The following is a 127,459-nucleotide window of genomic DNA, read 5'->3' as shown; positions in this document are numbered from 1 at the left end:
CACTTGCTTTCAATAGCAACCATGACTAATATGGCTCATAAGACTCCTCCTCTTTTGTATGTTTTTAATTTGGTGATACATTTAATTTTTTTTCCCTACTTTTATGTCCCTTGAAGTTGCCTTTAGGAGTTAAGAATTAACACTCCCTTAAGACGTATGCAGTGTTTCATACCTCTTAGTGCTATTGTTTCAAGAGGTCTTTAAACTCACCAGAAGTTTTTTGCACTGTCCAGCTCATATTTTCAAAGTTGTTAGCAGAACTATGAAGACTATGAATAAAGGGTTGGGTGTTTTTTTAAGGAAAACCAGATTTTTGGAGTAAGGCTTTTCTAACTACCATGATAAATTCAGTGCACACCAGTACACAAGAAGCACAGTAAATCAGATAACAGCACAGAACAACGTTTTTCTGTGTAAGGAGAAACCAATATTTCAAATGGGATTACACAGGTTATGAGTTTAGTTACTGCTTGAAGACACCCAGCAGGATCTGTTCCCTGCTTTAAAACATTTATAATCACATTGACAAAATTACGTATCTCCAGCTATGTGTAAATAAAAGTGAGCCCAGGTACATAACCGTAAATGGTAAAAGGTGATCTACTCAATTCAAGGAAAGCCCCTCTTAACTATTACCAGTGTGTTGGAAAATCAGAAGTGAACGCTGTTTTTCCTTTCAGTGTGGAAAGAGAGTTGTGCCCCTCAATGGATCAGTCCTTGCATTGTCAGTGGGATGTTTTACACAACTTGGAAGCACATTCTTATAGTGCTTTAGGTTAGTTTAGAGTTGAATTTAGCAATGAGAGGGGAGCTGTACTATTGTCTGGAAAATAAACCGCCTCTGCTTTCCTTTTGAAGACTGAAGGTTATGTCTCAGGGTACTTAAGGAAAAGTATTTGACATTTTGGCCTTCAAAATCTTCACGGCTGCAGCTTCAGTCTTTCTGCAAAGAGCATCATAGGACACCCTGCTGTGATCTCCGGAGCACTGTTCTGAAATCAGGACAGCAAGGCTGATGAAATAGTCCATGTATCTGCTTCATACGTCCACCCCCTCACCTAATCTGTAAAAGTGTTTAGGCTACTACCAGGTTTGTGAAATGCCTCCCTTTCCTGAAAGGAAAACAATAAGATGCGGGATTTTTTTTTTTTCCCTCGATGATGTTTTACATAAGGCTACAGAGTAATTTTCTTAAAAGTGTTAAAACACTCATGGGGGGATAGACTGGCTATAAGTATCCTCCGTTAATTGGTGCAGGTTAGTCCTTAAGGACTTGGCATCAATGATAGAATCTATTCATGTGTACTGGGGTTCTTGATCATTAATAAGATCTGCTTTTGATTACATCTAGTTTTTAACAGCTGGACAGGGGTAAATTCATTGCTTGATTTAAATGCTCTCTCACTGTCCAAAAGTAAGACTCTTCACTAGAAACTGTGAAATCAATGGCTTACCTTATTTACCAGGTTAGATGAGAAGAAATAAGTAAGAGCATAATGTAGCATAATACAGTCCTTTTTTGTGTCTGAAAAATCTATTTCACATGTGTTTCCTGTCTTTCGATTGAGAAGAGTCCTTACTGCAAAAGGTCTGTGTTTCTGATACTACCAAGTGGGTCTTGATGCAGATTAGTTTGCATTATCTCTATCACTGCTGTGTATTTTGTAGGAATATGAGGACAGGCTCATGGTATTAGCATTCATAATCACTGTGCTTTCAATGGGTACGGTGTTAAAGTGTTACTGAAATTGTTTTGTAACGCAGTTGTGAAAACTTGAAGATAGTACACTGGCAGAACTTGAAGTGTAAGAGGCCTGTACTAACTTGCATTTAGTGTCACACCAATTAACAAGTTTTTAATAAGATGTCATTATTCAGTGCAGAAAAGTCTAGCACTAGGGTGGAAGAGAATTTTGAGGCTTCTGGTTAGGTATCAAACATTTATCATCTTGGGAAGGATTTCTTTTTTCTGGCTGTTAAATTACTCCAGCCAGAAATCATTTTTATCCCTGAGACTCCCTGAAGTATTAAAAAAAAAAAAAAGCTTTCTTTGAAAAGTACTGACCTTGTTTTCTCAAAACCTCCCTAAGAACCCAAGTCTTTATCTTTCCCATCATCTGTCAAAAGTTCTTTGAGACACACCTTATTTATGATGAAACACTCAGCCTTTGATTGCCAAACTCTGGGAATTTTAGAAAACAAAAATGCATTTCTGATGAAGTCCATTTAATTCACATTTATTTTACCTAGTCAGTGCCATTCCTGCTCCCTCCATGACAGTAAAATACACATTTAAATAAGAAGATAAATACCTAACAACTAAACCCTTGTTCCCTTACAGCAAGTAGAGAATACTCTGGAGAAATGATCTGTTACAGACTAAGAGAGAGACAATCCCTATGCTTCTGATTACATATTGACAAGTACCAATCAATAAGGAAGTCAGCTTACATGTCTAAGAGATGCCCTTGAGGAAAATGAACATCACGTTCCTTCCTCTTTGTCAATATAACATGACTTGGGGGGCAAGTGATAGCATTGCTGTTACTGACTTAAAATAAATAGAAAATTAATAAGAGGATAGTAGCAGTTTCTCTTTGCTTGTTTAATAAGGTTGAAATGTAGGTTAAGCACCTTATGAAAGAAATCCCTGCTTCTTGTCATCTTCAAAGAATCTGGCTGCTTTGCTGACAAATATATGTTGGGAATTTTCACAGAGGTTTAGCAAGAAAGAGCAATGGATGTAATCTGGATGACACAGTGGATTTCAAAATCCCTTTCCAATATTCTAGCTCTGCAAAAAATCAAGTCATCCGCAAACCTAGAATCACCACCCAATATCCAAGTTCCTGTTTGTGTTCATCACTCATCATGTGGGACAATTTTGCACTGTAGATATTTACCAAAAAACATAAAATGTGTAGTAGGAATTTAATAAGAGTCCTAAGAAAGAAGGATGTTAAAAATAAAGACTTTTTCTGTGCTATTTCTTGAGACAGTCTGGAACCCAAATGACAATGAAATAGCTTTCTTGGCATCATTCCCTTCAGAGATACCATTTTACTTCTGAGTTTTACCACACTCTGTAGGTCATTCCTGGTTCTCAGGGAAAATTTGCTTTCAAGGTGGCAACCTGAACCACCTGCTGGCACCTAAACAGCTCTCCTCCCACGGCACAGCCTTTAACACCGATGGTTCTCCCCATAGTTGCAGTAAGGAGGACAGAAGCCTTACTAACAGAGGTGACTCAGTTTCTTGGCAGTTTTGAAAGGAGGCTTTTGAGATATGCTGGAAATATGAACTCATAATGACCTAGGAAGGAGCTCTCAACAGATAAATTTGTTTTCTCCTGACAGAGATACCAGAAAAGGAAACGTTGGGGTTTTTTTTAATAAGTTTTTCACCAGTCTTTTTTTTTTTTTTTTTTAATGTTTTAGGAGGTGAAATTTCTGGAGGGGAAATAGATTTCTTGAAATGAGAACAAGGCCAGAATGTCACATTGATTACAAAATTCTGAAGAGGGGAAGTAATGTTTAGAACTGAAGAGAAGGACAAACAACATGATGATGTCCTACCCTGAAAGACAGTCTTTGTGGTGGGTTACAACCCCGCTGAGGTGGTAGAGGAGGAACAAAAATGGTGTCTGAAATAGAAGATTTCAGGGTAAAAAGGATATCACATTATAAATGGTCAAAGAGTGCATATACATGCATTTCATGGCACAGCCATGTTAACACCGTTGTTACTTCAGAACCCTAACTAATAAAAGAGCATAAACAATTACAAGATTAAGAGTGGATCAAGTGCCTAGACTCCACCTGTAAAAAATGATACCGTATCTTTACCTGTGGGTATGCCTGAATTTACATAGTACAAAGTCCACTGAATAAAAGACAATACCCATTCATATGCTCCATGACACACCAGATACTGAGTTAGAGCCCTCAACAAAGAGCTTTGGCTAATACATTCCAGTGCACTTACATAGCCACCCTACCTGCATGGTTTAGCTTTTCATGAAGCTTGATTCTGGCCGAATGTTTTGGAATAATGAGTAGTTTTTCATGAAAAGGAGAAATTGTTCCAGAGAAGACTAGGAAGAAAGGATGAGGTGGTGATAAATGTATCCAAGTAGATTTGCATTGACTGATTTAACCACAGCATATAGTATGTACTTAAGTATTGCTGCCGGGAGTATAAAGGCTTTACAATAACACAACATCCATCACTGAAAGATAAAATGGGGGGATTTTTATTTTATTTTTCTCAGGAGGAAATTGATGCCTTAGAAAATCCACAAGATTTGAGTCATCAAGTCATCACTGTCAGCGGGCATGGCTTTCAGACACCTTGTCTAATCTCACTGTGAATCAGTCACCAGTGAAAGATGCATACCACAGCAGAAAATTGCACCCTTCCTTGTCTGATAGACATGGTTTAAAAAATTACAGGTCCTGAAGCAACTACCAGATTAGAAGGAGGGCCTCCCTCTGAGAAGTCTGTTTCATATCACATCAGTGACAGTGAGGTGAGGATGTCTGGGAGCTATGGGTTTCAAAGCTCTGGGAAGGTGGTTACTTAGCTATTTGGCAAAATGGCTTAGCCCATGTCTCTGGTAGTGCAGGAGAGCCTGAAGTTATTGAGGCTACCTTCTGACAGGTCTGCTTTTGAAGAAAGATAGCTTTTCTGGTGAAATGGTGTCAGAATTCCCATGAGAAGTCCCCTTTTCCTGAGACTTTTGAGGAAAGATGTGTTCCCTGCCATTTTCAACCAGCATCGGAAATTTTCCTTCCACTTAGTGGGAGCTCAAAGGCATAACTAAATCCTGGGTGTTAGATAATTTCAATATGTATTTTAAACCAGCCAGCCTCAGGCAAGAAATTAGAGTCCAGGAACTTGTGATTTTCTTTTGGTATCCTCGAGTCGTGCTGGAAATGTAAGCAAGCTGTGTTTCAAGCTAGGTGGCCTATCTGATTTCATATGCAACCACGTCATAGAAAGTGTGTGATGAGATGACGCAAACATTCTCTGCCAAATTTGACAGTCATCTACAATTTTGTACAGAACCGTTACTATAATGTCACAGTTGTCGTTTAGCTATGTCTTTTGTACTCAGAGCTGGTCTATGGAGAGTGAGATTTTGACTGATTATGATGGAGTATAAACAGTCTCCCTTCTCCCACCAGGGTAAATACTTCCAATTTAGGTATCTGTCCTCTCTTCAACTCCCGTCCTTCTATGAGGCCATTGAATAAGAGCATTTTGGGTCAGGGCTTTGAAGTCTTGAGGCTTGAGGTTGCCTTGGTATATATTGAATTACCAGACTGTCAGGCCTCCATGGCAACTCCATCGCTTTCATCATAACTGGCTTCTGTATTGCCTCACATGAGAGCAGGCTTTATGGGTGGTTTTGTGCATTTCTAAGTTTTCCTGTGAGGCAACTGAAAATATTTCCTTATGATGTCACCTGGTATGTGCTGATGACACAATGAAGTGTTGAGTTTTATTAGCTACTCAACTCATACAAAGGCAACCAAGACAGTGAAAACTGAAAATGTGCAAAAGTCTGTTTAAGCTCATCTTGGGTAAACCTTACTGTTCTAGTTTCTAGAAAAACAGTCACATAACTGATAGATGTTGCTATGGTCATCTCATCAAACAAATTACTTCTGCTTGCATTTAAGAATGAAATGTTATCCAGGCTGAAACAATCAGAAGTTGGGTCAGTCATAATGTGGCCAGAAGCCCTCCCATCCTGTCCAATCTTTTACAACAAGTTGTTACTGAAATTTGTTAGAATTGAGTCAGTAGCCCAAATGAGTTGTTCAGTGATTACAAAGAGGCTGTGAGGCTATGCAGGACAGAAATCAGGAGGTCCAAAGCCCGGCTGGAAATTAATCTGGCTTCAGCAATCAAAGATAACAAGAAATGTTTCTATAAGTATGTCAATAGCAAAAGAAAGACCAGGGAGAGTCTCCATCCCCTGCTAGATACTGAAGGAAACTTGGTAACAAGTGATGAGGGGAAGGCTGAGGTACCTAATGCCTTCTTTGCCTCAGTCTTTAATAACAAGACTAGTTGTATTGAGGGAATCCAGCCCCCTCAGCCAGATGATAGAGACTGGGAGAACGATCCCCCCGCAATCCAGGAGACAGTCAGTGACCTGCTACATCACATAGACGCACACAAGTCTATGGGACCGGATGGGATACACCCAAGAGTGCTGAAGGAGCTGGCTGGGGTGCTCGCCAAGCCGCTTTCCATCATTTACCAGCAGTCCTGGCTGACTGGGGAAGTCCCGACAGATTGGAAACTGGCCAATGTGACGCCCATCTATAAGAAGGGTCGGAAGGATGATCCAGGAAATTACAGGCCTGTCAGCTTGACTTCGGTACCCGGGAAGCTGATGGAGCAGCTCATCCAGAGTACCATCATACAACACGTGTGGGACAACCAGATGATCAGGCCCAGTCAGCATGGGTTTATGAAAGGCAGGTCCTGCTTGACAAACCTGATCTCCTTCTACGACAGAGTGACCTGCTTATTGGATGAGGGAAAGGCTGTGGATGTAGTTTACCTTGACTTTAGCAAGGCCTTTGACACTGTTTCCCACAGCATTCTCCTGGCGAAACTGGCTGCTCGAGGCTTAGATGATCGCACGCTTTGCTGGGTAAAAAACTGACTGGATGGCCGGGCCCAGAGAGTGGTGGTGAACGGAGTTAAATCCGGTTGGAGGCCAGTCACGAGTGGTGTCCCCCAGGGCTCGGTTTTGGGGCCACTCTTGTTTAACATCTTTATTGATGATCTAGACGAGGGGATTGAATGCACCCTCAGTAAGTTTGCAGATGACACCAAGTTGGGTGGGAGTGTTGATCTGCTCGAGGGTAGGGAGGCTCTGCAGAGAGATCTGGACAGGCTGGAGCGATGGGCTAAGGCCAACTGTATGAAGTTCAATAAGGCCAAATGCTGGGTGCTGCACTTGGGTCACAACAACCCCCAGCAGCGCTACAGGCTTGGGGAGGAGTGGCTGGAGAGCTGCCAGTCAGAGAGGGACCTGGGGGTGTTGATTGACAGCCGGCTGAACATGAGCCAGCAGTGTGCCCAGGTGGCCAAGAAGGCCAATGGCATCCTGGCCTGTATCAGCAATAGCGTGGCCAGCAGGGACAGGGGAGTGATCTTACCCCTGTACTCAGCACTGCTGAGGCCGCACCTCGATTACTGTGTTCAGTTTTGGGCCCCTCACTACAAAAAGGACATTGAATTACTCGAGCGTGTCCAGAAAAGGGCAACGAAGCTGGTGAAGGGTCTGGAGCACATGTCGTACGAGGAGCGGCTGAGGGAACTGGGGTTGTTTAGTCTGGAGAAGAGGAGGCTGAGGGGAGACCTCATCGCCCTCTACAACTACCCGCAAGGAGGTTGCAGAAAGCTGGGGATGAGTCTCTTTAACCAAGTAACAAGCGATAGGACAAGAGGGAATGGCCTCAAGTTGTGCCAGGGAAGGTTTAGACTAGATGTCAGGAAGTATTTCTTTACAGAACGGGTTATTAGGCAGTGGAATGGATTGCTCAGGGAGGTGGTGGAGTCCCCATCCCTGGAGGTGTTTAAGAGTAGGGTCGACATAGCACTGAGGGATATGGTGTAGCTGGGAACTGTTAATGTTGCATTGATGGTTGGACTGGATGATCTTCAAGGTCCTTTCCAACCTAGTTGATTCTGTGATTCTGTGAAACCTCTATACAGTTCACCCTCTAAGAGACAAACTTAAGATTTAAAACCTCATTTCACTTTTCAATAAAGGGCAAAAATTGTGAAGAAATATCATGTGTGATGTCATTGGAATACACCAGCTTTCCCAAATGCATGACAGTTTTTAAGGAAGAGCCTAATTCTCAGATTTAAAATGTTACTTAATAAAAATGTAATGATGCAGTTCCTTGCTTTGCTGTCCATCAAAGCTATCCAGATCAAGCCTCCTAAGATTTGCTGAAGATTACATACCATACTTGGAAACTCAGCTTAGAATGAGAAAATTGCCTAAAGAGTGATCTTTTTGGCTTAGCCATCCCTAAGACTGAACATTCAATATTTTAACTTGGTTAAAAGTTTTGTTACTGATGCATAAGCCAAAATTCAGCTCACCTGTTTCTGTCACAATGGTATTGTCTCTGAATAGCTAGCAAGAGCAAAATGCAATGACTTCTTTTGTGTGTTTGATAAGAGTGAAACTGAATTTACCTGGGGACTAGTTTCTGGATAAGAAAGCACAGTTTTTACTAAGCTACTTTGAAAAGCTGAATTTTTACTCTTATAATAATGAAGTGATATGAAATTCTTTCTCTTTCACTGTTTGTGTGAGAGAATGTTCATCAGTGAAAGCAAAACACATTTAAATCTTCAGGGTTGAATGCTCCCAAGAGCATGGTAAAAATTGGTGGAGATACTTTCAGAGCCATTCATACTCATTCTGAACAAATATTGGTGCACAGGGGAAATTTCAGATGACTGGTAAAAAGTGAATGTGGCATACTGTAAAAAATAAATGTGATGGGTTCAGATGATTACAAGCATTACATAGACTCTGGGCAAAATACTAATAAAGACAAGTATGAAAGACAAATAGAAATTAATTCATAAGTAGTAGCCTATGTAATGTTAATCAATATATTTTTAATGGAAAATAGGGGCATTCAAGCAATAAGACAAGATTAAAATGCAGTTGCTTAAGGTAGATGTATTGTCTTAATGCACATGGATTACTTTAAATCATTTGATGTAGACCTGCATGACAACCTGCTAAAAAACCGCAGTATTATACAAAATCAATTTACCTGTATCAAATGCTCTGCAAACCAATTAGCAGCTACATCAGCATGTTTCTACTCTCTTCTAATGGGTTACTTAACAGCTTCAAAGGATCCAACGCAGTTCAATGTCTTTATCGGTGATCTGGAAGAAAACATAAACTCTTTGCTGATAGCTTTGCAAATGACACCAAAATTACTGGAAAGGAAAGAACAAAGAGAACAAAATGACATAAGGGTATTTAACGTGGTGCTTCAGATCTTAAGCCTTAAGCTAGTATTTAAAAATAGGATGAGTTTCAATGTGGAAGAGATGCTATCCCCTATCTGTTTATGGTGGGAGTCTCTGAAGCTTCTGGTGCTGGCCCCGAGAGGGAGGGGGGTGAATGAATAGAAACTACTCTCTGATCCACTATACATTCCCATTTTCCTCATTTCTATTATTTGCCTTACTCGGGGAAGGAAAAAAATGCAAGGAATGCCCAGGCACAGGAAAAAATCACATTCCAGGTTTGCAGTGGCTGGCTCTGGTTTTCTATTAAATTGCTATTAATTTCTTAAATTATTTTTTTCTCATACTAGGGACAAAGGAGGAGACAAAACACCTGCCTCATTTAAAGGTGAAAGGAGGGGAAGCTTTCTGGCCTGGTTGTCTGCTAGCCAGCAGGAAGAGAGGGGCAAGAGCAATGTGGATTAGGAGAGAGGGAGGGGAAAAAAAAAATCCAAACAGCAAAATAGGTTTGTCTGTAACAGGTATGTAGGCATAGGACCAAAGTTGCAGGTGAGTGGATGCACTCTCCTAACCTTCCCTGTTAATGCTTGGTATTGGGGGAGGAGAATGGTAAATATTCACCGTTGTAGGTGGAGAGCCGTGCACGGGATTGCAGTGTCCATAGTGTAGGTGGGACCTGCTGAAGGGCAGAAGGGACTAGGTTGCCCACAAGGAAGGGGAGCATCCGGGAACTGCGCACAGCATGATAGATTACTGGCTGATGGGCGCACATGGGTTGGGAGTGGAAAGGTCCCGCATGGGGTAATCCAGGTCAGAGCATCTTTGGTACATGGGGCTTTCTGCAGGCCTTTTTACCCCTTGCAACTTCAAAAATGCTGTCAGGTATTCTAGCTTTCCCTTTGCAAAGTGTTCATACCTGTTTTAAGGTGACCCAGAACAAAGTCTGAAAGACACATCCCTGTTTTTGCGCAGTGTATCAATTGCATATTGCTATCTAACAGATCCCCATGGGTATCATTTGTACAATTAAGCTATAAATAATTCAGTATTTGGCAGTCAAAGATTCCATCAATAATATTATGCAGACTTTTTTCTTTTTTTCTTCCCCAAATGCAAAGTAAATAAATATTTCATAAATGATCTCTCAGGTAGAGTGTTCAAGATTGTGTGCAGACACAGGACACGCCTGCAACAAACAACCCAGAGTGGGGAGATGATTCTAGAAACCTTGTGTCTCTGCTCCTAGAGATAATGAATTAATCAAAAGCAAAGATCTTTCATGTGTGTATTGGCCCCATATTAGTAACCTTAGCTTCCTGCATCTGTTAGAGGAGCGTTTTGAGCACTTGCCTGTTTCCTGCCACAAGGCAAGGGTAACAGAGAAAGAATTTCCAGGAGATACACACAACCCACAAAAGCAGTGTCTGCAGATCCCCACAGGATCTATGATTTTGCAAATCTGCAAACTCTTAACTTTATACATATTAGTATTCCTCTGGATTGCATAAACGTGCAATTGCAGAGTTAATTGGCATAAGTGCTTGTGATTTAATTGATCATTCAGAGTGGAGGAAAATCTTTATGTTATTTGATAACAGATTACAGAGGAATGGATATGTCCTCATCAGTCAATTGAATGCACCAGTCAATTGAATCCACTGACATTTTGAATTTCTCCATGTGTCCCCTTCTTTTGCTCTGCCCATTTTCAGGCTCTCCGCTAATTTGATCTTTCAGCAGAGACAAACATTTCATTCTCACGTTCATGATACCTAGTTATTTTTAAAGTATTTTTAACATAGTTTTTGCTGTCTCTTTCTGTCTGGCCCTGCTTAATTGATGCAAAAAATAGCTATCTAAAATGTTCTTCCTTGAGAAAAGTTGCTAATTTTTCCCCAGAGATCTTCTCCTTGTGTCTGTCTTCAGTCAGTTCTACTCAAATTTGTAAGAAAAATCTAGCACTGCTTCAGCAGTGTGTGTTTATTTTCTCTTGTAACCATTGCAAACTAATGTACCCTGGGAAAAGGAGTTGGATTCTTCTCATTTGCAAATACCATTAACAGAATTGTGGACCAAATTCCATACGCAGCTCCAAATTACACACTCAATTAGGGCCTGATCCAATGCTTATTAAAGTCACTGGAAAAATTCCCCCTGATTTTAATGGACTGTAACTCAGACCTTGGGGAATGGACATTTCCACTGTGGATGATCAATTTAATCTTTGAGCATGCTGGAATTTACACAGTGATAGACTCATAGGGTTGGAAGGGACTTCAGAGGTCACATCTCAAGGCAGAATCAACTAAATTTATCTCCCAACAGATGTCTAACCTGTTCTTAAAGGTTAGTGACTGGGACTCCATAGATTGCATTTCCAGGCAAACTTTTTCGTTAATTATCCTTACTCTTAGAAAGTTGTTCATATCTGCTCTAGATCAGTTCTTGCTCCAATCTACACCCATTACTTCCTGTCCTATTCAGAGTAAATGAGAGCAGACTATTTTCTTTCTCTTTGCAATAGCTTTTAATGTATTTGAAGACTATTACTGAACATGTGAGTCAATCATGGCTTCCTTAGGCTAAACAATCTCGGTATTTCGATCTGTTCTCATGTTTCAACCTGTTTTCTGGATCTTAGTCATTACAGGTCCTCTCTTCTGGAATCCCTTCAGTTATCCCACATTCTTCCTGAAGGATAGTGCCCAAAACTGGACACAGCACTTCAGTGCAGGTCTTCGCATTGCTTAGTAGAAGGAAAGCACTTTGCGTGTCATGCACAGTCTCAGGAAAATGCTTGTCTTTCACACATTGATATAACATTATTTGTTCCTATTTATCTTGTGAATGATTAGAACTGAACCTAGGCATAATTTTAAAATATAATTTGAGGGCTTCCTGGGACTGCTCGGGAGATGCTGAGAGCAGAAGTAGCACTGCAGAGCTGCTATGTGTGTTAACAGAGCAAATGAAAGGGAAAATTTGAATCCCAGTTGACAGGTGAGTTCTCCAAACCAAGGCTGAGAAAGACCATGATGTTGATTGCAAGAATATCAGATTGGAAAAGAGATGCAATGATCACAGGGCTCCATCATGCTGTCTCCACAGAATTACTTCTCAGGTTATGACTGTTATTTAAGACAGTTTTTCTCTTCTGGAGGTGACTTTCAACTACGTACTTATGTTTGTATATTTACCTATGCATATTTGACTTTTGGCTACTTTTTAGCAAAGTATTTGTGCATTTTTAGAAATGCAACACCAGCAAACAACAACCAACATACACACATATTCCATATTTTTTATATTGAATTGTCTCATTACATCCCTCATGAATGCATATGAACTGTAAGAACCAATTCTTGAAAACAGTATTCAAAAATCCACTTCCTTAATAACTTTGTCCTTTATCAAAGGACTAATGGCTTTTAGCACATTTGAAATTGACTCAGGAATCATTCAGTTCTTTAAATGCTACTTTAAACCACAAAGACAAGATACCATTTTTGTCTTGTTCCTAAGTTAAAGGTCTAGGGCATTTTTGTGTTCAGCAGAACAGAATCAGGTCCAAAATATGAGAAGTACATCAAATTTTATGCTATAGCTATTTATAAGTATGCCATTATGTATTATTAGCTTCTCTCTACTTGAACATTCAGCATGCATTCTGTTTTTATAATAATGTCACTAGGGAAAGAAATACACTGTAGTTGAACAAAGTTGAAGATACTCAACTAAGATCTACTTTTCCAATCTGAGGCCACATTTGAATAATGCCATAAATCTTCAATAATAGCACGGACTGCAATTTTACCTTTGCTTTACAATTTAACAAGTGGGCCTAAAATTATATATGGAACTCGTTAGTTAGTTACTCGTTAGTAAATGATGACTAGAGCCTGCTGTATGAATACAGTTTTGTATTTCAGAAGATAAACAGCAGCACCAAAAGGCCAGGTATTCCCTTAAAGAGAAATTAAAAAATACTCTTACCTTTGTACCTTTGCATTTTGCAATATTCACTGACTTAGCAGTGCAGGATGCATGAGAGACTTCACTGAGTGAGATCTGGAATTTTCCCATTAACACGACAAGTAATGCGGCACTTGGTTGCTTTTTCTGACAGTCTTAATAACTCCAAGAAATCGCAAAGAAAGTTGTGATATTGTTTTACTGCAAGACATTTTCAAGTTCAGAATTGGTGGGACTGAATAAACTAACTGCATAATAAACAGTGGAAAACGCTATTACGAAACTGAATCTAGTCTGCTACTTGTCAGGTATAGAGAGAGCTTATTTAATATTTAACGGCAAACAGTTTTGAAAAATGTCAAACCATCTCCAAACTCAGATATTATAACAACAATACTGAATTCACAGTGTGAAAAACATGAAGATCTACAAAACACACAGGACAAATGTTGACCTCAGATTAAGCAAATGTTATCCTTTTGCAAGCAGTGATGAATACATTAAAGTCACTTCTGGAACAACATCATGATCTCACCGAAATCAGTGAGAGGAGTTCTATTGACTGCAATAGATCCAAGATTTCGTTCCTGAACTGTGCTATGAGATGTTAAAACGAAATGAATCAGATGTTGAAGAAGGTTGCCAGATATTGCTGATCAACAGCACAGGTGGTGTTTAATATAAAAAAATGACATCAGTCTGGATGAAATAAAAGCATTAGATCAGAAATGACACTAAATGCAACAAAACAGATTAATGCATTATTAAGGTTCTCAATGTGTTCAAATTACAAAGACTACGTTAAAAAAAATATGTTCATACATAATTACCATTAAGCCACCCACTCAGTGTTTATGTACTAACTTTGCCATTACTGTAACACAAAACAAGCAGATTGAAGCTGGACAGGCAAGCACTGAGCCGGGCTGACCAGGGAGACTGTGAAATCTCTGTTCTTGGAGGTTTTAATGACCCCACAGGACAAAGCCCTGATTGACCTGGCCTGAATTCGGCTTTGACCCTGCTTTGAGTTGGAATTGAACTACGGCCCCCCCTGGGGTCCCCTCCAGCCTCAGTGATGCTCTGATGCTCCCTCTGTGAGCCACAGCTTGAGGCTCTGCCCTGTTGTTCCTTCACTGCCTCTCCATATGCTGGTGATAAGGATTAACTCAGTCCTCCCCCAACCCATGCACATCCCCTGATGTCAGTTATATCTATCGTGCAACCACACCTAACAAGGTGTTTGCACCGAAAAACACACATGGGAAAACCTGTAAGACCTGTTGGCATATTAAGGAGAGATCTTAACTTCTTGTTCTCCTCAGATTTTCTTATACAAGAGATGTATAAAAGAATTGTAAAACAGAGGTATTTCTGTCTTCCAAATCCTCATAGAGGAAGCTTCTTTTGAATTTGTACTCGTTACTGTTATTTTTTAACCCCATTAAAAAGAGAAAAGACAGAACCTTTTGTGCCATTTAGTATTTTGCAGCAGTTCCCTATGTCTTGATTCTTTGCAAGCTGAGACAAAGTTCTTCTGGCAGATAATCACCAGGTAATTCTGGAGCTGAATTACGGTTTCTGAGAGGTGTACACCATGGCTTAATCTTTGATGGATTCATGAACAGAGTGGAGGTAATGGAGTAAGTGTCCATGTTAACAGAAGAAGGAAAAAATATACTAGGACAGAAAAAACCCCTCTATCTTCCAGTTTATCTTCCAGATCCGAAGAGTAAGAATGCATAGAGTGGAACATTGGTTTTGCTAACGAAGTCCAGCAGACCACCAGACAGTAACTTTAAATATTGCACTGTAAATAAAGGATGTAATTTAAGATGCTGTTTTATGTGCATCATAAAATAAGTCTGTAGCAGGAAAACTGCAGCCAGAGTAGTTGCAGACCTCTAGCGACATTTTCACATATATGCTATGTAACTCCACCTATTGAAGCCAGTTCCAATCAGGTAAGACTGCTCTGAAGTACTTTTCTAGAGCACTTCTCTCTTATTTCTTCTTCAGCCAGTGATGGTATTAAAAGTCAGATGGATATTTGCTGTTGGCAAGAGAGGCATGGGGAAAAGTGCTGAAGTAGGCAGGCATGATGGTGGCAGGCCTGGAGGAGAGGCAAGCAGCTGAAATGGAGGGTGGAGGCTCTGCTGGAGCCAAGGCAGAGCCTGAACCTAAATTACTCAGAGGTCTCCCCTGCCAAATGGCTTCAAAACGCTTCCTTCATGGTTGGGGCTGAGGTAGAGGTATTCACCAAAGAAATGATGTGATCCACAAGTCTTACTATGGTAAGTTGATTTTGAAGGTAAACCATTTAAGTAATTTCAATGTATTATTAGGACGTATTTTTCAAATGGGTTATGTCCCTATACGTGTTCTTAGCATACCTACACCTGATTGCAAGAGAGGAAAAATAAATGTGTTAATCCGACTTCATTTCCATCACCTGTACTCCAGCCTCACATGAACATAAGACTTGCACATCTTACAGTAGATTCTTCAGAAGTAGATTTAGAACATAGGAATCATCAGGGTTCGGATGGATTTGGCAGTCTGTTTTTTCTTGTTTGTTTGTTACCGGTGTATTCAAATATCCCAAGATGCACCATCTGCTTGAAAGTATGGTATTAATGAAAAGGCCTACTCTGAAAACACTGTGTCTGACAAAAAGTCCAAGTGAGAGGATGGCAAATACCCCGTGTTCCTGCCTACTAATAAATAATGGCTCATTTCTCATTCAGGTTTTACAAGAGCCCAATCTCTCTCAGCATTAACTCCCTGTTAATACTCTTAACATATACTCCCTGTTAATATCTAACAACAATTTTTGTACTTGAGTTTTTGGCAGTTTTCCAGTCCTGTTTGAGATCCAGGCCCATCCACCTTGAAGCCCGTGTGCTGCCTGGCAGGGTGGTAGAGCTGCCTTTAGGCTGGGCCGCAGCCAAACCGTCACGGGTACCTGACAGCAGCGGGGAGCTGGCTCCAACACTTCAAGCCTCATCCATGAGCAGCCCAGACCCGAGCCAGAGCTGCCAACGGCCACGGGGCGTTTGAGACCGTTTGCCCAACTTGCCTCCCTCCCTTTCCCCACTGCCCCTCAGGGACCCACGCTCGCCCTCCCTCCTCCAGCTTCGAGGGATGGGCCGACCAAACCACTCCTGGGCCGCGAGGGCCGCGCTTCGCCGCAGCCCCTCGAGGCCCGAGATTGAGGGGAGCGCGCCGAGACTCCCCGCCTCCGCGTCCCTCAAAGACTACAGCTCCCGGCACGCCCCGCGCCCGCCCGCCCGCCAGCCGCGGGGCACGCCGGGAGCGGTAGTTCCGCCCGCCGCCCTGCAGCCGCCCCAGCCCCGAGCCGGCGGCGCCTTTCCTCTTCCGGCGCCTCGCGGCGCACGCGTGCTGCTCCCACCGCCTCTGCCCCAGCCGCGGGGGGCATTCGGGAGGGGTCGGGGTGCCGCTTCTCCCCGCTCCGCTCCTGCGGCTCCAGCGGGTGCGGTGGCTGCGAGGGCCGGGCCGGGGGGTCTCGCTCTAACCGCCGGCGCGGGAGAAGGAGGAGGGGAGCGAGGGGAGCCGCCCGGCGCGAGCTGCGGGCGGGCGCATGCGCGCAGGGGGCCCCCGCCGCCTCCGCCGCCCTCGTGCCCGCGGAGGGGTGGCGTTGCCGGCCGGCCGCTGAGCCCGTCGCGCGGGGAAGGGCGGCGAGCGCGGCTCGGGGCGGCAGCGCGCGCAGCGGCAGGCGGCAGCGCCCGCCCTCGGCCCGCGCTCTGCCGGCAGCGCGCGGAGCCACTGCCCGCCCCACAGCGAGGGAGCGGCGCCGCCGCCCGGCCTCCCCCTCCCGCCCCTCCTCCTCCTCCTCCTCCCTCCCCCCACTCCTCCTCCCGCCGGAGCGAGCGAGCGAGATGGCGGCCGCCGGGGCTCTGGCAAAGCACGAGCAGATCCTGGTGCTCGATCCGCCCACCGACCTCAAATTCAAAGGTGAGGGGGAGCCCGGCGCGGGGGAGGGGGGCGGCGGGACGGCCCAGCCCGGCGGGGTGTCTACCGTTTCGCCTCGGTGTTCGGGCCGCCTCCAGGCGCCTGGTTCCCCCCCTTCCCCTCCCCCGGGCCGCGGTGCCGGGCCCTGCCCGCCCGGGTCCGTCGAGGGGTGGGGGGGGCGCCGCCGAGCCGGTGAACGGGCTCGGCCGCCGCCATCTTGGGATCCCGTGGGGACTCGAGAGCGTGTCCGCGGCCCCAGCGGGTGCCGGGCGCGGCGCTCGGGGGCCGCCTGCCCCCCTCCGGCCCCCGCCGGTGCGCCAGACCGTCCCCTGCCCCCGGCGTGTTCCCCCCGCATGCCGGCGCGGCCGTTGCCGTGTCACCGCTCCGCTCGGGAGGGCCGGCCCCTGGAGGAGCGGGGCCCGGGGAGGGGGAGCTACTTTGCTGTCATTTCTGCGGCCGCAGGGGTCTGCGTGCCCGCCGGTCCCTCTCGGTGAGGTCTGCCTCTGGCTGTAGCGGGTCGGAGAGGCCCCGAAGCTTCGATCAAGCCTCGCCGCCGTGCTACGGAGCGGCGGGGGAAAACTCACTTCACGAGGCTCCTCGCCTCACGTCTGGCCTTCTCCCCCTCCTGCGCCCCGGCGGGCCGGCTGCGGGCGCTTGTCGGAGCCCAGCCCCGGCCCCCGCCGGTATCGCCGCGGGGAATGGCGCGGTTTTGCGCCATCACTCCAGGAGTGTGCGAGTAGGCGATGTGCGGGCACTCACTCGCACCCTCTACCCCATGCAGCCTGGCCCGCTGGCCTGGCAAATGACACCCCCCCCCCCCCAGCCCGTTCCCCCAAGTTGTCGCGTTGCAGGCAGGTTCTCGGTACGTAAACAGGCAGCTCACTCCTTTCCCGGGAATGAGGGAAAGGAATGTGTGTGTTTCGGAAGTTTCTGTGTAGTGGGTATTGCGGGCCGGCCGCATGACTGTGACCGGCATGACATACTTCTGTCAAAATAGGTCCCAGTTAGTGCTGTTACCATGTGGGGGTTTTTCTTTGCTAATAAGTTAGATAGTTGTGAAAAGGAAGGCTCTTCGAAGGATGAGTGATCCTTGAAAGGTAAGGGCATAAAGAAAAGCCGGATAGAGTAAGTAGTTTTCAGTAGTATCCTGCAATTATATTTTATGCCTGTAAGGAGCATGGGGAAAAATCTCAGAAGGTTTCAGGTTTAGAATCAGCAATATTAGATTTTTTTTAAAGCTGTGAATGTTATCTGAACTTACACTCTAAATTTTGTGACTAGTATCAGCACATGTACTTGGCTAATCCTATAAATATTTTATTTTCCATTTTTAGTAAACTCATTTTTCATTATTTTAGAGGGACAGAGTGGAATTTATGATGTTGTAAAAATCTTTAAATGGACAGCTAGAACAAATTAATGTTTATGTTAGAGAAGAACACTGTATTCCCCCAAAATACCTTTGCCTGGTCTGCCTTTTAGAAATAAAGCTTAAGTCTGGTTAAGAGATTTTTAACAAACTATACTTGTTTTATTGATCCATCAGACAGATTTTGGTTTTCAATTGATTTGATCACAGATACAGTATTTTCTTGATAGCTTCAATTTTGAAATTCTTAAATTGTACATTCATAGAGTGAAAACCGTAGCGGGAGCTTATCTTTTTCTGTTTTGTGTTGTTAAAACGCTGCCAGGTCTTGCCGCACTCAGATTTCAATACGCTGTATTCTTATTGCAAGAACAGGCTGGAGGAAAATGCATGTGGGTTTTTTGGGGTTTTTTTTTTTTTTTTTGTTTTTTTAAATTAAAAAGCTACTGTGTCTAATTCAAAGCTTTCAAATGTTGAGCTGTCTTCAAGCTGGAAGTAATCCTTATTTATGTGATATGAAACGAAATGTTGATACAGGGAATATAGAATAAATACTAGATTAGAAATTCTGTCTGTATGAAGCCATTGTCAGTCAGTGATCTTTACTGTGCTGTGTGTTTATGTACTTAGAGCATGAAATTTGTATTCTTTAGGCATAAACTTTGGTTTCAGGCTAATGCATATATTAAGAAAATTTCTCTAGAGCAGACTAAGCAAAAACAAAATCTGAAGCATAATGAGACTGCAGTCTTAATACTCCATGGAAAGCATTCTCTGTTACTATATTATTACAGTAATATACTTTAGAAAGAGTTATCTGTTGAGAGAGCATTGAGTGCACTCTCAATATTTTCTAATTGCGTATTATTCTGAGGTGTTTAAAAAGGTTTGTGGGCCACAATCTCAGTTCTAAAGCACTGCGTTGAAGAATACAGTATTGGCAGAAGGGAATTCTGAGTGTTATCTTTTAAAAAGTAGTTGGTTAGTAAGAGGATGTGTGACTCAGAATAAGTGTAACTTAGTGTAGGAAAAATCATACAACTTAAAGTGTATATTTTTTTCAGCATAGCTGGTTATTTAAAGGTATTTTATTGGGGCAATTATCTATTCTTATTATTGACTTAAAACTGTTGATGTGTATATAACAGAGACCCAGTTTAAGTCTAAACATCTGAACTGGACAAATAGTTTTGTTGGTTTTCTTGCCTCAGGAACTTATAATGAATTTGCTAACCTTTAGGGTAACAATGAAATGTGTTAGTATGCCCTTATGCAAACAGTGATTTAAATTAAAAAGTACATGGGACTTATCTTAAGGAGTTGTTGACAAGGCTTTAAATTCATCATTATCTAATGAAACTGTCTTTCTTTTTTTAATCTACTTTACTCAATCAGCAAGAATAAGGCCTATAATACATGTATCCTGAATTTTATTACACACAATTCAGAGGGAGGTCTAAAGAACATGTTCCATGGTGGCTAACACATTACATATTTCCTTTGGTGACCAAAAGATTAGAATACTGTGTTTATAGTACTTAGCATTCCTAGAAATTTCAGTCATTAACAGCGTTTTGTGTCATGGTTGATTCCCTCTGCTTCTATGATAGCTAGGTTTCTTTGGGTTCTGGAACAGTCAGGAATACCTGAGGAAAGCCACAAAACAAATAAGTACTTTTCAGAGTGTTGCGCAAGTGTAACAAGGGGGAAAATTGTACTTAAAAGTGATGAAACTGAGAGGCAGTTGATACACTAGGTAATACCACTGTCAGAGACTCAGTATGGAACAATGAGAATTTGCCTTGTGGTTCTGGTATCCAGGTCTTCAGCCATATTACTCCTGTAGGTTAGCTTTCTTCTGTATTTTAGTCTAATGTATTTTGTTTAGCTTCTCAGATCTGAAGTTGTTTGGGTTTGTTTAGGACTGGATAGGAAGAATTGAAACATGAGACACTTAAAAGCAACTAATTGAAAGGTGGAACATATGCTGCTTCTTACGGGGGTCTTTCATGTGACACGCATATAATTGTCTGTAGCTCAAGTTTAGTGAAAGTTATGGTAATCTGGAATTGGTTCCTTGTGAGTAAATAAATTTAAATAATTTTTTTAAACAGTTGTGTAGTTAAATGGCAGCACTTGGTTTTCAGTTCAAAGATTTCTAGCATTTTTATGGAAACCTGGTCTTCCTTAAGTCAAAGAAGCCAGTTTTGCAGTTGTAAGTAAGTTGTACTTAAGCTGGTCTTGGATGATGGTCCTTTTTTAAAAAACCTTTGCTAAATCTTTACATCAGTCATAAGACGTGCTTCTGCAACACCTAATTGAAAATCAGCTCTAGTTGATTTGATGAGCCTTGCAGGATTAGTAGACAGTGTTCAGAATTTGAATTTAATGTGATTCAGAGGTCTCTGACTAGCAATAGTCAGACAATATAAAAGTATCTCAATATTCTAAATTGATATCCTTTATTGAAGTTCTTGCTTACAGGTGTGTGAAATCCAGTTATGTTACCTTTGTAAATGTCTCAAAATAATGAGGCACCCTTTTCCTTTTTTTTGTTTTGTTATTACCTTGAGGCCAGAAATAAGTCAGCAAATAAGTAGACTAAAATCAACTTTTGAGCATGTCTGTATGTAGCAAATTTTCCCTTTGATGGTTTGAGTTACTGGGAGAGATCGGTATAACAGATGATGTTTAATTTCTGATTATTCTGTTTCATAATCTGGGATTGTTAGCCACAATATGGCTCATTCTGAAATGGAGATTTCAACAACCTTTTAAATAATATTGCTGTAGCTTATTTTGTAATCATTGCACTGCCATTGGTAACATTGAAAGCCACAGGCTATGTGTTGCTGCAAATCGAGAAGGTGGAATTTGAAGGTAAAAATAGCTCAACGTTAAATGCATCCCCTGCCCTCAAGGTCTGTTGCCAGAATTGGCCCAGGATATCTTTTAGTGTAGGCAGGGTTTGAAGTCCTCAGATGGGATCTTACTGCCTTATTTGTGTGTGTCTTGATTATGTCAAATTTTACTCCTGTTTTCACTATTCAGAGTACCAGCAAGTTTGTGATGTCCCAGCTTTCTAAGATAGGTTAGAAAAAGGCGATTGGGATGTCAATTTTCTGGTATCTTCATTCAAGAACGTTTTTGAAACTAAACAGTAGGAGTGCAGAGGAGAAAACCTGGTTGTGATTACTTAGCACAGTTTTGGCTTTTTGGTACTTTGAAATGATTCCATTTAAGTTGATGTTTTTGCTGTCTGAGTATTGTGTAATGACAACGATTGAACATCCCATAGAATGACTCAGTATTCAACAAGTAGTCTTTGACTTTCTTTTTTAAAAAAATCCAAGAAGGATTCCTGGAATTGTTTACTCTTCCTATATATGTGTACTTCTATCCATTGTGTCCTGGCTTAAATATGATATTTGTTGGTATTTAAAACTTGTTTTTTTCATGATAGGTATTAATGAAAATTGAGACACAAAATGATTGGTGGGAGTGTGTTGAGGAAGAGAAGGAAAGATAACTTTTTTACTAGGTGTTGCTTACAAGGTGATATTATGTTAATACATACGTCTATCACAATGTTACAGTACATTTAAAACTGACTAATAAAAAGGGAGTTGTATTGATCTGTGAAGTCAGGCATATTGTAGGTGTTAGATGATATTTTGGCACCCATAATTTGTCATTTGTTTTAAGATTCAATAATGGAGAATTTTCCTGTGATGACAGAGGTATACAGCAGGAAAGATTTTGAAGTTTTGTCTGTTATCTGCAATTTGTAGAACTCTGTTTTACTTAACATCGCATTTTCACTAAACAGAGAAACACTGTCCAAACCTCACTGTCTTGTATGTCTAGTGTAGTCACTGGTATAAAAGCTTCACCTTTACATTGTAATTAGTATAAAGTGCCTACTCGTTCTGCTTGTTGATAGCCTGAGCAAGTGTTCTAGATCACCGTGATACATCATTATTAATATTGTAAAAAATACTGCATTATACAGGAACACTGTACCATTGTTCAAGGCCAAGTTGAAAAGTAGAAACTTACCATGAACAAAAGGAGCTATTTTATGCATCAGTTAATAGGCCTGAATATTTAGTGCACTGACTGTCCATTGTGGTATTATAAATTGTTCCTGTTTTGGCTTGGCTGTGGTTTGTGAATATGTTTTACTTTCTAACCAACTTTGTCTTTGGGAGGTGTTTGTTAACCAGATTTTTGTGACCATCAGTCATTAAAGGGTTATTACATGCTCAGTTTACAAGCCATAAATTCAAGTTGGAAAAGGCTGCTGGAGAGAACTTGCTGTGTGTAAAGTGGAAAAAAAAAATCACTGACTAATTAGAGAAGTATTAAATTTTCCAGTGTCAAAGTTGTCAAATTACAAGGCTTTTATTGTCAGATGAGCCAGATAAGTGTGTATAAGCTAATTTCTTTAAAAAAAAAAAAAAAGATTGGCAAAATGACTCCACTCAGATAATTTCTGATGTGGTATTGTTAAAAATGCAGAAACACAAGTTAGAATGTTAGTAATTTTGTTTTCCTTAAGACTTTAAGTCTTACTACCTTGCATAGCAATCTTGGCCTCTTTAGCTTCTCTTGCCTCTTAGTGTTGTTGGTTTTATATCCTATGCAGTTATTTCATTGCATTGTAAACTATTTGGCAATGTAGATGTCATATTTCATTTTATGGTTTGAAAGTGTTTAGAAATACATGGTTATGTAAATTAAATATTTTCAATTTATTTCTTTATGAACAAGATCTTGAGAGTTAAGATAGTTTGGTAAATATTATCCTGGTGTAGGACTTCAGGTGTTTGGTTTTTAATAACATGAGTAAGGAAGAAAAGAAAAAGAAAAATAGTTATTTGTCTGAATTTTAAAAAGATAGTCACATCAGAATTTTTCCCTCCTGTGTTTCTCAAAATGTGGTCTCACTTGGAGTAATTATTAATTTGACACTTCAATGCTTGAATAGGTCTGACCTCGATAGTGTGCAAAGCCTTAGAGGAAAGAATAATTAAAGATGTGAAGGAAAATGGAACATGGAATAAAATGCAGCATGAGAGTCCTGGGTAGAATGTGCCAGTCTGATCTGAGACCTCCTCTTCTCTCTTTCTCTGTCTCATTTTTCATCTCTTCTATGTGTATCCCCTAAACAAAGTCTGATCTTACCACTGGATTTACTGCATGTCATTACATCATTTCATGGACTCATAGAGTGGTTTGGGTTGAAAGTGACCTCTAAAGATCACCTAGTCCAATTCCCCTTCAATGGGCAGGGGCATCTTTTACTAGATCAGGTTGCTCAAAGCCCCGTCCAACCTGGCCTTGAACACTTCCAGGGATGCTTTTCTGGGCATCCTGTTCCAGTGTCTCACCAGCCTCATCATAAAAAATTTCATCATAATGTCCAATCTAAGCCTACCCTCTTTCAGTTTAACTCTGTTGCCCCTTGTCCTGTCACTACAGGCCCTGTAAGGAGTCTTTCTCCATCTTTCTTATAAGCCCCCTTTATATATTGAAAGGCCACAATAAGGTCTCCCTGGAGCCTTCTCTTCTTTGACCTGAACAACCGCAACTGCCTTAGCCTTTCTTCACAGGAGAGGTGTTCTAGCCCTGTGACCATTTTTGTGGCCCTCTTCTGGATGCCACTCTAACAGTTTCACATCTGTCTTGTACTGGGAGCCCTAGAGCTGGACACAGCACTCCAGGTGGGATCTCATGAGAGTGCAGTAGAGGGGAACAATCACCTCCTTGACCTGCTGGCCCATCTTCTATTTATGCAGCCCAGGATATGATTGGCTTTCTGGGCTGTGAGCACACAATGCTGGCTCATACTCAATTTTTCATCCACCAGTATCCCCAAGTTCTCCTCAGGGCTGCTCTCAACGCCTTTGTCTCCCAGCCCGTACTGATACTGGGGATTGCCTTGACCCACGTGCAGGGCCTTGCACTTGGCCTTGTTGAACTTCATGAGGTTTGCATATGCCCACCTCTCAAGCCTGTCAAGGTCCCTCTGGATGCCATCCCTTTCCTCACGCCGATCAACATCACCACTCAGCTTGGTGTCATCTGCAGACTTGCTGAGGGTGCACTCAATCCCACTATGTCATTGATGAAGACATTGAATAGTCTTCGTTGGTCTCAGTATGGATCCTTGAGGGATATGACTTGTTACTGGTTCCCACTTGGACATTGAGGCATTGACTGTAGCTCTTTGGATGTGACCACCCAGCCAATTCCTCATCCATCTAATAGTCCATCCATCAAACTCGTATCTCTTCAATTCAGAGGTAAGAATGTTGTGGAGGACTGTATCAAAGGCCTTACAGAAGTCCAGGTGGATGACATCCATAGCTCTCCCCTTGTCCACTGATGCAGTCATTCCATCATAGAAGGCCACTAGGTTAGTCAGGCATGATTTGCCCATGTTGAAGCCATGTTGGCTGTCTCTAACTCCCTGTCTTCCATATGTTTTGAAATCTCTTCCAGGAGGGTCTGTTCCATGATCTGAATATTGATTATTTGATACAGAGGCATTTGCAAAACTAATAATAAAGTTCCAGGTAAGAGCTTACTGGAGAAACCTAAGGTGGAGAAGGGATAAGCTGTAAAATAAATTGCAGCACAGCTGTTGGGCTATTGGAGGCTTAATAAGGACATTTCTAAAGGATGGACCAGTGTCGTGTTTGAACTTGGTTTAGAATCTTCGTTAATGACCTTGGTGTGGGTGGGACTGTGCTGGTAGAGCTCATTGGTAATGCAAAGTTAGGAGATGTGGTGAACGTGAAAAAAAAAATTGTGTGTTTGATGCATGCTTATAATAGAACTGCTGTTCTCTCATTTTAGTTGGAAGTGATAAAGAAGTAAAACTAGTGACTGGTACTTAATCACAGGTTTATTGTGAGTGTGAAATAGGGCAAATATGAGATTAGTTTTATAGTGAGGGAAGTATTAATGCCAAGGTTTATGGCATTGATGAAGCTTTATCTGAATGCATCCCTGGCAACACCTAGTCAGAGAAAATGAACCCAAATGGAAATGGTGCAAAAAAAAATAGTTATTAACATAAGTGAAGTAGAATAGCTTGGCTTGTTTATCTTGGCAAAATGAAGACTGAAAGGGGATCTGATTGCTATCTATAAATATATCAGAAGAGGTAAGCACTGGGGAAAAGAAAAGCTGTGTAGGCTAAAGGGTAGGGATTGGAACAAAAATGAATTAGCATCAAGTGGCTATGAATGTATTCAGATCATTAGAAACCAGTTGAATTTCAGATCTGAATTATGTCAGTTTGAACCAACCTTCTAAAAATTATGTGGGAAAAAATAGTTTTACGTTCATCAGATACCATCTTACAAAATGGCTTGTTTCATATGGACTTTACAAGGCTTCTCCTAGGTCACGAGGTTACAATGTTAACAAGGTTACAGGCTGGAGCGATGGGCTAAGGCCAACTGTATGAGGTTCAATAAGACCAAATGCTGGGTACTGCACTTGGGTCACAACAACCCCCAGCAGCGCTACAGGCTTGGGGAGGAGTGGCTGGAGAGCTGCCAGTCAGAGAGGGACCTGGGGGTGTTGATTGACAGCCGGCTGAACATGAGCCAGCAGTGTGCCCAGGTGGCCAAGAAGGCCAATGGCATCCTGGCCTGTATCAGCAATAGCATGGCCAGCAGGGACAGGGAAGTGATCTTACCCCTGTACTTGGCACTGGTGAGGCCGCACCTCGATTACTGTGTTCAGTTTTGGGCCCCTCACTACAAAAAGGACATTGAATTACTCGAGCGTGTCCAGAGAAGGGCAACGAAGCTGGTGAAGGGTCTGGAGCACATGTCGTACGAGGAGCGGCTGAGGGAACTGGGGTTGTTTAGTCTGGAGAAGAGGAGGCTGAGGGGAGACCTCATCGCCCTCTACAACTACCCGCAAGGAGGTTGCAGAAAGCTGGGGATGAGTCTCTTTAACCAAGTAACAAGCGATAGGACAAGAGGGAATGGCCTCAAGTTGCGCCAGGGAAGGTTTAGACTAGATGTCAGGAAGTATTTCTTTACAGAACGGGTTATTAGGCAGTGGAATGGATTGCCCAAGGAGGTGGTGGAGTCCCCATCCCTGGAGGTGTTTCAGAGTAGGGTCGACATAGCGCTGAGAGATATGGTGTAGATGGGAACTGTCAGTGTTAGGTTAATGGTTGGACTAGATGATCTTCAAGGTCCTTTCCAACCTAATTGATTCTGTGATTCTGTGAATGTTCTTGAAAGTTTGGTAGGACAATGGTGATACCTAATTATGTACTTAAGATAGAAGCTGGTATGTCATGTTGCATTCCAAGACATTAGAATAGCTTGACTGAGATGCGTTAAATGTTTTTTTCTTTGTAAGAAGGGATGCTCATAAATTTAAAAATCATACACATAGGAGTAACTGCTCCATAGGTGAACTTAGTAGACATAATTCATAGGAGTATGATGTTGATTCAACATGTTTAACATGTTAACAGTATGATGTTAATATGGCCGCTAAATCTAGTAGACCCAATGAAAGTAGAAGCCATTTGGTTTTTAATTTGGGTATCTACTAGACATGTTCCATGTTGCAGCTCAAGTTAGAACTCTAGCCGCTTCTACAGCGGTGAGCTGAGTGGTCCCGGGGAGCGTGGCTGCATTAGCTCGGCTCAGTACCATGTTGTAGTGAGGGAATGGAGTTTGTGATCCTGTCTGAGTGACAAGACTGTGATGGAATGCAGCTTTTATTTAAAGCAGGTGTTTGTTTTCCTGAGTGACTGTAGGATATGCTGTACTTGGCTTTCGGAGATTTGGTAGATGGAGACCTGTAGTCTGTGCTTCTGAGAATGAAAGGTCACCCTGAAACTGAAGCGAGCTGTTTGTGTCTTTGGGAGATATTCCAGTATTAGCTAGACCTGTCTATAGGAAATTTTCATGTCTGATATATAAGCCTATTTAGACCGGGCTCTGTGTTATGTGCTGAGGTTGGACACTGTCTAACAGCCAAAAGCCTGAAACTGGTTTTTTTGGAAAGAACTTTCTGGGCTTTTGTCCACACTTGGAGAAGTGTGAAGTTGATGTACTTTTAAAGTTACTTTGTTAACACTGGTGGGATACTACTTGCAAGGAAACTGGTGAAAATCACAAAAGCTCTGGTGTTCTGTTTAATGTTTGAGTCTGGCCTCTGATACCTGGTTCTTGGAGCACACTGGGAAAAGTGCTAAGTAACAGCTTTTGCTCAGGTCTTCTGTGGAAAGACTGATTTTCTGTGCCACTACAGCTGTCATCTGAGATGATTACAAATATTCTCATTACTGCTATAGAGTTTGAAGATTATCTTATGTTGCAATTCAGATCAGAAAGGTGTATCCAGTTGGAAATTTTGTACTTGAGGATGCATACATATTTTAAGCTGCTGAATATTTGAATATTTTAAACAGCAGACCTGGGCTTTTCAGCATCACTGAAGCCTTTTGTAAGCTATAGCAGGTTAAAATACAAAGCAAGTTTAAAGGGAAAAAGAAAGGGAAAAGTTACTTGTTTATTTAGTTTTGTTGTTCAAATCTGCTAGTAGTCTTTGAAATCTAAGAGCCTTTGTAATTATCAAATTGATTAGGTATCCTACCTTATTCAAGTAAAGAGAATAGTTGCTCCAGCAGGAAGGGTTTATAACACAGCCCTTACTGAACTAAATTGTTAATACTGCATGTTACTGAACGATTGCTTTTACATATTACTTAGTTGTTTTAGGACTTTGGGGATAATTTCCTGTTTCAAATGTTCATGTTTAGCAGTAGTAAAATGTTTCTAGTGCTTTTGTTATTTCTGTGGTGAGAGTGCTTTGGGATGAATAATACTTTATCATTAGACTGTTAAGACTATCCTGGTAGAATTATGAGCCACCAAATTTAGTATGCTCTTGATGTGTATTTGGCTAGAATAACAGTGTATCCCAATAAAGCTAGATTGCAAGTAAGGAATTCATAATAATGTGGAGGTTAAGGTGAGTTACAAAGATGCCTTTGAGGTTAGTAACATGACAGTTCTTCAGTAATGGCACTCTTTTGATAGGAAAAATATCCAGAGTAGACATATGACTGAGCTGGACACCGACTGCTATGTTTTAAAGCTTAAACTAAATACAAGCATTAATATATTTGGACAACTTATTCCATGTTATACCATCTTATTAGTAGTGGTTTTTGTTGTTGTTGAGGCTAAACAAACCATTGTCATATTTAACAGTAAATACAGGACAATCTCCTTTTAGCCGGTATTTTATCTAATATATAAAGTAGATAAAGTTATCTTTACCAGAATTCATGGTAATCATCTGTGGCTGTACTTTACCATTGAGATAGATGCTTATTGCATTTTTACTGTTTTTTGGCGACTAGCAACATGTCAGTAACAAGCTGGAGTGAATACGAAATTTTGATCCAGAAACAAAATGTAAGAAAACAAATTGTTTGTTTTGTCTGTTTGAAGTGCCACTCCATTGTATTCCTGTGTTTTGTCCATCAGACTGGCAAGCAAAAGGTTTCAATTCCTGTTTCACATAAAAAGGAAGCCTAAAGAGGGTAGGAGCAAGGACAGATAGCCTGGGAGGGGTACAGGGGAATTCTCCGAGCAGCCGGGGATCAGGTTAGGAAAGCTAAAGCCCTACTAGATAGAATTAAATCTGGCCAGGGACATCAAGGGCAACAAGAAAAGCTTCTGTAGGTGCATTGGTGGTAAAAGCAAGACCAGAGACAATGTGGGCCCTCTCCGGAAGGAAATAAGAAAGCTGGTTACGTGGAATATGGAGAAGGCTGAGGTGCTCAGTGACCTTTTTGACTCAGTCTTCATGGACAAGTGCTCCAACCACACTGCCCAAGTTGCGGAAAGCAAAGGTGGGGACTGGGTGAATGAAGAACCACCCACTGTAGGAGAAGATCAGGTTCAGGACCATCTAAGCAACCTGAAGGTGCACAAGTCCATGGGACCTGATGAGATGCACCTGTGGTTCCTGAGGGAACTGGCGGATGAAGTAACTAAGCCCCTACCCATCATATTTGAGAAGTTGTGGCAGTTGGGTGAAGTTCCCACTGACTGGAAAAGGGGAAACATAACCCCCATTTTTAAAAAGGGAAAACCAGAAGACCTAGGGAACTACAGGCCAGTCAGTCTCACCTCTGTGCCTGGCGAGATCACGGAGTGGATCCTCCTGGAAACTGTGCTAGGACACGTGGAAGATAAGGATTTTGGTGATTGGTGACAGCCAACGTGGCTTCACTAAGGCTAAATCGTGCCTGACAAATTTTGTGCCCTTCTATGGTGGGGTTACAGCGTTGGTGGAGAAGGAAAGAGCAACTGATGTCATCTACCTGGAGTTGTGCAAAGCTTTTGACACTGTCCTGCATGACATCCTTGCCTCTGAATTGGAGAGACATGGATTGAGGGATGGACCATTTGGTGGATAAGGAATTGGCTGAATGGTCGCACTCAGAGAGCTGTGGTTAATGACTCGATGTCCAAGTGGAGAGCAGTGATGAGTGACGTTCCTCAGGGGTCAATGTTGGGATCGGGTGGTGTTTAACATCTTTGTTGGTGACATGGACAGCGGGATTGAGTGCACCCTCATCAAGTTTGCTGACAACACCAAGCTGTGTGGTGCGATTGCCACACTGGAGGGAAGGGATGGCATCCAGAGGGACCTTGACAGGCTTGAGAGGTGGGCATATGCAAACCTCATGGAGTTCAACAAGGCCAAGTGCAAGGTCCTGCATGTGGGTCGAGGCAGATCCATGCACAAATACAGGCTGGGTGGTAAGTGGATTGAGGGCAGGCCTGTGGAGAAGGACTTGTGTATTGGTGGATGAAAAACTGAATCTGACCCAGCCGTGTGCGCTTGCAGGCCAGAAGGCCAATCGTATCTTGGTCTGCATCAAGAGAAGTGTGACCAGCAGGCTGAGCTCTTGTGAGACCCCACCTGGAGTGCTGTGTCCAGCTCTGAGGTCCCCAGCATAAGAAGGACATGGACCTGCTTGAGCGGGTCCAGAAGAGGCCATGAAGATGATCTGGGGGCTGGAGCACCTCCCTTATGGGGACAGGCTGAGAGAGTTGGGGTTGTTCAGCCTGGAGAAGAGAAGGCTCAGGAGAGACCTTGTAACAGCCTTCCAGTACTTAAAGGGGGCCGACAGGAAAGATGGGGAGGGAGTCTTTATCAGGGAGTGTAGGGATAGGATGAGGGGTAATGGCTTTAAGCTGCAAGAGGTTTGATTTAGATTAGAGATAAGGAAGAAATTCTTTCCTGTGAGGGTGGTGAGACACTGGAACAGGTTGCCCAGAGAAGCTGTGGATGCCCCCTCCCTGGCAGTGTTCAAGGGCAGGTTGGTCGGGTCTTTGAGCAGCCTGGTCTAGTGGAAGGTGTCCCTGCCCATGACAGGGGGGTTGGAACTAGGTGGTCTTTATGGTCCCTTCCAACTGAAACCATTCTATGATTCTTATACCACCCCCGGTAAAGCATTCATGCCAGCATCTACACAGTCACCTCTGTTGAGATGTGTAGCCATATATAGGCTCTGCTTGGCCTTTTGACAGGGGAAGATGAACTATTAGGATTAAAAAATGGGCATTGTTTCAGCATTTTTTGGAAGAGAAGGAAAAATCTTTGACAGGTACACCATCAGCATGGATGCAGACAGCATGTCATTGTGGGGAACTCAGATAAAATTTGATGTTACCCTTGGTAAACATTGCTAGCCTAGAATCAGCCTTCAGGAGCTGTGGACATTGAGGTGCGTCAGCTGTCTTATAAAGCCTTTTTTGCATTCTGACATTTACGTGCAGGTTGATGATAAAACTAATAACTGTTTCTCAAGGGTAGAATAAGAAGTGAAAGATTCTGTATTATTGCTCTAATATATGGATATCTACCTGAGGGCATGGTTATTTGTAGGTATTATTAATTTTGTACCTTTATCCACTGATTTACTTTAGAAAGTATTTCTTTACAGAACGGGTTGTTAGGCGTTGGAATGGGCTGCCCAGGGAGGTGGTGGATTCCCCATCCCGGGAGGTGTTTAAGAGTAGGGTCGACATAGCGCTGAGGGATATGGTGTAGTTGGGAACTGTCAATGTTAGGTTAATGGTTGGACTGGATGATCTTCAAGGTCTTTTCCAACCTTGATGATTCTGTGATTATCCCTGATTATTGAGACCTATAACGTTGAAGTATTAATCCTTGAAACTGAAGCTGTTATGCTTCATAGACTGAATAATTTTAACACAGGTGATTTGTTAAGAGTTGGAATTTTTCTTCCAGTTGAAGAAGGTATTTGAATGATCATGGTTTTGATACTTTGAGAGGAAGGAATTATGTTCATTGGCTATGCATGTTATGGATTCTCTTCAGATTGTTTTCACAGACGTCTGAATATTAATTTCTTAAAACTAATTTATGGAAATAAACAGCATTCCTCTCACTGTCTTTTGTGTCAGCTGTGTCACCTATGTTTTTTTCAGAAAACACTGTAAAATTCCTTTTGGAGCAATTAAGTGCTTTGTGTATATTTTAAGATTAGTTTTCTTACCTGACAGTCAAGGTAGTTTTGACTTGCTGCAGAACACTGGTCTTTCATTTTTAGACATCTTTCCTTCAGTGGTGGAAGATGATCAGGTCAGGGAATACTTAAGTAAACTGGATATACCGAAGTCCACGGGCCCTAATGGAATGTACTCATGAGTGCTGAGGTTGCTGGCAGATGGAGAAACAGGCTGACAGGAACCTTGTGAGGTTCAACAAGTGTGAAGTCCTGCAGCTGGGGAGCAGCAACCCCTCCAGGCACCAGTACAGGCTGGGCTCTTGACTAGCTGGAGAGCAGCTTTGCAGAAAAGGCCCTGGGGGTCCTGGTGGGCACCAGGTTGACTGTGAACCAGCAATGTGCACTTGCTGCAATGGCCAGTGGTATCCAGGGCTGCATTAGGAGTGTTGCCAGCTGGTCAAGGGACGTGATCCTTCCCCTCTGCTCAGCACTGGTGAAGCCACAACTGGAGTGCTGCGTCCAGTTTTGGGCTCCCCAGTACAAGAGAGACAGGGACATACTGGAGAGAGTCCAGTGAAGGGCCACCAAGTTGATGAAGGAGCTGGAGCACTTCTCCTATGAGGAGAGGCTGAGAGAGCTGGGACTGTTCAGCCTGGAGAAGAGAAGGCTCAGGGGGATCTCATCATCACACGTACTTGAAGGGAGGGTGCAAAGAGGACAGAGCCAGGGTCTTTACAGTGGTGCCCAGTCACAGGACCAGAGACAATGAGCACAACCTGAAACACAGGAGGTCCTCTCTGAACTTCAGGAAACACTTTTTTTTTTTACTGTAAGGATGACTGAGTGCTGGCAGAGGTTGCCCAGGGAAGCTGTGGAGTCTCCATCCTTGGAGATATTCAAAAGTTGTCTAGACATGGTCCTGGGCAACTGACTCTGGGTGTTTCTGCTTGAGCAGGGGGTTTGGCCCAGATGACCTCCGGAGGTCCCTTCCAACCTCAACCATTCTGTGATTGCTATGTCAAATGATGGGAAAGAAAAACAATTACATTTTGGCCTAATTAAAAATTCTTTATTACATTGTATGAATGGCGATTACATGGGGCTATGTTAATTTGCCTTTATTCCATTGTTACTTCTAATTCTAGCAGAATGAGTTGATGGAGATCTTACTCTGTTCCTGTCAGGTCTATTGTAAAAGTCAGTTACTTCTCAAAATTTGTCTTGCTGGCTTTATATTATTACCGCTAGTTTTTATCCTGCTGACTTTTAACTCCTTCATCTTTCATTAGGGCTCAAATTGGCAAATGCAGTAAATGATCTTTCTTTGTCTGCCCAGCCTGACTTGAATATGCACTGAAAGAAAACTACCCTGCCTGAGTTTGTTTCAGTAAAGATGCCTTGAAGTGCTCTGTATGTTTCAAGTGTTCTTGGAATTTCAGAGGTGATGAAGCAGTTGTGAAAAAGCATCCCACTTAAAGCATATAATCCCAATAGTTTTTGAAGTTAGCACTGTAACTTACACGTCTTAAGGAGTTTGGATTCCTTTTGCCAGTCTGTGTACTTTTTAAATGTGTACTTACATTGTTTTTAGATGTGGTTGAATATCTCACTTTACTGTGCCAGTTTACAGCTTAAATAAACTTTAGTTCCATGCATGAAATAGAGTGCTTTCTGGCAGAGTCGGCTTAGGTATTAGCTTTTATAACAGCTACAATTCAGTGTCTTAAATCAAAGGGGACAATATACTTAACACTTAAGCGTTTCATCTAAAATGTTGTTGAATTTGTTTAATAATGCATGCTCATTTTTGTACAACTCTACAAGTTATCTGCCTGCTAATTATCAAAGATTTTATGTAATTTAATGAAATGATAATTTCTTATCCAATTTTAGGTAGAGGTGATATTCTGTGACAGGCTCTGTGTGTACATTATGGCAGCCTTAGTAATTTTGAATGGAGCTTCTTGATAACCAAACCTGTCCACTTCTCAGAAGTTCTTTGTTTGTTCCATACTACCAACAGCTAGAGATACTAACAGTGATCTCAACTTTCCTAGGGATACCACAGGCTGAGGTTTGTCTAAGCTCTTCCTTCCCGCTCTAGAAAGACATATTCAAGTTGTAATTTTTTCCCTTATGTTTGACCATCCCAGGTGGTAGGAAGTTGACTTTTGGAGCCAAGGAACTGAAGGAGACCTGAATTTGAAGAGAAGATTACACTGTTGATCAAAAAGATCTCTGTACAGGTCCTACCTATTCAGTAATACATAGCATTTTGTTTTTACTGCAGTGTAACTGGCAAGCCTGTGGCAAGCCAGGAAACTTGGCACTGTGTTTCAGCAGTGGAAGCTGTCTGTGCAGAATCTGCCCACTAGTTGCTGTAGTCCGAGATGCATAGTTGCCAGAGGCAACCCTGACATTAGTGTTACAGTGGCTGCACTGTAAGATTGCCGAAATAGAAATTCAGTACATAATGGTTTTGGAGATCTCTAGTATCTCTGAGTGTGGTTAGGCAGGTGTTTGTCATTCCTTTCTAAGGCCTTCATAAGTCAAAAACCCAGGAAAGATCTCTGCATCGATTGTCACTGCTCCATTCAAAACAGTTGGAATAACCTGGCACTCTCACAATTTTTATTCTAGGAAGATGCTGTAATTGGTGTCATGAACTTACACGGCTAAGTGGGTTGCTGAACTCCCTGTCCCTTTTAAAGTAGCTCTGACTCCCAGAGGTTGTTAGATTGAAATTACAATAAAGCAACGATCTTCTGTCATTGGACATCATAGTTACATCAATATAGCTTGAGGATTTTATTAAATTACCACAGCTTCTGAAAACCCTAGTTGTAGATCTAGAAGTCCATTGTCATAAGTTGTGCAAATATGAAAGATAGTCTTAAGCAGTTTATGGTGGAAGTATTTGGCAAACAACAGTAGATGAGTACTCATGAGGTATTTTGTGTGGTAGGTACAGTTAGACACGAGCCTGTCTGAGGTTTTAAGTGCTCAAATAAAAACCATCTTTGGCCTGGTTGCCATGCAAGCAGCGAGATGTTCTTTTTGAGAGTATAAGCCTGTCCTAGTGTAGCTGTGTTTTCTGAGATGGAGTTGGCATCCATTTGTCCATCTTGGTGCATGTGCAGAATGCCTGTGTCCATCTATGTACTTTTCCTTGTTTAGATGTGGCCTGTGTGGCGTGGCCTAAAACGTTTCTCCTTCCTGGTTGTCCCTCTCCCCCCCACTTCTCTTGGTTTTCGCAAGGAACTGTCATGATTTAGGGTTTTGCACTCAGGCTGTTAGTACCAGCTTGTACTTTTTTTTCTGCACTCCCCCGACGGTAGTGGTATTTATGTTTGTGTGAGTGGGAACTCCAGAATCCTCTTCTGCTGTTGCATGGTTTCTTTTTTGAAGGATATGTCATGCTACTTTAGCTCGTGCAGCTCCTTTGAATGGTAATAGATACATTTTTCTGATTTACTATCTTTGTGTCTGCTCCTTCCTGTCCATACTCAGATCAGTACTGTCTGTTGGTGCTGACTACCAAAATAGCTGGGTTCTGCAGAAACAGTGAAATTCAGTCATCTTTTCCTTTTGTGCACCAGTTTGTTACCCGCTATGTATTAAATCTCATGGTTGCAAGTCTTGAGAGGCTTTATACATCTTTTTTTCTTTAAATCTTTTAGAAAGCAGGTGACAGAAGGGTGCTTTAGACCTTAAAAAAGATTTCAGTCCACTCTGAAAGAAATATCTGACACTAAAAAATGTCCCTGAGATAAAGGCTCTTTTTTGGGAAGTATTCAGGAAATGCAAAGGAGGTCACTGCATTCATGTACCTGGGGAACAAAAGCAGGTTTTTTTTTTTTTTTTTTAATTATCTGTGGTGTTAGAACTGACAGTAAATATCAGAATAATTTGAAGAGTATTTTGAATCCTATCATTATTATGCACTTTGAGGAGACAGGCATGAAGGGACTTTTCATGTCTCAAAAGAAACAGAACATCTTTTTTAAAAAGTTTTAAAAAACAGTTTATCATCAGTTTATAAGTTCACTGCTTTTTTTTGTCTTAAATAAGCTATTTTTGAATAGCATAGCTCCTTTTATTGATGACTGTGCCTTTCAAAATGAGCCTTTGAACTGAGCTTTTTTTCCTTTGAGCAAAGATTCCTTAGTAATAGTAGTTGAGAAGATTGATAAGCAGAGCTCCTCAGGTTGTCTAGAGTTGGAATTAAAAAGAAAACAACGCACAGTTTTGAAAGCCAGATTCAAGTGCTGTATACCGCTGGGCACTGCAAAGGCAATGCCTAAGTGGTTATTAGTAAAGCTCTCAGAATAACTTCCTCAAAAATGTTTGTGTAGCTTGAAAAAATAAATATTTGGTCTTTTCTGAGTGTATCACCAGTCTGAGATTTAGAGGATTATTCAGCTGCCTGATTTTAGTTCTGCTTGTGGTATGGGTGATGGGAGTTATTTTTGGATCACTCTATAAGTAAATGCAACTGGATCCTGCAAGAGGCATCAAGAGGCAAGTGGCAGGAAACTTTGAAGTATTTTTGTAAATCTTCCTCTTGGGGGCTGTGTCACGTTTGCTTGGATAGAGAGGAGTGACTATTTCATCCACTGTATGAAGCAGATTAGAAGTGAAGTTTCAGACAAGTAACAGTTCCTGTTCTCTCTGAAGAGTCTCATTGAATGTAAACCTAGCTCACATGTATCTTCATCTACATCTCGGCAATTCACGTTTTAGTCCTTTATTGATTTGTATCTTGGTGTTTTGTGTCAAGGCTCTGTTTAGCACTCTCTCAAAATCAAGGATTTGGAATGAGAGTTATAGAAGCAAAGACACTGGTCAGATAGTGAGCCCTCTAGTGTAGTAACATGTTTGATAGTGGCCAGTACAGTTTCCTTCAGAGTAGTCTGCCACCTCTGTGGAATAAAGTGTTCAGAAAAGAATTGATTTCCTTTGTCTTATGCAATTAGTGGTTTTATTGTACCTTGCCACTTGTTCATATCACATATATTTTTTCATCCAATTTAATCTAAAGTTTGCTTTCTTTGTGTTTTTTTTTAATGAAAGAGTAGCTGTCATGTTTTCAATACTGATGAAAATTATTTTGTAGTAATTTAATGTGTGTTTTTTAAAGAACTGAAGGCTCTTAAGTTAATGTACACATGAAATATTATTGAATAAATTTCTTGTTCATGTGAAGTTCCTTTTTCTAAGATACATTCTTCTAGTGCCTGTGCAGTCTTGCTTTCAGATGACACAAGCGTAAGGGAGATTAACACAGCTGAGAACACTGTGAACCTTACTTGCTTTTTGTGCTGCTACTGTATGGCATCACACGAAGATGATCTCTCCTGGAAGATGTGCTTTTGCAGCTTGACATTGAAATTATGCCTGTTGTCCGATCCAGTCTTAGATGCAATTCCTATCCTGATGGTTTACATAAACACAATTTAGAGAATACACTGCATTGAATATGTAAATATGACAACTACAGCTTATTTTCTGTGGATCAGTTAGAGTATATGCATAAACAGAGTATCATCTCCCTTGCCTATTTTAAAAGATGAGGTTGATGTCTGTTTCTGTCAAGTCTGTGGCAGCTCAGAAGTGCAACAGAAGTTGAAATCTCAAGAACGGTAGTATGTTTCAATATCACGCCTTTTCTTTCTTTAAACAGTTGAAAGAGTTCCAAAGCATATGTTGCCTCTACTCCTAAATTAAAATTGAGCAAAATTGACTTTTGCATATGACCATTACCTCCTAGGTATTTGAAATGTTAAGAATGATTTGGTAAGATTAGCATATGTATGTATGAACTTCTTGGGCTAGCAGCTTGAGTCTGTAATACTATTTAAGAGTTATTTGTTGATTGCTGTAATGTGTATTATTAGAACTAAGGTGATAGAGTGTGCTTTGCATGTAACAGTATATATGCTTGACAGATGTAAGGTTTAACTTGCTTTTAGAAGTTTGTTGCCATCAAGTTATATTTTAAGAGTAATTTGTACTGTATAAACAGATTTCTTTCCCAGAGATAGATGCATATTTAAAAAAAACCAAACCTTTTTTCAGGTCCCTTTACAGATGTAGTAACTACAAATCTTAAACTACGAAATCCATCAGATAGAAAAGTATGCTTCAAAGTGAAGACCACAGCACCTCGTCGGTACTGTGTGAGGCCGAACAGTGGAATTATTGATCCAGGATCGTCTGTTATTGTTTCAGGTAAAAACAGATATGTACAGTTGTGCATTAGACCTTTTTAGGCCTTTCACAAAGTTCCCTAATGCTTGATCTTAGAGGCTGTATGAAGTTTGTCAGCTTTTTAAAAAAAAAAAACTCCTCTTCTTCATTAGGGCAATGTCAATTTGATGTAGAGCTGCAATGATCCATGACAAATCTTCCATACAGAAATATTTGCTGTTTGTCACATTTATTGGCAGCTCTCTAAAAAGGAGGAAAAGAAAGTTGGAAATGGGCAGTGATATTAACAGTACCTTTGCCTTCAGACTTCTATATTCATGCTTTATATCATGAAGTAGGGCATTGTTTGACTGCTCAGATGTGTTTAAAGTTTAACATTTGACGGTTCATTGCATTTAAAAAAAAAAAAAAATTCACAATTGTAGACCAGTTGTTTTGACCATAGTATTTGTCCCTGGACTCTATTGTTTCATAATTCTTCCATTTATCACGGTAGTATATGTGAAGGGGTAATCATTAAATTGCTTTAAAAAACCCGTATTTTCTGTCTTTTTAGGTAGGTGGAGCAGTTTGTAGCCCTTAAACTTGAAAAGAAATCTTGTATGTTCCACTGTAGAGACACTCTCTCCTTATTGTGTTTTTGTTTTTTGGGTAAGGGGATTAAAAAAAAATCCTTAATTTTCAGCAGAGTGTGAGTCCTGAAGCCAGACAATATTTTCTTTTTTTTGCATGAAACTCCATGTAGGTTTGGTTTATGTACTTCATTCTGACAATCCACAGAGTTTTGATAGCTGGTTGTATATAATGGTCCAATCCTATACTGGACTGTACAATGTCAGAAAGACCAGGTGTTAGTAATTGTGGGAGTAGACGTTCTCAAGAAAATGGGAAATGACTAGGTATCAGTCTTCTGATTTGGTAAATGATCTTTGTAGGTCATTCTCCCAATCGTTTTGAGGTAGGAATCTCCAGAATAAAGGGGATTCTCAAACCAGTGACTGTAAGAGGTGAGAAACTCTTTTATTTCTCTGCACCTACCATATTTCCCAACTTGGAGAGAGGGGAATCCTCTTTTTATATGCTGTGGTTTTATAGGTTATAGAGATTACAGGCAATAGGGGTGTGAGCTCCAGGATCTCCCAAGTCTAGAAAGCTGATTTTATAGAACCCTTTGAGAGCTGTAGCAAAGCAAAATGGAAACACGGGGCAATCCTCAGAGCTTTTCAGATTCATATCCTTACACCCTTTGGGAAGTTTAAAAGAATCTTCAGGTGATATGTTCAAATGTTGCAAGGAATAACTCAGGAAAACTTTATGATTGATTAAAAATGTATAGTAACTTTCCTTAAAGGAGAGATACCAGTTTTCTAACCTAATATGATCTGTAGAATGTGATGGAGGGGGGGTTGCCCTCTATGTCAGTGACCAGCTGGAGTGCATGGATGAGGAGTTGGCCGAGAGCTCATGAGTCAGGATTAAAGGGAAGGCAGGGACAGGATATATTATAGTGGGGGTCTGCTACAGACCACCTGACCAGGAAGACTGGGCAGACCAGGCCCTTTATAGACAGACAGGAGCAGCTTCATGTTGGTAAGCCCTGGTCCTCTTGGGGGACTTCAACCAACCCAATATCCATTGGAGGGACAACACAGCAGGACATAAGGAATCCAGGAGGTTCCTGGAACGCATTGATGGTAACTTCGTTCTCCAAGTGACAGAGGAGCCAACAAAGAGAGCTGCTATGCTCGACCCTTTTCTCACCAACAAGGAGGAGCTGGTGGGGAGTGTGAAGCTCAAGGGCAGCCTTGACTGCAGTGACCATGAAATGATGGAGTTCAAGATCCTGAGGGCAGCAAGGAGGGCGCAGTGCAAACTCCCTACCCTGGACTTCAGGAGAGGTGTCTTCAGGGATCTGCCTGGCAGAGTAGCATGGGCTAAAGCCCTGGAGGGAAGAGGGGCCCAAGAAAGCTGGTTAATATTCAAGGATCACCCCCTCCAAGCTCAGGAGCGATGCATCCTGACAAAGAGGAAGTCAGGTAAGACCGCCAGGAGGCCTGTGTGGATGAACAAGGAGCTCCTGGACAAGCTCAAACACAGAAAGGAAGCCTACAGAGGGTGAAAGCAAGGACAGGTAGCCTGGGAGGGATACAGAGAAACCGTGAAGCAGCCAGGGATCAGGTTAGGAAGGCCAAAGCCCTGAAAGAACTAAATCTGGCCAGGGACATCAAGGGCAACAAGAAAAGCTTCTGTAGGTGCATTGGTGGTAAAAGCAAGACCAGAGACAATGTGGGCCCTCTCCGGAAGGAAATAAGAAAGCTGGTTACGTGGAATATGGAGAAGGCTGAGGTGCTCAGTGACCTTTTTGACTCAGTCTTCATGGACAAGTGCTCCAACCACACTGCCCAAGTTGCGGAAAGCAAAGGTGGGGACTGGGTGAATGAAGAACCACCCACTGTAGGAGAAGATCAGGTTCAGGACCATCTAAGCAACCTGAAGGTGCACAAGTCCATGGGACCTGATGAGATGCACCTGTGGTTCCTGAGGGAACTGGCGGATGAAGTAACTAAGCCCCTACCCATCATATTTGAGAAGTTGTGGCAGTTGGGTGAAGTTCCCACTGACTGGAAAAGGGGAAACATAACCCCCATTTTTAAAAAGGGAAAACCAGAAGACCTAGGGAACTACAGGCCAGTCAGTCTCACCTCTGTGCCTGGCGAGATCACGGAGTGGATCCTCCTGGAAACTGTGCTAGGACACGTGGAAGATAAGGATTTTGGTGATTGGTGACAGCCAACGTGGCTTCACTAAGGCTAAATCGTGCCTGACAAATTTTGTGCCCTTCTATGGTGGGGTTACAGCGTTGGTGGAGAAGGAAAGAGCAACTGATGTCATCTACCTGGAGTTGTGCAAAGCTTTTGACACTGTCCTGCATGACATCCTTGCCTCTGAATTGGAGAGACATGGATTGAGGGATGGACCATTTGGTGGATAAGGAATTGGCTGAATGGTCGCACTCAGAGAGCTGTGGTTAATGACTCGATGTCCAAGTGGAGAGCAGTGATGAGTGACGTTCCTCAGGGGTCAATGTTGGGATCGGGTGGTGTTTAACATCTTTGTTGGTGACATGGACAGCGGGATTGAGTGCACCCTCATCAAGTTTGCTGACAACACCAAGCTGTGTGGTGCGATTGCCACACTGGAGGGAAGGGATGGCATCCAGAGGGACCTTGACAGGCTTGAGAGGTGGGCATATGCAAACCTCATGGAGTTCAACAAGGCCAAGTGCAAGGTCCTGCATGTGGGTCGAGGCAGATCCATGCACAAATACAGGCTGGGTGGTAAGTGGATTGAGGGCAGGCCTGTGGAGAAGGACTTGTGTATTGGTGGATGAAAAACTGAATCTGACCCAGCCGTGTGCGCTTGCAGGCCAGAAGGCCAATCGTATCTTGGTCTGCATCAAGAGAAGTGTGACCAGCAGGCTGAGCTCTTGTGAGACCCCACCTGGAGTGCTGTGTCCAGCTCTGAGGTCCCCAGCATAAGAAGGACATGGACCTGCTTGAGCGGGTCCAGAAGAGGCCATGAAGATGATCTGGGGGCTGGAGCACCTCCCTTATGGGGACAGGCTGAGAGAGTTGGGGTTGTTCAGCCTGGAGAAGAGAAGGCTCAGGAGAGACCTTGTAACAGCCTTCCAGTACTTAAAGGGGGCCGACAGGAAAGATGGGGAGGGAGTCTTTATCAGGGAGTGTAGGGATAGGATGAGGGGTAATGGCTTTAAGCTGCAAGAGGTTTGATTTAGATTAGAGATAAGGAAGAAATTCTTTCCTGTGAGGGTGGTGAGACACTGGAACAGGTTGCCCAGAGAAGCTGTGGATGCCCCCTCCCTGGCAGTGTTCAAGGGCAGGTTGGACGGGGCTTTGAGCAGCCTGGACTAGTGGAAGGTGTCCCTGCCCATGACAGGGGGGTTGGAACAAGATGATCGTTAAGGTCCCTTGTAACCCAGACTGTTCTGTGATACTGTTCTGATATTGTACTGTTCTATGATATTGTACTGATATGATAAAATTTCAGTGTTGCTTACCATGGACAATCCAGCATCTTGTGGATGAAAGATCTTTTTGCTGGGTATTGGTTCAGTATTCTAGAGTCAAGCCTACTTTATTTCCGTCTTCAACTTACAGCCATTTTGTCTTAACTGTGTGTTTGATCTGGTATCAGGGATCTTTCCTGTGTATAGTCATGCATCACGGTCAAGATATTTCTGGACTTTCAGGGAATTGAATAGATTGAAGTATGTCACTTGCCTATTGTAAAATGTGTTTTCATAGTTACAAATCATCTTTTTAATACTTTGAATATTTCAGTTTTTTAAATGAGGCAATGTTGGAGCTATAAACAACATTTCAGCCTCAGGTTCACCAATAAAGGGAAAGTGTGTCATACTACTCAAATCTTCAGTTTGCATAGCAGGGAATCTTTGTTTTCCTTTTTTCTGTATTACTGGATTCTCATGCAGTTATTCAACTACAGTGACCCCAAGATGCTTTCATGTGTAGTTAGTTTAGTTACAATGATTCCACAGTGCTTTTCAGAATTAAGTTCTCTTCCCAGAAATGTCAGCTTCATCTTTTTGTTTTTAAGCATATAATTTCTTTTGGGTCACTTGGTAAGCCAAGTACGCAGATAATTTTTCTAGTGACCCACTTTATCTCATTAATCCCTCAACGGAATGTTTTTGGTGCTGACTCATCTTTCGTATAATTAAAAATAGATTTCTCTCACATTGTTGTGCAGAGAAACACCATAGGATACCATGAGCTGAAACTCCATGTTCAGAGCTAAATGTTGATAGTGTTAGCTGTCTTCAGCCTGTATAAATGCATTGTGCTGATTCAGAGTCAAGCCAAGTTTTAAATTCATTGTTTATATGATGCAACAGTCATTTTAAGGAAGTCCATGAGCATTTTGTTTATTATTCAAATGTGAATCACAAGGTAACCTTCTTCAGCCATTTTTATACATTTTTTTCAGAAAATGCTAATTTGGTAAGACCTGTTATTCTTTACCTTGATGCCCTTTATTACCTATTGTTATATCATTTATTGCTTGTTGTTAACTTGTTAACAGTGGTTGCTTGTTGTTGATTTTTCTTTTCAGAATATAATGTGTTATTCTTCTTCCTTAACAACTTGTTACTGTTACTTGTTACTGTTCTTCCTTCTGGTTTTCAGACCCCTTTAAGGTTGGGTTTTTTTGTGGAGATAAAGCCCTCCTAGGCCTGTTAATAAGAGGCTTGCTTTCATAACTGTTCGTTGCAGCTCCCCTAGGTGTGATCTCTGGACTACTCAGGGATTCCAAGAACATGTTGAAAACTGTGGCTTCATATATTAATGAGATTTTTCCATGATTACTTAAAACCATGAGGAGCTTGAAGAACTCTTTGAATTTGTGGATTGTCTTTTTCTGCTGCTTTTCAACTCAGTCAGTTTTTCAGTTGTTACTGAGCGGTCAAAGAACATAAAGTTTATTTAACTAGTTATCCAGGAATTCTGCCAGCAGGTGAAGAAGTTCTCTGATGATGGAAAGCTGGCTTTCAGGTTACTCCATCTGTTCCCCTGGCTTTAGAAAACTGAAGTACTGTGTGCTATTCAGTAGTCTGTTGATGGAACAGTTCTTAGAGATAAATTGCTATAGCATCCGTACCTGAAAGAAGCATTTAGTTTGATCAGTTATGTTTTGGATCACAGTGAGACCAATGATTAAGGAAACTTGGCTTTTTAAACCTTTCCAAATAGGACTGTTTGAAAGCATGTCAAATACTGCAACTCCTTTATGTGCTTTGTCTGTAAAATATACCTGATTCAGACTATTCACTTATCCTTTGATTATGCTGTATGTAACATTTAAGGAAAAAAAAATAAACCATCCTGTAGCAAACACCTGCAGCTTGTAACTAGTGTTTAAGGCCTAAAGTTAGGTGGCAGTGTAATTAAATTTAGAAGTAATTTATTTTCATAGGTGCTAGTAAATTTGGAAAGGCCAAGTTAGTAATTTTGATATTGTACTTTATAAAATAAACTAATGCAGTTCAGTCCTACCGTGAAGAATTTACTCGCTGTGTGAAGGGAAGCATGTTGAACTATAATGAAGATTCAGAATTATGGAAAATATAAATGAATTGTTGTAGCAGTATTGAAGTCTACAGACTGAATTGGTATATGGTATATATGGAAAGATTGTTCAGAGCAGACTGTGTTTTTCCAGCTAAATCAGTATTTCTGCTCTAGCTTTTTCATTGCTGTAAAATAAATAAATATACAGATACCTGTTGATAGGACTCCATAAATGTAATTCTTGGTTTTTTTTTAAATCTGAAACTACTTCAGCTTCTCTTTAATTTTGTGTAAAGATATACTGAACTAGAATTCCCATTCTGTGGAAGAAAAGTGTATGTACACTGGCAAATAATTTATCTGTACAGTTCACTCTTGAGTCCTTGTCCTCTGGTAGATCAAGTTGCAAGTGTAGCCATATACACATATAAATATAATTTGTGTGGTCCTGTTCTCCCATCTGGAGTAAGGCAACTAATTGTCTCTGAGAGAAGACAAGGGGGTGAGCATGATAGTTTGCTTCAGAGTCCACTTCAGACAGATGTTACAGTTGGAGGTGGACTCTGCTGGTTGTGTATCTATCTCTTTGCTTTGGTAGGCCCCCAACACTACTGTAACAAACATTGTGTATTCAGGTATTTCTGCAAACCCTTATATTATGCCCCTGGATATGGAGCTATATCCTATAAAAGTTCAAATCTCCTGGTATGTATCACACACATCATGTTATTTCAGTCCCTTTGAACTAAAGAAACCACACAAAAAATAGTGATGCCAGGGTGACCTGGACAACTGCTATGTGGTGTAAAAACACAGTCTGCTCGTGGATGGCATTGTACAACTTGGATGGATGAAGGTACTGTGCTTCTTTAATTAAATCTTTCATTTAAAAGTATTGTAGCGCTGTAGAAATAATGGAGGCTATAAATACTGTTAGTGATGTAATTTTTTTCACTGAGCTTGTGAACATTTCAAAATAATAACTTCAGAAACATGAGTTTCTGTTCTTGACCAACAGTTTTCAACTTTGGAAAGCTGAAAGTACAGGAAAAAGGTCATTCAGAAAGTCCAAATCTCTTGCATACTCTACCTCTGGTACTTGTAGGACAAACTATGTTGTGTCAAAAATGTCTGTTTTCATCCAGAAGGTGTTTTTTTTTTTTTAAATGTGCATTACAGTACGTTGAAAGCTGAAATTTCAGCAAGAAAATACATAAGATAAAATGCAAGGAGTGGGTATTATGAGTTTTACTTAAATGTTTCACTTAAAGCTGCCTTTACAGGGAATTTGATTTTGAATCCCATCCCTCTTTCTTCACTGATAAAATGTGGTGGAGGCCCAAAACTTGCAATAGAATAAAGTGGAGTACTTCTGGATAAATGTTAACTGTTAGACTGGACTTATGGTTAAGAATGTTAAAACTTGAGTAAAATGTGTAGTGTAGTTAGTACATAACTAATCACTATAATTTTTTTTAAAGAGCTCAGTTTGAAAGTGGATGTATTATTAAAGCCCCAGGCAGCTTCACCTTCTATAATAACAGTAGTTTGAATGAACCATTTTAGTAGTTTTGCTCCCAGCATTAATGCACCTTTAGAAGTCAGTTGAACTTGCCCCACTGCTTGATGGTCTACTGAGGTAGGTTCTCTCTCCTGTTTGTTTTTTTTTCTTTTTCCCCTGAGTAACTATAGTCGTGTGTGCTACAGTTCTTTAACTTTGCATTCACTTAATCATGAAATGTGTTTATTCCAAAGAAAAGTTCTGTGGTGTTTGCTTGGGGGTTTTTTTGTCTTACAGGAGGATCTGGTTGTTCATAGTTGTGTATATGAAATGCCTTCTAGCTATAGTAATTATGGAAATAATCATGTCAGCTACACCAGACTGAAAAACTTTTTTCTTTCAGTACCTGTTGCTACAGTGTACATCTGCTCTACTTTCAACACTGCCTTTGTATTTTAACTTTCAGTATCTGTTCGGTGAGAAGCAAATCTGAAGTGGATAGCATGCTTGTTACAGTGATTAGCTGAAGAACCAGAGTTTTATGCTTTGTTTTTTCTTTTGAACAGTAATGCTGCAGCCTTTTGACTATGACCCAAATGAGAAGAGTAAACACAAGTTTATGGTACAAACAACCTATGCACCACCAAATATTTCAGATATGGAAGCAGTGGTAAGTAAAAATGGGGTACAATGACTGTTGGGTTTTTGTCCTTAAAAATTCAGGCTTAAATGTAAATGAATTATGTTTCTGCGGTTTATTTTTGGAGAAGAATTGGGTTTTCTGTAAACAAGTAATGACTTCCATATGTGATTCAGAGTTTTTAATATTAAATACAAGCTCAATTCTTAGAACTTGCCTAGTGAACTGGTTGAATGGAAGTAGTGAGTCTAAGGTAAAGTCAGTTCAGTGTTAAAATACAGGCACGTTGTACCTTATATGCAACTAATCTGAAGGGGATAAACAGATTGTATTTGAAGAAATCAAGTATATTTAAACAACAAGTCTGAATCTATATGAAATGGGTGCATTTGTTCTGAAAAGTATTTTAAGTGAAATGTTGAGTGGGATTAAAGTGAATTAGAACATTTGGAAAACTAAGATATGTCTCTCTCTGCGAGACAGCAAATGGCTAAACACAGCACAAATGATAGATTTATTTTCTGTTTTAATAGAACATGTAGATTCAGTTCTTTGACAGGATTGGTCTGATGAAAGATTCAGAAAGAAGATACTTAGGTTTGTGCTTGTTAGTTCAAAAGTAAAGACACCTGTTTCTGACATTACAAGCTGGCAGCAATTGGAAGGAAGCCTTCAGTTGTCAAAGCATGCCCTTTAGGGTGTATGTGGACTGACGTAAGCGTGTATATTAGGGTGGAGGGAAATGATGCAGAGCCTTCTGTCTCTAGAGACTGTTTTGAGGAATGCCTGAGTTTACACAGGTACGTTCAATGCTCACTCAAGGCAGAGGAGGAGAGGTGAAACAAAGGATGAAGATGAGGTTTTATAAATCACTGAAATCCACTAGACCACTGTGGGTTTAGGCTCTGTCCCCTTACATAAAGGCAAAAACTGTGGTGGCATTACTCTTCACTGGAAACAGTGGAAAATGTTTTTAGATTTTGTTAAGCTTTTGAGACATATAGCTAGAAAGTTAACATCTCTTCCTTGCTGGTCAGGTTTACTTTTTCTTAATATGCTCTGATAGCTCTTGGCTATGTGTGGTAAGTGAAGCATAACTATTTGGTGAGGATATAAAAATCCCCTTTAGAAATACCTTTCAAATCTTCCTTAGTGTGTTCAAGTATAGAATACTGACAAACAGATCTTGCAGAAAATTGGTAGCTAAAGTCACTGTACAACTAATGCCACTGAAAAAAAGAACAAAAAAAAAAGGAAGGATGTTATGGAAAGCCTGAATATTCTAGTCTGTTAAACCAGCAATTCTGAGGTAACTTCAGAGGACCTATTGTTGGAAAAATTGCTGCAGTCTTCAGATGAGTCTCTGAGCCTGAGGCAACCACATGAAGTGTATGCTTTGAAAGTTAATTGTCCATTGAGCAGGGAGATTCCAGCATATTTCACAAATATTTAAATATATTGATAACCATTAGAATTTAAAATGTTTTTTATAAACAGCTTTGAAAAATTCTCTAGGCCCAAATTGTAATGTATTACGCAGTAAAAGGAGGAAGTGGCTAAAAATTTAAAATATGAAGAACGAAAGAAATTTACTCTGGAACTAAATATAGAGTCAGTAAAAGATGTCTTTCAATCTTCTGTTTAAAATTGGTGCTTCCAAGATGGGACATTTACCAAGGGCTAGAACTTTGTTCTTAAACCAACTCAGATGGTACTTGTTCCTCATTGTCTGTTAAAAGAACTGCTGTATTGTCGCTTCCCTATCACCTGCAAACCTCTGGATCTATCCTTGCATTCAGTTTACTCATTTTCGTTTCCAGACTTAATTATTTGTAGCTTTCATTACTTTGCAGTAGTCAAAGTGAGCAAAAAACCGCTATTCGGAAGCACGTCTGAAAATTGCTGCTAGGGTAAGGACAGTATTAGGCTGTGTAGGAGGCAAGTACTAAGAGCAAGCGTATGAACTGTTCAGATGTTTGCATGAGTCTGGCATGTTAAGTAACTATATTAATTGTTGTCTTAGTGGAAAGAAGCAAAACCTGATGAGTTAATGGACTCCAAATTGAGATGTGTGTTTGAAATGCCCAATGAAAATGATAAACTGGTAAGTAAGAAAAGAGTAAGAAACTGTCCTACACTGACTGGTAGGATCTCACAGAAATTTGTTTTGAATTTTTTTTAGACCTATTTGATTTGTTGATTAAATGGATTGTAGGAATTTGTACTAAATTAGACAGGAGGTGTGTTCAGTGTATAACTTTTCAAGGATTCATAGAATCATGGAACAGTCCAGATTGAAAGGGACCTTGAAATACCATCTAGTCCAACCTTGTGTTGGAAAGGGAGCAGCCTGTCCAACTGCATCTTAAAAACCTCCAGCAATGGAGACTAGTGCCGAAAATTATTATCCTTTCATTAATTTTATTATTGATTTGCTTTAGCATTTTATTACTGTCAGATTAAAAAAGAATCTTCAATACTGCATACAGTGAAAAGTACATTGTATCATTTGCTTTTTAAAGTATTAAATGCTTTTCAATTTTAAAATGGTGTTTCTAATTCAGTTGAATCAGAAAAGGAAGTACTGATTAGAAGTTAATGCATGCTTTGGGAATCCTAAATGCATTTTGTAAGATAGTGGTAAAGAGATAACCAGACAAAAAAAGTAAATTCCATTACCTCTTTCATGCTCTTGCCTTCAGACAAAATCTATTCCAATTGTGTAGGAGATGACAGTTTCATTGTATATAGACTGAAGATGTCTGTTTTGTGTTGCCTGATATTTGGAATAATAGTTAATTGCCAGTTACCTAGAAGTTTTGCAGAGTATGACTAAATTCTTATGCATTAACTTTTTTTTTTTCCTCTCATACTTGAAATTCTGATTTATGGAATCTTAATAGCGTGTATTTTGGGTTGTTTAGGTTTTGTTTTGGGTTGGTTTTTTTTTGGTGCTGCTTTTAGCATTGTGAATTAGAGCACTAAAGTAGGATTTCTGTAAACAACCTTATTCACTTCATGGATTTGACTTTTCTTTTTAGTACTGTCCAATTTTTACAGTAGTCTATAAGGTGTGTTGGGGGAAAGTGGCACGAATCCCTGCATGTAAAAACTATCTCAATATTTACATGCATAAAGGATCTCTGTGAAGGCTGCTAGCTGGCCAGTAGCTGTCTTTGCAACCACTCATTATACAGTTTTTGGAGTGTAAGGTAAAGTTATTTTTCAGATGCTATGTCAGTATAATGTGTTTTGGTGGTTTGTTTGGTGTGTGGTGGTTTTTTTTTTTTAAAGGATATTTTATGAGATGCAGCCTTTTATTCAGGTGTAAGCTGCCTAAGTGGGTGCTAAATGCTTAACCTTTACAGTTTTAGCGTTTATTAAGGCACTTAGTTGTCTACTTTTTGTGGTTTTTACCCTCTTATTAAATTACCTATTAGATATTAGAAAAATTATGTGTTTTTTTAAATTTAATAAAATGTATAATGTAGTGAGAGAAGTGTAGTGGATTATACGAAACTACCTCCTTTTGTACTTTTTTTAACATGATATCCTCATAGTTTTGACTGTACATAATATTTGTATTTTTCTGAGCAGCAGCGTAGGGTTGCAAAACCCTGCTTTAGCAGTTGATCTAGTCAATCCCTTAAACCTGGCAATGAGAAATCTGCCAAGTCCTGAGAGTAAGCTTCACCTGCCACCTCAGGATATACCTACACTAGGACACAAATATTTCACTCCAATCAGCAGCCACTTTCTTCAGGTGCCTACCAGTCATAGCTGGAAGATTGACATGAAGAAACTAGTCAGTGAGGTCAAACAGCTGAAGTGATGTTTCAGTTCTATTAAAGGAATTCAGTTCAGCTGGCAAATCAATTAAAAAAGCAACAGATCCTGATCTGCTTACTCATGATATAAATATGTTGGTCTTTTTAAATCCAGTTAGGAGTACTTGTGTGGAGTAGCAGGATCTAGCTCTTAAGCTATCTATGGCTGCATTGCAAAAAGTGTAAAATGCAAGTAGATACTGTAGACCAAATAACTGCTTCTTGCATAGGAACTGAAGAAATTCTTGCATCTTTTAGTTGCTTTGTTATTACATGTATGTGTTTTACTTTTTAAAAGGTTTTCTGTTACATTTAGTACTTACCTTGGACCACTTTGTTTATGAAGGATGCACTATGGTGGTGGTCTAAATGACATAGCTGTGTAGCCGAGCAAGTAGGAGTACAGAAGCCTGAATCTGAATATGAGCTGTTTCTGAGTATATTGCCATGTGAATGCTGTGTTTTTACGAATGGTAATCTGGGCTATACAGCTGAATCCACTATATTATTAATGTCTATTGAAGAATATTGTATATTTTGAGCAGAGCTGTGGGAACTAGATTTTTAGTTTTATTTTTGGCTTTTTCACAGCTTTTTATGTGGCCTTTCAATTGTATTCAAAATTAGTAATGTGTATTTCAGAGATGCTGTGAGACTTAAATTCTGTGTTTGTGCAGTACTTTATTCTCCTTCAGTAAGAGGTGGTATAAGTGCAAAATTTTTGTGCCATACATACTTTTAGTTTGTGACATAACCTGTTCTCTACTTTGTTTTGTTTCTTACTATTGCAGGATTACTTTCTTCCTTTTATTTTTTTCCCTCAAGTTTAAATGCTGTCTGGTGTATTTTATGCCATGATTTGAATGACTGCTGGGTCAGTGTTAAGTAGCTAAAATATTAATTTTTGTCTCAGTAGCATGTAATACCAAATGTGAACAGTGCATTCTTCTCTTGTTTTTTAATATTTGAGCCAAGCAGAATTGAACTGGTAAGAGAAGTCTTTTGTTCAGATTACTGTAAATATAAACTTCATTGAACTATATTAGTAGCCAGACTGTTTCAATTTTAAGCTGTGGATGATTTTTCTCTAGGTAAGTAAAATTCTCAAGTCATTCTTAATGTTTGTAGAATGATATGGATGCAAGCAAACCCACCCCAGTACTGAACACATCTAAGCAGGATGGACCGATGCCAAAACCACATAGTGTTTCACTTAATGATACTGAAACAAGGAAGCTAGTGGAGGAGTGCAAAAGACTTCAAGCAGAGATTATGAAGCTGACGGATGAAAATCGGCACCTGAGAGTAAGTTCTGCTTCCGTGTTTATATTGAAGTGGCTTCACTCTTCTTGATTGAAAGGTCTCGTTTGTAATTAGGCCAATAGATGTGTATTTCAGGAAGTAGATACAACATTAGAATGTCAAGATTGATTTGTAATACGATTTTACTCTCCTGTACATACTGTATATTTTGAAATTCTCAGTGATTGAAACTTTGATTGTCGTGAATGAGATACTGAAGCTACTTAATTTTCTTCTTAAATGGAATGGTCTTATTTAAGGTGGGCTTGGTTACTTTAAGTCTAAATCACAGATACTGAATTAGTAGCTTTTAACAGGACTGCATTATTATTCATTAAGAATAATGAATGAGATCCAAAGTAGTAATATTCAGTATCACGGATTGTTAGTGAACAAGAGCTATTGTTTAGCCAGAGGAGGTAAGCAAACACTACAGTATTTTTATGTAAAGGTGCCATTTCAGTAACCTGTCACTAGTGAATACATGACTTCATGTCACTTTTCTATGTATTTGCTTTTGGATATTTGTCAATTTCATTAGCTGTGGTAGTCCTTTAAAGAACCATGAAATAATGTCTCCACACCTGTAATTCTGATGACATTGGAACATTTTGAGAAACACTCTACACAAAGCAGATGTTTCTCCTTAATAGTAAGGAATTACTGCTATTTAATTCTGACGCATAGTATGTAAAAGGAGGGTTCTTTGTTGCACCTAGCAAGAATTTCAGAATCTTTCTTAACCAGAGCAAAGAGAGAGACAAGATGATTACCTGTACTTGAAATATTATGGTTTGCTATGTTTATGTTTTGATGTGGTGTTTTTGATGTGGTGTAATGTTTGGGGTTTTTAAAACTTTATTTAAATGTTCGCTAGTAAATTTGGCCTTTGACTTCAGTTTTTACAATTGTAAAGAAGATGTGTTCATAAATATTTTTTTTTCCATCTGTGTTTTTTTTCCCCCCTCAGGATGAAGGCTTGAGGCTCAGAAAGGTAGCGCACTCGGATAAATCTGGATCACCCACAGCTTTGGCCCTCAGAGATAATGGCTCTAATTCTCTTCCTTCGCTTCTTGTTGTAATTGCAGCCATTTTCATTGGATTCTTTCTAGGGAAGTTTATCTTGTAGAAAGAATGAGTGAGAGAAGCATGCAAAATGCAGCTTCCTTTTTTTTTTTTTTCTTGGCCAGAAAAAGATTTGTTTACCTACCACTTCATTGGTAGTATGGCCCAAAAGTGGCCATTTTTGTGTACAGCATCATAACAGGCTTTGCCTTTAATGATCTCGCACGGTTAGAAAACACAATCTGAAAAGACAAACTGTTCGGCTACTGGACAAAATTGTATATTAAGTCATCAATAGCAGGTGTCAGTTGCACAGTCAGTCCTTTATGAAAATTCATAAATAAAGAATTGTTCTTTCTTTCTGTGGTTTTAATAAGAATTCAAAAATTGTTCAGAGTCTTGTAAATGTTATTTTAATAATCCTTTAAAATTTTATCTGTTGCTGTTACCTCTTGAAAAATGATTTATTAGATTGCTAATCCCACTCATTCAGGAATATGACAAGAGGTATGCTGGGGGAAATGGTGCCTCTTACTGTGTAAATTTTCTCCTTACCTTACTTTGCTAATATCATGGCAGCATTTTTCTTATTCCTTGTGAGGCATTGTCGAGAGTTCTTCATCCTTACAATCCTGTCCCATAATATTTAACATTACAAAAGAATAAAATTGTTAACAGATTTTTCTGCTGGGTAGCCTGTTTGTGTGTGTCGTACTCTTAGAAGGGATTCCTAACAAGTTCATTGTTCATGGTAATTTGCTACTTGTAACAAATGGCTATTTTGAAGTTTATTTGCTTAAGTCTCTGGCTTAGACTGTTGTAATTGAAGCTTGGGGAGGGGGGGGGGAAAGGTTTCCATTCCATTTCTTAAAAAATTGAACTGTTTTCTGGCTGCTTTCAGCTACAGAGAGGATGTTTTGGGACAGAGTAATTTCGATATCCAGCAGGTACAATTACCAGACATGAATGTTTTCAATATATTAACAATTTGCTTGGATTGTTCAGGAGTGTAATAATCAACCTTCTGTTCCATCTGTGGATCTTCTGGGTGTCTTCCAGGAGTCAACATTATTTTTTGATTTCATAAGGGTACTTAATTCACGTATACTAACTTGGTTTGTAATTCTGTTTAGCAGATACTCAAAAAATGCAAGTTGAATCATTCAGACACCCATAGTAAATTCCATGATGCAGAAGAGTTGGTATTTGCTGAGTGAGCCTTTAGAGAATGAAAATAATTTTTATGCAATTCTTGACAGATCTACCTGTGTTAACCATGTATAGCTAAGTTTTAAAGAATGCATTTTTTGGGGGTCTGAAATGCTTCCCTGCACTTAATCAGTCTTGCCTCATCTCTGAATATGTCATAAAAACAAACAGTAGTATTGGAACAAAACATTATCTGTACTTCTGACTAAGCATAATCCAATACAGGGAATTACTTGTAAACTGAAAAATTGTGGAAGGGGTATACTTCTGTAAGCAAAATTGTGTGTGCTCTTGGACAGCTTGACTTGATGTGGTGCAGCTAAGTGTATTAGACCTTGGTGTATGCACACCTTATGTAGCTGAGAAAAATGTTCTGGAGAAGATGTACGTTATCTTGGTTGCCTTTGATTTCTAGTGCTTTTTTTAAAAAAAGAAAATTATAATTACATCATGTTCTGTCATTGCTCTGTGATAAACTTTTTTATAAAGTCTTGCATATGTGCAAGGAAGATGATGAAGAAAATGCAAATACTGCTTATCTTTTCACTTAAGCATGCAAGCACAGATGTTTTCAATTACTTGTTCCAGTGTCTGCATTCAAGTCTCCTTCCATCCCGGTGACTGGAAAAACTATGTTAAGGTCTTGATTATTTTGGTTCCGCTGGTTCAGAATGGTGTAATTCTCCTGATTTTTTTTTTTTTTTTTTTTCCTCTAACAGAACATTGCCACATCAAACTTTCATAGCCTGTTCCAAACTGATTACGTGGAAAATAACGAAAGCAATAGTGTGCAGGATGTAGTTTGCTTCAGCCGGAGCAGTCATTCCTGTGTTGAAGGGCGGTGGAAAAAAAAATCCTCTGGAAGACCATAAAATGTTTACAGCATGGTGTATGGAGGTTTCCAAGGGTAGCTAGCACTTTCAGGACTTGAGAGCAGAAAAAGGGAGTCATTGCTCAATGCAGCTGACTCAGGTTTTGCTGTCTGGCAGCAGAAATAAGGTGAAAATAATAATATCAGATTGAAACAACTTTTTTCGTAAATAACAAACAGGTGGTGGTAAAGCTTGGTTATGGTTTAAGTAATGTCTTCAAAGTGAAAGTGTACAGCGGTCTCGTAACCAGTGTACTTACTAATGGTATAAGGAGACTGTCTTGGTTCCAGTAATCCCTTCATAGCTGTATATAAAATGTAATGCTAAAACTATTTTGCTCTCAGGAGTCACTTTGGATGAGATCAACTGTATTCAGTGAATTATGTAATATGGATTAAATTGTTTGTCTTTGTTCCTGAAATGGTTAGAACTTCTTGCTTTGTCTGCCTGCTTACTTGTGTACGTAAGCATGGGGAAATACAGTCTCTCCACTGCTCCTAGTGATGTGATCAGACGATGATGCCCATAAAGTTGTGTGAGGGTAAAAGCATAGCTTCAGTTAAATATGCATTGCTGCTTGGTCTTCTGGTTTCTCAAAAGGGCAAGGTAGAACAAGTATACAGTATCAAAATAGTATTTAAAAGTTTTTATGAATATAGCACTTTAAAAAAGGGTAGTATGATGGTTCAGGGGAAAAAAGAAATCCTAGTTTAAATAGAGGATACAGCTTCTGTAGTAATTCTGGGCACCAAATTTAACCCACTTAAAATAGGTAGATATATATGTATGAAGTTCATCTAAGAAGTTATCTGTATCAATGCACAAGTTATTTGTGCATTTCTACACATTCTCTAAAAGCTGTTGACAAACACTTTTGCCAAGGCTTGCATGTTTCTGCTGCTGTGATTGAAGCCAATTTATGTATAAGAAGCAACCAAACACTATCTTGAAACTTCATTATCCTCTTGGGAGGAGGGAGGGTGGAGGGAGGAGGTGGAAGGTGACATTTTGCCAAAGGGGAAAAGACAAAGTCAATAAGCAAAACTTATCTTTCAGGCCTTCTTCAAAGATATTAAAAGTTGAAGTGTTAATAAACTTACTAAAAATGTAGTAGTGTCCTTTTTATTTTGGAACCCTGACTCTGTACTACTGTAGTCTGCTGATACTGAATAGGTGTATTTAGTCCACCTCACAGGTGGTGGAACTGCCCTGCTTCTAGATACAGCTAGTAAATAGCATGAAGCTGCCTTGGATGAAGATTCTGTGTTGGAGGGAAGAGCAGGTGCCTGAATCCAGGCAACACCGGGGATGCTGGTGATTTGTCAGATTTCTAATAGTCATCATGACAAAAGAGTTTTTTCCTGTTTGGAGTCCATAGGTATTTATGCTTGAACTGACTTGCCAGGGCAAACACTTGCTTCAGTGGCAAAAGATGGAATGAGAGCTACGCAGTTACAGAGCAACCCTAATAAACATTTACTATAGTGTTGAAGTGCCCTGCTCTTCGTGTTTGCAGGTGGGATTGAAATTCTGTAGCTCGTCTCTTCAGCCACACTGCTGTGAACATAACAGTTCACCGCTTTGCTTGGTACGCTGGTTCCTGTTGCATGGCTTTGCGGGGTGGGCCCTGGAAGGCACATCCATGTGTAGCACTGACCACTGCTGCCAGGGAGGCTCCGTGTTTGCTGATCTTTAGTTTCTGTGACAGCTTTAGACTGGTGGCACACTTAAATGTTGGACAAGAGTGAGACCTAAATACAGGATATGGTTCTCACGTTGGTTTGAGTTCCTGTAGGAAGGTCTGAAACTAATGACTGTTAAATGAGACCAGTTTCCTTATTTCCTGTCTGAATTTCTTTTACAGGGGCACTCAAATAATGTAACCAAGTATATGATCAAAGTTGGTCTGGTGTGTTTTTCTTTTTTGTATGCAGGTTGGGTATGTTTAAGAAGAATTGTTCATTCTGACTGGACTGCATAAGCAGAGGGTAGTGGTGGTGTCACCTTGATTTATTTGCCCTTTAAGTGACAAATGGCTATGTAGAAATGAGGTCTTGTGCAAAAGCAAAACAATTGATTATTAATCTTTTATCTGGCTTTCTCATTCCTGCTAGATGGTAAGGTCACTGCCTGTTCCTCATTTGCTGGGACAAGGGTTTATGTGTTTGTGTGGTGAACTGGATCTAGAAACTGCTTTGGATGAAATCTATTGTTTCATCCCCTACAGATTATGTTTTAACTAAATCGTGATATAAGCATCTCTCACCATGTTACAGTGCCATTTTATTTAAAGCTTGGTACCAGTTTATGTAATGTTGATGACACTGCCAGCAGGGTACTGAATCCCTGTTCTTAGAGTAGCTACTTCTGTTGCTGGCAGTGGTGGAATGCTGCTCTTCCTCTCCCTCTTGAGAAAAGACTTAAAGGATGTTACAGTATCCAGGCAGAGAGGCATGAGGCAGACAGCTATAGTTACAGCTAAGCAGTCTGATCTCAGACACTCGACATAAATGAAAAATTAATGGAAAGGTGCCTGAAGTAGTTATTCTTACCTTTTAAACTTACATATAAGAAAAAAAGTGTTGTGATGTTTTTTGGGAGGGTTTTGGGGTTTTTTTGTGTTGTTTTTTAGAGTTAGTCTGCTTATCATCCAAGTTCCTAAAAAAAAAAAAATTAATTGTCGTAGTCTGGGAATAATTATTTCAGGATGTTCTTGAAAGTTTTACTAATGCTGATGCAGGTTCACATGCATAGGTGGATTCAGAGAGATTGTCACTGGTGATCAGTGTCTAGGGTGTTCTCAGAGTGGATAGTAATTAAATAGCAATCTTCGTGAGTGTCTCAGTCTGCTTTGTAAGGATGGCTTATCTTGGCTTTTAAAGTTGGGGAAACTGAGGCACAAGCGTTGAGACAAACTATTAGGAAGAGGGATGGTTTAGGCATAGTCCCTGTTCTGCAGCACATACTCCATCCTGTTTCTTATCAAGCCTTCCTTGAGCCTTGCCCAAGTCTTTTTTTTTTTTTTCCTAAACAGGCAGAAAACATGGTTTAGAGAGGTGTTGAACAGTGAATTGTGGTCATTGGGTTTATAATGCCTGGCCTCTGCTAAAGACAGTAGAGAGAATAAAAAAAAAAAAATGACGCTAAATATTTGTGCATGTTGTGTTTGTGGTGTTGGAATATAAAAGTGTGTCTGTGTAGCAAAACTTATGTGCAGCTAGTGCTGTTTGTACTTTTCAAGTAAAAGCAAACAGTCCAAAATCTGTATAACTACCCTCTTAGTGGTGGTATATGTTGCTCTGCCCACAGGACTGGCAAAGTATTTTTCCATTGCTGCTTTGATAGTCCAAATACGGATGATAGACAGCTACACACTGAATTTTGGAGGCACTTCTTCAGAAGAGCCAAGCACTTTTTTAAAACCTTAACATGTTTGACTCCTGCAATAGTAGACTTTTATGGAGGTTAAATCCACTGATGTGTTTTCACTCAAAACTAGTAAATGCTTCGCTGATATTACTACTTTTCAGACTGCAGTATACTTCTGCACTGATATGAGGGCTGGTTTGAAAACTATTAATAATGATAATCTAGTAATTATAAAGATGGTGCTCTGTTTCTTAATGGTTGAGAGGCATTGCTTTAAATCATTATGTAGGACAGTAGTTTATAGAACCATGTTTTTGAAAGGCTTAGGAGGAAAGTCTGTAGAAAACAAAACTTGAACCCTTGGTCAAACAGAGAGCGAGCCCTCTGGGGCTGTAATTGGAGATACTGAAGAGTGCAGCTTTGATAATGGAGTGGTTCATAGAAGGTGGGAGCTCATGTGGTGACTAATTTTCCTTGATTGCTGTAATCGCCTCAGGTTAGTTTAATATTTTGGAATGATAAATGAGACACCTGTCCCACATCTCAGGAGTGGTTGGTGTCAACTGACGAAAAAGGGAGTATGGTAGGAAGAGATGGTTGTGAGAAGAGCGAGATGGACTGCTTCAGAAGTGGCTTTGTTGATGGTCTTCCCAGTGCAGCTGGGCTGTTGGAAAGGTCTGTCTGTGCAGCTTTCTCCTCAGACATATGCTGGAGACTGCTGTGGCCTCCAGGAGTGGGAATTTCTTTCCAGTCTCAGGGTGCAAAGCCTTAAACATGGTGACCCATCTTGTAAACAGGAGAATGCCAGGAGAAGGGTTTTCATTGTATTCACGCCCAGGATTGTCTAACCTCACATTTCCAATGCAGACTTCAACTTCACGGCACTGCTTTCAGACTTCACTTTATTGTGTAATGCCTTGAAATACTTTAGTCTGGGCCTCTCACTTCATGTCCCAGCTTCAAGAAAATCAGAACATACTGCTTTCCTGATTAGGTGAAATTATCTCTTCATCCTGCCTCCACAGGAACCAGATTACAATGGCAAGGGAAGGTCTGCGTGTTTGTGGGAAAAACTTAACTTCTTAAAGAGACAAGGTTTATGTGATTGCAGCATCTTTGTGCTGCTTCCCCCTGTGTGAATTTGAAATCTAATTCAAGCCGCATTTGATAGAGAGGTGGATGTTTCACAGATACCAACTACTTCCAATTACAGGAAAATTAGAGCTGAGATGAAAGACATTTAAATTGGTGCTCCCATCCAGGGCAAGCCTGCACAATGAGCTGGAAAGATACCTGTCCTGCTTGCTGCTGTTTGACCAGTTAGTGCTGGCGTGCTTGCCAAGCTGTCAGCATGGACAAAGATCAAACAGCCTCGCTGCTGCCGACAGTAGCCCAGCACTTGTCAGCAGTGTGGGTGAGAGACGAGCGGGTTACAAGGGAGCTCAGGTTAGTAGGCATGGTGGGGGAAAACTTGAGCTGTCACCAGAGTAAGTTTGTGGAGAGTGTGTGGGGTGGGAGCAGAACTTGATCTACGTGGGGGCAGGAAGGAGGTGATGCGAGAAAACTGCTAAATAACGGGGTGAGAAATGCTAAAAGTTGGAAGCAAGCGTAACCCTGCATGTATGCATCCTCACTTTTCAGGGCTGCTCTGCTCCAGCACTTCAGAAATGCTAATGATTCAGTGATAGTATGTCCAGAGAAGAGCAGCGAAGGTGGTGAAGGGTCTAGAGCACAAGTCCTATGAGGAGTGGCTGAGGGAACTGGGGTGGTTTAACCTGGAGAAGAGGAGGCTGAGGGGAGACCTTATCGCTCTCTCTACAGCTACCTGAGAGGAGGTTGTAGTGAGGTGGATGTTGGTCTCTTGTCCCAAGTAACAAATGATAGGACAAGAGGAAACAGCCTCAAGTTGTGCCAGGGAAGGTTTAGATTGGATATTAGGAAAAACTTCTTCACTGAACAGGTTATCAAGCACTGGAACAGGCTGCCCAAGGGAAGTGGTTGAGTTGCCATCACTGAAGGTATTTAAAAGATAGTAGATGTGGTGGTTAGGGACGTGGTTTAGTGGTAGACTTGGCAGTGTTGGGTTAACAGTTGGACTTGATCTTAAAGGCCTTTTCCAACCTAAATGATTCTATGCAAATGGATGGGAGGAGGAGTCTGATGTTCAGACTAGCTGTAACTGAGCTCAGAGCTTCTCTTAGACCAGCGATTTTAAAAAAAAAAAAAAAAGCTAATTGTGATTTTGTAAGTCTACTTCTAGAGGTATATAGAAGTTGCATTTGTGGAACTAGAGGCATAGAAATGAAGCGGCTAATCAAAAGTAAATGTTTTCAGCCACGTAACCGGTGGCATATGCACAGGGGCCTCCTGAGCTCCTTGGCTACTGCTCTGAGAGTGCAGCAGAGAAAGAGCAACGCATGACCCGAGTCTCTGGAGCTCTGTGCATGCAGTGTGGCTCGTTAGCTGAGCCACACAAACATTAATTCCTCTGTGGGCAGGCAGAATAATAGGGTTATGCAAAACAATTGTGTGTCTGTGTACATTAATACTTACATCTGATTTGTGAACACAAGTCTTTCTGGGGTGCCTGTATGCTAATATGCAAACTGGTGGTTAACGGTGAACAGGTTACTATAGGACTTTATATTGTATCTTATGTTTGTAGTTGCTTCAGTTGCCTCTAATCCATTTTCCTCCTTTAACTGCTCCTAATTTTTGAGTTACTTTAAAATTGCTAATTTTGAAGGCAACTGGAGCAGAAACACTTCATTCTTGCCAGACGGGAGCCATCTTGCCCAAAACTCACTCCTAAGTGCACTCTGAGCCTCTGCAAGTATTAATTTGAGACCTCCAAAGAGAAATGGGAGGCTTAAATAGGAGGATGCTGACACAAGGTGAATTGCCAACATCCAGAAGTATTTGCTACTGCTTTTGTGAAGTAGAAAGATCTCAGCTGTCAATGCAGAAGCATTTTCAGATTTAAGAAATTTAAATTTAGATTTTTATAAATTATTTTTATAGGAAATCCTTCCCAGTCTCGTGCCTGATGGCCTCTGAGTCCTGTATGCTCCCTTTCATGTAGTTTGATACATTGATAGTTGTTACCTAGTTCTGGTTGGAATCATGGAAGCTAAAGTGCTCGCTCTTATAACAGGGTGAGCCAATAATAATCTTAGTTTTAAAATTATAATGGCTGTCAAAATTTAGCAATGTTTTCTAGCATATATAGTGTATTTGAGAGTTTACTCTTCGAACAGTTTTAGTGAATGTGTGATGCTCCTCATTAAAAATTTTGGTAATTCCATGGATAAAGTACTTGTGTGTGAGCTGTGTGTGTATATATATCTCATTACAATTATCAGTTCAAAAATGTATACAGTTTTGGACAGATGGGAATATGTTGAAGCAATGCAAGGTTTACAATTTAGTAACAGTATTTTCCTTCTAGTATTAATTTAAAACAAAACATGCAGAAATGGTACATTAGACCATGCAATCATTTCCCCGGTATCTCTTATGGTCATGCAAGGATGCTGGTCATGCAGGAGGGGCTGCAGTGAAGGCTGCAGGGGCAAAGCTTCATTTTGGCGCTTCTTAACTCTTGAAAGTGTGACTTCAGATTTCTTCTGAGTCTAGTTTCTGTGATTTATTGCTACCGCTCCCATGGATGGCATGCCCCTCTGGTAAGGAGAGCATGGAAACACGTGGAAAGAAACTGTAGTGTTAGTCTGACCCTCAGGGAAGACTTGTAAAATGTCTTTAAAAAATGTGTGTTTTATTTTCTGTATGCTAAAACCATGGGCTCAGTAGAGAAACTGGCTTCAGGACCAATACGTGTTTCCCGTTAATCTGCCCAGTTACACAGGCTCTGATGATCCTCTGTCTTTCATGAGAGGTGGTGGTGTCACCCTCTTACCTTGCTGGTGCTCCTCTGCTCCATTGTCACTAGTCTACCCTCTCAGGTGGTCTTAAATTAATTGCTGTAATGAGGCCAAGAGCAAGCATGCCTAGCCTCAGTTTAACTTAAACGCTGCTGCTTACTGTTCTCGATAAAGGGGACCGAACCTTAAAGCCTGCCTGGTTTTGGCTTCCCCGCTCCCCTAACCGTACTACCGCTGTGTTTTTTGGGAGGAAAGCTGACAGGAAAGGCTGTTGAGCCGGTTGTAGCCGCCAGATGGCAATGTCCCCTCGGCGCTGTCGGCTCCGGTCCCGCCGCGGAGGCGGGGGGTGCGGATCGTAGCTCGTTTCTGTCGCAGAATCCTTGGGGAGTTCTGTGCGTCTCTTGCTTGTACTGCTGAAACTGTTAATTGTGATTGCTGGGTGATGCGGTTGTTTCCAGCAGTGCCTTATAGAGGGCAGTTAGTGGCGCTCAGAGTGCATTGAGTGCATTTAGGAGGGGGTTTTGGACAAGATGGCTCCCATGTGGCAAGAATGAAGAAGTCTTTCTGCATCCAACTGCGTTCAAAATTAGCAATTTTAAAGTAACTTTAAAATTAGGAGCAGTTAAAGGAGGAAAATGGATTAGAGGACACTGACGCAGCTACAAACATGGTACAATGTAAAGTCATATAGTAACCCAGTCCACTGTTAACCACTACTTTGTATATTAGCAGTTAATAAAGCTGATGTCTGTGTATTGTTTTGGTATACTGACATATATACAGACATATAAATATATTTTTTTATATCTTTCGGGGTCTTCAGACTACAGTTTGGTGCTAAAAGTGGTCCAGCAGTTGGGCACTTAAAGAAATTCATAATGCTTGTGTCTATCTAGCAAGCATCTGTCCTCTGGATTAAAGTATGTAGTAGGTCTGATCCTGGGCTGCTTCTGTGGGTGGAATTGCAGCATTCAACAGAGTTAATCTAGGAGATTGAATGCCTGACGACTCCAAGTGTAAACTTTTTTCCCCAACTTTTAAAATTTCTTTATTTGAAGACAGCACTGTCCTGTGCAGCTTGCTCTCTTGTTTTCGAATAGACTGTCGTAGAAATGACAGCAGACAAGGATTGATGTGGTTCCCCTGGGAAAAGGATGTTGGGAATCATGTCTGCCTGCTTTGAGATGGCAATCACAGGCAGTTCCCATTACTGGAAGTCATGTAGGAATTAATAGCTGTCCTCAGGGCTTGGTAGCGCCATAGAATCCATCTGATGGACTGGTCCCGTGCCCTGGAGCGGCCTTGTGAAGAAGGAAGGGGTGGGGAGAAGATACCTGATAAATAATTGCTCAGGCCAACAGCACTGTTTTCTTAGCTATTGAGGGAACTTGTGGTTGGAATCCTCACAGCCATGTTTGGTTTTGCCTGATTCAGCAGTGGAGTGGAAATTTGTTTCTTAATTTTCTTATTTATTGCTGGCAGCAAATAGAAATTTTAAAAATCAACAGTGATTGCAGTAGAGGAGAGGACTAGAAGGAAAAAAATCTTGGCCAATTTAGTGGCCAAGAAAAAAATCTTGGCCAATAGTAAAAGGGAAAATTATGGAAAATTAATGAAACTATAAAATTCAGAATGAGTGGTGCTGGTTTTTATTACCTAGCCTTCCCTGTTGTGACAGGAGTGAGTAAATTATGCCATGTAGAATCTATTTATGCCTGGATTAATCCATAACCACTGCTTTGTGTGGAAGGGAGGCCACTTCTTCACAGGCTGTGGCTACTGCATTCAGAGTACCTTGTAATTTAGGGCATGCTTCCTGAAAACCGAGCTCATCTTTCAGGGATCTCTTGAGTCATTTCTGAAAACTCAGAAATGGGTCAACTCCAACGCTTGTGGTAGTGGAAGTCTCACTGACTGCATTTCACCTCTTTCTGTGTACAGGTGAGGCAGAGTGAAACTGCACAGCACTGAGGAAAGATGCTTTTGTTATCCTGTGGCTTGCCTTCCCTTCTTGGTTCCTTTCAGGTTTTTCTTCCTTTTTAAGAAGTGTCCTTTCTAATCCCTCCCTGCTCCCTCCCCCAGGTTGTAGCCCTTAAAACAAGTGAGCTGCAATAGCAGAGCAGTAATGCTGGTTTGTTTGCTTACATCTCATTTGTGAAAAATATTTGGTTTCTGTTGAACCACACCCTTTGTCCTGAGACAGCTGCTCTGACTGTACTCTCCTTGCAAGCCAACACCATCATTACTCACTGGACACTTCCAGCCCCCATTTTATTCAGAGAACCCAAAGATGTTCTGTGAAACCCGTCATCCCAGCTGTATCCATCAGAGCTGTTTCTAGTGGTGTGTTTTCTTGTGTATATAGCAAGAAATGAGCTTTGCTGTGCACAAATTACTCAACAGAGGGATTTTTGGTTATCGCTTTCCAAGACATCTATCATTTTTTTTACAGGTAGAAAGTCAACAGAACAGAAAACCGCCATGTATAGGAGGCAAAAAAATCCTTACTTTTTCAGTTAGGCTTTTTTATTTCAATCAATAGTTCAACAAGTGCTTAAACTTCCCAGGCAGTTTAATCTGGAACATAGATGAGAAGAAAAATATCTTCTATAACTTTACAAAAATAAAAAGTTTTTTTTTTTAAAAAAATCCTGCACTTTAAGCAAGCACACTCCAACTCAGGAAAGACAGACGTTATATCTTAAAATACAGACTTCTCTTTGTAGAAATGACATTCTACCCCAGGGCAGCAGGCACAGTATGTAAACGGTATAGAAACAGAGCAAGAACACTTGTTTTGATTTTTCTGATCCCTTTTAGCCTATTTCTTAAGTAGAACCTGTTAAAACAATTTGCCCAAGAACTACTGCAGGTTACCATTTTTTCTGTCAGGTGGCTCCTTGAGCAGGATATTACTGAGGGAAAAAGCTTCCCCTGTCCTGGCAACACTGGTAGTTATTGAAGGTACCAACATTAATTGTTTCATTTTTCTAAAGCTTCTGCATTTTGGTATGGACAGATCCCTCAGTTTGTAGGTCTTCCACTGCTAAACCACTTGAGGTTTAACTTTAGCAGCCAGGGCTGCCAGCGCATGAGGTCAGGTTGGAGAAATAAAATGAATGGAATATATTGTATCACAAATGTATGCAGTGCTGTGCAGCAGTTAATTTAGTGTGTGGTGAAACCAAAAGATCAAGGAAGCTTAACTCCTAGTTCTATGCCTGTAATGGAGGAGAAGCCTTGCAGAGAACACGGACTGGCAAATAAACTATGCACTCTGAAGACTTACATCTTTGTCCAACTTGACTTGATTGGCTAATAGAAAAATAAAGAAAAAAAATATAGGCACACGGAGGGAACCTGGTGCAGCATATGCTAAGAACCCAGATCATAAAATTATGTTTCTGGTCAACATTACAAATAAACTAGAGGAGTCCTCAGTCAGATTTCTTGTAATGCATTATGAAGGCCTTTTTCAAATACTTCCTTTTTAACTATCTCTAGATGCCAGGAAAGAAAAAAATGCCGTTCTTGTCCAGTTTGTACATTGAGTCATGTCTGCATTTAGTGTAACTCTGCAAGTCGTCAAAACAGCTGAGCCATGAATGTGCTTTTTAGAGGTAAGAACTAGGCAGGTCCTTCTCTTGAAACTGTTGCCAAACCCATCCTCAGAAATAAAAACTGATGTGAATTCACTCATGCCACTAGGGCTCAAACAGAAGTCAGAAACGAAGCTAGTAACTTGGTTGGAGATATGTTGGTGTCAGTCTGCTGAATACAAAACTCAAGTCTAGCTAGAGAAAACCAAACTCCATCCTGGTTCCTAGTGTCTCTTTCAGAGGCATCGTGTCTCCTTCTTGACCCTCTAGTTAAAACTCTGCTCCTAATGCTTCCCTACCAGCAACTGATCCGGAACTGACTCTTCAAGTAGGTTTGACTGTGTGGAGCAGAAAACCATCAAGAAATGCTGACCAGAGCAGCTGTTGTTCATAAGGCTTGATCATCATGGTCATGGCTTTCAGCTCCTTCCAGCAGGCTGAAGGAGGATCTGATATCAGATGGATGGATGAACACTTTCTCTGGTGATTACTGAGCCATTCTAAGCTCTGTTCCTGACTCTTAATGAGTTTTCTGTGATTTTTCATCTGTCTGAGGAAAAAATGTGGAAGATGTGATCTGACCTGGCAGTGAGCCTATGATACTGTTCCTCCTGCTGTCTCAAAACCAGGTGAAGCAATTTTGTTGCAACTCTGAGAAAATTCACATCCAAGGCTAATACCAGCTTGGAAAAACTGTCAAGAAGGCATGGACTTCGAGGAGGTAGGGAGCCTGAACATAGGCATTTTGCTGCTTGAATGGCTTTTCCCTGATGTTTTTGCTACCAAGGTCCATGCTGTCACTGTATTTTCAAAGCATGTTTTTGCTATAGCACAGTATGGAGACTCACTTATGTAAAGCTGAAAGACCTTCATTCAAGACATACTTTTCCCATGATGCTGAAAATAACACATTAAAGGCTTTTTTCTCACATAGTACTGGACTGGGCAGCTAGAAGCTGCTGATACTGATGAAGAAATGCTATGACCTTACTCCTTATGTTTTTTACACAGGTTTCTGCTCCTCCTGCAAGCCAAAACACATGTGTATATCAGTGAAAGCCACAGCCCAAATGCCACAAGGTTAAGTCATGCCCTCGCCTTGCTCCCCACTAAAGCAGGGGAGCATGGTTCATCAATGTACCTCCTTGCTAGCCTTAAATATCTCCCCTGCTGTCTCCAGCGTCTGCTCTGCTTCACGTCAGTGCACACAAGGATATATTTGCCACGGGGAGAAACCTGAGGGTTTCCAGGGCACTCTTTTGTTGAAGAATGCTCTCTGAGGGCTGTGCCTATCCACTTTCCCAGCAGTGTCTCCCCAAACCAATGCTGATTTAAGCTCCATGAAACATGGTATGTGTTGGGACAGCCCAGCAAGGAGAAAAGGGAGGATGTGGCTGCATTTGTGCAACTCTTGCTCCTCCCTCTGGTAAGACTGGGCCAGTCTCCCTCCATCAGACCGATGGGGGTCTGTTTCCAGCTGCTTGCTTGTTCTGCTAGGGGTCATGGTGTGCTTGCTGCTGAAACCCTCTACTTGTTTACATGAGGTCACATCACTAAAAATATGCTGCTAAATAGGGCTGCGGAACATGTTAGACCCCGCTTGCTTCTTTACTTTGTCCACCTGTCTGACACAAAATCCAAGGCACAAATCCTGCACGCCGAATATGTAAGGCCTCAAGAATATGAAAACAGAAGTCGTTCCTGCAGCCTTGTATCGGCAGCTTACCCACACGGTGTGCATCTGACAGAAAACGTGCTGCTTCTCTCTGGCTTTAAGGGGGCTTGGTTGTAACTACTCACTAGATACAAAGGGAGACCTCAAAGCAATTACATAGCTAAGGACATGGAAGGAGAAAATATTAAACCACTAGTTATTTTTACAACGTAATAATTGTAAAAATAGCTTAAATTACTTGGAATATTTTTTTTAATTGGAGGTATCAACTATCTGAAGGGAGAGTTGTTGATTTTCTGTTTCTTTTTGTGTTATGAGCTGTGAGATAATGACGAGATAAATCTTTGTGGGTTTCCTCCTTATATACATATCTACATCAGAGCTGTGAAGTCAGAGGGGGAAGTTGCTATCACAGTACTGGCACGACACCGAGCCCTTCCCCAGAGCTAAATTCTGATGAGAAACTGGGTGTTGGGGAGAAGAGTACCACAATGGTAAGATGGCAGAAACAACTGAAGCAGGATCATAACGTTCACCCCAGCATTTAAAAAATAATAATAAAAGGAGACCTCCTCCCTCCCCCCCAAAGTCTGCAGTCCTAAAGTGCAATTACTTTTGTGCAGTCATGTCAGGCCAGGGATCAGACTGGATGAAGTTCAAAGCACAAACATCAAACGAGTGCTGTTTGGGATTCGAGGAGGAGGGGGAATAAGGAAAAGAACAACAGTTCTCAGGCATTCAAGTGCATCAAGAAAATAAATGTCCCTTTCTTTCAGAAGAAAAACAACCCCCAGTCGGGTGGAATCCTGGCTTTGTAGTCATGAAAAATAAGGGTTTTTTTCACTTCTAGCTGAGAATGTCCCAATATGACACAGTACAAATAAACAACACCAAAGCAAAAGCTGGGGTGCTGGGATGTTTTTCCGGTGCCCTGTTGCTATACAGCCTTATTTTATTCTCTTCTGGTGACTCTTCAGATCTGGGTACTGATGAAGCACACTGAATTAAAGGCATCTGGTAGGAAGTGGCTCTCTTCTCTGGTCGGTCGGGGCTGGACCCATCGCTCGGCCTCTGGCCGTTGTACAGCAAGTATCTGCCCTGGGCGTCCTGCTCCATTTTGAAGATTTCATACTCGGTGTGAGGTAGGCGGATGCCAAGCGCGATGCAGCCATTCGTATGGGTGACGTCTTGCTGAACCCCAACTTGCCAGGACCCCTGTGCTCCGCACTCATTCCCGTTGAAGACATTGAGCAGAGAGGCTGTGGATATATCCATAGGAGTGACCTTCATGTGATTTACTGTGAGAGAGAAAGAGAGGAGCTATCAGCAGAGGGACAAAAACAAAGGCAAAGACAACATGTGGATTGGCGTGTACCTGTCAAATCAGAATTGTCACTGCTTGTTATCTTTAAATCAATTTTTCACATTGCAGGTGTGGCCAGTGAATTTATTTGCATTATTTTGCGTCTTTAATGTAATTGCTTCTTGCACAGAACACACACACACAAACTCAGCTGAAGAAAACCTGATGGCCACATGTCTCAGCCAGAGACTAAGCAGAGCTTTTCATAAATTCCAGACAATCCTTTACAGATAAAGCCTGGTTGGTTATATTAGGAGATAGGTAAAAGAGGAAACAGTAAAACTTTACTCATGTTTTATTACCATCTGTATTAATCCATAAGTAGGGCTGTTTATAATGTATTTTTCATCATCTTTTAATATGTTACCCTGTAAAGCTAATGAAATAATTAGGTCCAGTTGGAAAATTTGGAAAGCAGCACAGCTGTGCTATGTTCCTGTACTACCTGTCCTTTTTTGCATGAATTATAAAGTATTGCTGAACTACAGAGAGATGCTTTTTCTCATATCTAAACAGTGGCTGCAGCTTGCAGTATCAAATGTAGAAGTGCTGCAGCTTCTGCAGTTCTAGCCTGGCTGTATTTCAAAGGAGCTTAAGGCATGTGAAGTTTTATTTTTCAACCAAGTTTAAAATGTTGGGAAAATCCAAACTGAGCCTATGGAAGCTGAACAGAGATTTTTTCCTGGCTTGTGTTTGATACTGTATATCAAGAACAGGGGATCTGAATGGATCGGTGCTGACCAAAACAGAAGCAAATGACCAGCTCTCATGCCTCCCAACACACCAAAATCCCAAATTCTCTTGCAGGTCATTTTATAGTAAGATTTGTTGGGACTTTTATTCTGAGGTTTTATAAACAGGTATTCGACTCAATGACTCTACAGTTCACATTCTCTCTCCTAGCTGGTGTGAAAGGTCATCTACAGAAAGTGAACCTAAAAGTTTTAGCAAAACCAAATTAGTGACCTTGATCTGTGAGGTAAGTTGGCATACCATAAACCAGAAATTCAAGCGAAAACTGGATTGCACCCCAGGAGCTGAGCTGGGACATGGTGCATGCAGCTGTAAAAAGCTCTGATGGGCATGGGTATCTCCTGGCTCCTATGAAAGTCCCAGATTAGTAAATTATTTCTTATAGTTAGATGCTTTCCTAAATTGGAGCCATGCAAGAAGCGTTATGCTTCTCACATGGTAACTGAAATGAGGAGAAGAGCCCACAGAGTGCTTGGGGCTTCCAGAGGCTCTGCTGGGGCTGGCGCCATGGCAGGACATCGTGTTTTGGAGATGTTTGTTTGTGTGAGTGGTTAAAGCCACTGAGCTCTTTCTAAGCAGGGTGCTACGGGGCTATTTGCACAGGAAGGCTTCTGAGCTGCAGGGACCTGGGTGGCATCACCACCGAGTGCTGCTTCCCAAAGTACTCAAGAGGTTTTGGTTAGATACATGTAGTCTTCACTGTGGTGGGATTAATCAGAGCAGTCTTTAGGGACATCCTTACTTGCTCTAGGGCCCCTTGGAAGCTGATGCAAAGACACATGCTGCTACATCTGTCTTTGGCAAAAAATTATTCATACTACTTCAGACCTGAAATGCCTTCTGAAGGTGCTTTTTTCTCTATACTGAAGGAGCCCTAGGACATTGATCTAATCTTAGACACTTTGCTTTAGATGCTTGAAGTCTGGCCACTGTACTCCAAGACTTAGTGATGTGAACTCTTATTTTCTTGTGCTGTACTTCAAGATCTCTGCCTCAAAAGAGTATTGCTTCAGTGGTGTGAAATGCCATGCAGCTGTATAGTTTGGCTGGGCACTCACACAAAGCCTGTGAACTTGCCCAAGAAACGACTAACTCCTGCAAATGACAGAATGAAATCATCAGCAACCAAATTGTTTTGATTAGGAGCGAAGTCTGCTCTGATCCATAACTATGCGACCACCTCCGCCCCCAGTGCAGCAAGCCACTCTACCTTTGAACACAAACTCCGTGCCACCCATCACTTTCGACGAGTGCACTCCCCGGCTGTAGCGTCCCTTGGCATAGATGGTGAAGGTCGGGTGCTTGCAGATGGGGTCGGAGTAGTGGTAGTAGTGACCTTCCCAGGTGTTATTGTTGTCATGGAAGATGAAGTGCCGAGTGAGGAAGAGGACCTCCGGTCGCACCTCGCAGCGCTGGCTCACCCACTCTCCGTGTAGCCCTATGGTCAGATCTGCCTTGGGGGGTAAGATGGGAGGATGGTGCTCATCCGACCGGTAGATGATTCTGCAGGCGATACACGTGCGGTCGTGGTTCTGAAACAAAGCAGAGAGAAACCCTTGTTAGGCATTATACAGAGCAATGAATCAGGCCGTCTGTTTCATGCTGAAGTGACACCAGCTCCACATTTTAAGGAATACGTTGTCATTTTTTATCTTAGTGTTCTGCAGGTTCTCACCATTCAAAACACCTGAAAGATGCACCATTTGGTTTTGTATGTATAAGGCTGCACAGCAGGAGAGCAGTTAAGAGATTAATTCCCTCATCTGCATTTATCTGAAATTAACATTTTAGTTCAGCTTTTTATAGGATCTAGAAAAGGCTGACTTTATCCTTCAAATTATACAAGTAGCTGGCAGATGGTAATTTACTATGGTAGGGAATTTTGTGCTGACATCACTTGACACCTCCTGACATCAGAAAATAAAGCTACAGAGACTTGTACATTGTTCCTAAGGCTGTTTCTGCCTCTGCAAGGTTTTGTCTTGTTGGCAAAAGAGTTTGGTCTAGATATTCTCTTTTCAAACTGTATTTTGCACTTTTTCAATTGCAAGAGAGACGGCAGCATTAGCATTTGTCTCTGCTCTGCTAAACCTTGAAGTAAATTTTATGGACCAATAAAGGACTACAAAACTAATTTTTTAGCTCACTTAATTTATGACAAATAGATCAAGAAGAATAAATGCCATGCTGCAAGATAAAAGCAGTGCTTTCTGTTTTACTAGTTTTGGGTTGGTGATGTGCTGTTTGTTTACATCTTGGGACCTGATGGTAGAGGCTTTCTAGTCAGCTGGTGAGGTGCAGAGGGGCAGCGCTCTGAGCTGTAAGCAGGCTTATACTCAGAGTGAAAGGCAAAAACCACACAGACAGCTTGTGCCTTCATCTTTCAAGGACACTACTCGATCCTTCCTGGAGAGAGGGGGATGTGCTGGTGGGTTACTCACATCCACCTAGTTCAAACTGCGAGGTGTTTGCCCGAGGTGCAATTCACAGTGCACTAAGTTAAGAGCTGAAGCTCTCCACGAAACCATTGGGGAAAGAGATTTATACAAATACTTTTTCTTTGTGCCCTTTTCCAGCATTCTTTTCTGAGATCTCTCTGAGCTCTCTCTCCATAATGTAAATGCTCATATTCATTGTTCGTACTTTAAAGTCCATGTGAGCTGTTATGGAGTCAGCATTTCTCCACTCACTGCCTTCAGCCCATGGCACACTTTAGGGCTGACATTTACACAAACTTCATTACTGCCCTGATTTTCTCCAATAATATGACCATAGGTAGCTTCAGAGAATCAACATACAACTCCCACAATATATGCCTTTTACACATATTAAACAAGGTTTATATTTGTCCTCACCCCAGACCAGGTATAGACACCAAAAGTCAGTGAAATCAATGAAAAGTCTGCTGTTCTGCATCCCTGGGATGTAGAATAATGGTCTATGTGCAAAATAACTATAAATGATATAGCTCAGTTTGATCTGAACCAGTGCTGGCCAACAGTCCTGCTTTGAGGAGGAAGGAGGTTGGACCTGGTGACCTCCAGAGGGTCTTTCCACTCCAAAACACATGGTCTTCGGAACCACATGTCAGCATGCTATTAAAGTGGATGCAGCTCTTTTCCACCATGGGGCTTGTTAACTAATTTAAAGATACATTTTCCACCTAAATTCTGCAAGCAGGTGCAAGGGCCATTAGTATCTTAGTGAAAATACAAGGAACATTTAATCGAGTAATTTAACTGCAACTGGTGAAGTTAGCATAGATTTGTGCCATAGCTACTGACAGCAGAGGCTGATGCAAACCATCTAGTTCTCCTGAACACTGAAAGCACAGGTAACACATCAGGACTGTGAAACTGAGCCTTCTTCTGAGATTGCAAGTTTCAGTTTGGATTTTCTGATGGTCAAGAGCAGAACCAAGATCCAGGTATTTTTCTTATTTTGCTGTAGATTTCTTGTGTGACCTTCCTCATTTCGTAGAAACACAGTTTACAGCTCTTCTCTTTGGACTGGTAGGAGGCTAAATAAAGACACTGAACTATCAGAAAGCAGATATAAATTTCAGGGGCCTGGATATGATTAAAAATAAAATAGTAGTAATAATAATTATAAAAAATGTGTGTGGCTCTATTCCTGGCACAAACCTTCAAAACCTTCCTTTTGGCTGCAATAAAATCTCACCAGGTTTCATCTGCAAGCTTGTTTGGGACTTATGAACCTAGTCTGTTGAATCTGTAGCTGTCTTCAAAGGATGTCAGTTTTTTTCTCCAGAAAGCAGTCTGTTTTACTGGGCTGTTTGCGGCTCAGGATTGCTATGGGGCAGATGACTTATAAATGACTAGGAAATGAGTTGGTGCTGGGGAAAGGTGGGGGCTGCCTTGGCACCTCTCAGGCAGCAGCAGAGCCACCCTGTTAACCTTGAGCTCCAGCCGTGAGGAGGGATGACCTGTCTGAGCCAGGGCTGCTGGCGCTGCAAGAAAACTGTCAGATGAGGTGTAAGATGCCATTCACCGCTAAGCAAAGCACTGAGGAAACACTCATTTTTGAAGTGTAATAGATACAGCCTTTTTCTTCTTGGAGATCAACATCCAAAAGATGCCACTGCTGCCTTACATGGACACCTGCAGTGATCCAGGCAGAGGGGTTGCTCTGTGGAAGATGCTGGTGTCTATCAAGCAGTCCTTTCTGCAGCGTGGCTGTCCCGCCATGGGACGGACTGGAATCATTGCTCCCTAACACTTTAAGGGCTAATAAACTGCACTGATGACAGTAACTTTATTGCTGTGATTGCCCCACTCGCATAAAGTGAAGCAAGAAAGCAAGGAAAAGACAGTGTTATAAAAATAAACATAGCTTATATAAGCTGAATTGGTCAATATTAAGAGACAATTTCTGTTACAGTTCCTTCTCTATTGAAGTGAAGTTGAAAGTTCTTATTGTCTCCCAGAGGAGACCCTGGCAGAGCAGTATGGCGATTTGGTTTATATTCACATTTCCCTCTCAGGAGCCTGTCCTCCACAGCCAGTTTGTGAGCCAAGGCACTTTAACCTGGGAACCAGTGGTTTCTGTTGCCCTTGTTCAAAATCTGAAGAAAACCAAAGGGAAACCCAAGCTGTTGTCTTCTTGGTCACCCTTGACTGTTTGTGGGATTCCTCTGTTGTTTCTCAGGTCTACTGGATGGACAAGAAGGAGATCTGTAATCAATCCTCTTTGTGGCAACATTATTTTTTGACTTTTTTGACCAGGAAGGACTATCAAGCATAAATGTTCTTTTTGCTTTTCTTCTAGTAATGATTTAAGATTTCATCTCTCCTCTACAACAATAAAAAACATGGGTATTATGAGTCAAGGCTCTGATGCTGGGCAGGGAATATTATCATAGTTTGATGTCTTCTTCATCATACTGGGAGTGTAGAAGGTGCAGACCAGTAACACCTGCAGCTACTTAGTCCCTTGGCTGTGGCCAGTGGCAGAGTGGGCAGAAGAAGGTCCATGGAGCTCCGTGGTGGAAAAAAATTCATAACGACAAGCAGCCCCTTTTTCCTTATCGGGGTGGGTACACATCTTGAGGCATAAGGAGGAGTTACTTCCCAAAACTTATAAAACTTGTGCAGTACGACTAACTGGCTGCCATTATATTGTGAGTGGAGGTGACTCCTTGAGCAAACTCAAGGAAGGTCCAGGTTAACTCACTGCTAAACTTCATGTTGATTTCTGTGAGTTGTCTCTAGCTCATCTGGCTCTTTGACCTCTGTGGTCCTGAACTGCTGTAACTCTGTGCAGCCCTTCTAATTCTGAAGGCTTTGCACCAGCTCTGAAGGTCTGGCCAGTTGCACGGCTAAGAAATGTCCATCCTGCCTGTCTTCTAGTTACTGATAGTGTGCCCGGATGAAGGGGCTGAGGTGAATGGGCACTTCTTGAAACAAAGAGGGAGTGGGACAGGGAGAGGTTGGGGTGGTCAGGAGGGAAGCAGAAGTATCCCTTTCACAGCAGTGAGATGTCAGGCTGGCTCAGGCACCTCATATGGCTGTAGCCTGGATGCATCACTTCCCCGAGACCAGCACTTTAATCTAAGCCCACATAAATCTTTTTTTTTTTTTTTCTGTGATACTATCTTTCAGAGAGTTACGAACTTCTTAGTGGAAGAATATGCCACATGTAAACTCCCTCAGCACAATTTTCATCCAAGTAATGGATGAGGGAAAGATCTAGTTTTGTTATGAGGCAATTTGACTTAATTATGGAGTAATTTATGTTTAACAATTGACTGTATTTTTCACTGTTGTTTTTTTAGGTCAGCTGCTTTTGGCTCTTAATTACACTAGCTGAGGCTTTTCAAATCACTCCCTTTTCATGTGTCTCAGGGAAAGATTATTTTCTAAAAACAGACGTTCAAAGAAAATAGGGAACAGAGGCAGAGGACATTCGAGTCGAAACATGATTATGTACTCTAATAAAAAGCTCATTTGGGCATGACATAAACCAAAAAGCAATAAAATGAGCAGTGGACAGGATGAACACCTGTTCTATGTTTTGATTATCTTAGATGCACAATGCAATACTTTTAATAGTGGCGTCTTGCTAGAAGGACTGACCCCTGAAATGGCTGCAGTGACTGGAAGATCCCTTCCCATGAAGGGGGCCTCCTTGCAGCTCTGCAATGCCAAATCCGTGGTGCCCCAACTCCTTGCCCTCACGGGTGTTTCTTTAAAGCCACTTTCTGAATTAATCCATGAGGCTATGTGGGCTGAAACAAGCCTGAATCTCTGGCTGGAAACTCAGTTCTTGTACTTGGGGAGAAAATTGTTTGTGATCTGAAAATTTCCACCAACACTTTTCCTTATCCCTCCCTCCTGCTGCCTCAGCTGAAGTGGTAACTGGGCCAGAAAGCTCTGGAAGCCAAGCAGAGAGGTTTCTAATAAAAAAAAAAGCAGACAAGGACGAGGTTTCTTGATCTTTTTCCCAATCGCTGTGGATAGTCAGAAACATAAACCCTCTCAGCGTAGTTTAATTTTCTCTTAAGTTCTATGGGATTCTCTGGCTGCCTAGGACTAATTTGCCTCTAATCAATTCATAGTGGTTTTTTATGGCCCAGGCCAAAAAACCATCACACAACTGGGATGCTCTCTGAGCATTGGTGAAATGAGCTTCGAATAACACCTAGAAAGATCTTTCTGGAAGGTGTTCTAGTTTTCTTTGAACACCTTTGTACTTCTATGCTGTTGTTACAGAATAAGACATCTAGGGACCAAACCCTTTTCAAAATGTACAGAAAATCTACCCTTTCCTTATGGTTCAAGCAGAAGCTGAAATCAATGCTTAATATCATGGAGAGGATATACTGCAAGTTGTATTTAGGAACAAAGCAAACAAGCACTAATAGCGAAGAGGAGTCTGAAAATACAGTTATTTATTCTTTATATCTTGCCAATGTGTCTGTATTTCAATCTGAAAATTTTAAAACACTATTTGTCTGAAACAGCTGAAATTGTAACTCAACCTTTCTTCTGCAGAATTAGAGTAGATGACTATTCATAATGGAAAAATAACTAATCTCAATTTAATATTGAGATTCATTTAATTTTGACATTAGTTAATCTCAAATATAATTTACTGTTTTTTAAGGGAAGATTCATTTCTCAGACTACTTAGAGTCTGAGAGATGCAGTGCATTCTTAGCAGAACAGACCGAAAAATTAATATGATATTTTTTATTAGATTGTTATTTTTAAAAGGACATGGGAAAATATCTCATTGAGTATCACAATCTGGAGGAAGAGAGACACAAAGCAAAATTTGTTTTCTGATATTCAATTTTTCTCTGAAATGTTTCACTTCAAAAGATGAGAAGAGATTTTTAGGGGATTTTTTGGTATTTTTAATGGAGAATCTTGACCATTTTCTGACAGGCTCTCTCTGTCATCTTTTATAGTTGCAAATAGTTGGTGTTTTACCAGACCAGACACATTAAGAAGTCAAAAACATAGAAGATAGCGATGTGTAGTAAGGTCCTAAACCATCAAAAAATATGGCAACTCCTGTTATGGGAGGCTTGGTGTTGGGGCAGACGTGGGACTGCTGCTGTTCAGAGCTGACCTGGGCTAAGGAAAAGCAGTGGACAATTCTGAGAAGCAGTGAAGCTGATTAGTTTTCACAGTAGCAGTTTGTTTTACACCTGCAAGGTCTTTAAACTTGCATGAAATTACACAGCATTTTCCCAAAGTTACTTGGAAAATCATCTCTCCTTCTCTTTTTTTATCTGGAGTCACTGCACAGTGGACACATCCTTCTCATACCATAACCTGTTTAAGACATTCAAGTATCAGCTCTGCCTCAGCAAGATGGAAAAGAACAGGCTCTTCACAACTGGCTGGGCCACCTTTGAACTCCTCCTTGCTCTCCTCTTCCCCTCCAGCAATGCCAGTGCCAAACCAAAACCCAACCCGAAACCCTTGGCAGGGCAGTGGCTTCTTTCTGTAACACCTCCCTTGGGGCTCAGGCCTTTCAACTTTCACCTTTTATTCAAACCCAGATATTCTATGTGGCTACTCTAAGTACACCCTTCCCTCCCTGTCCCCCACACCATTGCCAGTTGGGCCTGGTCTCTCCTCAAGGGGTGCTGCCACCACCCCCGCCCCCACTCATTTACAGTAATACCATGCTGAAGTCACTTATTTCAAATTTCTGTAGCAATATCCTGCCTTATCAAGTCATGTGCTGACATTAATAATATTTCTACAACACTCTACTTCTGCTGTCTTAGCCTCCACATCTGTGCTGGTGGCTGTAGCGTGGGAAGCTTGTTCAGAAGAGCCAGGTTCTCAGGTGATATAAAAACACCTTTGGCCAGCCCTCAGCAGGTCTCGTTCATGGTTGGAAAAGGAGGACAGGTTTCATCTCTACAGTAGTGCAAGAAGCAAAAGCCCCAGCACCCACCCTGGCTCCCTTCTGCACCCTCCCACCACTGGAGAAGATGCTCCTGACCAAGCTGTGGAGCCCACACAACGCAGCCCAGGCTCTGGTTGTTCACAAGGTTGCTCTTGCATCGGGGGCTTCCCTTTTGGGTGGATCCCGTGGCCAGCTTGTCTGACATGTGGCACCCAGCCTATCCTCGTTGCAGGAAAATGTGTGGTGAGGGACCAGGCATCGGGTTTCCTCAAGTGTGGGCTCAGGCCTGAACTCTGTGTGCAGTATAGACCTAACTGCTGGCCTGGGATCTTGTAGGGTCCAACAGTCACAAAAGCTGGGGTAGGAAACCCCTGCCATGTGAATGCATGTATTACCATGAGGGAAAGCACTGAAGAAGAGGGTAAAGAAAAGCCATGCTTAGCAATGATCTCTCACACCCACTCGAATACCATGTGTCACAGGCAGGGCCAGATGGGACTGGAACGAGGCATGCCTGGTCAGGATGCTTTAAACCTCACCACCCAAGAAAACCAGGTGCCAGGTTTTAGTGTTAGTAACAGAGTGCTCCCAGGATGAGTACAAATGGAAACCCTTGGGAGAATGTCAATTCAAGGAAATACTTCCAACTCAACAAAAAAAAAAGTTGGATGGCTTTGCCTCACATTGACAAGAAGCCGAGTCCGCAGAAAGGACACTTTTATGAATTGCTCAGCATAGTATCAAGCTCCGCTCCTCCACCGCTCTAGATAACTGCAGACCAAGACAACACTTTAACAAATGACTACGATCTCTCTCCACCACAAAAGTGATAATTTGCAGGCTTTCCATGACCTCATACGAAGCTGAGTTGGCTAATGTGCATTAGGCTGGCTCTGGGGAGTTGACAAGCACGGTTGACACAGTTATAATTCAGCCTGCCAAACAGAATGAAGAATAACAAAGATTTAAAACTTTAATTAAAAATCTTGAAGCAAGTGAAATGCTGGAGAGAGTGGTAACTCCTTTGCAGGGTTGTCAGTTTGGGATTTCTTTTGGTGGGGAACAGAGGAGCTGCAAACAGGAAGGAGGGTGGAGATATGTTCAGATTTATCTGCAAATGCGTACCATATATTTTAAGATATTGAGGAACATTTTTTATTAACTGCTCCCATGAAGGGAAAGATAGTGAAGGAATTTAAAGGCACTATCATTACACAACTGTCTGATCTACAATGCTGATTGAGTTGCACAACCCTGCATAAAACTGAAATAAACACAACCAACTTGAAATGCAAAAGTCTTCTGGTTGTTCTTTTCTGATATAAACTACTTTAGCCTGGACAAAATACAAGAACAGAGAAAACCAGGCTTTTTGTCAGATGAATATGCCTGCATGTCATTTATCCCATTAAAATGATACTAATTTATGGTGACATGAATATTTTGGGAAGTATCAACAAAAAAAATCCTGGTAAACCTGAAGGGACAGCTTGAATGTCTGTCTTGAGGAACAGAGTGTTCCAAAATAAAGCTGCCTTATGAGTTTATTACGCCTTTAAAAAGCAACCTATATAGCCTTCTGAACCATGTAGCAATATTACCAGCGAGTCCTCCCTCCCCTCTTACAAAAGATGAAGCAATTGCGGTTAGGTGCCAACAACAAGGAAGGTGTCAGTAGTTTAGACACATATGTTGAGTTGATCTGAAGGCACGTGTTTTATTTTGCTAGGCTAAATAGTTAATTTTGATCCCTGGTACTGTATTTGTGTTGGGGCAGGCTTTTACTGCAGTTGCAGAACAGACAGTGTTAGTTAAATCAACAAAAATGAAGAGGGCTTTAAAGCAACACTTAGCTTTTGAAGGTTCACACAGAGAGTGAAAAGCAACCTTTTGCTTCAGCCCTTGCCTAGCACTAATGCTGGTGTCGACAGTAAGTGCAGAGTGGCACCTTCAGAGGAGCACTCTTCTGCAAGGCCACAGCCCACAGCGCTGCCAAGTGCAGCAATGACCAGCCCCACCTAGAAGCTGTTTGCTTCTCCTGTCTCTGCAGGGCATCACACTGTTATTGTTCATAAACCTGGAATTAACCTATTTGAACATTCTTCTGAATATTCTTTCTTCGCTTCCCTTCATGATTTCACTAACCAAGAGTCTTTTGCAAGTAATAATGAACAAAAGAAACCCTTCAAGTGTTGGCTTAATCTAGAAGTCTAGTGGCACTACTCTGGCAAACAAAGGAGTTTTGTCCTCCAAAATTACACTTTTGGGTTGAGATAATGTTTTGCATATTTCTCTGAGGCGCTTCACATGTTTAACATCTATTTATTAACTCATGCTTACATTTCCCTGGGAGCTCCTCAAGTACATAGCATTCCCCTATAGATGAAGTTACTGAGTTTCAAAGAGATGAAATTTTGAAAAGCACAAAAAACTTTGTGCACTTTGTTCTTTCACCGCCTGGCTAAAGGAAGGCCCAAGCACCAGTCTCCATACGTTGAATCTGTATTAGCTGCAAATGCCAGGTGCTGCTGGAATTCAGCTCCCAGTGGTGAATAAACTTGTAATAGAGAATTGATCCATTGGAATTGAATTTTCAAGGGAAAATGTCTTACTGAAAGTGTGTGGCTGGCAAATGTTTGAGCATGGCAAAGGCAGAAGGAAGGTTATCCTACCATCTTTTAGACTTCTTGTGATGTTCCAGACTATTCCAGCCTTATTCCTAAATAATGATCCAACTAGAATGACCGGTCATCACAGCCCCACTCTGATCTTTCCCGTTACTCTGTCAGACAACAAAATAGCACAAGGAGTTCTTTGTTTACAAAGCACTATTGCTGAGGCAATTACATGTGAAGTAAGTGTCCCATTATTGCTGTTGTACACATTTCCTGTAGTTTTAGAGCAGATATCTCTGAAAACATCTTCTGTCCTTCTGCATAGTGAATGAATACTTCATTCAAGCCTTCCTTCATGCTACAAGTCCTTGTACATATTTGTAAATAAGTTGTGATTTTATGACCAATCAGCCAGGCTCCTTGTCCTAATCTGAAATATTTTGTATAATACATGAGATAATGGCCAAGCAGTTCCCCCATTCTGCCCTTTCCACCTGTATGCTGGCTGTGTCATGCTAGCTGAAGAAGCTGTACGTGCAATAGCCTGAATCCCTTGATAAACTTGCAACGTCAAGAGACATCAAAGATGTTCAGACCCATACATCAGCAAGTCCTAATTGTCATCTTGTGCAAGGCTAGAGGACAGCTAAAATAATCTATACAGTGACCTATTCATCAGCTACACTCAGGAACTTCCACGTATTTTACAGAAGGATTTTGTTTAAGGTATGCTCTTATCTAAGAGAATTCATAAAGCCTTAAGAGATGACATATTATATATTCTTAAAAGCTCCCTGATTTTATATGAACACTTGAGATATGGTAATCTGTGAATTTATTCAGATTTGTAGCTCAGCATAAAGCTGTCTGGTTTTTGGACAGCCGTTTTGATTTACCATCCTGTGGTGAAATCGCTGCAGGAATTTGGAGAAGATCCAATTCTATTTGTTTAAAGTCCTGATCATGTGGCTTTGGCATTCCTAACTTATCCAGCAATCATTTGCTTTTAATTACCATTCATTTCAACCACATAAGTAATGAATGTGGCTACCACATCCAACTTACAGGCTGTGTAAACTCCTGAGCTGGGTGGAACTTTCTTCTATATAGAGGCTGAACTATAAATTTAACTCAAAATGTGAATCCTCTTAACTTATTTTAGGTAGGCCTTTATAAGTTTAAAATAAAAATAAATAAAAAGGAAATGAAAAAAGCCTTAAATGAAAGATTCCACACAATACACCTGATTCACTTCAGAAGTAATTTCCTGGCCTCCCCAACCTCTTGGTATGACTGTAGAAACCTTAAAAAAACAAGTTGATTTAACGTTTCTATTTATTCATGGTGTCCAGTTTCCAGAGGAGTCTGTGACTTGTAGTTTTAAACTCAATTTAGCATTTAAACTCATTTTCAGCTGGGTCCCAGTGGAGCAACAATTAGAAAAGGAAAAGAGTTCAAAGAAGAAGGGTTATAACCTTTCAACGGTATGTTTGCCTGGACTTTTTAAAAAAAAAAAAAAGCATCTCTGTTACTATTCTTCCTACATTTGGCAAACACTAGGTCAGACAGCCGGGTTGAGAACCTGTTGCTATAGAGAACTTCACAGTTAGGTACAAACCAACACCCAGGAGTCTTTCATGGCAGCTGAGGCAAAGGTTCATTTTTTAGGGGTATTGTTATTTGTATTGTTCTGAAAGCCTGGTATCAGCAGGCCCCGACTTCTCTTGAGAAAAATGAAATCTCACATCAAATCTGAGCAAGAGGAACCTACCAAAAAACACAAAAAGAAGCTGCACTGTTGCACACTTAAAACTTGTATTAAACCTACACATCTTTTGCCATCGAAGGCTCCAGCTGAGACACATGTCCCAGCAATCCTGACACCATATATATACATTGTGGGAGCCAAGCAGACCATACAGGCAACACTTGGAGGAGGAACAGAGGTAGTGTAACTTGTCAGAATTCCTAACTGGCCAAACTGGGAGTCGAGCAGTGGCCTGCAAGTCTGGACCTGGGGCCCCCATTTATTAAACTACAGCGGTTTCATCACAGAGAACTGGAATCTGTATGTATTTTGATGTACTCAAAGTTAACCTGTGCTTTCTATAGTAACAGCACTTTCTGTAGCTGATAGTACTGTTATGAATGGGCTTCCAGTGTCATAAATTCAGCCTCAAGATTCAGCCTCTGCCAAGACTTGGCTACCAAAAATCATATTTGGAAGGACTGTACTTCATGAATACCAATGGATAACTAGTTGGCTTGTTTGCTTTTCCTCTCCCCCAGTTCTTGTACATATATGATGTGGAAGCTTCCCCTGGCATCCACACTGCAGACTCTCCCCAACTGGAGTGCACAGGTACTCCCGGGCAGGACACATGGGACTGCAGGATAACAGCATGCAGGGCAACTCAGGCAGGCATGCTGAGGCTGCTCTTATCTTCCACCTAGAGATGTCACCCACTCAGGTCAGAATGGATCAGATCATGCCTTAAATAATGGGCTTTGTGTACGTCAGTGAGAGTTTCAGTGCTCTTACGGTTTATTTAGCTAACCTAGCTCAAGAAACAGACCTCTTATGTAAGATTTGATCCCTTAAATTTGAACATTATATTTTAGAGGGAAAAAGTGATGCTACAGGAGCAGAAGAGACAGGCAGGAAAATCATCATCAGTGTGACCTAAAATTACAGCAGACCTGGACAAAAATCTTATTTTTATAAAGCTGGTTGATAGTACATCTGATCATTCTGACTGTAATGAAATTACTAAAAGGTGGAAGCGTGAGCATTTACTATGTTATCTATCAGCCCATAATAAGACAACTAAATTTGATGGGAAAATAAAAAGGTTTACACTAGATATTAGGAAGCATTTCTTTACAGAATGGGTTGTTAGGCGTTGGAATGGGCTGCCCAGGGAGGTGGTGGAGTCCCCATCCCTGGAGGTGTTTAAGAGTAGGGTCGACATAGCGCTTAGGGATATGGTGTAGTTGGGAACTGTCAATGTTAGGTTAATGGTTGGACTGGATGATCTTCAAGGTCTTTTCCAACCTAGACGATTCTGGGATTCTGTGATTCTCCTGTTGTGTTTCCTGCTGATAAGCTGTAGCTGATTGTTGAATTACTTGTGATGAGATGATTAAAAATGGTGATAATCCATTAGCTCTAAGTGATGCTGCGGCAGTGCCCAGCTGGAGCACACCAATGGCAGCGGTACCCAGCAATGTGGTTCCAATCGCCGCCTGCCTTTGAAATGTTACCAGGAAAGATCTTTAGACCGTCTTCCTGCTACAGGCCGTCAGTGTCTAGTCTTTCTGTTTGATTTTTATTTAGCTTGCTATGGGTTGATCAGTTCCCAATGAAGCTGAGGGCTCTTTGAGGCCCCTTTGAAAACTGAATTATCAAATAGAATTAGAGCCCCATTCAAAATTCACCTGGTTTTCATTTCATTAATGTGTGTGGCTGCATCTGGATCGATGACCTGCACAGCCCATCATGTTGCCCCTTTCATGTGTCTACCTTCCATTTTTCTCCTTTTTTCTTCAGGTTATGGATCACCCAACTTCCATATGCTGATACAATTCCATTTCCTTTCTCCCCGGCACTCCCACAGCTATCCAAGCATTCACTGATGCCTGTTTCTCTTCTCCATTCTCAGTCTGCATGAAACTTTCTTCTCAGCTGCTAGACTACAGCCGTGGTCCCAGCCAACCACTACCACCTCTGCATACAAGTCTTTGATGCCATCTTTAGAGTGGCCTTTGTTGACCTTAGTCCATCAGACTAGTTTTTGCATATTTGATGCAGTCACATAAACCACAGAAAAGTTACTATTATCACAAAATACATTCTGTGATTTTTTTGTTAATTGGTTGCATCATTTGTAAGGCTGCAAGTGACCTCTTATTTTAGAAGCACATCTACATTTTAGGTTACACTAGTGCACTGACTCAGAAGAGCTGAATAACGTGGGCTTTATCACTAGTATCTTAAAAAGACGGCATATATACACACACATACCTTGGCATTTTGAAGAGGAGGTTGGTAACTAGAGGGCCGATAGTACCTCCTCTGAGTAGCATCAGTATGAATGTCTCCAAGAAATAGCTCCTCCACAAGGTGGTCTAAATTGTGGTGCAGGTACTGCTTCTCCACACGGATCAGCTGGAGTTCGTGCATGGCAAAATTCAGAGCTTTGGTGCATTCACAGCCATTCTCCTCTCTCAGCAAATCATAGCTCACATCCTGCTCCCAGGGGCTATCTTCTGGTATAAATCCAGGACACGTATGGTTCACCAACTCACTGAATTTTTTGGCTACTGCTTCGTTGTGGCATATGATCTGTATGTTGCGTAGCTGATAATCAGCTTCAGTACCCCCTCGGATGATCCAGGATGCTTGGCGGAGACGTATTTTGCCACGTATAACTAATGTGTAGATAGGGTTTGTGCAGCGATTGCCACCGTAATAAAACTGATAGGCCTTAAAGGTATTATTGTGGTAGAACCTGTAAGATCTTGTGATGAACTCTGGGCCTGCTCTAACTTCACAGCTGTGGAAAGACAGAAAGTGATGGAAAAAGAATTTTAGCAAGGTGGCACATCAGGTTACACTACAGGTAACAAGACTAAGCAAACCCACATTGGTCCACAGAGACACTTGGGTACTAGTGTTCCTCTGGTATGAGTGGGAATAAGAACTAGGCATCTGTGGCCTGCCAATTAACCAACAATTTCCTCTGCTGTTACGCTGTTATTAATATACTGCTTCATGGTGGTCATATCTAAGGGCTTTATCTTTGTAGTTTTAAATGCTCTGAGTCATGTTTTGCTTTTTCTTTTTGTCTAGGGCCCACCATGTGACTCAATTCTTCTCTGAAAAAAGTAGCAGCTTATTAAACATCTATTCTTCTCTTTTGCATGGTAGATTTAGCAAAAGGACTGATAACATCAGAAAGTGAAATGCTAAACATCCACAGAACAGTACAAAGTACTAGCTTCTATGCTGCTGCAGAAGCTTCTCATCTGAGATCCACCACCTCTGGTTTGCAGTGGACGTGCAGGATTGTGTCCTCAGCTTTTCTACTCAAAGTTTCAACAGGAGTGGCAGTTAATGCAAACTTCTGACTGTTAACGCAAAACTTCTATTTGGTTTGAATTTGGACCATGCAATATTCAGGTTTTGTGGGTTTTGTGGGTTTTTTGGTTTTTGGTTTTTTTGAAAGCATAAATGGCAGTTAAATTCCACTTCCTGTAGAGAGTCCTTCTGAGCCTTCAAACGTGTCCCCCTTGTCACATCCACACTGCTTAACATCAATACACTCCCTTCTGTTAAAAAAACCCACTCTTTCCTAGTACAAGTCACTTCAAATAAGCATGTGAATATTGCCTGCTGAGACACAGAAAGCAAAACAGCTCTCTGAATTACAAGTCATCATGCATAGAGAGCAATAGAACTGGTGAAATACAGCTTCTTAATTTCTTTTGCTAATAAAACCTGTGCTAGACACATGCTCTGACAACAAGGACCCATTCAATGGATCTAATGCATGTAGTCAAAGATAGTACAATGTTATGTTTGAATAAACATCCATTTTGGCAACTTGTTGGGCTCTTTCCTATTCAAAGAGAGATTTAAAGATATTTCACAGCATGCTGTTTAAAATCCAGACTATAAATTGATTCATCAAGACAGCTTTATAGCATGCTATTCTAATGTATGTAACGCTGCTCCTTCTCCTTTGATACATAAACATATAGAAAGCAACTGGAATTTAGAGCACCACCATATTAAAGAAAATATTTCCCCTGCTGCTTAAAGTGGGAGTACTCATCCTTCCCTCTCTGCTTCCTTCCCCTCTTCTCTTCCACATATATCACTCGAGCATCTTGTTTTATCTTTACTTACCCAGTAGAGACCCAGTGTCCCTCAATATTGGGAGGCATTTGCACAGTGATCCGGGCTCCATTGTGAAGGTGTTTCAGCATATGATGACACTGTGACTCCTTGAAAGCCCTCCATGCACTCTTCTCCAAGGACCGAGGGTGGGACCTGCTGTCCGGGTGAAGAAGAGCAGAACCTTCTCCCAGCCCTGTGATAGAAAAGTGTAAATTATCGTAAGAACCTGCTGAGAAGGGCTTCAACACGATAAAGGAGGTTGTGAACATCTTGCATTGAATGACACTTGTTCGCATTGTTATGTGTCTGGGAAAGTACTGTTTACATTTCTTTTCTCATCTGAAAAAAAAAAAAAATATGGGAAACTCTTCCTCTTGGTCAGCCCACTAATAATCCACTTCGTAAATTTGCTTTACAAAATACACTGGGGAAAGGGCTTGAACCAAAGAGTTGTGTTTCCACATCCAGGAGATGTGGCTCTGAACGTGATTTTTATAGACACCTCTGTAATCTCTGGTCAGGACAATCAAAAACCTGGACCTTGAAACTTTCAGAAAGTTGCATCCAGATCCAGACATAAACTCTGCGGTTTCAGCCCACCTCTAATTTGAACGCTTCTATAATAAACTTGCAAATAAAGACTACTCTTTAAAGCCAAGGGAAAACAGATATTAAAAGCAAAGCCTCTGCACACAGGAAGCCTCTGTGATGACTGAGGTGGTCAATTAAAGGCAGATTCTGCTATTTTTATTTGAAAGGGGAAAAGGAATTTTGAAAGCTAATTTTATCTCCAGCACACAGTAATTTTGGTTTCTAGTAATGTATACATACAAAACCCACCAGTACTTTCTCTACACAATATTAATTGAACAAAATGAATACATAGCTTCAGAAGGAATGTGTCTTTACTCTTTTAGGCACAGCCTGCTCTTAGATATGTTGGAAAACATGGATCAAAAGAAAAACACACATCTAGAGGTTAAGAGGTGACAAACATGAACCTTACATAATGGGTTAGAAACTGTATTACTTTGCCAGAAGGAATTTAAGAACCAGCAGGCTAGAAAACAAATATGAGGTGGGGTGGAGGGGCTGCTTGTGTGCCCAGGAAAGCAGGGTGACTGTCTCTGGAGAGGGATGTCTTGCTGACATGTGCTCCCAGGGGCAGAGTCTGGTATTCACCCCCATCTTTTCTGGTGCCCTCTTGGCTGACTCAGCTCAGGAACTGGGCTGTCGGGGATCACCAGTGCATGGTGCAACCCTATGCTTGCCAAGCCACCTAATGCAGGATCCTACACTTCATTCCCCAGGTCCTATCTAACACTTATGCACATGCTTGGGCAGAACACAGCATCACTACAGAAGTTACAAGAAAACCAGTATTATTTGGTTTTAGGTAGACACTGTTTCAAACGTTTGCCATCTCCTATTGCAAAAAAGAAAACAGTGTCAGTGATTCATTATGTTGGCTGGGTCTTAGATCTTCCGGAAGAGACTTGGGTAACACCTGGGAAAATGGCATTGCTAAAAATATAAATACATGTCAACCATTTTAAAATAGCAATTCCTAAGCTAAACAAATGCAAGGACTTATCCAGTAGGCAGGGCAAAGAATGATCAGAAAGAATAAAATAAATACCTGAACGTAAACAGTGCTCACCACTGAATGATCCCAAGATTTAACGAGAATAATGAATACAACCTCACAAAGTCTTTACTGGAAAATCTGGTAGCTTTGTTGCAGGTTACAAACAATTCTTCAATGTAAATGAGAATTTACGGTCTTACTTTCTAAAGGGTAATAAATACTAGAGATGCTTTGATATTTGAGCACACCGTCTGAGATGCCCTTAAAGGAACCTGATTTTCAGGGGGTCAATACTTCTCCCTTTCTGGAAGTCAAGGCTTCTCAGGCATTTCTACATTTCTGAGCAGAGTCGCTCATGTTAGCGCCCAACAACTCCCATTTTGCAGCCAGAAACGGTACCGGCCACTTCAGAAATGGCATGGTCACAGCAAGGTGACGCTCTGCTTAAGCTGACTACATCTTTGGAGAGGCAGGATTTACTGGATAGGGTCAGTGCTCCATGTACATGCGGTACAGCCTCCTGGGCTGAAGCCAGCATCTCTGCACAGCAGCTTTATGCTGTGCCATATCTGCAGCCCACCTTACCTGGAGCAGCACTTGACACTCTCAAAAACTTGGGCTTATTTGGTTTATTGGAAACCTTGTCGGTATGGGGCAGATATCATAGGCCTTCACACCACCAGGACAACAAGTTCAGCCAGGTACAGGTGAGCTTACCAGTATATTTATTTTTGTCATTACAAATCACAGCTAGTGACTGAGAGCTTGACTTCTAACACCCTTCTCCATCTCTAAGTCTCCACACACTCAAGCCCACATTACTTCAGCGCCTCATTCTGAAATGGAGCGAGTGCTCCTGACCATCAGCTCAGAGCCTCTTTTGGGTCAGAAGCGACACCTCCTGCAAGGTACAGGGTAGAGGCTGTAGCCATCAGTACCAACTTTCAACAGAAATATAGCTGTCAGGATGTCTCCTGCAGACAAATTATCTCATGCTGAAAAAGTCTTTGAAAATTTACATTTCCACTTGAAGTTGTTAAGTGTTTGAAATCTGCCATCAGGAGGGGATTTGAAATGGTTCAAATGACTATTTCCAAGGCGTATTTATTATACCACTTGCTTTTAAGCAGTTGTATTTTGCCTAGCTCATGTCATATGATTCATGAATACAGACACACTTAAAAATGAGTGATTTATTCATTTAAACATACTCGGGCATTTAATTTCTCTAAGCAAAAATCCTTCTGTGGGAGGATACCGTCTTGTATGTGCACATATCAAAGAAGAAAATGCAGTAACCACATTCCCAATTATTCCCTGAAGGAAATAATGAATAGAAGGGGTTTTTGAAAAGGAGTCAAACTTAATGTGGTATTATACAGTGTCTTTTCTTTGATATAGCTCAAAAGCAATTGGGTTGCAGCTCTCCCTGTTACATGTATGTAGTTCTGCCTGCAACTTGCAAATGACAAACTGTAATCAGTGGACGAAGAGACATTTGCATCCATAGCCCCAGAGCCCTGCAAAGAGGGTATTTGTTTGGGACTCTATCCATCCAGCTGTGACAAATGAGGGCAGGAACAAGTTTAGGCATGAGAACATAACAGAGACAGAGGAAGTGATGTAGGAAACACACGCATGCTAGGCATCATCACATGCATAGGGTGTGAATATCAGAATATGAATTATGGTATAAAATTAAAAGGCAGTGATGGGACCTTTACCTATGTTTGTGTTGCTGGGGCAAGGAAATACTTAATTTAGCACAGGCTTCTTCCTTACCAAGTAATCATTTCAATGCTTTTGTATTTACTGACATATGCTTGTATGTATGACTAGCACACAAAGGAGCCATAACCTCCCCTTGTACCATCTGAAGATCAAACACTGAGACTGGTGATACGATTCCCACACAGGGCAGTAAACCAAACACCATCTTCCTGTGCTTTTCCTCACAGCAGGTGCTCAGGGGCAGCTCCGTGTCCCCCTGCTCCACCCTTGGCAGTGTACAACTAGGTGTTCTGCAAAACTGAGGTCCTGCAGGGATGATGTAATTTTAAAAGATCCATTTGGTCATGTTAAATGGGACATTGCTGGAAGGCTCAAGGTTAAAATGTGCTTTCACAAAACTGGGAAAAGAATTTCATGACTCTTTAAAAGCCCACTTTGGAGCCTAGACACAGTTGCAACATAGTTGGAGCCGCTACTTTCATTCAAAGAGATCCAAGTCTGCTATTCTCTACAGCACGGACAGATGGTAGGTTTCAGTACCTCATGACACACCATGTAAGTATCTCAGACTCAGCTGAGAGTATCCCAGCGTCTCTCTGACTGACTGACTTTCAAATTTTTGTGTGTTATGAAGGAATTTTACCCACTTGTTAAAAAAAAAAAATCCACTATGTTATTACTCAAAAGTGTGACAGACTTCGAACAAAAACCAATCTTTGTATGACACTAATAGCAATAATTTTGTGAAGCCTCTGGTTGGCTTTCATTTTAGCTACACCACAACCAGAGGTCATGAGATTGTATCACCCACCCCATGGTGGCTGCTTATGCAAAGGAGCAAATCCAAAAGGAAAATTCCAGAATCCATCAGAAATGACAGCTAGAAAAACAAAGCAAAACAAATGCATTTTCTGATGAGTTGATATCCAGCTTCTCTTTCATAATCAAGTCCTAGCAGTAGATCACAACTTTAGCGTCAAACTAATTGAAAATAGTATAAGAAGTGCTACAGCTAGCTGGGGATCCCTGCTCAGGCCCTCACAGATCACACTTTACAGGAGCAGATGCAACATCCATCTTAGTGGGAAAGCGGAGGTCTGCACAGCTGTCACTCCAGTAAGATGTGGATAGGAGCAGGCACTACACCAGACAGAGGACTTCAGGCTCTCAGGTTCACCTATAAACCCGTATCTGATGTGGGAACAACCATTCAAGATAAAAATAATTGTTAAGGGAAGATAGGTTACTTTTAAGTTCTTCAAAGGTTTCTGCACATAGCTGCAAGTAAAATACAAATCTTAAAAGGGCAATCTGTTGGCAGCCCGTTACTCAAACATGTTTCAAAAATGGTTACGACAAAGCTCTCTGCCAACGTTTCTGCAAAAAACTGCAAGCTGCTAGAATAAATGTTTTGGTTTTCTGAAAAATAGTATGCAAATAATGTACAATTGCAACACAGATAACGATAAGTAGAGTTGTGCTTGAACACAAATTCTTATAATTTAATTCGTGCCTGAACACCCCGGCCAAATTCTGTTCTCAGCTATGCCAGATTGAAAAGTAAATTTGCAAATGCAAATAATCTTAAATCTTAAACTGTTTAGATTTAATCAGTTTAATGAACACCTCTACCAGAATCTAAACCATGGCTTCAAACACGTCCAAGCGTAGTGCTTCAAACCAGACTCAAAGCTACTAGGTGTTCAGCAGGTTCACCCTTTTCTAAATGGGAGAGTAAATGTTACCTGAAAGTAGGATTCAAACCTGGATTTAGATTGGGATTGCTCAGAAGGAACCTTTCATTTATAGCAATTTAAATACCGAAGAGCACAATTTTATAACAAATTAAAACAACCTCGAGTGATAGTACAAGTTCAAAATGTTATGACGGCTTTGTCTCTGATAGAAACACTTTAACATTCGTGCTTTATTTCTGCAGCAAACTCTTTTCAAGTTAGAACTTGTTTGAAACTTGAAAAACCTTACGACAGATAAAGAATAATTGGCTGGATTAAGTTTATAGCTCTCCTTATCTGGGCAGTTGCCCTCCACAATTAAATAAATAGACATTTGGATTACGGTCTTTCTTGATGTGGGACAGTGTTAGATAACGCCCATGACAGCTTTTAGCTACAGCGCAAACTTACGTAATTGCCATGGAGAATATAATGTCCTGTTACCAAGCCGCAGTCCATGTTTACCAGTGTTTTCCCTGCACTTGAAACTTCAAAGAGTCTTCGCAGGATTGGGACCTAAATTAGCTACTACAAACAAAAGGGTTGGGAAAGGAAATCTGGGTTTTATGGCCATGGAAGCAGACAGGACAATGATTTCCTTTCATATGTATCTGTTGCCTTTCTTGTGCATACAGAGTTTCCAGGTACAGCTTTCAAAAAGATGCGGAATGAGTATTTCAGAGTGTGGAAGATCCTGAAGAGAGATCTAAAGTATGTTCAGATGAGACAGCTAAAAAGCAACTCCTCCAAGGCTGACAGGCCCAGCATTGAGGTCCTCTATTATAGCTCGGTCCTTTCTCCATACCCCGTCTTGGAAGAGGTCAGACAAACGCAGCATCAAGCAGCTACACAGCCAATAATCTCTGCTAAATTGAAGTCCATCTCTTAACTGGGATGACTGCTGCTACCCCTCCAAGGTGAAACGCCGGTGCCCGGAGCATGGGCTTCTTTATGAAGCCCTGAAGGGTTAAAGCCCACCTCCCTTCAGGGCAGCAGGAACTCTGCCACTGGCATGAGCAGGTGCAGCACTGGGCAGTAAGTGCAGTTCAATATGGACAATAGTTTGGTCTTGCCCTCTTTGAAAGAAACATCTGCTCTCTTTCAGAGACCTCTGCCCCATCCTCCACCCACACCTTGGCACCAGGATTTATTCATGTGGAACTGCCCCCACTGCCAACAGGACTTGTGTCTGAGTAAAGACAACACTAAACAAGCTCACTATGTATAATCCTACCCTCTATCAGCCCCACTTAAAGTGTCGTGTCCGTAATGAAATAGTAGCCTTGCCTTGTCTAGCTGAAGGTATTTGCCTTCAGTGTGGTTCAGGCAAGTTTTGGGCCTCATTGCCTGTCAGTCGACTTCTTATGGACATACTACAGAGTGCAAAAATTGCCCCTACTGTTCATGACACCTGCATCATGCCACTGTTAGCCCACAGTCAAGCTACAGAGATGAATGAAATAGAAATTGTGAATAAAATTGAGTCCATCCTCTAACTCTCCCTCCAAACTCTACAAGTCTTACACTAAGCAGTGTATCTTCCCCTCTTTCTCTCTTTATTGTCTTCCAGATTTCGAAATGCAATATTTTACTGAGGGAACAGATCGCATGTGCCTCTAGCATGGAGCACAATATTTGTCCATTTTATGGATACAGGTATTTATATCATCCAGTACATTTATTTCTTATTTTCCTGAACAGGTTTTGAAATAAAACACTTCTATGTAACTAATTTAAGCAATATTGCCAGAGAACTTTTAAAAGCATAAACAGTTTTGCTCTGAAAAGCCTAACAGTCCTGTCTTCATCATCTTTATTAGTACTACTGCCATGATGTTATCAACAAATTGTTTTAAAGTTTCTAATTCATTACTCTAACAGTAACACAATCAGAAATACACTAAAATTTCTTCTTAGCATCTGTATCTGTAAAAAAAAGTTTACATTTACAAAAGAAATTAGCCAAAATTGTTTTGAATCCACCTGAATTTTATTAATCAGGTTTTCTGGAGGTGAATGATCTTAGCATTTGACATCTGAAACTTCCGTGGCTTTTTGTCTAAGCAAAGAAAACAGTGATAATGGACAACATCCAGCTGCAAACTTTTTTTTTTTTGTTGACACTGTACAGGTTTTATTTTGATTAATGAAGACACGTTTTTCAAAATTTCTATTCAGTGATGTTGAAGTAGGCATTTCTTAATGTAATGAATGCAAAAGCTTTAGCCTTGCAGGACATTTTAACTTGTGTTATAAAGCTTTAAGCCTTAAAAATCCTCAACCACCCACCCACACTCACTCGTTTTTAACCCCCAAGTTGCCACGTGTGATAGAAATGCAAAAGAAAACATCACGTGCTGAAAGAGGCTTAACACTGCGATCCCCTGGGATTGCTGGTTATTCTTACATATTACCAATTTGGGCGAGCCACTGACTGAAGGATGTTCCTATTGACTCTATGTCACAAAGGGAAAAGCTCTAGGCCAAGTTAAAGCTAACAGGGTAAATACTCTAGATGGGATACATTTCAATGCACTATATGCCACTGATGTCATTTTCAAATACATAAGAAGGCAGTAGTTTCCCAACACTTGAAGCTCAGAGCCAAACCGTGCACTGCTACATTACCGAGGTGTTTATCTTTATATACAAGAACTTAGGTTTATAGTATTTGGTGAAATATAACTACAGATGGAAGAAATAGATTATTTTCCTCCTTCATCCTCCTTTGGCAGCTGCCGTTTTGATCTGATCGCTGGCCCTGATTTGTTTCCTGCTCCAGCCAGGGTTCAGCTCTGCTCTGTAATTCCAAGCAGATGAGCCAGGGAGTCCAACCCTGTAATTACACCTCCTCTCTTTACCCTCTAACTTCAAACCTCCCATTTCAACTTTTACATCTCAGATCACAGAGTTTTAAAGAACACCTCTGGCGTCCCAGCAGGTCTGGCTCAGCTAAGCCCCTTTCTACGCTCTCTGGGTTTCATAGCTGAGCTGTGAGAAGGGTATAAAACCCCCTCCTGGGGAACAGGTCTCCTGCTCTTTCTTTCTCAAAACAAAACACACAATCAGAAGCCCATGCTCTTTATTATATATTAAATACCATCTGTGTGCTTAGCACTTGTACAAACACTGAGAGCGACAATCCCTGCTCCAGAAAATCAACCCCAGGAATAGCTTTGAAATCCTTACTCCAGCTCACAGATCTCACACTGAATCCACGCAGGTCACTTGCATTGTAACAGTTAAAAAAAATTCCTCTTTTTATGAGGGGGTCCTAAGAAATTTAACTGAAGAAGGCTGGATGCTACAAAGTACTTCAGAAGCAGGAATGCTCTTCAAAACGATGCTGTAACCGAGTAGGTTGAGTCACTCTTTCAGAACAATTATTGCGCCCAGATTTTTCAAATCTGGCTGCCAAATGTTAGACATACCTAAGCAGCTCATTAAATAGCCTCCTTTTCAGAAGTTGCTCTTGAAGAACACTGGCTTTCTGGAAAGATGGGTATCTGTTTAAGTGCCTAAATATGGGTTTACAAGATGAACTTGTAAGCTTAAGTTTCAATATGCTGGCTTTTCTCACTAAAATTTTGCCCGCTGTGCGGTTTCAGAGAAATGTCAGTCCAGGGGTAAGCTGAGAGAGTGTCAAAGCAGGACTGGGTGTAATGACACCCAGAATCGCTGTGCTCTGCAGCAAGACATTTTTAGCTGGGTGCAAGACGAGGCGCTGGCACACTCTGCTGCCTGGGGCTCCCCAGCTCACACCTCCACGACTAAACCCTCTCCTTCGCCTGCAGGTGGGACGTGGCTCCCGCAGGATGTCTCGGCCAAGCCCCCCAAAGTTTGGCAGAGCCTTGGCCCGGAGGTGAGGGGAGCATCTTCGGGCGAGGTGCCCGGACCAGCTGCTCCATCCGAGCAGTTAAACGCCGCCGACACAAATTTCGGAGCGGGGCGCTTTCTGCACGACGTTACCTGCACCGCCCGGCTGCCGGCCCTTCCTCTGCCAGACCCCCCCGGCCCCAGCAGCCGGGACCCAACTCCCGCGGCCCCCACGGACGAGCGCACCCACCCGAGACCCACCGGCGAAGTCATGGGGCTCCCTCGCAACCCTTTTCGGGCGCGCCACGGGCAGTCACCCAGCGGGCGGGGACCCCCAGGCCGCCGCCCCGTCCCTCAGTCCTCGCACTCACCGTGCAGCAGCAGGGCTGGGAACAGGTATCTCATCAGGCTGCCGTACGGGGCGGACATCTCCCCGCCTCGCTGCGCCCCTTCCCCCGCCGCTCCGGCCGTCACCTCCCGCCGCGCCGCCCGCGCCTCAGCGCCGCCGCGGGCAGCCCACGGCCCGGCGCTGGGGGGCAGGCGGCTGGCGGGGCCGGGGACCGCCGGGCACCCTTCGGGGCCGGGGGCCGCCGCTGCTCCCGCTGCCTCAGGGCTGCCGCCCCGCACACCGCCGCCCCGCCAAAGCTCCGGCTCGGCCGCCGCTCGGTGCCCGAGGATGCCCGCGCCGCCGCTGCGTCCCCCGCCGTCTCCGCGGAGCGCGGCGGCTGCTCCGCTTCATATTTCCCCTTCCAGCAGGAGGAGGAGGAGGAGGGATCGGGAGGTGGGGACTCCTCCCGGGGCGGGGAAGGGGGCGGCCCCGCCGCTGGGCAGGCGGCCGCGCCGGACAGCGCTCCCACGGCGGGGGAAGGGGTGGGGGGACGGGACGGGACACGGCGGGCAGCGGGCTGGAGGGGGGAAGGTGGTGGTGGTGGTAGTGGGGGGGGGTGCGGCGGGCAGCCCCGGGGGTTGTGAGATGGGGCGGCCGGTAGGATGTGCCCGTGGGGGGCTGGAGCAGGCGTGGGAGGGCGTGTGGGGGCGGTCGGTCCTTTCTCCGCGGCGGGGAAAGCGGCCCGAGCAGGGACGGGAGGTGCCGGTAGGGGCGGCGGCTCCCGGTGCCCGAACCCCGCTTCCCAAGGGGTCTGCGCCCGTAAGGTGGAGAGGAAAAAGGTCGGCATGCGCCCTTGCCTCGAAAAGAAACCTTTGTGTGGTTGCGACTTTCCACGTAAATCAGGCATTTTACAAGCTAAAAATAGATGTCAAGATTGCTTTCTTCGGTGCGGTGCTCTCCTGCGTGCTTTTCGCCATGTCTGTCATTGATTAGTTTTGCTTTTTAGTCTAGTCTTAGGCCTTGGTCGTGCGAACAGACATGGACTTAACATTGTACATGTGAGTGACTCATGCGCCTGAGTTTGAGCACGGGACGCTCGTTTGTAGTGTCCTCTGGACAGGGACATCATGTTTTCTAGTTTGTGTTTGGACTCGTGGGCTCAGCTGTAGGCCCTCGTGGCAAAGAATGTGTAACAAATTGTAGGAAATTTTGAGAAAATCAACATAACTGAGTTTTGAACAGTTTAACTGAGCTAAAGTGTTTACACGCTGCACGCTGAAAAAGAAATACAAATGATGATGATTCCTTCCAACTCCCTTGGGAGGGAAGAATAAATTTAATCTTCCTCACTTGTATAGGGAGGAAACTGAGACAGAAAGCAGTAAGTGGTGAGTCAGAATTAGAGCTCCGGTGCCTTGGATTCTCAGGGTTAACACTTGCGCCTTCACACAAACATTTTTCAAGCCAGAAAGGATAGTTTCCAGAGCACTTGGTGGCGGTCTGTGCAAGCCTGTAGTGGTCAGGCATCCTCTCACTGACCTGGAGAGAGATGCGCAGAGAAAAGCAACATCCTTCAAGAAACAGGTGTCTATGAACGTGAACAAGTAACACCATGTAAGGCTGTAAAAATATCCTTACCCGACATTGCTGCTCATCTTCAACCCATGCCTGCAGTTGCCACAGAAGTGCTTGTCAGGCATGTGTGTGAAGGGAGGCGATTCTTGCCATAGACACAGTGCATTTGGAAAAAGCCTTGTGTATCCACTTGGCTGTTTTCAGGACTAATCCAGGGCAAAATTCCAATTTCACCACTTGTAACAATCCTACAGTGGCAAAGGCGCCCAAGTAGTTTTTCTTTACCTGAAGGTTCAGTAAGTGACACAGATCTGGTGAGCAAGGAAAACAGTGTTCGCTTAAATACAGTACAAGCATCTGTATTTCTGAGTCTTGAGGACCCATGATGTGCTTCAGATCTGTGTGTGACGGTTGCCTCTCCTAAGAAGTTCCTGCCAGGGTGATCAGTGAGATAATGCCGGGCGTGCAAATGGGTGATATAAGGAGGAGTGAAAGGCAGCGTATGTGGGAAAGCAGATTGGCCGGTTGTTGGCCATGAGCACCAGGTTATTATTACAAAGGGGTCCTGCCTGATGGAAGAAGCCAGCTGGAAGAGTCTCACATGTTTGGCAGGTATACAGATAATACAGCGTGTAGGAAGGCTCTTAATGTAAGTAAGTCACCTGCTATTTACCTGAATGTAAAAGGCAGGCCAGAATCACTGTGAGCAATAATGAAGGACTAGTAGTTTTAAACTGTAATTGTATAAAAGCAGCAACATCCAAAAGGAGTGGCTTTTTCTTTAGACCCGTACCCAGATTGAGCAACGTAATTATCTGCAAAAAGATGAGCCTTGGGATCGCCTGCAAAAAATCATATATCCCAAAAGTCAATTATCCCAGAAGCTCACGGTTTCTCCCCTGGGAAGTGACAGCCCCCCACAGCAGCATCACTAACAGGTTTTCATACGAGGAAAGGGGACTGACTTTACTGCTCCGTTGGCCAAGTTAGTAAATGAGGCTCCGCTTGTGATTTACTATCAGTTCAGCTTCAGATGTGGTAATGAAATAAAGTGAAACCAATATCCAATGGGTTCAGACATGGGAGAAGTTGCCAAAACCAACACAGACTATACTTTGTCTTTTACTCATCTTTTTTATTTTGTGTTATTTTAAGGATATGGGTTTTTTTCAGCCTGATGCACAATATATTTTTCTAAATATATCCAGTCCTACTTGTTCCATTACTGTGCCCCTGTTAAGAATGTGCTGTAATGGGAAGCAGTGACAAATAACAGCTCTTTGCACTTTGATCTAAGCAGCATGTCACATCAGTGCTCATTAGAAATTGTATTAACCAATCCAACCGTGCCTTTCTGAACTTGGACTGCTGGGGCAGGGTATATACCTAATGTAGGTGTAATGTAAAATCGTTTGCAAAGGCATCTCTCATCCATAGTCTCAAAAATATCATAGGTGTCAAAACATTTCAAAAAGGAAGTCATCAGCAGAATTTTGCACAGAAAGGAGCTGTTTGGAAAAAAAAACCAACTGATGGGAAATGTACTTCGTGGCTGGGCCCCTCTGCAAAAAGTATTAAAATAGGAAGAAAACTAACTTGTTGGACTTGTTGTGTGACACTTCAAAGATCTAGGCATATCAGCATAGCACTTGTCTAGCTAAAGTGCCGGCTGGTTGGCTGGCCGCCAATGCCAATCTGGTGGTGAAAGGTATTTAAAAGAGAGGATGGGAAAGAATGGAGGCAGCAAGCATGTGGGATACTTTATGCTATGGAGAAGAATGGCATGGGGCAGCACTCTTCCACTCGGTAATGCTTTGGCCATGCCACAACTATGAGTTGCTAGTGGCTATATTATGTTTTTAAAAAGACAGTATGTTCTCTTGAATAATTCAAAGAAGAGGGATGTAAAGATTTATTGGAAAGGAGTGGAGTGACTAATTCGCAAAGAATCAAACATCTGTCAGGTTTCTAGTTGTGAATTGCCTGTGACAAATTCATCAAAATAAATGAAGATTTATAGAGAAGTTTTCCTACATGTCCAGCTTGAGTAAGAATCCGCAAGAGAAGCCTGGAGCCTGTCTGATACATAGAAATACACGCTATGTGACTTCTCATTTTGGCTTCAGCTGTTTGAGGGAGAAGTTAAACCATTTTAGGATGTAGAACAAATGACAATCGTTTTGTTTCTCCTTCCAATTCGGACTGAAAATGCTAGAGTTTATGAGGTATAGCAGGGTTTATCAGCTACTGCAGGTGTTTAAGGTGTTTAAGGTGTTTAAGCTGTTGGTTTTTTTCTCATTCTTTGTTAAAGGAAGTAACTGAAAAAGCCTTTGGCAATATTTTCTAGATGTTCGGCTCCCAGATTGTGCAGAATATTTCACCTTCCCCTACCAGAGACTTGATATTCAATACAGCCACTGAGCCAGTGGAATTTTATGATTATTTTAAGGGATGCTGAATCTAGGTTTAGTTTTCTCAAGTATGTACCTGTGGTAATGCTCACCTGCAAACTGTGGTTCTAAAGTGGTGCGTATTACCACAGAGGTCTATCCTTTGTTGCTCTTCCTTGTTTAGGTAGATAACTAGTCTAACAAGTATATTTTGGAAACGAATGTATTTTGGTCATCTAAGACCCAATGCACATGTTGAAGGTCTGCTACCTGGTAACAGGCATAGAAAATATAGACCATGCATGGTAAAAATGAAGGTCTTGTGGCCATTGTCAAGACAGGCTCTTTTCTCTCCATTTTTTTTCAGATACATGCAGACACATGCATGCACACACACACACAGAGCCCATCTGCTAGAATAGACTTTCTGGTTTCACAAAAATATAGTTATCTGAAGTAGGTTTTTTAGTTTTCCTAGAACAGTTTGAAGAGTAGGTGGGAATAAAGGTATAATATGACATGAAGAGTAGACCCTGCAGAGCTTGGGCCATCCTAGACAAAGAAATCAAAGAAAGATCTAAAGAGCTCAAACAAAGAAATGGCTTTCCATAAAATAAGCTCTCTCCTTGTTTCTCCACTTGTTTCTGGCATTTAAAATGTGCTTGTGATGTGATTCCTCAGAGCCAAAGAGGAACTTCTCTGTGTAGAATTACTTTACGAGCATGGACAATTTCACGGTGCTGTTGCTGCAACCAGAGCTTTAGGGCCGGGTCCAGCTCCCAGTGAGCTTGGCGGGGGTCTTGCCATTGACTATAGAGAGGGCTGGATCAGGCCCTGGATGAGGCTGTTGGAAAGGCCAGCTGGAACAGCGAGGGCTGCTTGTTTGCTGACGGCATTCATCTGGAAGCACGGCAAACAGGGGCCAAAGATGTTTCTTCTTCCAGCCTATGTACAAGCAGCCATCCTAACCTTCTCCAGCTTTGCTGATTTCATTCATTCATGGCACTCAAATACCATGAAAATGAATGTGGTAAAAATGCCTTCATAAATGTTGTTTATGCCTTCTATTGTTTGCACAGTGGCTTTCTGATGTTGTGACTTAAAAAAAACCAAACCACCACACACAGCCAAAGCAGCAGATTGAAAATCTGTTGCAATCTGAGCAAAAATGCCCTCCATATATCTTCTTGCTCTGCAGTGCCGTGCAACCAGTTGGAGTAATGACAGTTTCCATTGCTGAAGACAAGAAAAAACTTCTGGGAAAAACTTAAACACATGTACAGTGTTGTTCATTACTACTTCTATTTTCACAGAGTGAAATTAAAGTGATTTTGATTAATTTCTCAGAGAAAATGGAAGTCCTGGCAATTTTTTATAAACTATCCAAAGAAGCAGATTTCATTTTCAAACTGAAAAATGGATTAACGTGACCTGCCAAGCTTGTGTGAGAGTCTCAAGTAGCAGCTAATGCACCCGGGAGCTACTTTCTTAGTTAATATTCTTCTTGCAGTCCCTTTGAGGCCAATGCTTCTGCAGGTTAATAACATCCTTGGGGAAATGAGATTTTCATCCCTTGCAGAGCACTGCCCGTGGTCTTCCTTCCACTTGGCAAACTTCTGCAGCAGGGGAAACACACAGGGGAGATACATAAAGTGGGAAATTGAACCTATTCCAGGCAGCCCTGTTAAAGGACAGCGAGGAGAGGTGGAAGGTCTCCTGCCCTTCTGCCCATAGCTGACCTGAGTGGTTAGCTGGTCTGGGTGGACCCTAAGTATTGCCTTGAGGGAGCAGGTGGGAAATTTTTTTTCACTGTTTTGTTCCGTGTTTGTATTTGGTCATGGGTCTCTTGTAATGTCTCTTAGATACACAAATGGCCAAACACAAGTTGAAAGTGTGACCCTGTCTCACAGTGCCTCTGGGTTTTTGTAGTGGCCCTTTGGCCAGCTGATATCCAGTCTCATTCTCCTACTAAGGTTGTTCAGTTCTCAGTGTGATATTACAGCAGCCACTTTCAATCTTGATTTCGAATCACAGGTATCACAGTCTTGGAGGTCTGCAGATATCTCAAGCATACCCATGTGTAGGCATTTTTTCTTCATTCATCACAAAACTGACTGTTGTTCAAAACATTCACTGAATTTTAGACTCGGGGTCTTGGCTCTCAAAACCACTTGTATGTTCAAGCACAAGTATGTTTTATCAAAGCTCATTCCCAAAGAGGTCTAACCAGCATCTTTCAGCAAAAGGATACCACTTCCACACACTTTCAAACAATGACATAATCAAGGTGTCATCATGGCCACCAAGGGCACAGCTGGCTACAAAAGAAACATAGAAGCATATGTTTTCCCAAGTAGTTTGAAAATAAGGAGGAGGGAAAAAATTAAATAACAAGAAGTCTTGGAAAGTTACCATTTCTAGTCTTGGCAGCTGGGGTGGAACAGAGGCCAGGGGCAAGCCTCTGCTCTGGCTTGTTGTTCAAGGCTAGTGCAAGTCACTTGGTTTCTCAGGGCCTCAGTTTCCCCAGCTGCAGAAAAAGAGTCCAAATCTGTGGATAACTTCATGGACCAAAAGGAATGCATGTACAGTGTGAACTGTAACTTAGAATAGGAGTTCACCCAGAGATAGAATGGCATTAATATGGCTGTAAATAAGATATATGACAGAATCACAGAATTGTTGAGGTTGGAAGAGACCTCTGGAGGTCCTCTGGTCCACCCTCCTGCTCAAGAAAGGCCACCTAAAGCCATAATGCCCATGACTGTGCCCACATGGCTTTTGAATATCTCCAAGGTGGGAGACCCCACAACCTATACAGGGAAACCTGTATATGCATCATCTCATGGTATTCCCAATCAACTGCAGTAAGTTTTGAATTCCTTCCATCATTTTCACCTATTTACCAATGTAAAATGTATGTTATATACATATATTTATATAGGTGGTATATGTACATATACAATACATATACATGCACAAAATATATTTTATGTATGCATAAAATTTTTGAAGCATCTGGATAGTGCATTATCCAAGCACATGCTTTTCAAGTCCGTACACAGTCAGCCAGCTTGCTGACTGCCTGAATTAAACTGCAGCCTTCCCAGACAATTCTGTCTGCAGCTGTAAGGTGTTCTCTAGGCTACTTAAAGCTGCCAGGTTCTGTAGGAAAACTGCTTATCTGTTGAGAAAATATTACCAGCAGCTTCTTGGAGAGAAGCTCTAACTTTCTTGGAGCAGTGGAAGGTACAGTTGTAGGTAGTAGAAAAAGAGGAGAAGGAGGAAAAAAAGACACCAACCAGCTGAAATCTGGCTCATTTCTTTCCTCTCTTGTTTCTGTGCTTGGTACAAGAAGTAGGAGTATAACAGCTGGGGCGGTGTAAGACATCTCTGTGTTTTCTGGGGCCGATGCTATTTAGGCTCTAGAAAATAGCTAGTGAGTAACTGCCCAGAGTAACAGAGAGCTGCTCTGTACTCTTTTGCATCTTTGCCTGTTATAAATAACTGCACCAAGCAGTTGCATGGTCTCTGTGTCTGGAGAATACCTTGTACCTCCTCTCCTGCCTTTTATGTTTTTTTTGGACAAAGTTACAATTAACTTGTGTCCAACAACGCATGGAAGTACCTTCTCTTCCTGCTGTGGGAAGAATTAAGAGCAGCACAGAAGCCCTTTATCCCTATCCCATCCACTGGCTGTGACCCTGGGAGCTTCAGCAGCCCCTTCACCAGCCCTCCCTTCAGCCGCTTCCCTTCGCACTGCTGCCTAGTCTTGCATCAGCAAGGCACATGCACCCGTGGAAGGTTATAAAAATCACCTGGCAAAAGGGACATACTCGTACCAGCATTGCCTTGTGCAGTAAGGGCCTGTGAGTGTGGGATGCTCCAGGAGGAAAACAGAGAGCACGAGATGTGGACCATGGAGAAGGTATCCAAGGTGTGCTGACCCTCACACTGCTCTTCCTCTGTTGGACACATGCACACACAAATAAACACCCCGTGCGCAGGCGACCCGTGGAACTGTTTTTCCCATTGGAATAATGCAGCTACTTCAATTATAACCACACGTGTGTGCGACTTACTCCTGGCAGATAATTCAGTGATCTTAAAGCTATAAAGTTACTAAAAATATCCCCTTCAGCCCACTCTTTAATTACTGAACTGTTCCCCATCATGTTACAGAAAGAAAAGTACATTTGGTAGTAATTGTCTGATGTGAAAGAGTCTACACACAGAGCTCTCTGCTCATCATACAAGTGTGGTAAACTCCCTGAGATATTTTTAAATGAGCAATTTGCAGAGGTTGCCTCCATTGTGAACCAGGGGCAGACAGCTGCTGCTGCTTTCACTTTGGTCTCTACTCTCCCAGATTTGGAGGAAGCTAATGTGGTCAGAACGAGCGGCTGGTCGGTGACTCTGCATTGACACACATACAGGGAGCAGAATTTCCTTCTGAGAATTGTTATGTGTGTAATGGGAGCAAGCTCCTGTGATGAGTGGAGTTGTTTGGAAGGAAAAGGAAGGAGTGAACTTTATACAAATTCCTCAGGTCATACCAGATATGCCTCATGGATTTTCATTTTTCATTGGGGGGCACAGAGAGACCCAGGCAGTGGGTAGGAGCTAACATTTCACTCACAGAGTGTAAAACAGAGTGCCTTTCTGTAGCTACTGCTATTTTTATCATTGTATATTATGAATATAGACAGTAGCATGGCTACTGTTTTCTGACAATGCCACCACAACAGGGCCAACATTCCTATGGACTAATACCTCCAAGGAATACAGGGGAAGGGGAAGAGGAGTAGATACGCTGGGTGTAAAGGGCCCTCTGCAACACTCTCCACCATTCATGGACTCTCTCCTCCCTTGAACGTCAAGGTTGGGCAATCAAGAACTCGAGAGAAGTGCAATTTAATTGCTCACATGTTTTCATGTTTGACCATTACCAAACTGTTATTACTCATCTTATTCCTGTCTGACATGAGCTATTCATGAGCTCCCCAAACTTTCTTTTACTTGCTTATACTTGGTTTTGGGCATCTTCACAGTACAGAAGTTTGCTCTGAAGAGCTATGTATTCCTTATTCACTGGTGGAATGTCCTAGATGTAAACATGGGGAATGCTTTATGGCATGATATGCAGGATAACTTGAATCCCAGAAACAGAGAGATGCAGAGCGGTCCTTAAATAAAGGATGGCAGTTAGTCTACTTTTTACCAACTCTGATGATGATGCAAATGTTTATCTCTTGACTTGCTTTTTCAATTTTCAAGCACACTTCTACCACCAAGTATGTTGTTCCAGGTTTTGTCCAGGTTTATACAGTTCAGTAGTTTCCTACTGCAGTCAGTGGGAGTTTCACCTTTCATTTCAACAGAAGTGGGGTAGGTTGTAGGGCTAGTGACAAATCCTTTATAGTTCAGTCTGAAAGCAAGTGCAAACAACTAAAAGAAATGTCTTCATAAAGATAATTTGCATGTTGAAACTTACATTGCGTAAATGTGCCATTAATATCATTAATATCTTCCTGGAGATAAGATGCAATGAACTTCTTTGAAGATGAATTGCTCAACTCACCCCTGGCATCACTTCAGTGGAATCTCACCCACTTCTGACAGTGATTTATTTCGTCTGGCGCACTTTCCTCTGAGCATCCAAGATGTCTATCTTTTCAAATCCATACAATCTAACATCAGAGAAGCAGGACTCTCAAGTTCCAGTACTAGCTCAGCCATGAACTAGCATTATGCTGGTTATCTCATTTAATTTCTGTGGGCCTTGGTTTAATAATGAATCTCACAGGCATACTTATTTCTTGCAAAACTTTTCAGAATTTCACTTTGAAAGGTGTACTCATGAAAAATTTAAATTACCACAAATTAAATGCTTCTAAAATAATTTGCAAGTAAAGAAGCAGATTCATTCCCACTAAAAGGAAAGGAGGAGATGTTCCCTGAGGCTGTTGTAGAAATTTTTGATCATGGAATAGCAAAGAAATATTCTTGGGGTGTTTGTTTGCAACAGAAAGGAAACCCTGTCCTCAACTTTCTCTGCTGTTGTATTGTTGTTTGTCTGTATATTCAAAAGTTAAAAGTGTTCACTTCTGTTATAGGAGAAGTGGCAATGATTCAGGCTTCAGTATGCGTTGTGATGGGCTGCACATAAAATTTGTCACATTTGACATGGAACAAAAAATTCTCTGTACAAATGTTAATTTAAGAAAACAATTCCAACATTTAAATCCTTTATGTTAAGTGAACAACTGGGTTTCTTTAACCCACTTTTATGCCTCCTTGATTTTGGCTAGGAGCTGTTTTGGGTATGAAATGACTTTAAGTGTTCATTTTCAAAGTCCTAAGTTTTAATGCATGCTTTGCATCTTGCATCTGAGAAGGTATGAATGATAAGAGTGGGAATGGAGGTATGTTTCCACAGTCTAAGTTTCAAGGAAATTTGCCTGTATTGCAGCAATGCAACATTGACTTTAAGAGTGGATGGAGCCCTTATTGGTCCTCTGCTTTTGTACCTCCACTCTTTTTTCATACCTTGACTTTATCTTATAAGAGCTCAGGCTCCTTTTTCTCTCTGTGATGATAACACCAAGGGACCCCTGGTCTAGCCTGACCTCTTGCATAGCAGAAGGCTTTTAATTGATAGCACAGTCACTTGTTGCTGAAGTCGAAGAAACCATGATTTAGCTAAACAGTCTCAGACACTTGAATAGAGCAGAGACAATTCAGAACACTCCTAGGCAAAAAATATTTTATTATAATGATATAGGGAAGTAACACCCTCAGAGATATGGTGGCAGTTAACATTTAGAGAGATGTGCTAACAAGAAAAGTTTTATAAGCTTTTTGTAAAGAAATATTTATCTGCTGATGAAGGACACTTGGTAAATAGTTGCAGCTGAAGAAACACTACGCAGAATGGGGTACAGTTTAGCATAACAACTACATTATATTCCCCTGGTACTATTTCTCTTCTGCATATGAATATTAGTGTTAAAATACTTAAGATATATCTTAAATATGTGTCTGCTCATATATGTGTTTGTATATATATACACACATACACACACATACACATATATATTATATATATAATATATGTGTATCGATGCCAAATCCTTTTATGTCTAAACTGGAGATTGTGTCACAAGATTAAACAGCTTGGTTTTGTAAAACTAAAATAAAACATCTGTTTGGAAAGGCCCTGGCATTGTAAGAAATTTTTGCAGGCTGTATCTGCATTCAATGAACATTAACCCACATAAGTTTTTATAATTATTTCAACTCAAATAATCTCATCACATACATTCAGAAACTGAAGCTAAAGGATCTGTTGAAATAAACAAATCCTTCTCCTGAATTGCAGTCATTAAGTTTGCATAATGTTCTCTATGGTAATCTGTTGTTTTCACTGGCTCATAATTTTCTGAGCTGTCTTAGCTGGGTCCCTACTTTAAGGTGAAACATGTTTTTCAAAGACTTCAGCAAGAAATGATTAATTTTTCACCACTTCTGTGAAAGGCAAGAGAAAAAGTTCACCTTACTTATCAGAAAATGCCCTCAGTGAATCTAGTGAAGAGGCCTGGGGCTAAAACAGGGGATTTGGGGATCTGAGTCCTTGTACAAGGGGACCATGCGTCTTTAAAAAACATTTATTATACATACAGAAAACGATGACTCCATCTGAGGTGTCCAAAATTAGTGAGCATTTAAAAAATAATCTACATGATTTATCCCAGGTCTTACAGTCAGGTCTTGGTACCCAGATTTCTGAGATCATAGAATCACAGAACAGTTTGGGTTGGAACAGACCTTAAAGATCATCTAGTTCCAACCCCCCTGCCATGGGCAGGGACACCTTCCGCTAGACCAGGCTGCTCAAAGACCCGTCCAACCTGGCCTTGAACACTTCCAGGGAGGGGGCAGCCACAGCTTCTCTGGGCAACCTGTTCCAGTGTCTCACCACCCTCACAGGAAAGAATTTCTTCCTTATCTCTAATCTAAATCTACCCTCTTGCAGTTTAAAACCATTACTCCTTGTCCTATCACTACACTCCCTGATAAAGAGTCCCTCCCAATCTTTCCTGTAGGCACCCTTTAAGTACTGGAAGGCCACTATAAGGTCTCTTCTCTAGGCAGAACAACTCCAACTCTCTCAGCCTGTCCTCAAAGGGGAGGTGCTCCAGACCCCTGATCATCTTCGTGGCCTCCTCTGGACCCACCCAGAAGTGGACACAGTACTCCAGATGGGGTGTCATGAGAGATGAGTAGAGGGGGAGAATACCTCTCTTGACCTGCTGGCCACACTTTTCCTGATGTAGCCCAGGATACAGTTGACTTTCTGGGCTGTGAGCGCACATTGCTGGTTCACAGTCAGTTTTCCATCCACTAATATCTCCAAGTCCTTCTCTGCAGGGCTGCTCTCAATCCACTTATCACCCAGCCTGTATTTGTGCTTGGGATTGCCTCAATCTAAGTGCAGGACCTTGCACTTGGCCTTGTTGAACTCCACGAGGTTTGCATGGGCCCACCTCTCAAGCCTGTCCAGGTCCCTCTGAATGCCATCCCTTCCCTCCAGTGTGTCGACCGCACCACACAGCTTGGTGTTGTTGGCAAACTTGCTGAGGGTGCACTCAATCCCACTGGCAATGTTGTCAACAAAGATGTTAAATAGTGCTGGTCCCAATACCGACCCTTGAAGAATGCTGCAAGATGTATGGCACTGTTTTGTCTACAAGACATCATTGCTTCTCAGACAGAAACAATTCCAGATACTGTTCAATTCTGTTTCCTGGTGAGCAGAGGATATGTTTACCCATCTAGGACAATCACTTTATGATCTACCAGGGAATTTTGTAATTGCCATACTTTCTTACTGCTGTTGATACAGATTGGCTGCCTGATGTACTGTTCAACGGTAACTGAATAATGCAGTGGGTGGAGGTCTGCTTCTCCTCTGGAAATCACATCACTTCGTGTTACACCATAATTTCTCAGTCCTTTCTGGATTCCCTTCAGATAAGATAGCTCAGATTTGAACGCTTGTTCTGAGAGCAGGGTGAGGACAACTATTGCCTTTTCATCAACATATCAAAATCTGTGTCAGAGCAAAGAAATGTGGGCTCTGAAAAAGTTTTTTCACTCTATCTGCCTGAGTAGCAATGAAAGCACAAAACCAGCAAATTGTGTTTGTGAAAAATTTCACATTTTTCCATCTTTAATTGTCCCTTAGTAAGATGCACAAACTGGGAAGCGAGATGGATCCGGTTCTGCAGATACTTCAAAGTGGAGCAGGCTGGGTGGCGATGCAGTGTGCCTTTTGCCTTTTGCAAATAGGCTCAGTCAGGCTGATGGACTCTTGCATCTCCGTGTGACTCATTTTGCACACTGTTTGTTGCACCCTACATTTGGGCCTTGGAAAAATAATAATTTATAAGCAGCTCTGAGCTCTTAGTGAAGCTACTGGGAGTAAAGCTATTCAGTCTTCCACACAAGGCTCTGGATGCAGTGACATTGAAACAGGTCCTGGACGTTTCAGATGTACAGATATAGAGGAAACAAAAATGAATAGAAGCTTTTAGAAGAGTAGAGACCTAAATGTATACCATATTGATCTACACATGCAGGTGGGGGCCCTTTAACATCATTATGCATCCAAATAATTGCACACTATGTTTCCAATGCTCGCCCTCCTATCCCTACGCTCATGTCCCTTCAACCACACAGACTAAACAATCAAAGTACAGAATTGCTGTTTTTTAATTTTAGGCCCGCTTCTTTCCCATATGCTTCGTGTTTTGGTTAGGCAACTGGCTAAGACTTTAGAGACTGCTTATTAGTATCCATGTGGATGTAATTTAACTGTCTTTTATTTCAGTCATGCTTTTATTTGAAATTTTAAAAGATAGTGGTACAATACTAAAAAGAAACAAAGAAAAAAATTTTACTCGTGATTCCTTTCAGAAAAGACACATTATTCTATGAAATGGTGGACCACTGTGCAAAATAAATCAGGCTATTAAATAATAAGAAATAAAAAAGAGAACCAATAAATAATAGCAAGTATCAGTGTCCAGCAAATACTGATGTACTGGCCAGACACCACAGACAGCATTTAGGTCCTGTTCTTGAATCTGTTTATGTTCTTAAATAATCTTATATATATGGGGAATCTGTCTATACCTGTGTCTGGAGTACATCGTTCTATGTGCACAACTCTGCTATGTGGAATGAACTGATGCATCCATTCCACTTTTAGAACTGTAGGTAAGTGGCACTGAAGCATTGAATTAAATCAGATTAAAACATTCTCATAATAACCTTAAGGAGTAGGTAAGCATTATCACATACATACAGGCAAAGATGAGCCACACTGTATATTGTCATGCGTGTACTCTGTAGGTCAGGCAGCTAAATTAATTTTGACTGAGGTCTGTTTCCTGTCTGTTAAATATATTGGATCCAACAGTGTAAGATACATGATTTTTATGCAGAAAGAAGCAAGATCCCGCATCCACATAGTTTACTTCTGACGAAATCTCATCTTATATATTTGTAAACATTACTATTTCCTTTCTGGAAGCTCCTAACATTATGCATAATTTCATCAATTTCTAGCATAACCATTTCTGACATAACGTGTACTTGGGCATGCAGCACACGCACATGGAGCATTTACAGAGGCCAGTATCAGCTATGCTCTCATGGAAGGATGGATTTGCCTTTACTTCAGGGCTTTTGGGCTGCCAGGAGGCCAGCATGCTACGTGATGGTGGAAGGTGGAGAGCTGTGCCTGTCTGCAGGGGACAGTCAGTTCCCCCAGGGCAACCTCCTGGGGAGCCCTGCCAGGGGCTGCCTGTCCACAGTATGGCTGCTGGTGCCCCTGGGGCCAGGACCAACCTGATGTCCTGATAGGAGCTGGGAGGTTCAGCCCAACCTTCTCAGAGATGGGGTCTATAATTTAAAAACTAGGTGCTGAAAGAACCGAGATGGATTCTCTGTTTTTGGATGCTTGTTCCCATCTGGGAGAGCAGCTGCTTTCTCTGGCCAGCACAAGATCTGGTCACCTGGGTGACCAGAGAGCAGAGAACTGATCTGTCCAGAAAATAACAACTGCTCAACCCAGTCACTTTTTAGCACGAGGGGATTGTGCCTAAGCCAGAGCCAGGAGCATTAGGAAGGACTGGCCAAGGATTAGGTAGTATCCCAAGGTTGTATCCTTGGGAAGGAGGGATGCAGAGCACTGTGGGTCTGGGACTGTGGGGAGTTCCAGGTGAAATGGACTTACAGCCAAGGCCAAGGTTGTTATTTGTTTATTCTCTAGGACACTGTATGTATGATGAAGTGAGACAGATTTAGGTTCAGTACTCTGACTATTTAAATGGAAACATTTTCATCATATAACTAGCATTTAAAACAATTTTTGGTTGACATCTTTGTTCTCTCATCAGTTTTCCAGAGTTGAGTATAGAAAGATAAAAATACTGATTGTATTTTTTACCTCTTTTTATGACATTTTTCTTTCCAGTGCAAAGAAAAACTTAACAGAGATGATTTTGAGTTTTCTGTGCTTTTAAAGCAGAAAATGTCAAAGCTTTTAAAAAATAATAAAAAAATAAAACAGTTTGGATTGTTTAAAAAGCACAAACATCAAAACTCTGTGTTTACAAAAATCACATTTTGATAGAAGAAAACTCTCTTTAATTGAAAAAATGCCTGCCATCCTGCTGACTGAATTATACTATGGTTTGGTGACAGCTCCAGAAATGAAACCCAGAAAATTTAGTTCTTCATGTCAAGCAGGCCACGTTGCCCCATTCTTTTCGAAGCAGAGCTAATTCTTAGTGCAGGATGTCTCACTAGTGTGGAAAGCCTATTTTGAGAGTCTTCTGAAAGTTTGAAGTTTGGGATGAGTCAAGGATAAGTGTTACTGACCCTTTTAGACTGAATGTTTATTAAGCAAGCCCAGAGGATTTTTAGCTTGACCTTGTCAAATTTAGCAACCAGGATTGTTGTTGGATGTTCTGTTGTTGCTGCATTAGTGTTTATGCTTTCAGTGTGTATAAATAAATTAAAAAATGTCTATTTTAAACAAGTGGGGGAATGATTTCATGTAAGTAAACAGGACAAAAGATTCACAAGGCCTGAATTTTTAATGACAGTTAGACAAGCTTGAAAATATTATAGGTTGTCTTGACAATTAAATATATTTACCCATTTCCTCCATAATATCTGAAGTTTTCTCTGCAAGAAGGTTTTTTTTTAAAAATTACTTTTCTTTACCCTGGAGGACAAAATAATCCAACGTAGCTCTTGAAATATCATACAGGCATTTATACAGGACATCAGTAAAACAGGATTATTTTCTGGTTTTGCTTTCTTTAATTAAAATGGTTCTTTTTAGCTTTAAACTTAGAGATTGGGTTCAGCCCAACCTACCCTTTGGTCATTCTGCTCTGACATGTCATGCCGATTAAGTGTCCAAAGAATGGGGAATCAGGTATTCTGTGATCAATTTATCCAATTTTTACAGGCCTTCTGTACACTGTAGTGTAAATACCAGAGACTGTCATCAAGCATGTGTAGCTCCCCTTGACTTCAGTATGGGTGCGGTTCCTTATCAATGGCTGGGATGTTCCTCAGATGACTCCACAGAAGACTTATCTCCAGAGAGGTCCTATTCTGTGGCAAAGATGAAGGACAGAAATGTTGGAAGAAGGGTGTCTAAAACAAGCTGTTGTTCTCACAAGAAGAGTGTTGGCAGGTAACTTGTATATGAGATGGTTGAGATGCTAGCAAAAATTTGTCACTAGAAGTAGTTTTCAGCATCAGAGACAGAAAACAGGCATGTAGAAATGGCAGTGCTGGTCAGACCAGGCATCCACCTAACCTAGGGTCCTCTCTCTAGTGTTGGTAAGCCATGGGTATCTAGGTAAAAGAGGAATAGGGCTTAGTGCTTAATGAGTGGTGCTTGCCTGGTATGCTCTCCTGCCAGCCAGCAACTGGCTCAAACCCACCCTGAGCTGGAAGTTGCATCTGTAAAATGCAGCTGTCCTCTGCAAACCTTTGTTTCGTGAATTTGTCTGGTTGCTTTCTGAAACTGCTGGTATCCTCAGCATCCCGAGGCAAAGTACTCCAGAGCTTAATAACACATTGCGTGAAGAGCCTCTGCCTTTCCTTTGTTTTCCACATGCCACCTTCTTGATTCATGCTATACCCCTGGTTCCTGCCCTGAGGGGACAGTGCTCCTATTGTGCCCAGCTTGCTCTCCCTGTGACATACGTGTGTGATTTATGGACCTCTGTCGTACCCCGACTCGGTCATTTCGTTTCCAGCCTATTCTGTTTAGTGATTCCTGGTGGGGAAGCTGTTCCACACCTTTGATCATCCTTGTGACCTTTCCCTGAACCTTCCCCGGTTCAAATATATCCTTTTTGGGGTCGGAGGAGCAAAACTACACAGGGTATTCAAGGTGCAGGCACATGAGAAATACATGCAGTGGCATAATAATAACAACTCTTTTTCGTCTTTTCTTTAAAAGCCCCACTGTTTGATTTCCCTTACTGACAGCTTCTTGATACCAAACCTGTATTTATGTGAAAATATCCACATAAAGGATTGTACTCTAGAGGGGTAATTGTCTTAGAGGCCATCATTTTATATCTGTCTGGAGAGCTAGACTAGACCAGCCTAGCTGAACACTAGTAATACCCCCCAAAAAAGTTTAAGAAAAACAGGATAGGATGATATTTTAAAAATCCAAAAGGAAAATAAACATTTTTAGGGCAATTCACCCAAATTTTCTTTTCACACTTTTGTTTGAAAAAGCTTTGTGTAAAAGTTTTCTTTATTTTTCTTTATTTTTAAAAGAAATATTATATTGGACTAGAGACAATTCAGAAAGTTTGAGGCTGTGAACCTTACATTCAGTCCTTGCAAACGGCTTTGAACTAGTGAAATAAAATTAATCTGGAAGATCATAATGCATGTTTGCAGTGGGAGATTGTGCTGGTTGAATCCTTGGATTTCTTTGAGTTTGTCAATGAAGTGGTCAGTGGATAAAGAAAAAGGAGTTGGTAAAATTTGTTTAGACTTTGAAAGACTTTAGACAGCAGCTATTAAAAAAATAAGTAGTCACTGACTAAAAGTCAAAGAGTTGTTATTACTGAAAAAGCGGGAAGGAATCAATTTCCATTAGTGATCAGTTTTCATCACTGCAATATCCTAAGAGCAGGGTCTGACAAATTTCCATGTTAGGGCCAATGTTTAGTGTATACAGTAATAACTTGGAAATGATGGTGAGCCCACAGGCAGTAAGTCAGCAGATGGCCCCCAAATAATTTAGGTTAGTCAGGTGGAAGAAGTAGATAGGAAGACAAAGACTGAGAAAAGTTTGGTGAACCTTAAGAAATATAGATAAATGAACTACTCGTAGCAAATGAAGTTCAGTATTGATAAATGCAATTTATAAATGCAGTAATAGTTATAAAAACAATGGATAAATGCAGTGCAAATGTACAGAAGTGTTCTGTACACTGTAGACAGTCCTATGTTACAGGAATTAAAGAAAGAAAGTGAAAAATCTCTGCCCTGCATGTAACTACCAAGCTGGTACAACTAATATATGCAGTAGGGAAAGTCCTACCCACACAAGAAATAGAAACTATTTAAGTAGGCAAATTGCCTCTTTTAAACTTAAGAAATCCCTGAATCACACAAGTTTGAAAGACAAAACATTAATAAAGAACATAATTTTGAAGATGTTGCTTCCTTTTGCGAAATTATAGTCTTGGTAACGGCCAGAAAAGTGTTCTGACTGGCCAAAACCCTGACTTTGACTAAGTTAGGTTAATTATTATTATAAGTTGTTTGAAGATTATAAAGATAACTGTCTTTTGGTGTACTGATACTACCACTAAGTTTGAGAAAGTTCTCACATCACAGGCTTAATTTACTTAAGACTCATGGAATTGCTTCTATTTTGTGACTGACCAGTGTAGTAATATAATTCTGCTTCTTGTCAAGTTAGGGGATAAAGCACATTTAAAATTTGTTTTTCCTCAATATGCTACCTTGTGTATTTCTGTCTTCTACAAATACTTGAGCTAGTAAAACCCGATATCATAAATATCCAGAAAAGCAAACATAAAAGAAAAAAACCAGCTGGGAAACATTTGTTTAGAAAGTTGATCAAATATTTGCAGACTTTGTTTTTTTGGTTGTTTTTGTTTGTTTTTTTTTTTTTTTTTTTCCCAGTATTCATTCCCCTAGGTAGGTATGGAGGTAGTTTTACTTCTTTATGTAGGCAATACTTTTCACCTAGAGAATTCCAACCCTTTTTACAAACAACGAGCAATACATAAACTTCAATTACATTACTGTCATCTGAACTGCACTTGCCTGTGGTATGAAGTAGACATGGCATACCAATTCAAAGCAACCTCTCTTAGTTTTGATAGCATGCCAATATTGTATCAAAGGGACAAAAGAAGTGGTAGAAATGGAATTTGACCAGCAGACTTAAATCAACACTTTCATTGCAATGAAGAACATCTCAGGTCTTTTTGTGACTGCAAATGGCTAGGGACAGCATTTCAGCCAGACCCTCTGATGATTCACTGGGTCAGGGAGGGCATGGGGAGAAGGCGCAGGGGGCTGCAGCACTTGGATCAGAAGTCTGTCAGAAGTCCTGCAGTATGGTACAGAGCCCTTCCAGCTTTTTTTAATGTGAAAGGAGGTATGTAAAGCATCAGAAAGCAGTCACCATGGATCATGCACAGGGCACTTGAATTGTTGTCTGTCTCTCTTTTCTTTTTTTCTTTTTCTTTCTTCTGCTCAGGTAGATTTGCTGCAGCTTGAATCAAATGGATTCCATTTGTCAGTTTTCAGGGTTGATGCAGTATCTTGCCTTACATCTTGATTGACTTTTCACTCTGTGCTTTTTGCTCTGCAGCTGCTCACAATTCTTTACTGTAAGTTGTCACAGATGTAGACTTTGACTCACATGCTTGCAAAGTGAATCAGTGGCAACATCTGTTCCCCCAGAGGGATGGGTGCACCAGCCTCAAACCACCCACAGCGGCAATGCCTATGGAAGTTGGTATTTTCTGGGTTGCGTTCTGGCAAGCATGTTCCTTAAGGCGCCGGAGGGGGTGGGGGAAGGGTGGGGAGGGGAGGAAAATCAATCCATGCTTCTATGCTTTTGTGCATAGGTGTGAAGATCTCCCCTGTATTCAGAAAGACAGGGTCAGAGAGAGGGAGTCATGTGGCATTGCTACTAACATGCATATGAGAGTTCCAGTTTAATCCAAGGTTCTCTGTACGGTTATTGCAGTCAGAGATGTCATTTTTTGTGTGTGGCAGATGTTCCAACACCCCATAAGGAATTATTTGTTATTAAAACAAAAAAACATTTTGTAGGATACATTTTCTACTCTGTTGCTTTAGTGGATGTGCATGCACATACCTGAAGCTGACCTGTAAGGACGTTCCATGCAGAACTGAATGTGGATCCTTGTGCTGTTCTACCCATCTGCAGTGGCATCTGCAGTCCGACAAATGAAATATAGTGGGATTTTGGGCAGTTCAGAAGAGGAGATACCAAGAAGAGGAGAGCATGTGTGAGGCTGAGTAGGCATCAGTTTCAGTCCTAAATTGTGACCCAAGTCTATAGTTCTGTGATTAGCTGTGTATTCTCCTTTAAAAACTGCCTCTGAAAAAGATCATACAATTGAAAACTCTCCAACTTCAATGGTAAAATGGAGTAAAGCCAGAGATGAAGGGCCACAGAGTCAGGAGCAGAGGAACTGATATATGAGGAAGGATTAAAAATGAAGGAAGGTTTGCCATGGTGGCTTAGTTTCCCCTTCCCTCTATTAGTGACACAAGGAATATTGCTAATTGTAGGTGAAGTGATTGCAAAAGAGTCGTGGCAAAGTGTGGTTTCACACCCTCTTTGTGGCCACGCTCAACCCTGCAGCATTCTGTGTGGAGGTTCAGGTGGTCAGTGGAAATGTTCCTTTGATCCTGAGGAATCGCGGGCCAGGAGTACAGGCTGGCCAGAGGGGGACTGTGTGGGCATCTTGGCCTACATGTATTTTAAGGGTTTAAATATCTCATTTCTATAGTTTTAGGACAGGGGGGTATAATGTCAGGATCATTATTCTCCAAGAAAAAATCTTGGGTGGAAATATCCTTGTCTCCAGTGTGAGGAAATAGAGTATATGCGAAGGCAGCCTGAGATCCCTGTGGTTTTCTGGCAGTGGCTGTGCTGGGGGAATCACAAGGGAGTTACCTCTTTACCAGACTCTTAGGACACTGGTTTACAAAGAAGAGGTCACGGTACTTAAGAGGTGGCTTGATGGGAACTTGATTGCAGGAGTAGGGCTTGTAATCAGAAGTGGGGTCATGAGCCTCGAAGTGCACTGGGAAGTGAGGTCATGAGTGGAAAAATTTGAGAAACTGCGCAAAGACCTGTGTTTAGTGACAGTTGCCCTTGGCCTCTCTTACATGCTCCCATCGCTGTGTCCTTAATGCTTCTACAGAGGATTAAAAAACCCCTTCCTGGTCCATGAGAATATACACTTGAATCCCACTGCTTTGGTACAGTTCAAAACACTTGCCAGCAGGCTAACAACAATCTCCTTTGTCAATGTGAGGAAAAACCTGGGAACTTTGTGATCAAGGACTATTTCTCATTTTCATGAAAGCAACAGGAAAGGGTTGAGCCACAGGGGAGACATTTAGAGTCAAAGAATAGAACTTGCCTCAGCAAAGCTATAATGCATATACACATACCAACCAGTGGAGCTTAGAAATCACAGTCTTGTACCACCACACCAGCTTCTCTGTGAGAATGATCATGCATAAGAAATGAGACTTAATAGCTATTTGTAATTAAAAAAGGCTATTTGTTTATATGTGCTGTTCTCATGAATCCAGAAGAAGGCTAGTTTTTCTCAGTCTAAAGAGAAACTCAGATAATCTCTCATATTTTCCTTTGGAGCTGTGTTAATAGAGAAACTAGTGTAAAGCATGTAAAAAATGTGGTGAGATATTTAATTAATATTAAATAATTAGAAAGGGATAGTGCATTGTTCTATGCAAACAATATAATAATTTTATATGATAGTCCTTTTACTGTACAATGCTATATAGTTTATGTTTTATTAGAAACGTTTTCCTGGATGTGCCATAAGATCCTTATCTGTACATATTAACAATGTCCTCTTATATGGAGGCCTTAGAAGGGTTTCGTGATCTTCAGGAGAGGCAAGTGAGATGCAGGATTTCCTCTCCGTATCTTTGAAAGTTTAAATGCTACCTCTTAAGCAAGAAACAATAGAAGTATCTCTGAGTTTGCCAGTTTTGAATAATTATTTTAATTGAAAGTGTTGGGTTGTGTTCCCATTCCTACACTGAAATGTCTTGCAGGCACAGAGAAGAGGAATTATTTGTGGAATGCAGCATCAGCCAAGTCTCAACACACACACTGGGAGGAATTGGCGTAGGCTCACCTGGTTTTTCTTTTTAATTTTTTTCATTAATGTTCCAGAATGGTAGATTCAAATTTCCCATTACCTGCTTGCTTTTCACATTTCTCTAAGTGAGAAAAACTGTGGCTGTCAATGGGACTTATCTTGTTGCAGGCAGCATTGGACAATTTCCTCTTTCCTTCTTCCCTTCCCTTCCCTTCCCTTCCCTTCCCTTCCCTTCCCTTCCCTTCCCTTCCCTTCCCTTCCCTTCCCTTCCCTTCCCTTCCCTTCCCTTCCCTTCCCTTCCCTTCCCTTCCCTTCCCTTCCCTTCCCTTCCCTTCCCTTCCCTTCCCTTCCCTTCCCTTCCCTTCCCTTCCCTTCCCTTCCCTTCCCTTCCCTTCCCTTCCCTTCCCTTCCCTTCCCTTCCCTTCCCTTCCCTTCCCTTCCCTTCCCTTCCCTTCCCTTCCCTTCCCTTCCCTTCCCTTCCCTCCCCTCCCCTCCCCTCCCCTCCCCTCCCCTCCCCTCCCCTCCCCTCCCCTCCCCTCCCCTTCCCCTCCCCTTCCCCTTCCCCTCGTCTCCCTTCCCCTCCTCTCCTCTCCTCTCCTCTCCTCTCCTCTCCTCTCCTCTCCTCTCCTCTCCTCTCCTCTCCTCTCCTCTCCTCTCCTCTCCTCTCCTCTCCTCTCCTCTCCTCTCCTCTCCTCTCCTCTCCTCTCCTCTCCTCTCCTCTCCTCTCCTCTCCTCTCCTCTCCTCTCCTCTCCTCTCCTCTCCTCTCCTCTCCTCTCCTCTCCTCTCCTCTCCTCTCCTCTCCTCTCCTCTCCTCTCCTCTCCTCTCCTCTCCTCTCCTCCTTTTCCCCTTTCCCTTTTCCCTTTTCCCTTTTTCACTTGTCTTACAATAATCATATTGTCTTCTACTTAGACATGCTTGGCACACCTTTTCCTGTTGCAGCATTTTGTTTTTGTAGCCTGCAGTTCTTACAGCAACTAGACAACTGAGAATTAGCAATTGCCATTGATTGAATGTATCATTAAGGCTGTTTGAAGAGTTGATTTTTTTTCTTTGGTGGCTGGGTTAAAAAAAAAAACCCAAGATTTTGGTTTGGATTAAAATGAATCTTTTTTCCATTTTTTTCCATTTTTTTTCTCCCCAAGGAAGAATGAAAACTCCAAAAATTACATTTTATGTTGAATGAAACATTCTGTTCAACCCTAAATGAAACATTTAATTTTCCAAGCATTTGCAAGAAAAGCAAAGGAAATGAAGGGATAGATTCACAAAACTGGAAAATGAAAAGGAGGAGTCAGACGCTTTTAACCTATTGCCAGAGAACTCTTCTGTTTTGTCACTTTTCAACTTTGTATAAATATTTATTGAAACACAGAAATGAGCCCAGAGGAGTGTTCCAACTTGCAGACTACCTACGCCTTCTCCTGTATCTATTTCCCTTGAAGATTTTAAAAAATATTTAACAAAATGTAGACCAGAAGGCAGCACCTTCATTCCAATCCTTGTTCTGAAGCACAGCAGTGGTAAAGATGAAGGGTGATTTTATGCACGCCTTCTTTGCATGGTGTAGCCTTTAACCACTTCTGACATGTACAGCTCACTTTTTCTGTGCTACCAAGCCCCTGAATCAGAAAGCAGTGAATTTTAAGTCAGATCTTTGTAGTAAAGATCCAAGCTGTCAGGTTTTAGTAGGGTTCCCAGAGTCACTTCTGTTGAAACTCTTCTACCCTGTATAGGATTTTTAGAAACTGAGACAACTAGAGTAAGTGAATGTGGCTGCCTTCCCGACGGGTAGGATGCTCAACTGAAAGGTGGGAAATCTGTAGTTTAGATGTTTCTTAAGTTCTTTAATTACTAATGAAACTAGTTAACAAGGCAGATTGAGACAGATACTCTGCCCTGAACACAAAAAAGTGTTGATATTATGGGTGAACTTCTGGGAGGTGAGGGCTATTGGTTACATCTCCTCTGGCAGAGGAAGGAAAGCGGTGTTTTCTCACATTGACCTGCGTTCTCCAACTGCTATAATACTAGTTAAAAGAATACCACAACTAATACTTCCCTGGGTCTGGCAGTTATAACTTTTCTTCAAGCCAAAATGATTCAGTGAATTTGACCAGTCTACCCTTTGCTACCTGTATTACACAGCAGATATTCCACCAAATAAAAAATGTCCTTGAACATGTGTGAAGTTACAGTATGAGTCCAGAATAAACAGTGGGCTGAATGAAGCCTTTAAGGTGAAACTCACCTTTTCTTTCAGAAAGCTCTAGAAGTCAAGACTATATATGGCATTTCTCTCTACACAGATAGAGCTATAGCAGAGTCATCTATAGGCAGTGAAGGACTTTAAACTGTAGATTTTGTAGGGTAGCTACCATATCCTCTAGGTATAGTTTTGTACTTGGTCTAAGCCCCTGACTGAATAATCTAGGATGAAGTTGCCTTCAGAGTTTGGGTGTCTATGGAGAGTATATTAAAGAAGAATATGACAAAACAACCACTTCAAACTATCAGTGAGGATGAGCTGAGAGAGGCCTGGTTTAGGACTGAATGGCTCTGTGGTGGCATCTTCATGAACATGGAAAATTCTTGTGTTTTCCCGTTACAGAGAAGGAAAAAGGCTGAGAGCAAGCCAATTGCTCTGCATGGAAGTAAGTTACTCATTCTTTAAACTGTGACGGCTCGCAGGCTATTTCCAATTCAGTTTTAAGAGTTCATTCTTGACAAAAACTCACATATTGCGTTTTTGTAGAAAATGATACTTGTACATGGGTTTTTGTATGTGCAGATGGAGAACTTTTATTGGCAACCTCAACTTATGCTGAGAAAGTCTAATGTAAGTTGAGCGAGCTGCATTAATAACAGTCAAGTACTAGCATTCATAGCTTGAGGGTAGTCAAAGGGAGAGAGAGAGAAATGAGATTTTTTCATTCCAAGTTTTGGTTAGAGCTAGAAGATGAAAAATGATTTTGGAAAAGAGAAAAAGTTTTGTTTTGTCTCTAAAAATTCAAAAAATTTAGACAAAAGTGAAAAGGGAGAAGCAAGCCCTGACCCAAGTGTTCCATGCAAGATCTCCATTGAATTTTCAGTTTGGTAGCTGAATTGAGGACACTGGAATAGATTCTTGCTATAGTGGTAACCCTAAGTGAAAATTTTTTCCTGTTTTGCAACGACTCAACATCAGGTCTTTTTTTGTGGCATTAAAATACAAAATTTCAGAATGTTTCAGAACAGGGAAAGAAGAAAATGCTTTTCTCCACACTTTACCACTGGGGCTGAGTAAGTAGATACACAAAATGTACTTTGTTTGATATAACTGCAGATGTTTACAAAATATTAATATTCATGCTAAAACCCACATACCCATATGTAATTATACTATAAAAACAAAAATAATTTAAGACTGATCAAAACCTTTCATTTGACTCAAAGTCAAATATTCAGTTTCCTTTGTGGGATTTTAAATTCTTTTAAAACACTCTTTAAAGTAGTTGGACAATTTTAAATAAAAAAATACCATTTTGAAACAAGAAAGGGAAAGAATACTGCAAATATCAAATGAACACTTTGCCCTGTTGTTCATCTTTCTAAGATCTGACTGCCAAACCTGTTAATTAAATTTAACATATCCTTCCCCTGCCCCCTTGCAAAAAGTGTTTTTCAGCAAGAAAAATACTCACTGAGAATAAATAACCTAGTCTACCCTAGAGTCCTTATGCTGTACTCCTTGCTCTAGTTCACACATGTTGTATTTGCTTTTATTTGCATGCTCAAATAACTGCCCTGATATTTGCTTAACCATTGAGTTGTGCACAGAAATGTACAAGACATACTCTTCAAATGTTTAAACAGAAAAATCTAAGATAAAAATATACAATGACTGCTGCAGAACCTAAACAGTTGTCCTTAAAAAGTGCAGTGGGCAATGTTAATTTAACCACTGATAATGTCATGCTATCCCACTTTAAGTGACCTGCCTCTGATCAGTCTTTCTTTTCTGCTTTCTCATGAATGGCCAGTGCTGGTTCTGCTGATTCTGCTGAACTTCAAGTTTAGGTTGCAGAGGAAATTGGATTATTTTCTGAACATTTGTATGCTTGGGTTTTTTTTGTTTTGTTTTGTCTAAAGCATTTTTTACCTGAGAAAGAAGGAGTTAATAAAAATAGGCTTTCTGCTCTTGAAATATCAGCCACAGCTTCTCATCACCCCATGAAAAGCCCTCTTGTTTCCTTGCTCAGCTCCTCCTGAACTTCAAACAGTCCTATAATCCCTCTGACCTTAGAAGGTCAAAGATATATAAAAAGTATCATTCTTTGTGTAAAAGCACATTAATCATTCTTACCTAGCCCTTTATTCTTGTTTGAGAGCCCTGTGATATTTTAATTCAAGAACCACCTTCTAGCATTAACATATATAATTTCAACTCTTTTCTTAAGCATGTGAAAGAGGAGAAATCCTTTCTGTCCCTGCTTTTGCTGACTCCCTGAGTACAGGCATCTAATTTATTTTCATAATTAATTTAATTGCATAATATAAACTACTAATATTCACTCAAAATACACATATGTATGTCCAATTGTACTATAAATATTAATTAAAATACTTTAATGAGTGGAGGTAGATTTTTAAGCATGCTGCTCTCCATTTCTAAGAATTTGGCAGGACTTGAAAGTCCTAGAACTAAATTCTGATGTCAATGCAAATCTAAAGTTTAATTTAGGTCAATGAAAAAAAAAACCTCTGGACTTTCACCTGAAGACAGAATTCATCTCCCTTGAAAGAGCTGTATCCTGCAGTGAAGGGGTAAAGAGGCAAAATGAAAACCCCACTAGAAATGAAGCAACTTACAGCCAAACTTAATTAACTGTGTGGAGCCTGTCAAAGGTCAGGGTGAGAGCACCGCAGGAAATGCAAGTGCAAGACTGTAACAACATTGGCAGTGAGAGAGCAGGGGAGAGGCAGAAATGAACTTTTCAGGCAGGCGTAGAGGCATGGTTTCATGCTGGAGAGCCAAGCCAGCCCACCAGTGGCGTTTAGCGTGTCTTTGAGGGAAGAGCTCCTGTCTCCTTAGCTCCTGCCTGTGACAAGCAACTTGATGTGTATTGATGCCAATGGGCATTAACCATACTTTTCATTAAACATGTGCTCAGTGCACTGCTGCATCAGGCCCTAAATTCAGAGCTGGCAGTGGAAAGAGCTGCATCAAGGAAGTCAGTGAGAACTGGGCAGGCACTAAAGTTGTTTTGAGCCTGACTCGTGCTTTCTCAGCTATCCGTACTTGATGCTTTTGGAGGAGAAAGGTTTTTGAACTGAAATACCTGTGTACTGGTACTCTGGTTTTCTTTTTTTTTTTTTTTTTTTTTATTTTGAAGTAGGATTGTTTGCCAGTGGATAGGCAGGACAGTCTTTAACTCTAGTTTCATGAACAATGTTGAGACTAGTAGGATTGATTGCATATTTGATCAGAAGATGTCTGCGATGAGCTGCTTGGAAAGGGAGTGCACAGAAGGCTTTCTGAACGGGGTGGTTTGAAGGAAAGCCACAGGCTGCAGAACTGCGTCAAATTGTCACAGCTGGGGAAAAAAAACCGAAGTAATTTATTCTACTTTTTGTATTGATTTTACTTTTATCTATATTAACAGCCTTGCACTAAAAGAATATACATAGCAACCAGTTGTTATGTCAATGTGCTAGGGAGGTTCTGCTGATGTGTCTGGACCTGTCCACCTTTTTCTGTCCCTGCTCTTTAAGGACTGAAAACCAGTTCTGGGGACACATGGGGACAAAAACACTGCCCTGAAATTTGGGTATCTGATGGCTGTTTTCAGCTTACTTTGGCCTTTCTGGCATTATTCCAGACCCAGCATAAAGTGCTCACTGATCTCCTTAAATCTTTGGAGCAGGACAGTGAGATGATGAGAGAAGGACCACCCAAAATAAATGAAAAATCCAGGGAAAAATGTCCATTTTTAACATGCTGTGTTTCCCCAGAGGAGGAGGCCAAATGCCTCTTGCTGATTGTTGTCTCCTGCTGGCTACAGAAAGGCTGTTACTGATAGTTGTATAGTTTCTGGTATTTTTATCTTCCCTTCTCTCCTCCCCTTGCCAGGAATCAAGAGGAGCTGCAGCAGCTCTGACTTTTCACCAGTAAATTCTGTAAGCTGAAAATGAACCACAACCCGAGAGAGTTACACGACTCTGAAATTCTCCTGCTTCTTAACATGGCATCCTGCTGTCAAATTTATCAGCCCATGACCCTGTCACACATTTGTCTTCTCAGTCCTTTGGCACTGCCACCCTTGCAACATGGCAGCTTCTTGAGCTGTTAGTGATTTGTGCCCTAAGCTCAGATCCATGGCTCCCTTTCTTCCTGAGCTTCTCTGTTAGCCCTTTTTTCCCCATAGCGTGGTGAGGCCCAGCCTCCTTCCTGCAGCAACTGCCTCTTCTCTTTTCCCAATATCAAAACTCAGAAATCCTACTACCACCATCCACCAGGACAAATAACCACAAAGGGCTCTTTCCCTGGGTCCTCACAAGGGTGCAACTCTGTGCCCCTGGGCTGTCTCTACCGGTATTTTTATCTTCCTTCTTCTGAAGCTTCAGCTACTTTTGTCCTAAAAGAGTTCAGACATCTCTCTGCCCCTAAGGTATGGGATCTATTTTAACCTCCTACCTTCTGCACTAAATTTGGCTTTTATCTACCTCCCATTATGCACTATTTTGGCCACTGAGCCAGCTGACTGTACATGAGAGGCTTTTCCCAGTCCTTTTCTCATATATGAGGACTCAAAATCACATCACGGGAGGTGTGTATTTACTGTTCTTGGTCAAGAACTATTTCTTTGTCCAAGCTTGGTGTCATAATCCTGCTAAAGGTACCATCTGAGCCGGCCCAGCCATTATGAATCCCCACCTGGCTCAGACATTGATATTAAGTATGAGTTTCTCTAAATTACCTCCCAGAATTTGAGAGAGGTGGGTCAATAGTTCCAGCTTGATTTGTGATTCCAGCCCAGCTTGGAAAACCATTGAAATTAAACCCTCCCTTAAGGTAGAGAGGACAGAACTCTCCTCCAGAGACTTGTTGAGAAAAATGTGTAGTTGCCTACAGGTTAACTGGGGGAAAAAAAGTGCGTAAAAATTAACCTAGGAACTGTCAGGCCAGGTGCTTTACCCAGTGTTATGGGTTTCAGAGTACTGGCAAGCTCTGATGTTGTTAATGGATGTCCCAGGTTTCCTGCTGGGACACAGAGAATCAGGGCATTTATATTTTAGCAAAGAGCATTTCCAGATACATGTGTGAAGGAAAGAACTTAAATTGCAAGGGCTTGTGTGAAAGTTAAAGAATCTCTTGTTTATATCTTTGGGAACAATGCACAGTTTATTCTGGGTACTTCGATGTGCAGGAAGGGTCCTGTCTAAGCCCCCTTGCTTCGGTGGAAGCTCTGACACACTGCCTGCCTTCTCCTTGCTCAAATTCTTCCCAAATCCAAGAAGCGTGACCGCAGCCTGAGACGTGTGCCACATACCGAGCTCCTACCTGTTTCTGCTGAATATGAGGAGTTCAAGGGAAGGATTTGAGGCACGCTCCTCATCCAACCCCTTTGCTTTCTTTTCACTCCTCTTTCATAGCCGGAGCAAAGCTAATAAGCCTGCCTATGAGAAAGTCTTTTCATGTGTTACAAAGAAGTTGGCTGGAGGAAGTTGACAGTTCATTGGTATCCAGGAAGAGCTCGATTTCCTTCTTTATAAACATCTCAGAATAAGGCTATAGAAGTAATAAAATATTAAACCTCCACCTGTTTAGTTTCTTGTGCACTCTGACAGGGGAGAAGTGAAGGAGAAAGTCAAAGAACCATCAGTGTGCCAGTGCATACAGATTGGATTATTTCCCCAGAAAGGAAAGAAAAAAGTCAACCTGTGAGTGTCTTTCACAGGTAAGGAGGAAAACCACATAACTTCTTGTTGTTAGATTCATGAACATATACCCATCCCTACTTTCTTTACTGGAGAAGCCAACAACTTTCTCAATCACACTGCTTCACAGATATTAGGAGATTATTAAAGGAAGTATCTAGTACAGGCTCTAGAACGTATTAAAAGTTGACTGTGACTTTAAGAAAACAAATCTTTGTGCAGCTTGGAGAAGAATCTGTGCATAGTATCTGCCTTGTTCATATTTGGTTTCCTAATATTAGTCAGAATTATTTTACACCTATTTCTGAGTACCCCATGCATGGGAAACTTCTTCTGAATAGTCAGGACTTTACCAACAGCAGTTAAAGCTAATTTTACTTGAGCAGCTTTGAGCTGATTCTGAGTTTGGTGGTATGGAAGAGGACAATGCTTTTCTACCAGTCCTATTCCCACTTTACAGTGCTGTCTAATTTAAGCTGTTTGGGTGTGCTGTATCACCCAGACTTCCAAAAAGCTTGGGCATGCAGATGAGAACCCTCCCACCTTCTCCACCCAATGCCACTGGAAAGAACCAGCAGATCCAGCCAGGGTGTGGAGAGCGGAGGTGCATTCATCAGTGGGGTTGAGTTTCTCTTGCTCAAGAAGGAGTAGTTCAGGTGGAGAACAGGGACCTTCAGTTTAGAAGAGGCAGACAAAAGGAAGACCAATGCCCTCGTGGCTGCTTGGTGTGCAGCCACGCTGTGATACCGCCAAATATGCAGCTGTGTGACAGGGACCATATGCTGTGCAAGATGGGACCAATAACCTCATAAGAATCCTCTCTTGGTCAACACAGTTGTTAGACTATGAAGACCAGGATGGAGGTGGGAAGAAGAGGTAAGGTAACACAGGAGAGTATCACAAAAGATATGATGAGACTGGAAGGGTAACATGAGACTTGGACATTCGAATGGTTAACACTGCCTTGGACTGATGTTGTCCATTAGCAGAGTGGGAAATGCCTTTTGTAACAAAATGTAGAAAAAGACATCTTTCACTTGGAGTGTGCAAGATGGGTCTGGTATATCTTCTGATAGTTCAGGGCCTCTACTGGATTCAAATACTTAAGTACAGGAATGTAAAAAGAAATACAAACAATTTCAGCCCAAAAAATCTCCCCAAAAGGGGGATAATTTTTGATGTGGAATGGATGGGCTGGCTTAGCAATGAATGTAGGCTGGATATTGGTAATCATCGCAGATGACTCAGGAGCTACTCTGCTGTGTTCCTCTGCCCTGGGAGGTAAAACATGCACAGTAGGATGTGAGTAATCAGGCCCCCTGACAAGAGTCAAATTGGAATCAGGTTTGAAGATGGGATGAAGGTACTGTAGTCAACTATAATCTGGGAAATAGGCTGCACTTAGCCAGAAGGTCTGGTCAAGAAGGTGCTCAGAGACTTAACCACAAGATTAGGGACTATAAACTGCAGAGCAGATTCTGGGATAGCAGATGAGATAAGGTTTAAGCAGTGTAAGACAAGCAGGTCAGGATTAGGAGGAAGAAAATTAGCAAAGGTCAAATCAGAAGCCTGTGAAGAAGGGTCAAAAGCTAAGCAGGGAATTACAAGTGAGGTTCAAAGGCCAAAGCAAAGACTGAGCAGACAAGGAGCACTATATGCTGAAAACATACATATCCCCCATGGCAGAGTCTACCTGTACTGGATTCACTAGGACC

At 41.6% G+C, this 127,459-nt stretch overlaps 2 protein-coding genes across 3 annotated transcripts; one reads left to right on the top strand and one right to left on the bottom strand.

Moving 5' to 3' along the window:
* The first annotated feature begins 16,668 nt into the window (after positions 1–16,668).
* Positions 16,669–55,046, top strand: VAPA (VAMP associated protein A). Of its 2 annotated transcripts, XM_074878205.1 has the most exons (6): positions 16,671–16,980; positions 37,968–38,120; positions 46,277–46,380; positions 48,374–48,454; positions 51,306–51,482; positions 52,450–55,046. In XM_074878205.1, exons 1-6 carry the CDS (start codon positions 16,905–16,907, stop codon positions 52,606–52,608), a joined length of 750 nt encoding a protein of 249 aa, XP_074734306.1. In that variant the 5' UTR covers positions 16,671–16,904; the 3' UTR covers positions 52,609–55,046. The 2 variants fall into 2 exon arrangements, with proteins under 2 accessions (XP_074734314.1, XP_074734306.1); XM_074878213.1 differs by lacking the exon at positions 37,968–38,120 and having other exon boundaries at positions 16,669–16,980.
* A 9,317-nt stretch (positions 55,047–64,363) lies between these two features.
* Positions 64,364–95,770, bottom strand: APCDD1 (APC down-regulated 1). The gene is made up of 5 exons (XM_074878194.1): positions 95,413–95,770; positions 86,180–86,363; positions 84,293–84,824; positions 70,476–70,797; positions 64,364–68,447 (listed from the first exon to the last, which is right to left on the bottom strand). The coding sequence occupies exons 1-5, from the start codon at positions 95,468–95,470 to the stop codon at positions 67,996–67,998; spliced, it is 1,548 nt and encodes a 515-aa protein (XP_074734295.1). The 5' UTR covers positions 95,471–95,770; the 3' UTR covers positions 64,364–67,995.
* Between the last annotated feature and the right edge of the window lie 31,689 nt (positions 95,771–127,459).

Source organism: Strix uralensis, chromosome 1 (assembly GCF_047716275.1).
Source record: "Strix uralensis isolate ZFMK-TIS-50842 chromosome 1, bStrUra1, whole genome shotgun sequence".
Taxonomy (NCBI): Eukaryota; Metazoa; Chordata; class Aves; order Strigiformes; family Strigidae; genus Strix; species Strix uralensis.
The sequence above is the reverse complement of the archived record's forward strand: the minus strand, read 5'-3'. Positions and strand labels throughout refer to the sequence as shown.

What these genes read in the sequence shown, in the direction of transcription:
- VAPA (XM_074878205.1), top strand. Translation starts at nt 16,905, where the DNA reads ATGGCGGCCGCCGGGGCTCTGGCAAAGCACGAGCAGATCCTGGTGCTC. An exon ending in CACCGACCTCAAATTCAAAG is followed by an intron (nt 16,981 to 37,967) that starts GTGAGGGGGAGC and finishes ACCTTTTTTCAG; the next exon opens with GTCCCTTTACAGATGTAGTA. An exon ending in TTTCAGATATGGAAGCAGTG is followed by an intron (nt 46,381 to 48,373) that starts GTAAGTAAAAAT and finishes TTGTTGTCTTAG; the next exon opens with TGGAAAGAAGCAAAACCTGA.
- APCDD1 (XM_074878194.1), bottom strand. Translation starts at nt 95,470, where the DNA reads ATGTCCGCCCCGTACGGCAGCCTGATGAGATACCTGTTCCCAGCCCTG. An exon ending in CCCAGCCCTGCTGCTGCACG is followed by an intron (nt 86,364 to 95,412) that starts GTGAGTGCGAGG and finishes TTTCTATCACAG; the next exon opens with GGCTGGGAGAAGGTTCTGCT. An exon ending in CTCCTCTTCAAAATGCCAAG is followed by an intron (nt 70,798 to 84,292) that starts GTATGTGTGTGT and finishes GCTTTGTTTCAG; the next exon opens with AACCACGACCGCACGTGTAT.